At 34.8% G+C, this 144,179-nt stretch overlaps 7 protein-coding genes and 3 pseudogenes across 7 annotated transcripts in view; 6 read left to right on the top strand and 4 right to left on the bottom strand.

Annotated features, from left to right (window-relative positions):
• Nucleotides 1-1,725: 1,725 nt before the first annotated feature.
• Nucleotides 1,726-2,491, top strand: LOC112032527 (zinc finger protein 7). The gene has a single exon (XM_024065291.2). The coding sequence runs from the start codon at nucleotides 1,748-1,750 to the stop codon at nucleotides 2,273-2,275; it is 528 nt and encodes a 175-aa protein (XP_023921059.2). The 5' UTR covers nucleotides 1,726-1,747; the 3' UTR covers nucleotides 2,276-2,491.
• A 12,840-nt stretch (nucleotides 2,492-15,331) lies between these two features.
• Nucleotides 15,332-18,436, top strand: LOC112007203 (probable pectinesterase/pectinesterase inhibitor 60). The gene is made up of 2 exons (XM_024039511.2): nucleotides 15,332-16,355; nucleotides 17,572-18,436. Exons 1-2 carry the CDS (start codon nucleotides 15,473-15,475, stop codon nucleotides 18,264-18,266), a joined length of 1,578 nt encoding a protein of 525 aa, XP_023895279.1. The 5' UTR covers nucleotides 15,332-15,472; the 3' UTR covers nucleotides 18,267-18,436.
• Nucleotides 18,437-47,452: 29,016 nt separating this feature from the next.
• On the bottom strand, nucleotides 47,453-57,814 carry LOC112023366 (FACT complex subunit SSRP1). Its single transcript, XM_065773857.1, has 15 exons — nucleotides 57,658-57,814; nucleotides 56,262-56,447; nucleotides 55,930-56,035; nucleotides 54,827-54,963; nucleotides 54,463-54,546; nucleotides 54,284-54,378; nucleotides 54,100-54,208; nucleotides 53,820-53,906; nucleotides 53,653-53,745; nucleotides 53,304-53,501; nucleotides 53,060-53,205; nucleotides 52,797-52,977; nucleotides 49,007-49,093; nucleotides 48,066-48,144; nucleotides 47,453-47,767 (listed from the first exon to the last, which is right to left on the bottom strand). Exons 1-15 carry the CDS (start codon nucleotides 57,709-57,711, stop codon nucleotides 47,640-47,642), a joined length of 1,770 nt encoding a protein of 589 aa, XP_065629929.1. The 5' UTR covers nucleotides 57,712-57,814; the 3' UTR covers nucleotides 47,453-47,639.
• Nucleotides 57,815-66,407: 8,593 nt separating this feature from the next.
• On the top strand, nucleotides 66,408-67,935 carry LOC112023358 (AP2-like ethylene-responsive transcription factor At1g16060). The gene is made up of 5 exons (XM_065773856.1): nucleotides 66,408-66,489; nucleotides 66,588-66,676; nucleotides 66,778-66,851; nucleotides 66,947-66,997; nucleotides 67,084-67,935. The coding sequence occupies exons 1-5, from the start codon at nucleotides 66,408-66,410 to the stop codon at nucleotides 67,229-67,231; spliced, it is 444 nt and encodes a 147-aa protein (XP_065629928.1). The 3' UTR covers nucleotides 67,232-67,935.
• Nucleotides 67,936-82,814: 14,879 nt separating this feature from the next.
• On the top strand, nucleotides 82,815-86,002 carry LOC111983687 (probable leucine-rich repeat receptor-like protein kinase At1g35710; annotated as a pseudogene).
• A 19,499-nt stretch (nucleotides 86,003-105,501) lies between these two features.
• Nucleotides 105,502-110,432, top strand: LOC111983685 (probable leucine-rich repeat receptor-like protein kinase At1g35710; annotated as a pseudogene).
• A 12,205-nt stretch (nucleotides 110,433-122,637) lies between these two features.
• On the bottom strand, nucleotides 122,638-124,792 carry LOC111983686 (uncharacterized). The gene has a single exon (XM_024015344.2). The coding sequence runs from the start codon at nucleotides 124,681-124,683 to the stop codon at nucleotides 122,644-122,646; it is 2,040 nt and encodes a 679-aa protein (XP_023871112.2). The 5' UTR covers nucleotides 124,684-124,792; the 3' UTR covers nucleotides 122,638-122,643.
• A 1,773-nt stretch (nucleotides 124,793-126,565) lies between these two features.
• Nucleotides 126,566-129,205, bottom strand: LOC111983690 (G-type lectin S-receptor-like serine/threonine-protein kinase SD2-5; annotated as a pseudogene).
• A 1,682-nt stretch (nucleotides 129,206-130,887) lies between these two features.
• On the bottom strand, nucleotides 130,888-132,152 carry LOC111983692 (uncharacterized). The gene is made up of 2 exons (XM_065773844.1): nucleotides 131,865-132,152; nucleotides 130,888-131,623 (listed from the first exon to the last, which is right to left on the bottom strand). Exons 1-2 carry the CDS (start codon nucleotides 132,059-132,061, stop codon nucleotides 131,200-131,202), a joined length of 621 nt encoding a protein of 206 aa, XP_065629916.1. The 5' UTR covers nucleotides 132,062-132,152; the 3' UTR covers nucleotides 130,888-131,199.
• Nucleotides 132,153-136,121: 3,969 nt separating this feature from the next.
• Nucleotides 136,122-144,179, top strand: part of LOC112032397 (uncharacterized) — a 17,933-nt gene continuing 9,875 nt past the window's right edge. Inside the window, exons 1-4 of the mRNA XM_065773855.1 lie at nucleotides 136,122-137,550; nucleotides 138,149-138,700; nucleotides 142,053-142,354; nucleotides 143,554-143,673. Coding sequence (XP_065629927.1) covers nucleotides 136,122-137,550; nucleotides 138,149-138,700; nucleotides 142,053-142,354; nucleotides 143,554-143,673 — 2,403 coding nt within the window. The remainder of the gene's footprint in view (nucleotides 137,551-138,148; nucleotides 138,701-142,052; nucleotides 142,355-143,553; nucleotides 143,674-144,179) is intronic.

Genomic DNA, 144,179 nt, shown 5'->3' with positions numbered 1-144,179 from the left:
ATGATTGGTGTCACATAAACAATAAACATTGCAATAAGATTCATTTTATAATTTATTTATTTGTGTTTAAAATTTAAACACATTAGTTTATAAACTCTTATATATGTAATAAAATTTATTATTATTTTTCGTATCATTCAGCGAGTAATTAAAAATTTTATTTAGTGTATTTCTTATGTAACTCCAATCATTACACACATTGTCTTTGATAACAACATATGTTGTTTACGATTTCCCAAACATTAATTTTTCTTGATTTTTCATCCTTAAAGCTCTACTATCTAGGTGATAGACCGATAGTCATGATCAATTCATCATAGGTCTAGTTCCTTGTTTTCACTGTAGTAGTGCTATGCACGTCACTATGATTGTTGGAATGTTTAAGAGAAAGTATATCGGCAATATAAGAACCCTGCATGACTTGCTGAGTATGATAAATGAGGTATATAGTAAGGTGCACTACTTATCCAAAAAAATATAGTAAGGTGCACTGAGGTCCAGTGATACTATTATCTGACCTTCTTCCATGCCTTTTGTTTTGTGGCAATCATGTTTTTGAAGAAATGCTGCACATCTAGAACTAGTTCTAATTATTTTGATAATTTTGGTGAATGAAATAAAAGGGCCAAGTTCACAAGTATAGTTATTTCCCTTGTATTACTTAAACTCTCGCATTGCGTTATGGCATGAGATTACCTAAACATTAATGAACTTTATCATTACTTGAACCTACAATTCTCAAACTCATAATTGTGACAAGTTATAAGAGTTTCCTACCACTAACTTGTCTAATCCCAAGCGGTGGTTATAATTATGTATTTTGACTAGTATTTTAGACTTGTGTTTGTGCATACCTGAATGAACTTAAAATCAAGTAGGAGTGAAGTACAGGTACTCAAGCAACATATATGACTGTATACAGTTTACGAGATTGGATGTCTTTGGTCTGTCTGACTAATGTGCTGTTCGTAACTTGTTTAGAAGTCATATAGTTCTACCAATATAAACCATATCAATGTATGAATCTATCTTGAATATAAGAATAAGATAGGTGTGAGTTCATAAAAAAACAAAAGAATAAGATAGGTGTGGTTTAGTGTACCATAGTATGATTTGTGGCAAACATAATTGTTCTCTTATCTTATTGCAGGTTTTGTCTTGTCAAGATAGGGCTTATCTTGTTTCACATCTAATACTAATACTAGAAATTCGATAACATTACTGCACGATCTCTAACTCCTTGGTTAGAGGCAAAGTGAGATCAAAACAAAGTATGATCGGACGCATGATTAGATGCGTAAATCTACATCATTTGTCCACACAATAATGTAAATAAACAAGATAAAAAATAATATATAACATATAATAAACCGATATATATATATATATATTCTTTATATTTTCCTTGTGTAAGTAGGCAAATGAAATACCATGGAATTAATTCATGGTCCGACAAAGGATTCGAATGCTGCCATGAATGGCGCAGACAAACCCTTCGATTCCCCCACTGACTTTGCAGCTATCTGTCCCTCTCTCTCTCTCTTACATACACTCACTCAAAGGCCACCATCTTTCCACTCTTTATACCATTTGTAGTTGCAGGAACAGTGAATCTTACCTTTCAAAGGCCCATATAATGCAACACATGACAAACCCTCTCACCCTACTACTTAATATATACTACTCTCATCCCCACTTTCATTTCCCATATAGGCTGCTTTCATTAGCTAATAGAAACCTCTCTCTCATGGATTTCCAACCCAATACTTCTCTTCATCTCAGCCTTCAATCCGACAATCAGCCCAATCTAGATCTTGTCCTAGAGCCAACACCACCTTCTTTGTCCTCCTCCTCATCATCATCATCACATCTTAGCCATTCAGAGCCTCGAATATTCTCTTGCAACTATTGCCAAAGGAAATTCTATAGTTCACAAGCACTTGGGGGCCACCAAAATGCTCACAAGCTAGAAAGAACTTTGGCCAAAAAAAGTAGGGAGCTAAGTTCAACTATTCGACCTCATGGAGGACCAACCTGTCATAATCGGTCTGGACCCAATAATATTAGTGGTCCAGGTCAGTTTCATCACATTCAACCACCTATTGAACGTCATGGAAATGCTGCCAGGTTTGCTTCTGATCATACTTGTTATGGACTGAGAGAGATGGAGTATGGTTCAAGAGAAGGAGCTGGTTCTTCTTGGCATAAGGGATATAGGCCTGCAGAGAATGTTCAAGAAGAGTTCAACCAGCTTGATTTGTCTTTGAGGCTATGAATATTGTACTCATTCTCATTTTCATTATTATATATTTATATATGGTTCACTATGATGTATTGCAAATATTCACATAAAGAAGAGTGGCAGAACTAAAGGGGCACAGTAATTAAGAATGCTCTCGCGCAGAGAACTCTGTCACTGTAGGAGTTGCTGATTTTCTTCTGTCCCGGGGAGGTATCGGCTAAATTTACTGTATTGTCATCATTTGTGATCTATATGAGCCATCAAGTAATGAATGTTGGTAAGTTAATTTTTTTAGGTTTACTTATTTTACTACAAAAAATTTATCATCAATAACATGGTAATGAACGTAATTAGTGTTACGTACTCCGATATTTAATTGTGATACCTCCTTATATAATAATTTTAACATCCTTAATATCATTGTTGTTGGATAAGGTTTTAGTCTTGTCTAGTTCATGGGAACACTCAATGCAAGCTAATTAATTAGCCAACCCAGTAGGGTTTATACTTGTATTTTTCTCTACATCAAGTGCGCTTAAAAGAGGAATCTAAAAAGTAAAAAGTATCATATAATTTGTGAAGGAATATAAAATTTATGAATCTAATTAAAACAGTCCCCCTTTATCCTTAAAGCATTATTCTAACAATATTCCCCTTGATCCATGTCTAAAATGACCTTAAGTCCCGATGCTGTTTTACTTTTTTCAGTTTTGGAGTAGACATATCACACGTACTATAAATAATTGAGTATTAGCTAGGACTTCACCAACACAATTGTGGATAATAAATTAATAATGAACGATAATAATAGCTAGCAAAGCTGACAAACATTCAATGACAAATAGTAATTAGAATGATCGCTGTGTTGCTTGATTGTTACTTTTGTATTTTATCTTGCCAACAAATGCGGGACATATACGGACATTTTTGAGTTTAGAAAGCGAAGGAATTGCATCCTTGGATCGGTTGGATGACATAGTCTGACGTGTGCCAGTATTCCAAGACTTTTTTTTTTTTTTGGTTGTGTATTCGAAGACTTTAAATCCATACTTTTTGCTAAACACTTCAAATCCATGCTTCTTCTATTTTCTTTTCTTTAAAATTTCGAAAGTTGGGGCAGAGGGATTTAATGTTTTAAACCCTAAACGTTTTTTATAGAATTATTATGAAGTGTTAGTTGATTTATATATAAGAATCATGCATGTCAAGAGTCTTATATAAGACTCTTGACGTGCATGATTCTTTCATTTAATTAGTGAAACTAACAAATGTAAATGATAAGTACACAATAAATTTTACCATAAACTTCATAATTATTGAAGTGACAGATTGTAGTTAACGTGTAATGAAAATGATCTTAATAGTTATCTCTAGGGCTATCCATAGGTTTGTCCGGGTTGGGTTTGCGCCCAACCCGGACTTGACATGAATGCATCAGGTGGGAAAAATCTTAACCCGCAACCAACCCGAATGAAGTTTTGGATCGGCCAATTTGGGTCTTATCAATTTTGGGTGCATTGGTCAGTTTCGAGTTTGCTATTGTGGATCGAAATTTGGCCAATTTTTGGCCAAAATCTTTTAGGATCTCCTTTTTCCCGTCAAGATTTGGCCGAAATCTCCCTATATTGTCTAACTAAGAGTTTGGACTTATTGGTTTTTTGCTGAAACTTGTGATTTTTTATGGGGAAAGAACAACTCATTGGGCGGGTCGGGTTCGTTGATTTCTCAAACAGCCAACTTGTAACTTGAATTGACAATCTCGGGTCCAGGCGTTGATGACCCACGTCCGACCAAAACCGTGCTTTGATCCGGTGGTTTTCGAGTGGAGAGCTTCAGGTTCGTGCAATTCTTCGAGTCTGGGCGGGTGGTGGATAACAAGGTTTTGAACCTGGACCGAATTGTACGGTCCAACCAGAAAAACCTCGAACCTCTCAGTTTTGCAGTTTTTTTAGCTTCAAGAACTGCTTTATCAGAAAAAAAGCAAAGACCCTTGTGAAACGTGGTCGGACCGTATAGTTCTGAGAACTGTGACCGATTTTTGAGGTTTGGATGGTTTCTTTTTGTTTCAGCTTTTCTGGTGAATTTTGGCCAATACATCAGCATGAAGTTATGATCAGATCTAGAAGAAATGAAAAAAGAAATGAAAGAACACGAAGAAGAACAAAGATCGGAAGGAGATCTGATAATTTTTGGAGGTGCTTAAGCCAGTGGAGTTGATATCGTACTGTACTGGTAGTAAAAAGGAAAATCACATCACTGCTATTGTTGCTAATATTCCGATAATAAATTTCATTTCGCCGATGGCCCACCACCTCAGATCTCTTCCTTTTCTTCGTCGTCTTCTTCTTCTTCGCTTAAAGACTTCTCTTCGCTCAAAGACTTGGACCAGACGCTCTCTGGTACTCTCTAGTCTCACTCTTATTTTGCTTTTTCATTTTGTAGCCCAAAACCTCCTTTTTTTTTTTTTGGTGAAAAAGCTGATACATTAAAACTAAGAAATAGAGCCAAGCTCAGTACAGACCCTATTAAACCCCATTCCATAGAGGTCATCCTCAACAACATCAATTAAGTCCACAGGCGGACTATCAAAAGTAGAAAAATCGGTATCTAGACTATAGCTCATCCTAGCAAGACTATCCGCACACCTGTTCGCCTGACGGAAGCAATGCTTAATACAAAAATGCGGTATGCGAGAAATCAAGAGCTTGCAATCATCCACTAAAGGAGATATGATGTTATTAACATATGAGGGGTTTCCTAAGGCATCCACAATTGACTTGGCATCAAGCTCAACTTCAAGAGAAGTAATGTTGAGATTACTACATAGAAGCAGGCCCTCCCTTAGACCCCACAGCTCAGCGGTAAAGCTGTTTGTCATGCCAATACTTCTACTAAACCCAATAACCCACCTGCCTGCATCATCCCTGACCACCCCTCCACAACCTGCCAAACCGGTGTTGCTATAATAGGAGCCATCTGTGTTGAGTTTCCACCAGCCTTGTCTCGGCTTCTCCCATCTAATCCTCATCATGACATTACGGGCTAGCAACCTTGGAGAGGAAAGACAATGATAGAATTCTAAGGCTTGATTAACAATCACCAAAGCAAGCTTTGGGTTCCTGCTTTTGCCATTGAAAACCAAGTTGTTTCTACTCTTCCAAACATTCCACACAGCAAAGGGAAAAACAACTTTCCAAGGTGGGTGAGTAGCACCTAAGTTGTGCTTAAGTTTACTATTTAACATCAGCCAACCCTGTAGGTTGCTCCTCCAAAAGGCTTGATTTGTTGGTAAGACCCCCAGCTGGTTCCACAAGCCTCTTAACAAAGGGCAGTCCCTAAGTGCATGCAAAATGCTTTCAGCTCCAGCTTGGCATAAAGGGCATGTAGTATCCTGACTAATACCCCTCCTTTCAAGGCAAACCTTGACTCTAATGCTATTATGTACGCATTTCCATAGAAAAGTTTTAATCCTTGGGAGAGTATTCACTTTCCAAATCCAATGAGCTGAGAAAGTGTCTGTGCATTCAGCCCCCATGGCAATCCTATATGCACTTTTCAATTCAAAGATGCCTTTGGGAGACCCCGACCAAGCCAACTTATCAACACTTCTACTCAAAATCGACATTGGGGTAGCTTGAATCAACCTTTTAACATCAAGAGGTAGCTCAAAGGGAATCTTTCCCCAATCCCAACCCATTTCGGTCATAAAATCTTTTACTTCTAGATGACTAGCCTCCCTTGTGATAGGACCCTGAATCAACTCTCTAAGGGAACCTCTATTTGTCCACTTATTTTGCCACACATTCAGCCCACTGTTTCTGCCAACCAGCCACCTGCTACCCTTATTGAAAGTATCCATACCTTTTTTCACAGCAACCCATATATGGGAACAAGGAAGCCTATTAGCATTTGCAGCCACTCTTCTTCTCTGATTGCAATATTTCAGCTTCAGCACTTTAGCCCAAGGGGCCTCCTTTTCAGTATGGAGTCTCCAATTAAGCTTGGATAAAAGAGCTATATTCTTTCCCTTCGCTGATTGAAGCCCAAGCCCCCCTTCCTTCTTAGACTTTATCACCTTATCCCAACCAACCCAATGCATCTTCTTGGCTGCCTCCGTCGATCCCCAAAGGAAATTACGGTTAACTCTGTCTAAACCATCCAAAATTCTGCCAGGCAAATAGGTACACTGCATAACATACGCAGGTATAGCAGCCAAAGAAGCTTGAATGAGAACAGTCCGCGCCGCCAAGGAGAGCATGTTAGCCTTCCAACCTAAGAGTTTTTGTTTTACTCTATCAAGGATGAAATTATATTCCTGAGAAGAAGAGCCAGGATACTTTAGAGGAAAGCCAAGATATTTCCCCAAGAAAGGCGTGGATGCAAAACCAAGAATGTCACCTGAATCAACGCTTGAATTTCCGTTCTATTGGTCCAAGTGTATCGAGGCCCCAAAAAGCCGATATCTATCATATTGCATTTATCTAAACACTCCTTGAACAAAAGGGACCTGCTCACACTCACAGCTCTACCCCCAAATTTATCATCATTTAACAAAGTTCATTAAAGTCCCCTGCTATAACCCATGACATATTATGAAGTTCTGCTACTTTCATGAGATTATTCCACAGAATGTGCCTTTCAGCACTCCTAGGACTAGCGTACACAGCAGATAAAAGCCAAATTACATTAGAAGTTCGTACCTTAACCGTGCAGTGAATTTCTTGTTCAGTGCTAGCCAAATGGGCAACATCAACTCTATCTGAATTCCACAGCACCCAAACTCCACCAGCAAACCCAATTGCATCAGTGCGGATAGCTCCATCAAAAGGAAGACTTTCGGTAATTCCCCTTGCTCTGTTACCCCCAACTCGGGTCTCCATTACCACCAGAATAGCCGGATTATGATTATGAACCAGCTCCCTGACACGCTTCTGAAAGGAGGGCTTTGACGCACCTCTACAATTCCAAATGATACAATTCATGGGGAAAAAATGATTTGAGTTTGGACAAATATCAAAGGGAAGACCCAACATCTCTTTCCCCTTCAAAGTCCATTTGATCCGTACCACATGCTGCAAGACCCCCATTCCCATCACTTGAAGAATAGTGACCAGATTGAGTACCTGTATCAGCTTCCTGTATTCCTTCTCCGGTGCCGGAACCTCCGCCAGGAAACCCCACCAAATTTTCGCTATAATCCATACCGGTTCGGATAGAATCAGCCCCCCCTCTTTCACATTCTTCTTCCACGCCTTCCTGAGCTAGACTCAATATAGGCTTGCACGCCTCACGGCCAACTCGTTCCCCATAGATTCCACTGGTTTCCCCTTTTCGAGGCTGACCCATCCCTGACTCGGCAACGGCAGCAAATTTAAAGTCACCAGCACTGCTTGCTGGGTTGTGGACAGCTCGATCACTCATCAAGGTGTGCTCCCTTGTCTCCTCGCTTTGCACCACATTCAACGCCTTCGTTCCTCCTTTCCCAGCGGCGCTAATCTGATGGGTACGACTAGCTTTATCGCGTGCGAGCTCCTTCATTCCTTTTACTGAGTTCCTCTGAATGTGAGCTGCACCGTTCCGGGCTTTTCCCATTTTGTTTTCTTTTAATTTCAAACCTTGGCCGAAATAACTTGGGCTTGGTTCACACTTTCTTTCCCTATTCTATGTATCACCTCCTCCACTTGGGCTCTATCCAAGATCCTCAAGGGAGACAACTTTCTCTTAATCTCCCTATTCGACCCACTGGAACCAGCAGCCCTCTCCGTGCCAGCCCATATCCTTCTATTTGCATCCTGGTGACCGTTATTCCTCAGTTCGTAAGCCAGCCCTTGGTCAGGTAAGGACCCACCACTTCTCTGAGTTTTTGTTTCTTTCTTCCTGCGTGCCACGACCACCCATGGCCCATACGATCCTTCATGCACGTCCTTACGAACAGCATTGTACTCCTTGCCATGTGGTCCCACCTTTGCCTCAGAGTTGTCAACACCATGCACAACGTGTGAACTTCCTCCCCTAGCGCTTGCACCTCCCAACTCCGCTTCCTCACACGGCGGCATCGGCCTAAGAACAAAAGGACAGCTCTCTCTTTTATGGCCCATTCGCCCACACTCAAAACATAAATTATGAATACCCTCATAGGTAACGGATTGCTGAAACTTTCCTATCATCACCGTAGTGATAAGTGGCTTATTCACATCAACTTGGAGACACAACCTTGCAAACTTACCTCTAGTCTTAGCTGCAGTGAATGTATCAATCCTTAACACATTGCCAATAGCCTTTCCGATGTGTTGGAGTGCCTTGGCATTGTAATATTCAATAGGTAACCCACTGAGTCTTATCCAAACTGCAATGGAAGACACATTGGTTGATTCAGGCTTGAAATCCGGTTCCCATGGTCTGAGTGAGAGGAAATGGTCACCTATAAACCAAGGGCCTTTCTTCAAAACATTCTCAAAATCCTCTCTCAATGACAACCTAGTGAGGAAGAAGCCATGCTCTAGATCTACCACATCCAAACGCCCTGCTGGCTTCCACATGGACAGTAGTTTCGCTTGAAGGAAATTTAATCCAACAGCTCTACCGTACACTTTTACAATCAGAGCCCTCGCCCATGGTCGTCGAATCTCCTGCTTTAGTTCCTTCGAAAACTTCACAGCTACCATACCTTGCCTGAGCGCTTCCACTTCATCATCCGACTCGGCATCATCCTCCATGAAGTCCTCAAAACAAAAAGCCTGTGTGTATGCTCCTGGTATTTCACCCATAAGTTTGTCTTTAAAGGAAGCATTTTGGTCACCCGACCCCCTACCAAAGCTAGGAGATGAAGAGCCCGAGCTTTGGCCTTCACAGAATCCAGCATGATTGACATTTTTAACTTTCTTAGTGCTACGGGCAAGTTCNCATCCCTGACTCGGCAACGGCAGCAAATTTAAAGTCACCAGCACTGCTTGCTGGGTTGTGGACAGCTCGATCACTCATCAAGGTGTGCTCCCTTGTCTCCTCGCTTTGCACCACATTCAACGCCTTCGTTCCTCCTTTCCCAGCGGCGCTAATCTGATGGGTACGACTAGCTTTATCGCGTGCGAGCTCCTTCATTCCTTTTACTGAGTTCCTCTGAATGTGAGCTGCACCGTTCCGGGCTTTTCCCATTTTGTTTTCTTTTAATTTCAAACCTTGGGCCGAAATAACTTGGGCTTGGTTCACACTTTCTTTCCCTATTCTATGTATCACCTCCTCCACTTGGGCTCTATCCAAGATCCTCAAGGGAGACAACTTTCTCTTAATCTCCCTATTCGACCCACTGGAACCAGCAGCCCTCTCCGTGCCAGCCCATATCCTTCTATTTGCATCCTGGTGACCGTTATTCCTCAGTTCGTAAGCCAGCCCTTGGTCAGGTAAGGACCCACCACTTCTCTGAGTTTTTGTTTCTTTCTTCCTGCGTGCCACGACCACCCATGGCCCATACGATCCTTCATGCACGTCCTTACGAACAGCATTGTACTCCTTGCCATGTGGTCCCACCTTTGCCTCAGAGTTGTCAACACCATGCACAACGTGTGAACTTCCTCCCCTAGCGCTTGCACCTCCCAACTCCGCTTCCTCACACGGCGGCATCGGCCTAACAACAAAAGGACAGCTCTCTCTTTTATGGCCCATTCGCCCACACTCAAAACATAAATTATGAATACCCTCATAGGTAACGGATTGCTGAAACTTTCCTATCATCACCGTAGTGATAAGTGGCTTATTCACATCAACTTGGAGACACAACCTTGCAAACTTACCTCTAGTCTTAGCTGCAGTGAATGTATCAATCCTTAACACATTGCCAATAGCCTTTCCGATGTGTTGGAGTGCCTTGGCATTGTAATATTCAATAGGTAACCCACTGAGTCTTATCCAAACTGCAATGGAAGACACATTGGTTGATTCAGGCTTGAAATCCGGTTCCCATGGTCTGAGTGAGAGGAAATGGTCACCTATAAACCAAGGGCCTTTCTTCAAAACATTCTCAAAATCCTCTCTCAATGACAACCTAGTGAGGAAGAAGCCATGCTCTAGATCTACCACATCCAAACGCCCTGCTGGCTTCCACATGGACAGTAGTTTCGCTTGAAGGAAATTTAATCCAACAGCTCTACCGTACACTTTTACAATCAGAGCCCTCGCCCATGGTCGTCGAATCTCCTGCTTTAGTTCCTTCGAAAACTTCACAGCTACCATACCTTGCCTGAGCGCTTCCACTTCATCATCCGACTCGGCATCATCCTCCATGAAGTCCTCAAAACAAAAAGCCTGTGTGTATGCTCCTGGTATTTCACCCATAAGTTTGTCTTTAAAGGAAGCATTTTGGTCACCCGACCCCCTACCAAAGCTAGGAGATGAAGAGCCCGAGCTTTGGCCTTCACAGAATCCAGCATGATTGACATTTTTAACTTTCTTAGTGCTACGGGCAAGTTCCTCTTGCTCTTCAATGGAAAGAGAGTGTCCAGAGAGCATGTTTTGCATATACGATTTTTTTTTTTTTAGTGTGTGTGTGTGAGAGAGATAGCATTTTATTCAATAAGTGAATGAATGAGAATTCAAATCCACCAATGACGATTATTGTAATGTAGACTCAAATTTTGATGACTTTTGGTCAAAAGAATGATTAACATTATCAAAAGAATGCATTTTATTCATCCATGAATGAAAACTCAATTGCTTTTTTAGCTTATAAGTGAAAGAATGAGAATTCAAATTTAAATTTTCCATATAACGAAACTGAACGATATTATTGAGTTATAAAATTTCCGAAAATCTTGAATACTTGTTAAGAGAATGCATTTTATTCTCATATATTTGTTGGTTTGGTTAAGCCAATCACTTCCTCCTCACTAAACTTTTTTGTTTTTCTCTTTCCCTTAAAAAAGAAGGGGGGCTGGGGGGCGGGGTGGGAGAATATTGAGGCCTCTCCAGTCTCCAGACTCAAGTAATGGGTAAGAATTCTGTGCATAAGATAAAAAAATAAAAAAATAAATAAATAATAAATAATAAATAAATAAATAAAAACATCAAGGAAAGTTTTGGCCCAAACATTTTTCGTGGTGGGCTCACTTGACAACACCATTTGCCCATGTTTCTCCTCCAGTTTAATGTTGCAATGGGTGGTGAGCCCATAATTATAGAATGCGAGCTTGAGATGAATAACAACGTGTTCTAGGCCACAAAGGCACTAACCCAATGGGCCTATTAAGTTTAATTCACTTTTCTTGATCGAGAGAGAGACTCAAATTTTAGTTTAACCTTTAAATTCAGACAACCACATCACAAGCAAGCAAAGACCTGGAAATAAATGTGAAATCTCATAAATTGTGCTCCCTCCGACCCAATTTATTTATTCTATTTTAAAAATTAAACTCTTTAAGATAATATTATTTATTATCTTGTTTGTTGTATAAAAATGTATAAGTTTTTAGAACTAGTTTTATTAGTTTAAACTATAAAAATAAATGGTATTGACTTTTTAAATAAAGTAAATGATAAAATAGAAATTTTATTTATTAATTTTAAAAAGATGATTTCATTTTGGAATATTTCAAAATGAAATAGAGGACCAACAATTTGAGATAGAAAGAGTATATAATTCAACTATAGTAAAAAAAAAAAAAAAATGTGTTAGGAATTGCACAAAAATCTATGTATCTTGTGATGATTTATCTAAAATCACGTAGTAATGTTATCTGGGGCAGGAATGATTGAAGATAAAAAAATCAAACCCTGGTCGGATCTTGGCGCCAATTCCGTTAATGGTTAATTGCCTAATATGTATTTTACACAAGATTAGCATTTATTAGTGTCCAGGCTTCATAGAGAATAGTGTTTTGATACTCTCAAAAACTTCAGACACCTCACATGGAAAAATGAACCTCTATTCATTAAGGCTAAACTTAATTCATAGCCATCAGTTGCAAAAAATTCCTTTTGTCTAGGCTTGCTCTATAATCTATAGTGCTCAAGATCTTGTTTATTATGCTTGCTTTTGCTAGATTGGTTGACTTCGAAGTCATATTTCTTGAATATCAGGCAATGAGAGTATTCACTCACAAACTCAGGGAAGGAATTGTCATATTTCCTAATAGTTGGAATCCATATGTCGTAAGCCAGTGCATGTTTGGTTGGAGATCTCTAATATTATTGTTTAAAATTATATGAAAATTATGATTTAAAAAGTATTGTGAAAACACGTGTTTACAGTATCCATAAAGAAAAAAATGTGTTTAGTACCATGTTGTAGTGTGTGAAAAAAATATAGTCGCGTGTTTAGCATGTGTATGTTTTATTTTTAAAAAGCTGACAAGAAAGAAGGCCCCACTAGTGAGAGAGGGAAGTCAATTATGTGTTATCTAATCAAGTGGGCCTCATGATTTTCAAAATATTTACAAAAGTACCATTGATTAACGTTATTTGAAAATTGAAAATGGGTAAAATGAGTTTTCTAAATTCATTCTTTAAACACCCTAAAATGAGTAACGTAACTCAAACACTCCAATAAAAAACACTCATACCAAACGAGTTGCCAACTTTTCCCAATGGATTACATTTTCCTAACCATAGAGCCTAAAAGACAATCACTTAATGCATTTCTTAGGAGAACTTCCTACCCCATTGCATGTGAAATTATTCACAGAATCTAGTTATCTTCTCACTCAATAAAATGCAATCACTTGATTTAAATAATTGAATCGGATCTTGTTCGATCTATATAAATGAACCTCAAATTACTTTAGTGATGATTGATGGATTTTAATAAAATTATTATATTAATTCCAAGGAATTGATATAAACTAATTATTATAAATATTGCTATTTAATAAATATTTGTCAAATAATCCTCTATGGATTTGAAGATTTTACTATAATCAACTTTATTGTGATTTAGTGATATTATCCAATTCTCCCATGAAAGAAAATTTGAGTTTGAATTTCCACTTCCTTACTCGTAAGTAAGTAAAAGAAAAACTCCATTATGATCAATGAATGCATTAGATTTGGCCATACTGAAAAAGAATTTGTAAGAATGTAGGGGTTAAGTTAAGAGTTAGGCTCATTTCTCACCCTCGGCCCCAACTTTCCCAAATGAAAAAAGGTCTTTGTCAGAAAGGAAACATACCTTATCAATTATCATGCATTTTCAACCAACCAAATGAAGGAAACACAATTTTTCCCCCTCCTTCCGGTTCCTTTAATCTTTCCCAAACAATTCCTTTTCCTACCATGCATTTTCAACCAGAAACACAATTCTTCACTCCTTATATGGTCCCTTTCATTCCTTTCCGACAATTCATTTTCAACCAACCCAAACAAGAGAAAAACCATTCTTCTCTCCTTCCTTCCTTCACCTTTAATCCCTCCCATTTTCTTCCCAACACATGAAGTGTTTTTTGTTGCCCATTCATTAATTCAGTAATGCTGTAGTGTATTATTCACTCTTTTGATTATGTTACCCATTTATCAATCCCCGACACTTGTTGTTTATTTTATTAACATAAAAATAACTCACATAGATTAATGTTGATGTTATCCTAACAAGAAGTAATTAGGTTTTACGTATATAATGGTCATAGTAATAGTGAATGTATTAATCCTCCATCCAAATCAAGAAAATCGTGGACATTATTAGCAAACCTTGCTCTAGCATGGAAACTAGACAAAATAAGTATATAATAAATAAAAAGACCTCTATCATGTTGATGCTATATATGTAAAGTGGCCATCTTTACAATGATAACAATTTGGGTATTACTATAAGGGTTAATCCTTAGGTAAATCAACCTAGCTTATTGAACTAAGTTATACCCTTCACATGCAAACTTTTCTCTTAAGCTTTTGAAATCATTAAATATAAATGAACAAGTTGACAATGAAATAGAGTTCCAATTTTTTTTCATAAAGTTCACACATAACTATACATAATCTTTAAGTAAACATTAATTGGTTAATTAGTAGTGTTCATATTCTCTTTGAAGTTTAATAGTTGAACTTAATGACTAAAGACATTGTTGCTTACTCCACAAGCTAGAAAGAACGTGGATTTGCCCAAATTTAAGGTCAGTTTAGAGTCTTTAGACACCTAGTTTGAGTGACTTCAACATGCATGACTTCTTCCATTCAAAGAAACTGTTACTTCGAATATAATGGAAATACACTCAACAAAAATACATAAATATAGACTCACTTGTAATACCTTATATTTTTCACATATATCTAAAATAGATTCATATATTCAAGCTTACTCAAGCATTTGTTTAAAACAATAAGAACTTTTAAATTCTATTATCTTATATAATAGACTCTTTTTTTCCCATGTAATTTTCGTCTAGACTAAAATTTTGTTTTTTCTTTGTCATAAGGCCATAACCACCGACCTGTGGCTGTCAGTATATTGTAACATGTTAGCTGCTCAAAACACGGTGCATTAAACCATTGAATCATAAAAGCATAAAATATTGAGCAATGACATAAATACAATTTTCTTACTCAACATTCTAAGATAATATATAATAAGTTGTGTTTTGAATAACATCATTTTCACATGAATCTGTCATTAGAATCATTTTTATTATAAAAATATTCTAAAATTACTACAAATTTGAAATGTTTACTATACAAAAAAAACTTACAAATTAATATAGCAATAATATGATTAGTGCCATTTAAATAACTTAATGATGGTCAGTACATTTGGATTGATGAGGTCTACTCCCACTCCCTCCCACTCCATTCAAACTAGCTATAAATAATTATTTGAACATTTTTTTTAATGATCAGAGAAACATCAATTTGTAAAACTTATATAATAAAATTTGTAATATATTTAATATAGGTCTTTTATTTATTTATTTATTTATTTTTTTGGGTGCAATAGCTTGACATAATTAGTGTTACTCCACTATGATTGGTCCCTTTTCTCTTACTTCATCGATTGTCCCGATAGTGTGATCAACTATTCACGCAAAGAAGGTACATTATATTTGTACACACAATTAATTAAGTAAAGTCAAGATGCAATATCTTAATTTTGTCAACCTTGCACTTGTATTATATACTTGTCATTAATTCATCATCTTTCAAACAAGCCAACCTGTTTTAACTACCTGTATCTCCTACATATAGAAACTCCCACCACCGAGATATGATCCTTAAAAACCTCAATACCCAAATCATAGAAACAAAAAAGACACAATCATGGCCATGAACACCAAACTCTTATTCATAATATTCTTTCTCTTCTCTACAACCTTCTTCACAGCACTTTCTAACAATTCCTCCAATATAGACTGGTGGTGCAACAAAACCCCACACCCTGAACAATGCAAGTACTTCATGAACAACAGCCACCAAGATTTTGCACCAGAAAACCGATCTGATTTCAGAAAAATGTCGATCCAAGTGGCCTTGGATCGTGCCATGAGTGCACAAATACATGCCTTGCAATTTAGAGAAAAAATTGAGAACAATCGCCAAAAAGCAGCTTGGTCAGATTGTTTGAAACTTTATGAGTGCACTATTTTGCAATTAAACCGTACCCTTCAAGGTATAGGCACAAATCGTAGCTGTACAGATTTTGATGCACAAACTTGGCTAAGCACAGCCCTCACAAACCTAGATACGTGTCGACTAGGGTCTTTGGAGTTAAATGTTTCAGACTTTATCTCACCTATCATGTCCAACAACAATGTGTCTGAGCTCATTAGCAATAGTTTGGCCATTAATGGTGTTATTCTAGATGAAGAAAGTAATTATACACATGGGTTTCCAAGCTGGGTTACTAAGCATGAAAGGAAGCTGTTGCAAGCATCAACGTCTTCAATAAAGGCAAATCTTGTGGTGGCTAAAGATGGTTCCGGCAATTATAAGACGATTCAAGCAGCCATTAACGCAGCATCAAGGAGGAGAGGTACTGGGAGGTTTGTTATACATGTGAAGAGAGGGGTTTATTTCGAAAACATTGAGGTTGGCAACAATAACAACAATATTATGCTCATTGGTGATGGCATGAGGTTTACGATTATCACAAGCGGCCGGAGTGTTGGAGCAGGAGACACCACCTATAGTTCTGCCACTGCAGGTAAGCATTTTGATTTCTTTATCTCGCCAACTGAGAATTATTTATTTCTATTGAAATAGGGAATCATATTCTGTTCATTTTGTTATTGATTTAAAAAAAAAAAAAAAAAAAAGGATACCGATTTAAATTATAAAATAAATCCATTTAAAATGAAGTGAATCATTTTCTTTTAAATATATGTATAGTTATTGGTTGTTTTTCAACATGCATATGAGAATGTGTCATATTTCTAGAGAATATGTGTTTATTGAAGAAAATTGATTGAGAGAAATTAAGGATTTATTTTTCTTAATTTGTTGATGTTCACTGCTAAATTAATTTTGATTGCATATTTGTAAAGATTATTGTTCTCTCTCTTCTTGTCAGTTATGAGTACAGTTAAAGACTGTTGCGAAAATACATTCTTGTAGTGTCTTGAACAATACTTGAAGCTTTTCCATAAAAAAATAAAAAGAACATTGCTTGAAGCTTTATCAATTATTTTTAAACTAAGATACGACTACCATTAAAAATTTTAAATATGTACGATGCCTTTTATGTTACTTAAGTATAATTTCACGCATGTAAAGCTTTTGATTAAAATTGAAAACAATCAAGTTATGCCTTTTGTTGCACTCAAACTTAAGTGAGAGCTTCACAAATAATGATTAATTTATGCATATGCATGTGTGAGAAAATTGAGTTTCAAGTCTTGTACGGAATAGAACACTTTTTTTTGGGTGGGGCTAAAGAATAGGACTTGGACTTCACTTTTGCTTTGCAATTTACACAGCTAATAATATGAGGACAATTTAAATACCATCAGGAGTTCAGGATCAACATCAACTAATTGTAATTGGTCTTGATGGAGACTCTGCAAAGTGAAAAGTTCAAATCTGAATGTATCTTGTCCTGACTTATAAATTAAACTATAGCTTGCCTCCTCCAACTTTTTTTTATATGAAATATATAATTTCAATCAGTAAGTGTAAGACATTAAGCCTAAACTTTAAAGCAAAAGGTGAACCAAGAGTTTATATATATATATATATAAAGTTATTCTGGTCATCGATAAGAACCGTCTACTATGATAATACAACAATTTAAATATCTAGGTCTGTCATCATAAAAACAATGATGTATAAGTTATGACCATTCTTTTAGCTAATTATTCATTCAGTTAAAAAAAATTATGACAATTTCTCTATCTACTAAAATTATTTATTATTTTTTTAAGGCATTGATGGCCCTCACTTCATGGCCCGTGGCATTACATTCAGAAATACTGCTGGTCCCTTAAGGGGCCAAGCAGTGGCGCTCCGATCAGCTTCGGATCTCTCCGTCTTCTACCGGTGTGCCATCCAAGGTTACCAAGACACCCTCATGGTCCATTCCCAACGCCAATTCTATAGAGAATGCTACATCTATGGCACAATAGATTTCATATTTGGTAATGCTGCAGTTGTGTTCCAAAATTGCATGATATATGTAAGAAGGCCACTAAGGGGCCAAGTCAATGTGATCACGGCCCAAGGTAGAAATGACCCATATCAAAACACTGGGATTTCGATCCAAAACTCTCAAGTACGGGCTGCACCGGACCTCAAGCCCTACATTCGCTCGTTCAAGACGTACTTGGGCCGGCCCTGGATGCAATATTCCCGCACAGTATTTCTTCATACTTATATAGACAGCTTGGTGAGTCCAGTGGGATGGTTGGCATGGGATAGGTCCAGTTTTGCTCTAAGTACTTTGTACTATGGGGAATATAAGAATTTTGGGCCTCGTTCATCCACCAGATATAGAGTGAGATGGCCTGGATTTCATGTCATAACCAGCCCAAATGTGGCCTTGCGTTTCAGTGTTAAAGGTCTTCTTGCTGGGAGTTCTTGGCTACCAGCAACAGGTGTACCATTCACGCCTGGGCTGTGATCATGTTGCATAGTAATGTAATATAATACATTGAAGTAATTTATCATTCATTTATAATTTATTAGTTTGGAAGGAATAACATTATCGTTATTTGTTTAATGTTGGATTTTTCTACATTGTAATACCATTGAAAAAAATAATAATTGTAATTTCTATTAATTTTTATTAAATCTTGCAGGCATAATATACATAAGTGCCATGCATTAAAAACTTCAGATTTTAGAGCTAAAATTATAGGGGAAGCTTCACTAGTGTTTAGAAATTCATCAAACATCTTTTTGAAACGACTTTCTTTTATATGTTAATGCATTTAATAACTGGTATGAATACATATCACAATGCAAGACGATACCTGCATATATAAAAGCAAGTTATATATGGTTGAAAAATTTTCGTTATCTCATGCAAATCTTGTAGATTAAGAAGAGGTTATACATTTGATTATTATAAGTTGATAGCATTTCAACTACTGCTTATGGCATCCTTAAAATAAAAAATAAATAAATAAATAAATAAAAAAAACAAAGTTACTACTTAAGTTCATTTCATAAAAAATATTTGGTTTGATTGATAAGTTTTAGTAATTTTTATTGTAAGAAGCCTCTCAGGTCCACTTGTTAGTATCCAAACCAAAATCAACAAATTCTACTTTCATTAGTTAATACTAGTGTGTAGCCCCCATGGAATAAAATTAAAAATAATCACAATTATATCGTTTAAATTACAACTTTTTTTGAGAAGAGGTTCAAATTTTACATGATATTAGTTTACATTTTCTTTAAATCATGGTTTCTCATTATATATGTGTGTGTGTGTGTGTGTCTATATATATATATATATATATAACATTTAATTGAATTTAGACTCTTCAGTTTTTGCACATAATAATTCACTTGCAACAAAAATTAAAAAATTAGATGGTTTCATCGGGAAAATTAGACTTCAATTGAAATTCAATTTAGAATCTAATTAGATTTGGACTTTTCAATTTTTACACTCAATAATTCACTTGGCAAAAAATTAAAAATTAGATGAGACACATGGCGCAAAATTGAGAATCCAATTAAAATCTAATTTGATTTTCTCTGAGTTTTGGCTATTAATATATACTAGCATGTAACCCATGCAAACACATAGATGTATTTAAAATTAAACACAATCTTTATTATAAAAATATAAATAATTATTCAAATTTTTATATATAAAAATAGCATTTAACACATGCATTAATGCATACATATAGATATATTTAAAATTAAACATAATTTTTATCATAAAAATATAAATAATTAATCATTTTTTAAGTAAACATAATTAGTTACATATTAAAATTCTTACCTAAATTTAATACTACTTATGATTTTTTTTTCTTCTAATTTTTAATAAGATAAAATGTGTAGTGATTTTTATTGTGTGATGATTTGTATATTGAGTACATGTGATTAGTTTTTTTTTTTTTTTTTTTTTTTTTTAAATTTGATAGTTCATTAATATTAGATTCTTAGTATTTTGTACTCAGTAACTCACTTGGCACAAAGATTAAAAAACTTAAATAGATAATTATGGTGTGGCCCTACATAAATTTAGACACATGGCACAAAATTGGATTCTAATTGAACTTTCTCTGAGCTTTAACTATTAATATATACTATCATATAACTCTATGCAAACGCATGGATGCATTTAAAATTAAACAAAATTTTTATTATAAAAATATGAATAATTAGTCAAATTACTATTTTTTTAAAAAAAAAAAACATGTAACACATGCATTCATGCATACGTATAGATACATTTAAAATTAAACACAAATTTTATCATAAAATATAGATAATTAGTCAAATTATTTTTTAAAAGTAAATATAATTAGTCACATATTAAAATTCTTACCTAAATTTAATACTACTAATAATCATTTCTTTTCTAATTTTTAACAAGATAAACGTGTGGTGATTTTTATTTTATTTATTTTTTAAGAAACATGTGATGATTTTTATTGAGTATAAGTAATTCTTTTTTTTTTTTAATTTATAGTTCATTAATATTAGATTCTTAATGTTTTGCACTCATTAACTCACTTAACACAAAAATTAAAAAACTTAAGTAGACACATGACACATGCTTAAGTGGATAATTATAGTGTAGTCCTCACATAAATTTAAACAAATGCAAAATTGGATTATAATTTCAAATTCTAATTCAACTTTCTCTAAGTTTTACATATTATATATATATATATATATATATAGATGACTTATAAATTTGAATTTTTTTTAGTTATATGATTATGTTTTTATGGTTTATTATATTAGAGTCCTCATTTTCTACACTAAATTAACTAATTTGGCACAAAAATTTAAAATTTTAGATTTGATGAGACACATGACGCAAAATTAAACTTTAATTGAAATTCAATTTTTACACTAAATTAACTTACTTGGCACAAAATTGTCACATGTGATATTGGAGCTGCACTATGTGAGGATGAAATCGTCAAATGTGAGAAAAAATAAGGGAACCACCAAATGTGACAAAATAACTGATACATGTGATATTGGAATTGCACAATGTGAGGATGGAACTGTCAAATGTGAGAAAAAAAATAAAGGAACCACCAAATATGAGAAAAGAATTGTCACACGTGATGTTGGAACTGCACAATGTGAGAACGGAACCGCTAAATGTGAAAAAAAAAAGTAAGGGAACCACTAAATGTGAGAAAGAATTATCACATGTAATGTTAGAACTGCAAAATGTGAAGATGAAATTGTCAAGTGTGAGAAAACAATAAAGAAACCATCCAATGTGACAAAAGAATTGTCACATGTGATGTTGGAACTGCATAATATACCCTTAAATGTGAAAATAAATAAATAAAATAAAAAAAAAAAAAGGGAACAACCAAATGTGAGAAAAGAATTGTCACGTGTGATGTTGAAACTGCACAATGTAAGAATGACACCATCAAATGTGAGAAAAAAGTAAGGGAACCACCCAATGTAACAAAAGAACTCTCATATGTGATGTTGAAATCGCACAATGTAAGAATGGAACCGTTAAATGTGAGGAAAAAAAAATGAACCACCAAATGTGAGAAAAAACTGTTACATGTGATGTTAGAACTGCACAATGTGAGGATGGAACCGTTAAATGTAAGAAAAAGTAAGGGAACCACCAAATGTGACAAAAGAACTGTCACATGTGATATTAAAATTGCACAATGTGAAATGGAATCGTCAAGTGTAAGAAAAAAGTAAGGGAACCACCCAATGTGATCAAAGAACTGTCATATGTGATGTTGAAATTGCACAATGTGAGGATAGAATTGTCAAATGTGAAAAAAAAAAAATAAAGGGAACCACCAAATGTGAGAAAAGAATTATCACATGTGATGTTGAAACTGCACAATATGATAATAGAACCGTCAAGTGTGAGAAAAAAGTAAGGGAACCATCCAATGTGACAAAAGAACTGTCATATGTGATATTGGAACCGCACAATGTGAGAATGAAACTGTCAAATGTGAGGAAAAAAAAAGTTAGGGAACCACTAAATGTGAGAAAAAAAACTATCACATGTAATGTTGGAACTGCACAATGTGAGAATAGAACCGTCAAATGTGAGAAAAGAGTAAAGGAACCATCAAATGTGAGAAAAGAACTGTCGCATATGATATTGAAATTGCACAATGTGAGGATGGAACCATCAAATGTGAGAAAAAAGTAACCTGCTGTAGCAGGTTACCCTAGTGGGTACCGTACCCCCTTTCTTTGGGAGGTACCATAGAGTTACTCATCTACTAAATGCTATGTTATAGTTCATTTTAACAATACAATTATGGATCGTTCCTTGAGTCATTTCTTAATTTCTATAGATAATTGTGTTTGAAGAATATTATATTCCTAGATTTTACATCTTCAATCATTAATTTGTTTTGCCTCTTTAGATATAGTTTCATATGAAACGTTTCCTAAATCCCAAGACCCTGGCCTTGCCATCAGAGTATTTAGAAGGGTGGGGAAGAAGAAGAAACAACCTAAGAAAGGGAGGCAAAACGAGCAAAATAGTCGGATATGAGGAAACTCAATGTCTTCATCCAATCCCGTTGCTGAGGTAATAAGTCTACTTAATTAGGAGTCTTCTACTTAATTAAAGTTCCATTCATTTACAACGTAATGTAAAAGGAAGATTTACTTTCACAACAAAATATGTGTTCTCTTAAAATAAATATCATTTTGTGTTTGTTTCGTGTTTCATTAAATATTGTTTAATTACGAGGCAATCATATGAATTCTACAAGTTGTGATTGTGTCTAGTGGATGCCCTCTTATATTAATTTAATATTTTCTTTTGTTTTTGTTCCTCTTTAGGTCACGTGGACAATATAAAAAATAGACTAAATTATTAACCTATAGTTTATAATCTAATTAAACTCTATTGACGAACCGTCTCACATGTGCCTGTATGTTAGGAGCTTTACACGTTGCTGATGATGGCATGAGGAATTGGAGTGCTTGGACAACATCAGGCCAGGGGACAAGCCCAGTCTCCCTGCTGGATTCATAATGAAGAGCATGATGAGGGGCAGCATGTGGAGGCACTTTGCTCCATATGATGCCCCAAGGCCATGGTGGAGGAGGACCATGGTGGGCAGTGACGAATTTTGATGTTGGGCAGTAGCAGGTGGTGCTAACCCTACGTGATGATGCATGGCATTAGTGGCTTGGTTGATGGTTGCTTTGTGTGTGGGCTTGGTGGCTTAAATGCAAGGTAGTGTTGGGCTGCTGTGATTATGATATGCTGTGCAAGGCATTGGGCTGGTTGGTGCTGGTAGAATGCATGGACTTGAGTGAGTGGGCTGATGGCAGTAACTTGGTGTGCTACATATGGACATGTGATGTAGGCTGTGATGCTGATGAGAAGGGCTTGGGCAGGGGGCCAAGCCTTCTAAAGCATGATGGAACAATTGGTTTGGGTTGCTGAAGCATGGGCAGAGGTCCTATGATGATGTGCTGATACATGGGCTAGCATGTGCAGAGTGTGCAGCAGCAGTTATTGGCAATTATCAAGCAGTTCCTGGCTTTCTAGATGATCATACCTACTGTGTAGGGGCTGGAAACATGGAAAGCAAACCAAGACAGCATCAGGCAGAGGTGTCCTAAGTCAGACCACATGTGGCAGCAAGTCCTGGACAGGGGAAGTTACTTGGCAGTAACTGCTATGACAGTTTATTCTGTATATTTATCCTAGGCTATTAGGGCTATCAATAGCAGAGAGTGTATATTTTGCTTAGAGAATTTCATGTGTATTCTCTAGGCTCCCTTTGTACTTGATATTGAGTAATAAAGGTTGGGGTTGGTGCCCTGTAAATACTGTGTGTGATGTGTGTGCGAATTTCCTTAATAATTCTATTCTAAGTGATTGCTGCAGTGTGTGTGTGTGTGTGTGTGTGTGTGTGTGTGTTGGCTGAGACTAAGTCAAGGGCTTAGTGCCATCACAGGCAGAAAATTTAAAAGAAAAATTTGACCCTGTGACAATTGGTATCAGAGCCAGGTTACAATGTCTTCAGACACCAAGGCAAGGGTGACTGTCTTGGAGACCATAGTTGGAGTTCCTGCAGAGGAGGAACAACTTTCTGTGTGTGACAGACTTGATGCTGTCTCTGCAGAAACAACTGCAGTGCGGAATGATCTTGCAGAACAGAGGGAATTGGTGTTAAATCGTGTTGAAGAGTTGGCTGCTGTAATGGATGCCCAGAACCAGGCAGCAAGGGAAACCCAACGCCAACTTGAAATCGAAATTGCTCTGTTGAAGAGAGCAGTGAGTGACCTGCCTAGGGAAGGGGAAGTGGCCACCAAAGTAAAGGTGCCTGAACCAAAGCCCTTTAATGGTGCCAGGAATGCCAAGGATTTGGAGAATTTCTTGTGGAATATGGAGCAATATTTTAAGGCTGCTAGGATGCCTAGTCAAGAGATGGTAACGATTACTAGCATGTATCTTTCAGGGGATGCCAAGTTATGGTGGAGAACCCATGTGGAAGATGATGCAGATGCTGGTAGAAGGAAAATTGACTCGTGGGAAACCTTAAAGAAGGAATTGAAGGACCAGTTCTTGCCAACCAACACTGCTTGGGTTGCAAGAGACGCCTTGAAGAAGTTGAAACAGACTGGTACAGTGAAAGAATATGTCAAGACGTTTAGTTCTTTGATGCTGGATATAAAGAACATGTCAAAGGAGGACAAACTGTTCAACTTCATGTTTGGCTTGCAGCCTTGGGCACAGTTGGAATTAAAGAGGCAGGCAGTGCGTGATCTGCCCTCTGCTATGTCTGCTACAGATGCCTTAGTGGACTACAAGTTCAGTAAGCCCAGTAGGGAAGAGGAAAAATGTAAGTCCAAGGACAAAGGCAGAGACAAGCAGAAGAAAGATGGCAAGAAGAAAGATAAGCAGAAGAAAACGTGGAGTAACAAGAACAAGGGAGAGAGTTCTACCTCTCAACCAAGCAAAGAACAGCCCAAGCTTAATGCTGGCTGCTTCATTTAAATGGCCCTCATCGTGCAAGAGACTGTCTAAAGCGTGAGAAGCTTAATGCCATGGTTGCTGAAGATGGTAGTGGGCAGTCCGATAAAGAAGTTCCTAGCAGAGTGAACCTTTTACAATTGCTGAATGCACTACGTGCAGGAGGTACTTCTAGGGGTTTGTCTTATGTTCAAGTTGAGATGAACGAGAATGATGCTGAGGGTATGCTTGATTCTGGTGCTACCCACAATTTTGTTGCTGATCGGATGGTTCAAAGGCTTGGTCTGAAAATGAGTAAGTGTCCAAGTAAGATCAAGGCTGTAAACTCAGAAGCAAAACCTGTGTTGGGAATTACTTATGGAGTGAAGTTTAAGGTGGGCGAGTGGACAGGGAAGGTGAATTTCCTAGTTATGGAATTAGATGATTTTGATGTAATTCTGAGTGATGAGTTTCTAGTGGCTGCTAAGGCTGCATTGCTGCCATTCCTTGGAGTATTGTTAATACTTGATGAGAAGTAGCCATGCTATATTCCTGTGAGGCATGGGGCAGGAAATAGCAAGATAAGCAAGGGCAAAAAACCAATGGTTTCAGCCATACAAGTTGAGCATGGGCTGAAGAATGGTGAGACAACTTACTTGGCTACATTGATTGAAGTGAAGCAGGATAAGTATGTCGAAGTTCTAGATGTTGTGGCTGGACTTTTGGGGGAGTTTGCTGATGTGATGCCTTCAGAACTGCCCAAGACCCTTCCACCAAGGCGTGCTGTTGATCATAGGATTGAGTTGGTTCCAGGACCAAAGCCTTCTTCTAAGGCCCCATACAGAATGTCCCCAATGGAGTTGGCTGGAATGAGGAAGCAGTTGACAGAACTGCTAGATGCATGCTATATTCAGCCCTTCAAGGCCCCTTATGGTGCTCCTGTTCTCACTACAACAAAATGTAACTATAGTGACGAATTTTAGTGAGGAAAATTTTTTTGTCACAAAAAAGTATCATTTAGTGACGAAATTTAAATTTCGTCACTAAATGTAAAAAAATAGTAACATTTAGTGATGAAATTTAGATTTTGTCACTATAGGGTGTGATAAATTCAGGGCGCCAAACAAAAGTGGAGGCGGGAAACGAAATTGATCTACAGTGACGAATATTTTCGTCACTAAAAGTTTAACTTTTTTGTGACAAATAATTTCGTCACTGAATGTGACATTTAGTGACGAAAATAAATCGTCACTAAATGGAAAACGGTGGCCATTGGTTTTATTTTTTGCGATGAACCCGACTTCGTCGCTAAAGGCATAAAACAGTGACGAATCAAATCGTCACTAAAGGTGAGGTATATATATAACAACACTTACAGATATTTTTTTTTTTTATTCGCACAACACTTCATCGTTTTTGGCCGATATTGTCTCAAGCTCTCCTATCACACTCTCTCAAGCCAGCTGACATCGACCGAGCTCGACGGTGCCGACGTAGGCTTCCACCGGCGAAGCGAACCTCAAACGAAGAAATCGCGATGCTTTAGCTCCGATTTCTACGTTTGGCAACACTTCAGCTCTGATCTCCATTTCGTGACGCCTGAGCTCTGATCTACATTTCGCAACGCTTCAGCTCCAATCTCCATTTCGCAACGCTTCAGCTCCATCTGGCGACGCTTCAGCTCCATCCGGCAACGCTTCAACTCCGATTTCCCCGTTTCGCAACGATTCAGACGCCAATCGCGATGCTTCAACTCCATCTGGCGACGTTTCAGCTCCATCCAGCGACGCTTCAGCTCCATCCGGCGACGGTTCAATTCGCAACATTCAGCGACGCTTCAATTTGCGACATTCGACGATGCTTCAATTCGCGACGCTTCTGGCGACCTTTCACCTCCCACCCAACCGGCGACACCTCAGTTCGCTCCATCCAGCGACGTTTCAATTCGCTCCATCCGGTGACGCTTCATTTCGCAACGCCTCAGTACTGGGTATTTTTTTTCCCCTTTTAAGTTAATTTTTTTGTTTCCTTTTGAGTTAATTTTTTTGTTAATTTTTGTTTAATGATTCTAAATGCTTGATGTTAATTTTTTTGCCTTGTCTAGTTTTTTTTTTTTTTTTCTTATTTGGGATTTGTTCTCTGTTTGTCTAAGTTGTGAATCCCATATGGAAACCGTTCTCATTTTGTATAGATTGTTTTGGATGAGGGCTATGTTTTTCTTGTTTGTGAATTGGAATGGTGGTTGTGGTTGTGGCATTGTGATTTTTATAGCATTTTGTTGACTTTGATGGTACCCTTTTTGGGTTAGCTGAAATTGTTGTGAAATGTTTTTGGGTTAGCTGAAATTGCTTAACTCAACTGTGGGAAGATTTTTATTTGAGTTCATATGAGACATTTAATAAAGTAATACCCTTTATGTTGAAGCTAGTGTTAAGTTCCAGAGTAACCTTATTTTTTTGGGACCATGACCAAAAGACATGATGTTTTAGTCCGATAGATGGGGAAAATTGACGTTTTGCTTAAAGATATCTATTTGTAAGTATGGTGTTGGATGCAATTTGTCAAGGTAGTACTAGTAAGGTCTCTCATGGTGGTGATTTTACAGTGATTTCCATTTTAATTGTGAATATGGTTCAATCACCCAATATGTTTTCCATTTTTGCTATCAATTATGTCCATCAATTGAATTTGAAGCCATACAGATTTATGTGCAAAGCTTTGGCATTTTTGGTCAAATTGAAGAAAAGTCTTCAGGTTGTGGATTAAGATGGTATCAACTATTACATGGATGTTTATGAGTGGAAAAATTAATGGTGATCAAACTAATGGGAAAGGGGTGTGTACTTCATTCACATTTCATAGAGACACAAAATGGTGGGGTTCAAGTAAGGGGACTATTAATTCGACTCAATTGATGGATGGCCAAGCCACTTGTGTATTAGTCATTTCAGATAGTTTAATCTAATATTATGAACTCTAATTTCCTAACTTTATGGCTGACTTTGCTACATACTTTTGCTGTCACGTTCTTTTTTCTTTTTTTTTTGCAAGCTAAATACACATTGTTTTGATAAGCTAAACTTATAAATTTAAGTTTTCTTTTGCAGGCCAAATACACATTATTTGCAATAACTTTGAATTTTTTCTGAAAGTTGTAAACTTAGCTTGAGCAAAGTAAGTATATTCTAGTTAAAAACTTACTCTATATATACTTGTGATGTTGGAAATTTGTTTTGTAATGGGTTGTTGTGTTGGAGCAAGTGGGTGGCTTGCATGGTGTTATAAGGTGATTTAAATTCATATTAGGAGTGTTTTTAATTTCTTAATTTCTTGCAAATGTGAATGAAACTTGTTGATAGTAGCAATTGTGTTCCTTTAGTCAATTTCAATGCTTGTTTGATTAGTTGTAAGCATTATAGTTGTGATGTTGGAAATTTGCTTTGTGGTGGATTGTTGTGTTGGAGCAAGCGGGTGGCTTGCATGGTGTTATAAGGTGATTTAAATTCATATTGGGAGTGTTTTTAATTTCTTGCGAATGTGAATGAAACTTGTTGATTAGTAGCAATTGTGTTCTTTTATTCAATTTCAATGCTTGTTTGATTAGTTGTAAGCATTATAGTTGTGATGTTGGAAATTTGCTTTGTGGTAGGTTGTTGTGTTGGAGCAAGCGGGTGGCTTGCATAGTGTTATAAGGTGATTTAAATTCATATTGGGAGTGTTTTTAATGGTTTTGTGGTGGGTTATTGTGCATTCATGAATGATAGAACTTTATCTAAGTAGCTTATAGACTTAGATGTTAGAATACATTATGCATGAGTTGTCCTTATTTTAGTAAAATAGCATTCATCTTGTAATTGTAGTCAAACATGTTTGTAAAGCTATAACATATGTAGTATTAATGTTGTGATTGTTTCTTTCTCTCTTTCAAATGATAGGAAAATATTCTCAAAATGCAAGCAAATCATTGTGAAGATCCTAATGCAATTCCCTTTATACAAGAGGAGATCTCAAACTTAGTGTTTAAGAAGAAGTCCAGTATTGTAAAAGGACTTGGCATGAGACCTTCCTTTTCTCTAGTAACCACCGCCTCCTCTAATTCATCAGTGGAGTATATCTAATAGTTAGAAAATGAGATAATTGAGCTCAAAGAGGCAAGAGCTAGAGATCAAGAGGAGCAAGCTAAGGACCAAGATGCACGAACTAAGCAAGATGAGGTCCAAAAGAATATTCTAAACTTTTTGAGGAGCAAAGGTTATGATGATGCTCTTACTTATGGGGGTGGTTCAACTTCAAGTTAATGTTTTTACTTTACGATTTTAACGAAGTATTGTTTTTATATTTGTGCAGATTTCTTATTGGTGGCTTTTAGGGGATTTACTTTTGGCATTACTTGAAGACATATGATGACATCTTCCGTTAGTTCTAAAATAGGGTTTAGGTAGAGTTATTGTATGTATTGCAAACAATTATTGTATGGAAGGAGTTTGAATTGGATATTTGTTTTATTTTTTACTTGTGGAATGTATGGATCTTTTTTATAGATGTGTTATTCCAATGTGAAGTTTTAATAATGTAATGACAGGTTATAGGTTAATATCAAAACCATAAAAATAAATAAAAACAGAAAATAAGTTTTAGTGATGAAAATTTCATCACTAAATATAGCAAAATTTTGTAAGAAATGGTTTTAGTGACGAAAATTTTTGTCACTATATGCGCCTGGATTTTCTTAAAAATAGTTTTAGTGACGAATTTTTTCGTTACTATATGTACCCGAAAATAGTTTTAGTGACGAAATTATTCGTCACTAAATATGATTTAGTAAACTAAAGTATTTTCAGTGACGAAATATTTTCGTCACTGAATAGTATTTTTAGTGAGGAAAACATTTAGTGACGAAACGTTTTCGTCACTAAATTTATTTATTTATTTTTAAATCAAATCGGACTTTTAGTGACGAAATTTTTCGTCACCAAGACTTTTAGTGACGGGGCTACAGTGACGAAACTCATTTCATCACTAAAAGTCCAGTTTTTCGTCACTAAAGGTCCTTAGTGACGAAAAACTGGACTTTTAATGATGAATTTTTTCATCACTGAGAATACATTTTGTTGTAGTGTCTGTTCCAGGAGAAGCAAGATGGTTCATTACGGATGTGTGTTGATTATAAAGCCTTGAACAAAGTGACTGTAAAAAATAAATATCCAGTCCCTTTGATTCAAGACCTCTTTGACAGATTGAGCAAAGCTGTTTACTTCACAAAGCTGGACTTGAGATTAGGCTATTGGCAAGTGAGGATTGCTGAAGGGGATGAGCCTAAGACTACTTGTGTGACCCGGTATGGTTCTTATGAGTTTTTAGTTATGCCTTTTGGTTTAATGAATGTCCCTGCTACATTTTGTAATTTGATGAATGATGTCTTTTATGAGTATGTGGATTGCTTTGTTGTTGTGTATTTGGATGACATAGTGATATATAGTGAGTCCTTGGAGGATCACTTGGAACACCTTAGGAAGGTGCTGTCCAAATTGAGAGAATATCAATTGTTTGTTAAGAAAGAAAAGTGTGAGTTTGCCCAACAAGAGATTTTGTTTCTAGGGCATAAGGTTAGCAAAGGTGTGGTTATGATGGATGAGAGGAAGGTGCAGGCTATCCTTGATTGGCCTCCACCAAGTAAAGTTGCTGAATTGCGGTCTTTCCTTAGATTAGCTAACTATTATAGGAAGTTTATTCAAGGGTATTCAAAGAAGGTGACTCCTCTCACAGATTTGCTGAAAAAGGACAGAAAATGGGTGTGGACAGATGTATATGAAGAAGCTTTTGAGAAGCTGAAGGTCGCTATATCAAGTGAGCCTGTACTACATCTGCCAGATTTTGCATTGCCCTTTGAAGTCCATACAGATGCTTCGGACAAAGCAATTGGTGGTGTGCTGGTGCAAGAGAAACATCCTATTGCCTATGAGAGTAGGAAGTTGAATAAGGCAGAGCAAAAATGTTCAGCTCATGAGAAAGAGATGATTGCAGTGGTACATTGTTTGTTGGCATGGCGTGTGTATCTGCTTGGGCCAAAGTTCGTGGTGAGAACAGATAATGTGGCAAGCACTTTCTTTAGCACACAAAAGAAGCTATCACCCAAGCAAGCTAGGTGGCAGGAACTGCTGTAAGAGTATGATTTTGTGTGGGAGCACAAACCAGGCAAGCACAATGAAGTAGCTGATGCACTTAGCCACAAACATGTACAAGAATATGTGGCTGCCTTGACTAAAGTAGAGTCAGATTTTGTGGATCGGATCAAAGAGTGCGCTAAGCTTGATGCTACCTATCAAAAGCTGGTGCAGGATGTTAATGTAGGCTTTGTAAGGTGTTACTGGCTTGAGGGTGGGTTGCTTTATGCCAAGGGTGGCAAGCTGTTTGTACCAAGTGGGAAGATCCGAAGAGAGTTGCTAAAGGAAACTCATGATCCACAATGGGCAGGACATCCTAGTAAGGATAGAATGTATGCATTACTGTCCTGTTCTTATTATTGGCCTAAAATAGAGTTGGATATTGAGTTTTTTGTGAAGACTTGTCTAGTTTGCCAGCAAGACAAGGGATTAACTCAAAAGGAAACAGGTTTGCTGCAGCCTCTTCCTATACCAAAAGGTCCCTGGGTTTCAATTTCCATGGATTTCATTACTGGTTTGCCAAAAGTTAAAGGGATGGGTTCAGTATTTGTGGTGGTTGATCGATTCTTAAAGTATGTTGTTGTTTATGGCTGCACCAAGTACATGTACAGCAGAGGTGGCTGCTGATTTGTTCTATAAGAATGTGGTGAAATACTTTGGGTTACCTGAGGATATTATAAGAGATAGAGACTTAAGATTTACTGGTCAGCTTTGGACTGTTCTGTTTGGTTTGATGGGTTTAGAGTTGAAGTTTTCGACTGCTAATCACCCACAAATAGATGGACAAACAGAAAGAATTAGTGCTATGTTGGAAGATTATTTGAGGCATTATGTGACTGCCGGCCAGAAGAATTGGATTGACTTATTGGATTCTGCGCAGTTTTCCTACAATCTGCATAAGTCCTCTTCAACTGGAATGAGTCCGTTCGAGTTGGCCATGGGGCAGCAACCTCTCACACCTCATGAGATTGCTAAACAACGTTCAGGAGGCAGGTGTCCTGCAGCATACAGATTTGTTATCAACAAGCAAGAGTTGATGCAGGAGGCACAAGATAGCTTGTTGAAAGCACAGAGGAGAATGAAGAAGTATGCTGATAAAGGGAGGAGGCCTCTTGAGTTCCAAGTGGGGGACAAGGTGCTGTTGAAACTGACTCCACAAATTTGGAGAAAGTTCAGAAGTGAGGCAATTCACAGAGGTTTAATTCCTAAATATGATGGTCTATTCGAGATTGTAAAGAGAGTTGGTGCTGTAGCTTACAAATTGAAGCTGCCAGAAAGATTGCAGATTCACCCAATGATCCATGTAAGCTTCTTAAAGCCTTATCATGGAGATGCAGATGAGCCTACAAGGAATGAGGCAAGGCGTGCCCCGCCTACTGTCATGGTTTAGTTTGATAGAGAAGTTGACAAATTTCTTGACAAGAAGGTGATAGGTTATCGAAAGGGAGGAAATATGAGAACTTTCTACTTAGTAAAGTGGAAAGGGGCGGCTAAATCAGAAGCAAGTTGGGAGAAAGCATCTACGTTGTGACAGTTTGAGAAACAGGTAAAGGAATTTGAGGATACCCTACCAACGAGGACATCGGCTTCTTCTGGTAGGGGTGGTTTATTAGGAGCTATACACGTTGCTGATGATGGCATGAGGAATTAGAGTGCTTGGACAACATTAGGCCAGTCACATGGCTCAATGTTTTCTCAACACACCAATGGCTCCTCATGCCTATCTAGTAAAGCTCCTAAACTGCTCATTGAGGGGGACAAGCCCAGGCTCCCTGCTGGATTCATAATGAAGAGCATGATGAGGGGCAGCATATGGAGGCACTTTGCTCCATATAATGCCCCAAGGCCATGGTGGAGGAGGACCGTGGTGGGCAGTGACGGATTTTAATGTTGGGCAGCAGCAAGTAGTGTTAACCCTACGTGATGATGCATGGCATTAGTGGCTTGGTTGATGGTTGCTTTGTGTGTGGGCTTGGTGGCTTGAATGCAAGGCAGTGCTGGGCTGCTGTGATTATGATATGCTGTGCAAGGCATTGGGCTGGTTGGTGCTAGTAGAATGCATGGACTTGAGTGAGTGGGCTGATGGCAGTAACTTGGTGTGCTGTATATGGACATGTGATGTGGGTTGTGATGCTGATGAGAAGGGCTTGGGCGGGGGGTCAAGCCTTCTAAAGCATGATGCAACAATTGGTTTGGGTTGCTAAAGCATAGGCAGAGGCCCTATGATGATGTGCTGATACATGGGCTGGCATGTGCAGAGTGTGCAGCACCAGTTATTGGCAGTTATCAAGCAGTTCCTGGTTTTCTGGATGATCAGACCTACTGTGTAGGGGCTGGAAACGGGGAAAGCAAACCAAGACAGCATCAGGCAGAGGTGTCCTAAGTCAGACCAAATGTGGCTACAAGTCCTGGACAGAGGAAGTTACTTGGCCGTAACTGCTATGACAGTTTATTCTGTATATTTATCCTAGGCTTTTAGGGCTGTTAATAGCAGAGAGTGTATATTTTGCTTAGAGAATTTCGTGTGTATTCTCCAGGCTTCCTTTGTACTTGATATTGAGTAATAAAGGTTGGGGTTGGTGCCCTGTAAATACTGTGTGTGCTGTGTGTGCGAATTTCCTTAATAATTTTGTTCTAAGTGATTGCGGTTGGTGCCCTGTAAATACTGTGTGTGCTGTGTGTGCGAATTTCCTTAATAATTTTGTTCTAAGTGATTGCTGCACTGTGTGTGTGTGTGTGTGTGTGTGTGTGTGTGTGTGTGTGTGTGTGTGTGTGTTGGCTGAGACTAAGTCAGGGGCTTAGTGCCATCACAGGCAGAAAATTTAAAAGAAAAATTTGACCCTGTGACACACAACATACTCTCTTAAGCTGAGTAATATAAACAATTATGCGTTGATCACAAATTATAATTTGATTAGCCCAACTTAGTAACACCATGTGCATTGGAACATCCTAAGAAGACATGGTCCATTAATAAAGGAGATTAGGAATTTAAGTGGGATAAATTTAGAGTGGGTTTCACAACCATCTTGGTATTTGTAATTATGAATGAGAAATTCTACATCTTGTGTTTATTATTTCCCTTCTTTGAAAACTAAAATTGTTTGTGGAAGCAAAATGGCCTTTTCTTCTTCTGACCCCAAAATTTCAGAATTCTTTAGACAATTTTGAATAATAAAACATGTGAATATATACTGAGGAATATTTTAATATAAGAAAATCTATTGAAAAAACATATGCGATGTATTGTGTTTAAATGTTAGGGGTTTGTTTACATATGAATAAGCCTTTGTGATTTTTTTTTTTTTTTCCAATTAAAAATTTCAATTATGACTCACATGAAATAACTTTAGTAGTTAGACAAACTTTAAACAGAAGTCATGTGAATTATGGTATTTTAGTTAATAAAGACTCATTAAATGATCAAATCTTAGCATTTTTATAACTAAACTGTGAATATATATGTACTTGAAATTTTAGAGTTTAACTTGAAAACAATATTAATCTTGGGAGTTTATGCTATATAATTCTCCTTTATTTTAATACTTATGCACAAATTTTACTAAAGAAAAATAAATTATCACATTAAGAATTTAAGATTCTTTTTATCATTTTTATCACTTTAAAGGTAATAATAATATTCTTTTTTTTAATATCTTTCTATTAAAAATCTTGCTTCTTTATTTTTATTTTTATGTTACCTTTTTTTTTTCCTTTTATATATAGGTTTTATCCTTTAAAAATATGTATAAAATATGGAAGATTTTCCTTTTATTTTATAAATGAAGAAAGAAACAATAGCCCGTCATTGGTCATTATATAAATGGAAAAGAAAAAAAAAAAATATATATATATATATATAAAGCAATCCATTAAAAAAAAAAAACTAAATTTTTGAAATTTTAAGAGGGTTGGGGGGGGGGGGTGGAGGAGAGAGATAGATTAACATACAAATGGTTTAATAATTTTTTTGCAAGGTCAAGGACAATTGCCTCCACTTGACTCCACCCTCGATTCCACTTAGATTTTTTGTTAGATATGAAAGATAGAAAGTTAATAAAAGTAAAGGGAAGAATATAAAATGTAATATTTTCAATAGTTTAGAGATAAATAAAATAATCTAATGAAATTGAGCCTCATGTTTAAGGATAGAAATATATATATATATATATTTACCTTAGAGAAAAAGTACTTAGGATTAAATTATATACCAAATATGAATGTAACTACTTACATGCTTAGGGCAGCCCAAAGCCTAGAGCCCCTAATAAAGAAAGGCCCCAAAACAGGTGAATAATTTTTTTTTTTTTAAATGTGGGCTATAAAAAAAAAAAAAAAAAAATACCTCCACTTTTAAGAAGGCTCAAAAAATTAAGTGATGTTAAAAATATCACAAATTTTGTGGGGCCTATGTGTGCAGTAAAACTTGTAGAATCCTTAAGTCATATTATACCATGAGAATAATAAATTGTAAATAAAAATTTATATAGAACATTAACTAAATTGATGAAGATAAACTAAATATTATTTAGGGTAAATTACAAAATTAGTTCTTATCTTTTATGCCATATTTCAATTTAGTCCCTAATCTTTAACTTGTGTCAATTTGGTCCCTAACATTTTCAAGTTCATGTCAATTTAGTCTCTGTCATTATTATTCTGATGAAAAATGCTGATATGTCAAACGGAATAAAAAAAAAATCATGCGATATTAGTTACTAACTGTATTTCCACTTCAAAATAAAATAAAAAATATAGAAAATTAAAATGTTCACACGTGAAATAGTCTAGGAAAAATTCTAATTCATCCAAGATTTGTCCTATGCCATTAAATACATATATTCAACTGAAGTTCTCGCATACATACAAGTAACTCTCACTATTGAAAATTTTCATCACATGCTATGTGAAATCCACGAACAAGGCATAATTATAAAAGATATATAAAACTTATAAAGTAATTTATTTATTTATTTTATATAACAAAAACTTGGAAAGTAATTATTCCTGTGTCTACCTCAAGTATTACACGTTGGGTTTTCTTTATTTTCTTTGTTGGGTTTTGGATTTTGTGCATTTGGGTTGGGTGTAATGGGCAATTAAAATTTTCAGTCAACAACAAGCTCCAAGGTCGCCTCCTAGAGTTTACGATCGTGTACGGTTGTACCTCCTCTAGAATGGAAAGATGGCGTGTCTTTATGGGAAAAGAAATTCTGCAGTTTGGTTGGAACAATACATCCACTGTCATATGTTTTAGGACGTGATTAGATGCAGTTTATTTTACTAAAATTAAAAATTTATTGTTAAAATTATTATAAATAAAAATAAAAATTAGTTAAAATAATACAATATAATTTATAAATAATACCAAAAAAATACAGTAAGATATATAAATAATAACAAAAATAAACTAAATAATGAAATAATTTTAATTTTTAATGCTAACCCATACGCACACTTATCCATCTATACGAAGAATGATAAAGTATTTTAAAAGTAATTATCTTTGTTCCCATCTCTATCATCAACAAAGACCCATAGAAAACCAGTGATACAACTCTGAAAATACCCAGCCAAACACTACAAAAAAACACCCAGCAAAACCCACTGAAAATATCACTAAAAACAGCCCCTATGAACCCAGAAAAATTCAACAAAAACCTCATTGCAAACATAACACAGGACATGAAATTCTTAGCCAAACGCCACAGGAAATCAACTCAGAAAAATTCTCACAATACCTTTTGAAACAGAAAAACAACTCCAAAAACTAACCATAAGAACCCTCATGAAACACCCTGAAAATGTCCAAAAAAACCAACCGAATCCCTCTGTAAAATCCAACCAAACCCAAGAAATTTCACAACCAAAATCCACAATAAACTTCATAGAAAAACCTCCCACAAACCCAGAAACATTACTCCTCCAAATACCAAAAACAAAACAGAGAGAGATGGGAAACAGAGTAAAGCAATGACTATGAGAAGCATGGCAACAGAGGCAACATCAACATTTCAAAGAGAATGAAGATTCAGGAATAGACAAATATTCCTAGACAAGAGGGAGGAAGTTAGGGGTTTTAATTTGGTTTTTTTTCTTTTTTTTTTTAATACATAGATAATATTTTTTTATTATTCCGTTTAACACATCAGTTTTTTCATTCAAAGATAATGGCAAGAACTTAATTGACATTACATAAAAAAAGTTAAAGACCAAATTGATATAATTAAAAAATTAAAGACCAAATTAAAATATAGTGCAAATAATAGACACCAACTTTGTAATTTACCCTTTTATTTAAGTGAGATGAACATGTACAGACTTCAATACTCTTACCAGCAGTATCCTGCAAGATCCAGATCCATCAAAAAATAAAAAGGTTTAATTATGGTAAGATATTTCCGTTGACATAAGTTCTACTCAAGAAATCCATGCTTAATTTAGACACCACAAATTGAATATTTCTTAAAGAAAAATAGTGTAACTCTTACAGATCATGGCAATGCTTTATGCAGTTCAGTCGTCTTACTACTTTGTTACCCATGTGCCAAATGCCACGGTTTTTATAATGCCGAAAGCACTAAAAACAAAAAGGCTAGCTAATTTCCATGAGAAATTGAGAATTAATGATCTTGTCTTCGCCATTAATACTCAATTAACGCATACATGTACAGTCATACAAAACATCTTTTTCCATTCATTTATTTTATTGGTTGTGTGGACAATTGGACAAATGTGGTATTCGCTCAATCCACCCAAACCATTCCAATTGATCTGTTTCACACCGTCCCCACGTGGATATAAATTTATTTTCAAGTGGATTTTGTTTGGGTTCTAATATTAAAGTGGTGGGTTAAGTTTTTTTATACGGTAAGACCCGATAGAAAACATATTTTTCTATTCATTTATATGATTGGTTGTGTGGATTAGGTGGGATATCCACTCAATCGACCCAAACCATTCGACTTGATTTGTTCCACATCGCTCATGTGGAAATATAATTATTTCCAAGTAGATTGTGCAGGTTCAACTATTAAAATAATTGTTATGTTTTTTTTTAAACTGCCAAGACCCAATAAAAAATCTCTTTTTCCATTCATTTATTTGATTGGTTGGGTGGACTAGGTGGCATCCGCTCAATCCACCCAAACCATTCGACTTGATCCATTCCACACCGCCCACATGGATATAAACTTATTTCCAAGTGGGTTGTGTGGGTTCGGCTATTAAAGTAACGGGTTAAGTTTTTTTAGACCGCCAAGACCCAACCTGACTTAGCTATACATACATACATATATATATATATATTGTAAGTATATATCTCATATAAAAAAAAAAAATTAAATTAACTCCATTATTTACATATATTAATAAATTAATATAGAAAATGTGATATTTTTTCAACATATTCAAAAACATATATAGTGGGGCCAAAATGGGCAAATGCCCCTTTCACACAAAAAATCCAACAAAATGCCCTCTTTCTCAAACTAAAATGCCCCTGTTTTGAAATTCGATTTTCTAAAAATCAAGTTTCAATTTTAAACTCAATTTTTGGACAATCAAGTTATATCAAACTGAAAAATTTGTAATAAAAAAAAAAGAAAAAAAAGAAAAAAAGAACTCAAGTTCCATGAACTTGAGTACCATGTGAAGTACTCGAGCTCATGGAACTCGAGTTACTTGAAAAAATTCAAGTGGAACTTGAGTTCCATGAACTCGAGTACTTCACATGGTACTCGAGTTCGTGGAACTTGAGTTCCAAAAAAAAAAAAAAATTCCAAGTCCACATTCACTATAACTCGATCTTCCAAAAATCGAGTTTTACATTTGGAACTCGATTTTTAGAAAATTGAGTTTCAAAACAGGGACATTTCCCTAATTAGTTTCAAACATGCGGCATTTTGCTAGATTTTTTGTGTAAAAGGGGCATTTTCCCATTTTGGCCTACATAGTGGCATAAACATGTTTTCTTTTTTTTCTTTTTTTGAGAAAAAGTTAGAAATACTCACACCATAAGGCGTGTATACTTTTATCTATGAGAAACTGGACACTTCTTATGATATCCCTTCATAATTTTTATTTTTATTGCAAGTCCTTAAATGGTTTATAGGTTTTAGAGGAAATACTTTTAAATTTATTCTCAAAATGATAAAATAAAAATTTGAGGTTTAGTATACAATACATAACTAAAATTAACCTGCCCAATCCGCCAAGTTAAGACCACCCAAATTTTTAACCAACCCACCATTTTTGTAATTTGGTCGTGGTTTGAAATTTTTGTAACCCACCAATGGCATAATAGTTATAAATTTTTTTCCCTCAACTTGCCTAATCTGACCCCCACACACAACTATGGATTTTGGGGTTGTGATTTACTATATTCCTGCCCAAGGAGAAAACTATATTTAGGCTAATGACTATGGACTATGGACTACTCCACTCGGAAGTAGGAAAAACTACTGCTTTGTGTCTCGTATTTTTAGTCCTAATTAGAAAATCTAAATCTTCAAGGGCATATTATTTAATGTGATGTCTTTTAATTAAATGGTCCAGTTATCAAGTGCCTTTATGGCATTGTTAATGAACTATTTTAAGAATTTTTTAGTGCCACTTTAATGAGAAATATAAAAAAGTTGTTAAAAAAATCAATTGTTTTTTTTTTTTTTCTATAAAAATTTTCTAAAAATATTTTTCAAACCAATGCATTTAAGACATCCATTAACTTGCCCCTTAATAAAAAAAATTACATATATGAGATGTGATGTAACAAGATATACTCAACATAAACATATATATGGGTTGCAATTTACATACTCAAATATCATAATCAGAATAATCTCTCCAAATTTCTTAGCGTAGCATGTGAATGCATGATGTTCACATGTAACAACTTTCAATTATAATTGAGGACTCCAAATAAGTAAGTGTGTACATGCAGAAATTTGAACTTCACCAACCAAAAATTTAATGAAAAGTATAAGACAGCTATAGCATACAATAGAAGAGTAAAATAATGAGAAGCTGACATTAATCGATCGTTCTTCTATTGATCTCCCATTCAATTACAAACATTTTTCCTAATAAATAACAATATAAACAAAATGCATCATTCTTTTTTATGATTTGTTCTAAATAATTTTTGTATTCTTTAAACCAATAATCATTGAATCAATGCAATACTTCACAAATTTCCTTTAAGGGAAATCATAGCTAAGAGATTAACAGGAATTTCCTTGTAAATATGATTTTCTTATTTCATCAATGATCATTAGGATAAAAATATGAGATATTTCCTCATATCCTAGGATCTGAAAGAAGATTGTTCAAGTCAATACAAATTCACTTAGAAGATGAATTTTGCAATACAATTGATTTCCTTATAAGAAGTTCATTCGTAATGCTAGCAAAAAAATAAAGGATAAACTATAAGGTCATTCAACTTAGGCATCCAACCATTATATTAATCATGTTCAATAAAGTATTTAAGTATTATCTTAGTAGACATGCATAAGTACAAAATGTATCAAATAAATCTAACAAACTCTAAAGACTAAAGCAAGTATTAACAAATTAAATATTTGAAAAAGTTTTTTTATTTTATTTTTAAAAATAGTGATTTTAAAATATGCCTTTTGAAAACATGATTTTAAAAAATCAAAGTCAAACATTTGATAAAATTGCAGTTTGACAATTGAGCTATTGATCTAAAATTGTTGTTTCAATGTAAATTACTAAAATTAATCTTCAAATGAACAAATTTTTGAAGAGGTCAAATTTTATTTTTAATGAACTCAAATTTTTATTTAGGATGGTTAAGTTTTTTTTCTAAGGTTGTCAATAACCTATATTAATTTGAAATTATATATCTTTTAAGGTATATAAATTTTTTTTTTCCCAAATGACCACCCTCACCAACACAGATGATCACCCTCACCAACTCATGGAGCCGCCCCCACTATATGATGATAGCTCATAATCATAAGACATGGCTTATCTTTTCTTCAATAACCTTAATGAAAAGTCAACAACATTTATTTCTAGCCGTTGTGATTGCTGTGGTGGCAATGACATATACGTCACTTAGGCTACGTAAGCACACATGCGCCACTTTTTGTTCTCTCTCTCAAAGACTAACGTAAGCGTGTTTAGGGCATCTTTAATAGTCTCTCTAAAACTATGTTTCGATTTTGGAGAGCAAATCTACAAAAATTAGCTCCAACAATTTCTTTAAATCGTAAAAAAATAGAATAGATAAGCTACAGTACACTTCACACATGAAAAGTTACTATTACTCTTCAAATGAATTTTTATGACTAAAATATTCAACATCTCTCTCTTTTTTGTGCACATTAAAAATAAAGAATAAATATAATATTAAAGAAATTAGAAAAATATAATATTTAAATGTAATAGAGAATGGTTAAAGAGTTTGTTAGAAAATATATTTGAAAAAATAGGTAGGTAAAGCTATTTGCTCTCCAAACAGTGTGAAAATTTGGCTAAGCTGCTGGAGATGTTCTTAGAGCATTCATATTTAGTGATTATCAAAAAAAGGGCATTCATATTTAGTGATTATCAAAAAAAGGGTGTTCATATTTAGTCTTGCAAAATATTTTTTTGTCTATTTTTAATATGAAAAACGTTAACGGATGTTTTAAAAGTATTTGTTAGTGAATAATTTTAGAAAAATTTTTATAAGAAAAAAATAATAATATTCGGCCAAAATGTATAACTCACTTTCTAAATTTTATTAATTTTCATTTCAATCATCTAAATTTACATTTTGTTATTTTAGTCCCTTAAGTTTCAAACCTCCTCAATAAAAAGTTAATTAAAAATTTAAAAAAAAAAAAAAAAAAAAAAAAGGGCCTTGGCCTACGTTTCTCGGGGAAGACAATAGGGGAGGAATGATGGCCCCCTGTGGCCATTTGGGAACACAAACCCAAGCAATGTTGGGGTGTGCTCAGTACTCACTAACAAAGATGAAGTCGTATTAATACTATTACTAGTATTAGTATTTTTGGGAAGGCTCCCACTATTCTGCATATCTATCTCTATATCTAGGAGTGGAGCCAGAAATTTTGGTTTAGGAGAGCCAAGTTGTGATGCAAATATGTTAGTTAAGACAAACCTTTACACACACACACACACATATAAATTAATTTACTAAGGGAATTTATCATCTTCTAAATTTTAATGAGTATATAAAAGTCATATATTTTTTCTATTAGACATGTACAAAAATTTATCATTTTCTACATAGCTTAATTTGTTAAACCTCTTAAATTATATAATTTTAGTATACTTTCTCTTTCTTTTAAGAGCACCATTGAAATGACTCAAAATTTTGGGGGGCTAACTTCAATTTTTATATGCTACATTTTTTAAAATGTAAATAATATACATGCTATAAATTAATTTTTTAAAATTTTGGGGGGGCCTTGGCCCCTCCACCCTTGTGTGTGGCTCCGCCATTGTCTATATCTATCTAATTCTCTCTTATGCTTGTAGCTTTTTATTTTTATTTTTTAATTTGTATCTGTTACAAACAAATAGAGAACATATAAAATAGTAGATAGATGGATAGATATGGAAGGGGAATGATATCTTTCTTACATAAGCTGGATTTAAGTAGACAATTATCCAAAAATAATGCTAGAGATACAAACTATTTTACAAACTGTTGATGCGGTGAGTAATTAGTGGTAAATGAAAAAGTGATATTAAATAATAGTGAGCCTAGATGAAAACTAATAAAAAGTTGGCTACATCAACATTTTGTAAAAATATTGTAAAATAGTTTGTATCTGTAACATTACTCATTATCTAATTCATAAACGAGACCCAGCAATGGCATGGAAAAAAGAAAAAGAAAAAGAGAGATATTAAATTATGTAATAAATAATAAAATTAAAATTAAAATTATTAATCAAGAAATAAATAATAATATTAAATTTAAAATATTAAATTGTGGCCAAAACCACCCCTTTTGGGGCAGGTTAGCGGCAAGTATGGGTGGTGAGATAACGGAGGACTGAATTGAAGAGGTTTGAAACTTAGAGTATTGAAATGACAAAATGCAAATTTAGAGGACTAAAATGAAAAGTTGTGGAACTTAGAAGATAAGTTTTGCATTTTGGCTTTAATGTTTTGTCATCTTTTTTTTATTTCCTAAAAAAATTGTGTTAAAATTTTTCTAAAATAATTTATTAATAATTGTCCTAATGGCAACCGTTAACAGGACCCTTTTAACATAAGAATTTTTTTTATTTGGGTAAATTACACTTTGCTCACCTGTAGTTTGTCCTAAAAATATTTTACCTACCTATGGTTAAAAAATTGGCATTTTACTCATCTGAGGTAAGCTCCGTTTGTCTCCTGTTATCCATTTTTGTTAAAAATTCGGAGTAAATTTGTATTTTTGCAACCTATTTATGTCTCTCTCCTCTTAAAACATAAAAATCTAAAAAATCAAGAGAAAAGAATATCTAAAACTAAGTTTTGTAAAATTTAAAACCTAACTTTTAATTTAGATTAGAAAAGATTTTCCATAATTACAATAATGTTGAAGCTATTGAAGATATCCTTCAAACAAATGAAGACCTTGTTGTGAGGAGCAACACTAAATTATTGCCTGGACGTCATGAATATTCAAGACTTATAGTCATAGATGCAAATGCAGAGGATCCTTCAAATGGTCCAATAAATTCAGTTCAGTTCCATCGAAATGCACAATTGCTACTAGCTGCAGGATTGGATCAAAAGCTTAGATTTTTTTTTTTTTTTTTTTTTTTTAGATTGATGGCAAACAGAATACCAAGATACAAAGTATCTTAATGATTGCCCCATTCAAAAGGCATCTTTCTTGCCCCATGGGTCTCAAGTTATTATAGCAGGAAGGAGAAAGTTCTTATATAGCTTTGATTTAGTGAAAGCAAAATTTGATAAAATTGGCCCCTTGATTGGCAGGGAGGAGAAAAGCTTGGAAGTTTTTGAGGTTTCCCCTGATTCAAGTACAATTGCCTTTGTGGGATATGAAGGTTATATCTTGCTAGTTTCTACCAAAACAAAGGCTAGGTTTTATTTTTTTTTTTTACAAAACTTAGATTTTGGATTTTCTTTTCTCTTGATTTTTTAGTTTTTTATGTTTTAAGAGGAAAGAGACATAAAAGGGTAGCAAAAATAAAAATTTACCCATGTTTTTAACAGAGGTAGGTAACATGAGACAAATGCAACTTACCTTAAATGGGTAAAGTGTCAATTTTTAAACCATAGGTAGGCAAAGTATTTTTCGAGCAAACCACAGGTAGGCAAAGTGTAATTTTCTATTTTTATTTTTATTTTTATTTTACATTCTTACTGTTTAAAACAACTCACATTAGATTATTTATTTTACACTATATTTCATTAAAATATCAATTATTCTTGATTTTTAAAATTTTTTATCTTTCTTTACACATAACAACCACCATCTATTCTCTTGCTTCATTCTTGAGATAAATAATAATAATAATAAAATTAAATTAAATTAAATTCAAAATGAATAATGCGTTTAAATTTACATGATTACTTAGCAATTAGTAACCATATATTTTTACACAACTTTACATGGGTTAATTAATGTGGGTTAATTTTAGGCTTAATTGATTAAAATATGGTGTTTTTTTATATTATATAAGCAATTATGTGAATGAACCCTCTTTTTTGTAAAATTTCACACTTAAAAATATAGTTTGTTCATAGTTTTCATACAGGCTACGTAATTTTGACAAATTGTCAAATCCTGACCTCGATAATTGTCGTTTGAGATATAGCTTTATAAATATGTGATAAAAAAAATAAAAAGTAAAAATTAACTTATTTTCAACCAAAAAAAAAAAAAGTTATAGATAATTTGCAAAAAATTGTTGTGTAAAAAAACACAAAGATTTATGCCTTTTGCTAAGCACACTCCAAGAATTCGGCATAAAAATACAGCACTTCTATGTACTCAAACCTCAACCAGAGTTTCTCAAAAAAAAAAAAAAACCTCAACTAGACATGAGACAATAAAAATTAATTAAAAAAATAAACAAAATAGGTTCTAGTTAACTCTACTACTAAAATCTCTAATAGTTAAATTTGAGGTTCAATCTCTGCCTACACTAAAAACCGATTAATGTCTTCGTCTGTTGATAAAAAACTACTATCAAGAGTGGATGTTATAGATTGAAACTCTCCAAAAAAAAAAAAAAAAACCTTGCCCATACCATCAAAATACAACCCTGCGTAATATAAAACCCTTTAGCCACTTTCTAAGGCCCTCAAACACTTCCAAACAGTTTTTAAAAAGTAATGTAATTTTTTTTCTCATATTATATAGTTTTATGTTAAGCTTTCTTATTTTACAAAATATACTTTGAATATTTTCTAACTTTATCAAAAATAATTATACCTTTTTATATTTCAAACATATAATAAAAAACAATAGATTTTTTTTTTTAAAGAAAAATATATATGTTGTTAATTGCTTATTTTCTTTATAAAAAAAAAAATCGGTGTCTAAAACACTCTGTATTTTTTTTTAATTTTCAATATATATATATATATATATAATAAAAAATAAACTAGTTGGATTAGGTCAAAACTAATCCGGAGTAGATCAAGTCTAACTTGTGTCCTACCTAGGCCCAAAATATTTTAAAACCCACCAATTTGGACCGCAAAAAACAACTTTGTCCCTAACTTTTATTCTCTCTCCTCTCTTCTCTCCTCTCTCCCAACCCAAATCATAAAATAAATAAAAAATAAAAACCCTTTCAAAAACCCATCTTCTTCGTCTTCTTCTTACTTGCCTTGAGATAATTTGCTGCGTCTTCGGGAGTCAGTGCCAATGCCAGAGTCTCGGCTTGAGCTTTAAGAAGCTCCTTTGGCAACAAAACCTTGTCGATCATGTAGATTGCGATCGATTGCTCGTCGATCAAAGCGTGGTGGTGTTGTTGAATCTCTCATTTCTCTTAACTGCCTCCCTTTCACCTTCTGACTTTCTCTTCTCTCTTCTTTCTCCCTCTCACGCCCTAACTCTTCAACTCTCTCTGTCTCGTGATTTTGGGTGAAGAAGGAGCAATATTTAAGCAGTAGATCGGTGGGTTGTGTTTTGGATGGAAGTGGATTATGATTTTGGGTAAGTGAGTTGCATTTTTTTTTTTTACTTGGTTTTGGTTTTTTGTTGGTTTTTGGGTGGCATCTTGCTAGTGGCAGTGGTTCAATTCTGATGGTTGTGGTTGTGGGACACATGGTTGTCAAAATCAGGATACTACGTAAGATCGTAGGAGGCAGGTGGGATCGTGGATCGTGGGATCGGATCGTGAATCATAAGATCCTACATTATTTGAGAAAAAACAAATTGGTATGTTAAATAATCACATAAATTATACATTTATAAAAAAATAAAAAATTTGCATCCATTTGATGTAATTACCATGCATTATTACATCCATTTGTAAGTATCATTTAAGATGTCAAAAATCTCAAATCGTAACACTCTATTGTGGAATGTTATTTTTTGTTTGTTTTCAACTAACACTTTATCTTGCTATGTTAGAATAGCAAAACTTGATATATTAGAATATTATTTTTCATTTAGGTCAAACTGAACCTTCTGTTAAGTTAAAGAAGATTACAAGAAACCAAAATTGTTTAGAATCGTCAGAATCATACGATCTTGAATGATCACTAAAATTCTTGAAAGATTTAGATCGTTTTGGGCAAATGAGATCGTAAAATCGTAGGATCCAGATCGAGATTTTGACAACCATCATGGGACATGTGGGTTATATGGCATTGTTGGGCAGTGGGTTTTCTAGGCGGCTATGAGTGTGGGTGATATGGTTTTATTGGGTAGTGGGTTTTCTAGGCAACAGTGAGTTGTGTGTGTGCGTGATATGGGTTAGCACACATAAATTAAAGAAAATACACTTGTTAATAATAAATTAGCTTGCACACATAAATTCATTGTAGTTATGTGTTCTTTTTTGGATATATGCCCACAATTTGAATTTTTTTTTTTTTAAATCCTGTTAACAAATTCCCTATGGACACATTCTAAAGATTAATAAATACTCAATTATAATACACATTTTTCGAAAATAAATATTAGTGTCCATATATGTATTAGAAGTCATTCCAAAACAATCTAGAGATTCCTCTTTTTAAGTAGCTGAATACAAAAAGAATTTATAATTTTGGGTGGGAGAAAAACCTAAAAGGATGATAACTAAATTGAAAACAATTGAATTATCAACCATGCTACTTTCGCACAAATGCCCCAAATGAAAATTAATGCGCAATTTTGTGTGAAAAACTGCCATCCTTAAGCACGTTTGGATTGAGGGGGAGGGAGGAGAAGTGAAAGTTAGGAGAGTAAAGTAGAATTGACGAAAAATAAGCTAATTTTGGATCAATTTTACTCTACTCTATTCTACTCTCTCTCCTTCACCCTCAAACCAAGCGGACCATTGAAGTACTTAGAAGTCATAACCAGGCACCAAACAGGATATGGAATTTTCATTACCAATTAGCCCATCAGTTAAGGAAAGGAGAAAATAGCTTCTAACTCATGAACATGCATAGATCCATTGTCAAATATCCCACAAATATCTAGTATTAATCCGAGCTGACCAATACAACACTTGCACAAAAACTGGAGGATAATATTATCTATGCTAATCTATGCGCTATCTGATTCATTTCCTGAATCTATATTCATTGGTTGTGGGTTCTTGTAGCCGCTGATTTCATCCTTGTAACGTTTTTTATCTTGCTGAGCCTTTGCTTCATATGGTTCTTTCTCCTCCACTGCACACACATTCAGCACAGATGGTCAAAAACTGGAGGATAATATTATCTATGCTAATCTATGCGCTATCTGATTCATTTCCTGAATCTATATTCATTGGGTGTGGATTCTTGTAGCCGCTGATTTCATCCTCGTAACGTTTTTTATCTTGCTGAGCCTTTGCTTCATATGGTTCTTTCTCCTCCACTGCACACACATTCAGCACACATGGGAAAGTATTAAGATGCTGAGAAGTAATACAAGCTATAATTGGCAAATCATACAGAGTTCCTGATGAGGTGCAATGATCAAGCTTACCTGTCATCTTTTTCCACTTATCTCCAAGAACTCTTCTCCCCTCTGTAAAGGCAATTCCAGGGTTGGTTTTCTTTACATTCTGTGGTCAACATGACTAAGGTTAGCAATATACTCATGACCAACACTCAACAATTACTAGTTGCATGTGTTGACCCAAAAAAGAAAAAAGAAAAAGACATTTGTACACCCCATATAAAAAGAATTACTCTGTTAGATTTCTCTATTTTCTCACATTGCAATCAAAGACATTTTCACTTGGCTCAAAATAGAACTGGCTGACTATGGCTAGGAACATTAGTCGGTTTGGTAATGGTTGAGTCGGTTCAAGCCAGGATGGTTATCCATATGTTATACACCTGTACATATGCACTCAACCTGAACCGAAACCATTACGAATAAATTTATCATAAAACATTAACAGAAGTCCTGCATATTAAAATCCATACTTTCAAATGTGCCACTTTAAACCCCCACACTTTCACTATTGTGCTAAACACTTGAAAATTTTGAAACACCTGAGACCATAGGTGGGGTTTTGTTTGGAACAATAATTAAATTATGGGGTTTAAAGTGATAAATCTAAAAGTATGAGGTTTCACTTGTCACAAGAGGGAGTGTTTGGTAGAAGAGTTCGAGTAATATTGTTTAGGTGTTTTTGATATACATGTGGATGAAAAAGTGCTTGAAAATGTGTGGAATGTTGTTTAAAATACTAAAAAGTGTGTTCAAACTAAGCTACCAAACACCCCCAAAACTCCAGGATTTATTTTTGGACTTTCCCTGAAAAAAAATATCAACAAAAATCTGCCCTGACCTAAAATATCCTCTCGAGGCCCTCATAACCAACCCATCCATGCCATCTAATTTCATTTTTCCCTTGAACTTGTACTATACCATCAAAAGACATAATCAGTGCCTTAAATGTAGAAGAGACAACTCGCCTCTCTTTCCATTTGTGAGAAGAACATGAAACCAGACATTGCCCTCTTGGGTGCATTTGGGTCCAATAACACATGATTTATTTTGTTCTTAGTTAGTAAAATAGTTTTTTTTTTTTTTAAAAAAAAAAAAAAAAAAAGACATTTGTACACCCCCATATAAAAAGAATTACTCTGTTCGATTTCTCTATTTTCTCACATTGCAATCAAAGACATTTTCACTTGGCTCAAAATAGAACTGGCTGACTATGGCTAGGAACATTAGTCGGCTTGGTAATGGTTGAGTCGGTTCAAGCCAGGATGGTTATCCATATGTTATACACCTGTACATATGCACTCAACCTGAACCGAAACCATTACGAATAAATTTATCATAAAACATTAACAGAAGTCCTACATATTAAAATCCATACTTTCAAATGTGCCACTTTAAACCCCCACACTTTCACTATTGTGCTAAACACTTGAAAATTTTGAAACACCTGTGACCATAGGTGGGGTTTTGTTTGGAACAATAATTAAAGTATGGGGTTTAAAGTGATACATCTAAAAGTATGAGGTTTCACTTGTCACAAGAGGGAGTGTTTGGTAGAAGAGTTCGAGTAATATTGTTTAGGTGTTTTTGATATACATGTGGATGAAAAAGTGTTTGAAAATGTGCGGAATGTTGTTTAAAATACTAAAAAGTGTGTTCAAACTAAGCTACCAAACACCCCCAAAACTCCAGGATTTATTTTTGGACTTTCCCTGAAAAAAATATCAACAAAAATCTGCCCTGACCTAAAATATCCTCTCCAGGCCCTCATAACCAACCCATCCATGCCATCTAATTTCATTTTTCCCTTGAACTTGTACTATACCATCAAAAGACATAATCAGTGCCTTAAATGTAGAAGAGACAACTCGCCTCTCTTTCCATTTGTGAGAAGAACATGAAACCAGACATTGCCCTCTTGGGTGCATTTGGGTCCAATAATACATGATTTATTTTGTTCTTTGGTAGTAAAATAGTTTTTTTTTTTGGCTAAAATACAATCACTATTGTGAATATTTTTATTGTTTTTGTTAAGTTTTTGAGTTAGATAGTTGCTATTTAGGTGAAACTTACTAAGCTTATTGAGCAGAAGAAGTGTCTAAAGTTTTAGAAAGAGATCCAACTACAAAAATAAGATATATAATAACTTCAAAAAAAAAAAAATGTGGACCTAGGGTGGGCCCGGGCCCCCAGCTGGGTCCATCCTTATACAACATTCATTATAATAATAACCAACATTTTTTTTTTTGAAAAACAGTAATTTAGAATTTAACAAAATTCAAACTAATATTGACAAAAAGGAAATTCCCTTTTTATCAATAGTGTTCAATGCTTTTTGGCAAAGGTTGCAAACTAGTTTTGTTTATTTATAAATACATTCATGCAGATGTATAGAATTACAAGCTAGTCTGTAATATGTAATAACATTTGTAGCATCGATCACTGACATATCACTCATGTATCACCAGTTTTTTTTTTTTTTTTTAAGATAAAAGATAGAAATTTTATTAGATGAAGTATGAGAAAAATGGTACATAAGAACCCTGAAAAAACAATATTGCAGGGGAAGCCGAAACCTATTCTGCAGAAGCAAACAACTACGCAGAAAACAGCGCAGCAGAAAAACAAAAGATATGCCAAAAATATAGAAACCATGGGTATACAATACCAAATAGCAACATAAATACACAACCAAATCACTGAGCAGCCACCAGCTTCTGATACTCCTACAGAAAACCAATTGTTCCATCAAGAATAACCTTTGGGTGGGTTTGGATATGCTCAAAATAAAATTTATTTCAAGCATTCCAAATTGCCCAAGCAGTCACGACCCATCTTCTGCTGTGGAAGTTTATCCAAAAGATATCGAAAGAACATGAAAATATCTTGAGCATTATTGGGACATTTCGGAGCTTCCCTCGGCAAAGGGCCCAAACATTTCTTGCAAGAGGACACTCCCAAAGTAGATGAGCAATAGATTCCAAGTTATATCACCAGTTTTGAAGGTTGAAATACTAGATTACGGTGTACCAAGTTTGTACAAAAGCGAGGATTAGTAGCATGGCAGTGGCTATTGTTGAAAGGATAGCCCATGGAGTGTTGAAATAATTGCGCACAAGCCCAGCACGCCATCGTGGCCACCTCTGATTGCAATAACTATTCAGGTCCCTGGAAAGGCTTTGGTAATAGTTTTCGTTGACGTTGTTATTGAGGTAAAGCTTGTTGAATAATTGGGCCGCATCGTCTGGACTCAACCAGTTTTCAACTATCTTATACTTGCCGAGTAATTCTGCGTCCTTGGCACTGTTAATTAGGCGGTCTATGAATATGGCATAGGAAGTGCTCCTAGCTGGACATTTTGGGTAGCATTGTTCAAAGCTGATGAGATTCCGAAAGGCGGCTTCCGTTGTATCGTTAATTAGTAATGGAGGGATTTCCAGGACCCCCTTATCAAATTTTATGTCCAAGATGCTTCGGGACTCGCGCATTATCAATTTCATTCCAGCCTCATCGAGACTTGTGGCAGAAGGAATGGTTTCCGATGAAAGTGGGCTTCCTTCAACTTCTTCATGAATTGATGAAATCATCCATTTTCTAAGCAGGTCGGGAATATGCTTGATGTCTTCGATACAAGTGGAATGTATATAAGGTGGTGAGAGTGAGAAAATGGAACTAAAATAATTTATGGCAAGTTCGGACAAGGGATGGCGGTGTTCAGGGCCCGTGGTCAAGTTGAACAAACGCGTAAGTACCATCCAAGGTACTTGGTTTTCTAGCAATATCAAGTCATGGAGTAGAAATTTTTTCATACAAAACTTGTTGAAAATTGGGTCATCTTCTTCTTTTAGGTTGGGATAAGTAAACTTGCGTAGCAACTCAATAATGAAGCACCCATCAATAACCAGAATTTTTACAAAATCATTTGGTTCGTAATCAATTGGCCAAGCATAACACTCACAAGCCTCTTTCTCCACTTCCATGACGTAATCAGTTGGCCAAGCATAACACTCACGAGCCTCTTTCTCCACTTCCATGACGGAATTGATTAAATTTCTCAAAATTTGTTCCGGAAAATGTGATCGAGAAATAAGGCCTTTAAAATACTTAATTTTAATACTTTGTGTGTCCCTCAACTTTCGATCGCCATGATGGAAAGGCCCGATAGAAAATGCATCCGGGACATAAGCTTGTTCATTTATCCTGCGAAGTATGATGGGGGTTTTGAAGATGCAACATTTGGACGACATGGGCGCATCTTTTATCGAAGATACTAATTTTTCAATATCGATCATTGCGTCCACAATTCACAGCCATGTCTTGGTTCTGTTTCCCCTTTCCTTTATGTCTCTTCGAAATTGCTGCTTATAGAATGAACCCCCAAAAACAAAAACAAAAAAACAAAAAACAAAAATGAAAGAAGGAAAGGAATAACAAGCAAAACAGATTGTATTTTGAGGCTCAATTCTCTTCAAACAGAAAAGGAGGGAAAAAAAAAAAGTTAAGATATATAAAAATATGAGTGTATTCATCCAACAAATAATTATGGCTTATGAGTAGAACACTTAGAACATTCAAATGGAACTCGCTACTTGGCTTTTTAAACCAAATTCTAGCTAGTTTCTCCTCAAAATATGCTCCATCCAACTAGCTTAGAGATCGCCAACATTTCAGATTGTTATACCAACAGATTCTGGCTATTATTGTTGCAATCTTTTTTTTTTTTTTTTTTTTTTAAAAAAAAAAAAAAAAAAAAGGAACAAGAAAGCCAAAAGTATTAGTAGAAGATTTTACCTCTTCATCACTCTCATCTCCACCAGCTAGATTCTTAATGCGCTCAAGATGTGGGTCAACAGCATCATCATCTTCATCCTGAAGAACACGTGCCACACCATCTGCAGTTTGGACATCTCCCAGGTTCATAATTTTCAATCCCTTCCCACTGCATGAATTGCCCAAAGTTGAGAACTTAAAGACAACTAGATGATTACTATCCATGAAATGAGATGAGAAAATTAAATTACCTGATGAAGTCAAAAAGATTATGGTATTCATTCCTCTGGATGTTCCGAAATAGATGTTCTTGCTCAGTTTTCAGTCTTATAAGAAGATCAAAGTAATGCATATTTGAGCCACCAGCAGCATGCCTCTCGAATTCCAAATACTCGATCTATAATCAGAAATAAAATAAAATGGGTCAATCTCAATGGGGTGTCCATCACACTATATCAGATTTATCATTTATCTGCAAAAGTTAAAACACTGTACCTCTTCATGAAGAATAAGCGTAGGAGGTTTTGGTAGAAAGAAGAAACTCTTTTCAAGTGGATAGAGGACCCCATCTTCAGCCTTCAATGATGACTTCACAGCATAACCATCTTGACAACTACGGAATTTTCCTGGTTTAGTAACTTTGGCACCAGACAAGCCACGCAATATTGTTGTAAAAACTTCATGAATGAGCCCCTGTTTGCTCAAAACAAGCCATCAAAGAACTCAAATGTGAATTTAGCAAGCTCAGGTCTCTAAAACTTATATGCAACTCTAAAGTCTAACAATTAAGAGCTAATAAAAAGAAAAAGAAAACAGAAACAAACAAACAAATGAAATATATTACCTTATATGAAGGTTCTAGCTTTTCCTTGTATTTGGTGTTCAAAAGATCTTCGCTCATTGTCAGGTCGCTATGAACTACAAAGTCAGTTTCAAACTGTGCAAGAATGAAGATATGAGAACATTGCAATAATAGGATCCTATAGTGATACACTGAAACCAACAAAATACCTGCAAAACGATATGTGGGTACAAAGTTTGCCCTTTACGGATTGGTGGATCAAGAGTAACAACAACGAATGTATGTGGCTGATTTGACTGCATAAATGTACAGAACAAGGCCATATAAATTTTGATCAGTATTACAGAAACCAGAACTGATCAATTGAGCAAAGGCAATCATAAATTGCATGATACGAATACACATATAACAATCTACACACATGATATGAATATACATAAATTGAACATTTTAATCAGAACCCTTATATATCAGCCCCAAGAAGAAAACCTTAGGAAGTAAAAACAGCCGAACAACACTGCTGTACTGAATTTTGAAATCATTAGCTTGTCCTTGGAGCCGTAAGAATGAGAGATGAAGTTCAACATTGTATCGCCCCCTGAAAAAAGTAAAAATTTATGTTAGCCATACATGAAGGGAACATATAAAGTTCTCAGCATCCCACAAAACCTACCTTGGCGTGAGGATAGCAATACCCTCAAAGGTAACCACAGCTTCTTCACCTCCAGCACCAACATCTGCCATTGACATAATTTTGTCACGGAAAACCTAACACAGTTGATGGAAAAGACATCAGTGACAATCACAATAAGTAAATCACACAATTTTACCACATAGCAAGAAGAAACCAACCTGAGCAGGAGGACGATTCTCATCACCAACAAATTGGGTGTTAGAATTAGGTATATGAAAACTTATCTCCATCAATGAATCTTTCTGTGATAATAACATAAAAACAATCAGAAAGCAATAACATTAATCTCAAACAAGCAATCTAAAATTAAAATATTTGTTGCCACCTAGGATAATCTTATACTAAGTACCTTCTCAAAAATAAAGAAGTCATATACCAAGTAAAGCATTTTTTTAGGGGCCACAACTAAAGCCTAAATTTAAATATAGCAGTTCTGAAAGTAACTATGTGTTCATAAACATCCAATTAGGGAGTACTTTGCAGTCATTCAATAAACAGAAGCTTAAATACACCCCCACAGACCTCATTAGCTCCAGTTGTATCATCCACATGGAACTCTAAGATTACATCATTTTTCCCTTGAAGCTGAGTTTGTGAGACATCTGCTAGAGATACCTCAAAGGCTTGCTTTGAACCAACCAAAAAAGTCAGCATATTCCCTGCAAAAAGCAATAGAGAAGGGACAAATTGAAATTATACAATGAGGGCAGCCTACTAGTACTAACCTAGTAGCAGCAAAAATCATATATGAAAGATAATCAACATACTTGTAACAATTTTTTTTTTTTTTTTAAACTCTACTTTCTTATGAAAGATAATCAACATACTTGTAACAATTTTTTTTTTTTTTTTTAAAAAAAAAAAAACTCTACTTTCTATATCACTGGTAAGTTCCAAATAGAGAAAAAAAAAAGGGTAAAATATTATTTTGGTCCCTAAACTTTAACAAAAGTTTGTCTTTCGTTCTAAAACTTAAAAAAATTCTATTTTCATCCCTAAACCTTGTAAATAGTTTTTTCAATGGTTTACAAAAATAGGGATGAAAAAAGAACTTTTTTCAATAGTTTAGGGATGAAAAACAAACTTTTAGTAATGTTTAGGGACCAAAATAGTATTTTAACCAAAAAAAGAATAACTCTCATGATATTGCAGTGAGGATAATAAGAAATAACAATTAAAGCTGAAGAGACCACAAGATTGCATGTATGAGAAGGTTTCTGAAATACTTTAGCATAAGTTGGAGACATCACAAAATTCTAATTTGACAAGCAAGAAACTCCAAATTATTTTTTGATAAATAAATTAATTTAAGAGTGGGGAAAAGCCAAAAAAAAAAAAAAGGAATGGGAAGTTTACAAAGGAAAAACACCAAATAATGGTCACTTCATGGATGGCTCACAAGATTGCATGTAAATAACATTGTAAAAACAATAGAATTCCCAAAAAAAAGAATTTCTATAAGCTAGGGTAGTGCCATCTGAATTGATCACTTACCCAAAATAAACAGAGAGAGAGAATTTACACCAACCGAAGAACATTCCCACAAGCCAAATAAGGGTAGCATAACACAAGATGATTTAATATATAACATTCAGGAAAAAAGTGAATGGAAAAGAGTAACTGACCATTTAAATCAACTTCTCCCCAATTCCGTCCACTGACAGAAAGTTGTTTCTCCTCCGGTGTTATGCCACAAGCGTTTTGGAAGAAATTGGTCAAATTTGTGACATCCTACAGCACAAACATAAAAGAGCAATATAAGGATAAGCTTGTTTTGGGCATTTATGCATGATTAGAGATATTTCCATATTATTATCATTCAAAAAAGACATTGACACACAACAGATGCATGGAACAAGAAACCAACAGCTCAGCTTGTTAACACAAGCTAAAGTGCATTTCTTTTATAGCATTCACTAAAATAGTTAAGAGAGAGAGAGAGAGAGAGAATAATAACCTGGTCTCGAAACCCAGTAAACTTATAGTATAACCCGTCTTTGATCCGAACACCAAGTTGATTTGACCTTGGGACCTTCATCCATGTCACCCCCATGATGTCAGCTTTATCCACCTCAACTGCCTTACCACCTCCTTGTTTCTTCCATAAAATCCCTCCTGAAAATACCTTCAGCTGCCCTGGATTCTGCATTCAACATATGACAACACGAAATCATTATGAATACGTCAAGATTTGATTTCAGTAAAGCATAACCTTGTTTGGGCTAGAGTAATTAAGTCTAAAAAATGCAATAAAATAAAGTTTTAATAGCATTATCAAGAGGGCACACACAGAAGCTTTCCAAGCCTTTATATTTTCTTTTTTCCTTCTGGGAAGCATTCTGAAAATTTCCTAACTTTACTTAATAATCAAATTTACCAATCTCAAAAACCTTTGGCAATTACTAAAAAGTTTACATGATGCGAATCATGTGAAAAAGATTTTGAGAGTCATTTATACCCCCAAAAGTATTTAGCAATTAAACAGCTCAAAACAATATATACGTAAAATTGGGGGAAAAGATATAAAATGAATGAGGGTTCCTAATTGGAGACACAAACAAGTTCCAATGACAGCATTACAAAGTTCACTTTTTCTCCTGTAATTTCTCACTAACCAAACAGCTTATCTAGAACTTCCAGCTATGCAATTCAAAAACATTATCAAAAGCAGTGAAATTAGGGTCCCACAGTCAGAAAACTAGGGTTTGCAAAATGCATCATTTTCCTCACAAGTCACCAAGCAAACTTAACAAACCAAAGCCCAATTTTTTCAAACGAAAAAGAGAAAAAAAAACATTACTAAAAACACAATCAATTAGGGTTTCAAGAAGACCATTTTTAGCACCCAGAGTCACCAAATCCCTATTCAATAATCACAACTCCTCCCACTATCACTGCAACCAAACAAACCAAATTTGAAAAATTTTAGAAAATGCAGCGAAATTAGGGTTCTAAAGTCACAAATTAGGGCTTATAAAACGCACCATTTTCCTCACGAAGTCACCCAACTAACATAACAGACCAAACTCCAATGCCAAAATTTTTCAGAACCAAACTAAGAAATAAAATATAGTAGAACAAAGAAAAAAAACAAAATCAATTAGGGTTTCGCGATTAGCAGCCAAACAGTCACAAAATGTCAAAATCCCTAATCTTCTACACTCCAACTAACGGCGCAACCAAACGCACCCAACCACAGAGAGTTACGTTATACATGGAAATTACTTTAGGGTTACGAAATAGCATTGAGAAAGAAAAAGTAAATCGAAGAACAAAAACTCATAGCTAAGAAATCGAAATCGCAGAGCAAAACGAAACGCACTAGAAGAGAGAGAGAGAGAGAGAGAGCTTACAGTGCCTCCACGGCCGCCGAGAGAGATATTGTTGAAGAGGTGACCGTCGGTCATGGCTCAGAAATCGAAATCAAAATCGAAATCGCAGAGCAAAATGGGATTTTTAGAGAGAGAGAGAGAGAGAGAGAGAAATGGATTTGGAAAATGAGTGGGAGAGTGGCTTTCTGAACATATATATATAGGTAGAGAAGACGTGCGCATTGCGCACACTACCTTGTGGCGCGAATTTGGATATCATTAGCTGTGACCTCTTGTGTGTGTGATGAATTGATGATAAGCCTAAACGACGTGTCGTTTCTTTGTTTTTAATTTTTTAATTTTAATAATCACTTGCAAAATTGTTTCTACTTTTTTAATAAAGAAGTGCTGTGTTTATAAGATTTTCATAACACTTTTATAACAAATCATAGGCAGTATGTTATTATTAGATTTAATTTGAATCCACAATTGGCGTCTTTGACTCAACAAATACCTCTACCAACATCAGTCATCGAGATGGAAGCCCTAGCGGCTAGAAGAGCTTTAGAATTTGCTTTGGAACTTGGCTTTGACGATATAGTTCTTGAAGGTGACTCTGAGCTCCTTATAAAGAACCTAATGAATGGAGGTAGCAAGCTCACTCGCTACGGAAACATTATAACCGATATTCTTTTTTTGTTGTCTCACTTCTCAAAAGCAAATATATCTTTTGTCAGAAGACATTGTAACCAGTTAGCACATTCATTAGCAAGGAGAGCAATTATACCTCCTAGTATGTCCGTTTAGATGGAAGAAGTACCACTAGACCTTGAATCTATATTTTTGGTTGATCTTGAGAGCCTACCTTAATGAAGTTTCATAGTTTTGATTCTCAAAAAAAAAAAAAAAAACTTTTTTTCTCACTCATAAGTCATGATAACAAGCAATAACAATCTGTTACCTAAAAATTTGTTGTGAAGTGTTGTGAAAATGTTGTGAACATAACATTTCTTTTTTTAATAAGGGTAATCATTCATTTTAGAAAATTTTATATGGAAAATTGAAAAAACTGTAAAAAAAAAGTTACACTTTTTCACTTTTTTATAAAAATTTTCTTAAAATAGTTTACTAACATATGTTCTAAAGCCCTAAGGGCATAAGTTAGTATAACCTTTTTAATAATGTGATTTTTCCCTAACTTATGCCTTGCAAGTTATAAGTTTTTGTTGATATTTTATGTGATCAAAGTACAAGAGTTTGCATGTTTGGCATCTCGTTTTGAAATTGTGCTTTTTCAAAGTACAACTTAATAAACGGCTTTTTAAAACAATTCATTTTCAAAAAGCAGAAAAATTATGTTATATTGGGACAAATGACACATTAATAAAGATGCTTGCTCAAACCAAAGCCTAGGACCAAAGCTTAAAGATTAAAAGGAAAATATTTACAGCAAACTATCTGTAAGATAGCTTGTGCAGCTGTGATAGGTCTATCACTACCTGTGGATTGATTGCAATGTTAGGATCCATAATGGCACGGTTAGATTAGATCAAATTCTAAAATTGAGTATGCAGTTATATATGTAGGATGTTAGATATTGATTGTTTCTTTAGTCAAAATGTTCCAAATTCTGTTTCAAATTGGGCCCACTGTAACCTTTGGCATCTCACAGTTACTATTTTTTATTGGTGCTAGCATTTGTTGTTGAACAAGATTTTCTCTATTTCACTAGAAATTGAGAGAGTCAATTTCACAGTTAAAACTTTCATTTTCATTTTCTATGAACCGGAGAGGATCATTTTCCTTTTATTGTAGGTTCTAGTGTAAGCTGATTGTTATGTTTCTTTGTTGTTGGTTATAATCTTGGTGTAGTTCGCAGCTTAATGCTTGTGTATCTGGTTTTTGTTTTTTGAAACAAAATAGCTCATTCAGTAAAATAAATTAAAAAAAATAAATAAAAGAAAAGAAAAAAAGCTAGTACATCTCATGCATTATTAGTTGCCATAATCTCTTCTATAATCCTGATTCTTCACAATAAGCCTTGAGCTGCACCAATAGGCTGATCATCTAACCAAGAAGCACCCCTTTTTTTCAGTCACTAATCCAACTGATCTTATACGGTTTTTATGTAATTAGAGGTTGGATTTTTTTTTTTTTTTTTTTGGACTCAGCAGATTCCTATTTATAGAGTAGAGATAGTACAGGCACCAAGAAATTTGTGGCTCAATAGTATTGCCCAATACTCCCCACATAAAGAACTCAGGTTTAAAAAATTAAATCACCTTTTTCCCCTTGTTATAAGAAGGACAAAAATGAGTAGAGGCAAAAGCATTTTATTGGGTATGTATGTGAGCTAAAGGAATATATGGGGGAATAAAGGCAAAAGCAATTTATTGGGTCTTGATGAGGCCTTTAATAATGATTTTTGCAAGCCAAGTTAGGAGTTAATTAGGACTAGTATTTCACGCGCACTAAGCGCGTGTTGTAAGAAAGTATAAAATTTAGAAGTTATAACCAGACTTGTATAAAAAAAAACCTGTCTTAATTTTATGGAATTTGATAATTAAAACAAGGGAGGAAAGATTTGAACTTTAAATATCCTGAAAAAGAAAATTAAAATGTGCTAATTAGTTGAGTTATAAGGCTCTTGCCTTATTAAATTACTTTCAATTAAAGAATATGATTATTTTTAGAAGTATAGAATAGCGAATAATAAAGAATTCTATTACAATCATATATATAGTTTATAAATAGTACGAAATAGTTGCAAAAAAGAGTTTGAGTCATGCATGTTCAGTGTTTAAATATCATAACACGTATTTTCACAACACTTTTTAACCCATACATATTTTCACAACACTTAAACAACGTTATTAGAAATCTCTTACTAAACGGTCCAATTTTTTATGGTCGTATTCTTGTTACATCCTTCCTTGCTAAAGTGTTATTAGCTATAAGTTAAGAACAACTTATTTTGCTTTTGCTAAAAATATGCTAAAATATATTTATATTTTGAAAAAAAGTGAGAAAAAAATTGAGATTTTAAAAAACGGTACATAAAAGCTAAAAAAAAGGAAAAAAAGAAAAGAAAAAAAGAGAGGCTTAAAATCTATTCCCAAACACACACTAGTTGTGTTAATAGCAATGCAAAAGTTTACTTATGCTTTTTTCTCAAAAATAAAAAGTGGGTTCTATAGCTCAGCTAAATTTTTTTTTTTTTTTTTTTAAATAAAATCCATAAAAAAAAATAATAAAAAAAACCTGAGTTTGAATCCTACCCACCTGCCTACACCAACAATAAACCATCTAAAAAACAAAGCAAATCAAAACAAAAGAAAAAACCAAGTGACATGAATCAAAATGGTGCTTATCACCTATGACTTATCTGCATCAAGAAGAAAAACTCAATGGACAAGGTTGGGCTTAAAATCTCTTAGATGCCAAAAGAAGCCCGCTGTTTTTCTATCAATTAAAGGACAAAGCCCACTTTAAATCATAACACACATATTCAAGCCCATGTAATCCATATATTAGCAACTAGTTTTATATGGATACATAGTTTATTGTTTTTTGTCGGCTTGTATATGCTCTCTTCTTTCTTATATAAATTGTCTTTGTTATATATCTAATATATATCTGTCTTTCGTACTTATTAGCCTACGATTGAACCAGTCTTTGTGTCTACCCACAGGAATTCCCATCCATTCTGGGCCGGCCACAACTAGACAATGATTTTTCACATGCAATAAATTAATGGTTGTCATAAGTTAATAGGGTGATTTGAGCTAATCACAATTTCAATCCTTAGTATTGCCTAAAGTTCAATAACTAGAATCTGAAACAACTTTGTTGTTTAGTATGCATACGAAAATTTAACATAATATAATTTTTTTTTCTCATATTTAATTGTTTTGTCTAAATAAGAGATTAGATAATTATGTAGTTTTTAATAAGAATTTATATTATGATTCTGTTGACAAACTTTGTATATTACAATTTAAAGAAATAATGACTGTTAACATTCTAATTGAATGTTTATATATATATATATATATATAATAGAATTTAAATTCAACTAAAAATATATATAATAATAAAATGATAACATATAAATTGTGAAACTTCAAAGTTTATATGACTTTTTTTTTAGATAATATCAACCTATGACGTCCACTCCTAATGATAGCTTTTTATCATTAGACTAAGACACCAATCAGTTTTTGGTGTAGGCAAGGATTGAACCTCAAATCTCTTATTCAACCATTAAAGACTTTACCAGTTGAGCTAACTGGAACCCACAAAAGTTTATATGACTTAATATCATGAACTCAACCAAAAGTTAAAATATTTTTAGTTCATGTGACATAATATCATGAGCTCAACCAACCAAAAGTTAAAATACTTTTATTTTATATGTTTTATTGATTATTGATTTTGAATACTAACATAGTAACATATCATGCACGCACAAACACATAGTTGTACACAAGCACAACCACTCAGGTTCTACTTCTAGCCCTCTGAAATTAATACGTACGTACTACACAATTTAAGATGCAGTAAAATACTCGAACTATAGACATGCAATATCAGCACCTCTAGATATTTCACATTTACTGAGAAGATTAATTCAGAACAAATGGGCAATTGAAAGAAGAATTGTGAATGACATAATAAAACTTAAGAAACAAATTGAAATCTTTCTAAATTGGTAATGGTATATATGGCACCTTTCATATACGGACTTAAGAGTATAAATACAAATTCTCTGTCCCACTTTTTTTTTTTTAAATAAAAGAAAAGACACACAAGAAAAACAAATAATTGGTTGAAGGGTTTCTTTAAAAGGTGTTTTTGGGTGTTTAGCTAGGACCACAGAGTGTTATAATTAGAATGAAGATATTGGTTAATTTCACCAGGTTTGATTTTCTCAAAATTAGATATTAGACAGTAAATTTGAGGGGATTGAAAGATTACAGCTTGCTATAAATTTACACTTTTTGTAAGTTACAACATTTGGTTGTACTCTCCTTAGTGATCCTTAAGTTATAATTTCCAGAATAATAATCCAAATGCATTATATGTGCCAACCCATTATTCTTCACAATATGTGTTCTGTAACAGTTTATAGAGGTTGCAAGAGTATTATACCTACTGATTCCAACTGATTCCATGGAATTCAACGTCAATATTATGAGCTCAGTGGAAGGAGCAGACTCATATTCCTGTGACAAGTACCCTCCAAACACGGTCAGAACTGAGAAGAATCTAATTAAGCCATCCAAATTTGAAAGACCAAAACAAAATTATTCTATCTAGCTAGGCGAAGAACCCTAGAAATTGATATAATGAAGATGCATTTACCAAGTTGTCGTGTAACAATTTGTTGAAAAATAGTCCCATATTTTGTCCTTCTCGTCCCTAAATAACAAAAGATCAAAGACATTCTTTAAGTGTTCTTATTTGCCTCATATGCCAAGCATGGATGATTTTACCTGAAACTTCCGGAAAGAATGTGGGCCCAAAACATGGACCTGATTGGAAGTGGGGTCCAAAATTTGCAATGGATTTTACCACCTGTTGTAACAACATTATAATAGATTTCCTTTTGCTTTACTTAAAAAATAATAATTATAATTGTTAGATATAATGGCTCATATTCTAAATGAGAAATTAACAGTTTTTAATTTAGAGATCTAGTGGACAAAGTGTAATGAAGTGAAGCAAAATGGAACAATGCATTCCGATGATAAGAATATATTAGGAAATTCAATATAACGGGTTGCGATTTTTCTCACAGTATAATATGTTGTAGACCCTTTGTTTTTTATATCATGCGGATATATATACATTGCTAAACCACATAAATCTGTGTCAATGTTTTTTTTTTTTTTTTCCTTTTTTTCTTCCTTTTTTTCTTATTTCACTAACATTGCTTAGATAAAAAGATCTTCAAGACATGTTATTTAAGGAGATATAAAAAGTATGATATTGGATAGAATAAAATTATAAAAGAAAAGGAAATTACAACTTACTCACATGTGGTTTAGCCGAAATTTAAGTTGCATACCTGTGATTTGAAATTTGGCACTTTATCCACCTAAAATTAGCTTAATTAGAGTTCTGTGACCCATTTCTGCTAAAAACTAGGTTAAATATGTAATTTTGCTATGCTTTTATGTCTCTCTCCTCCAAAAACTTAAAAAACATAAAAATATAAGATCAAATAAGATAAAAAATAAAAATAAAAAATCCAGCGAAATACTTGCAATATGAGATTTCAAACTACATGTAAGCAACTATGAGTTCCAGTTAGCTCAACTGATAAAGTCTCTGATAGTTGAATAAGAGATCTGGGGTTTAATCCCCGCTTACACCAAAAACTGATTGGTGTCTTGGTCTGATAATAAAGAGCTATCATCAGGAGCAGGCGCCATAGGTTTAAATTTCAAATTTCAAATCACATATAAACAACTTAAATTTCGGAATTTCGGCTAAATCACAGGTGGGTAAATTATAATTTGTCCTAATATATGTAGCCAATCATGATTAGTCTATTGACATCGATAGTTGATCCCATTTTTGAGATTAAGATTTTAGAAAAAACCTTAACTGAAAAGAAAGGATGAACTTAATTATTTGAGTACTATTAAACTGAGGTTGAGAACTTGAATAAGAGTAAGAATGGGCTCGATGTGTACCATTTTCTAAATATTATATCTATACATGTCCTGCTGCTAGTTTTGACAAATGAAGTTCTTTAATCATTTGAAATGGCATAGCCTTGCTTTAACCTTGTACCTATGTTGTTATGTGCAGCCAGCCGGCTATGTGTAGCAAAGCCAAAAGCACTGGAAACAGTGGATTGACATTCCAAATTTGTCTCTTAACTACCTAGTGATCGTCGTCTCCTTTGTTTAGACTTTTATTAAATCACAGGTGCAACAACAAAAAAAACAAAAACATAATAAGCCAAATGAAGCAAACAAGTGATGTGTGTATATATATACATAAACTCTTAACTTATTAGCTCAAGCAACCACACAAAGAAGGAAAGGAAGAGAGAAACCATCAAAGGAAGGATACAAGAGATGGAAACAATGGTGTTGAAGAATGAGGAGAATGTAGGAAGGCAGCGCATGTGTGTGGCAAATGGTGAGGCTGAGGGAACACGGTCTGTGAAGAGACACGGCGAAGAGATACAACTGTAGCTGCACTTAGTAATAGTGATGATAATAATCAAAGTGATCAGAACCAGCAGCAATTGCCACAGCAACAAGTTGACCAAACTTCTAGTAATGCCACCACAGTGAAAAGAAGTTCAAGATTTCGTGGAGTCAGCAGGTCTAAATTAAGGAAGTAAGTGGTTTATGATTCTATAACATACATGACTATTTATGTCTCTTTTCCCTTATTGATGATGAACTTGAATAGATGAAATATAAAAAAAAAAAAAAAAAATCCAGCGAAATACTTGCAATATGAGATTTCAAACTACATGTAAGCAACTATGAGTTCCAGTTAGCTCAACTGGTAAAGTCTCTGATAGTTGAATAAGAAATCTGGGGTTTAATCCCCGCTTACACCAAAAACTGATTGGTGTCTTGGTCTGATAATAAAGAGTTATCATCAGGAGCAGACGCCATAGGTTTAAATTTCAAATTTCAAATCACATATAAACAACTTAAATTTCGGAATTTCAGCTAAATCACAGGTGGGTAAATTATAATTTGTCCTAATATATGTAGCCAATCATGATTAGTCTATTGACATCGATGGTTGATCCCATTTTTGAGATTAAGATTTTAGAAAAAACCTTAACTGAAAAGAAAGGATGAACTTAATTATTTGAGTACTATTAAACTGAGGTTGAGAACTTGAATAAGAGTAAGAATGGGCTCGATGTGTACCATTTTCTAAATATTATATCTATACATGTCCTGCTGCTAGTTTTGACAAATGAAGTTCTTTAATCATTTGAAATGGCATAGCCTTGCTTTAACCTTGTACCTATGTTGTTATGTGCAGCCAGCCGGCTATGTGTAGCAAAGCCAAAAGCACTGGAAACAGTGGATTGACATTCCAAATTTGTCTCTTAACTACCTAGTGATCGTCGTCTCCTTTGTTTAGACTTTTATTAAATCACAGGTGCAACAACAACAAAAAACAAAAACATAATAAGCCAAATGAAGCAAACAAGTGATGTGTGTATATATATACATAAACTCTTAACTTATTAGCTCAAGCAACCACACAAAGAAGGAAAGGAAGAGAGAAACCATCAAAGGAAGGATACAAGAGATGGAAACAATGGTGTTGAAGAATGAGGAGAATGTAGGAAGGCAGCGCATGTGTGTGGCAAATGGTGAGGCTGAGGGAACACGGTCTGTGAAGAGACGGCGAAGAGATACAACTGTAGCTGCACTTAGTAATGGTGATGATAATAATCAAAGTGATCAGAACCAGCAGCAATTGCCACAGCAACAAGTTGACCAAACTTCTAGTAATGCCACCACAGTGAAAAGAAGTTCAAGATTTCGTGGAGTCAGCAGGTCTAAATTAAGGAAGTAAGTGGTTTATGATTCTATAACATACATGACTATTTATGTCTCTTTTCCCTTATTGATGATGAACTTGAATAGATGAAATAAACAGACATAGATGGACAGGGCGGTTTGAAGCTCACTTGTGGGATAAGCTATCTTGAAATAGAACACAGAAGAAGAAAGGGAAACAAGGTAGAAAACTTTTCCCTCATGCCTCTGCTTCATTTACTTCTTTAAAGGATACTGATGAACTTGTTTAACATTTTTGCTCCTCTATTCTGTTTTGCTCGGAAATTGATTGCTGGCACTGAACAGTATACCTTGGTGAGTACTATTTTAGTAATTTTCTTCCTATCAAGTTGAGGTTTCCCAAGTTCTGTTTAAGTGAATTGTAGAGAGTGATTTTTTTTTGGGGGGACTTTTCAGGAGCTTATGATGAAGAAGAATCTGCAGCAAGTGCATATGATTTAGCTGCAATTAAGTATTGGGGGACAACAACTTTCACCAATTTCCCAGTAAGAATGAAATTTTATGGATTACAATTGATTTCTTGCGAACCTTTAGAAAGTCATATAACATAAGGAAATTAATGTGATATCATGGATACTTCTTACAGGTATCTGATTATGAGGCTGAGATTGAAATAATGCAATCCGTGACAAAAGAGGAGTATTTGGCCACTTTAAGAAGGTATGATCCCTCATACATATTGTTAAAAATAGACTATAATCCACAACCATGGACACTTCCTCTAAATAACATGATTTGGGTTTTGTTTCTTTCAGAAAAAGCAGTGGCTTCTCAAGAGGTGTATCCAAGTATAGGGGAGTTGCAAGGTGAGTCTCTTGATATTTGATAAAACCAACCACTTGAGAATATAAATAATGGAAATAGAATCATATTGTGTGTGAATATTATGCAGGCACCATAATAATGGCAGATGGGAAGCAAGAATAGGGAGAGTTTTTGGAAACAAATACCTCAACCTTGGTACTTACAGTAAGTTACATATTACATATCCATATTTCTCTCTCATTTCTAAGACCAGCTACTTTATGATAAACTACTAATTGTCCCAAAAACTTAAGCTGTTAGAAAAGTGATAATTAAATCATTTAACCATTATTCTAACAAGTACCCAAGAGGAAGCTACTTGTGCTTATGACATTGCAGCAATTGAGTACAGAGGGATCAATGCTGTGACCAACTTTGACCTTTTTTTTTTTTCTTTTTTTTTTTTTTTGAGAATCAAACTTTTGCTTTTTATTCAGCTGGCTGGTAAATCATCTAGTAACAAATGTAAAATGTCTGGAGGAACTTTGACTTGAGTACATATAGGATGGTTAAAACCAGGACCAAATGCCTCATTAGCCACTCATGAACTACAAGCCATCCCAGAGCCTCATACAGCATCACCAAGTAACTACAATCCAAAAGAGGAATCCAAATCCTTGTTCTTACTCACTAATCCTTTGGTCACAAGCTACTTGAAGTCCCCTGAAAAGCAAGATATATTTGAAAGCAAAATTCCTATTAGCTCAATCAGTAAGTCTTCCTCTCCCACTACACTGGGCCTCCTTCGATCTTCAGTATTCAAAGAATTAGTTGAGAAGAATTCAAAAATTTATGAAGATGACACTAATGGGGAAGAGCCAAACAACCAAGCACAGATGGGTAGTGATGATGATTTCTGCTAGATATCTTTATAAAAAAAATATTATATTTATTTTAATACTCATTTATGTGTATCATTTATCCCTTAATGTCAGATACGTTGATTGCTAAATTTTTAAATTCAAATATAATTCACAATTTGAATAGCTTTTGTCAATGGTTTTAATCAAGAAATTTATGAACATTAACGTGATATTAATGCCATAATTACCAGCATATTTGGTTTTATTACAAATATATACTTTTCATTCTAAACATTTTGTATTCAAATATTCTTATTTGAATATAACATAATAACATCATATATAGAAGATATTTCAGCACTTAAATGTACAACTATTGCTAAATTATTTTATGTTATAATAAGTTACCAAATGGGACATTTAATGTCATAACATCATGATCCTTTCTTTTCTTGTTCTCAACGTACAAAAGTCCTCTTAGTCTTGATATCCGGTCTATATTATATTATATTATATTATATATATATATATATATTAATTTCAATAATTTTATGACCATTTATGGCTTGGCTGGTAAATCATCTAGTAACAAATGTAAAATGTCTGGAGGAACTTTGACTTGAGTACATATAGGATGGTTAAAACCAGGACCAAATGCCTCATTAGCCACTCATGAACTACAAGCCATCCCAGAGCCTCATACAGCATCACCAAGTAACTACAATCCAAAAGAGGAATCCAAATCCTTGTTCTTACTCACTAATCCTTTGGTCACAAGCTACTTGAAGTCCCCTGAAAAGCAAGATATATTTGAAAGCAAAATTCCTATTAGCTCAATCAGTAAGTCTTCCTCTCCCACTACACTGGGCCTCCTTCGATCTTCAGTATTCAAAGAATTAGTTGAGAAGAATTCAAAAATTTATGAAGATGACACTAATGGGGAAGAGCCAAACAACCAAGCACAGATGGGTAGTGATGATGATTTCTGCTAGATATCTTTATAAAAAAAATATTATATTTATTTTAATACTCATTTATGTGTATCATTTATCCCTTAATGTCAGATACGTTGATTGCTAAATTTTTAAATTCAAATATAATTCACAATTTGAATAGCTTTTGTCAATGGTTTTAATCAAGAAATTTATGAACATTAACGTGATATTAATGCCATAATTACCAGCATATTTGGTTTTATTACAAATATATACTTTTCATTCTAAACATTTTGTATTCAAATATTCTTATTTGAATATAACATAATAACATCATATATAGAAGATATTTCAGCACTTAAATGTACAACTATTGCTAAATTATTTTATGTTATAATAAGTTACCAAATGGGACATTTAATGTCATAACATCATGATCCTTTCTTTTCTTGTTCTCAACGTACAAAAGTCCTCTTAGTCTTGATATCCGGTCTATATTATATTATATTATATTATATATATATATATATATTAATTTCAATAATTTTATGACCATTTATGGCTTGTTTGGAAGTTTAGAGAGGGAGGAGAGTAGAGGGGAGTAGAGAGAAGGGGAGTAGTGGGGAGGAGAGTAGAGGAGAATGATTTACCTCCACCTTATTTGGATGTTTTTAAAATTAGTAAGGGGGAAGGGATTAATTAGCCCTTCCCCTTGTGTAATTTTGTTAATATAATAAGGGTAAATTAGGTAATTTAATTGGTAAATAGTTTATGTACTCTACTCCCCTTCCAAATCTCTCCAATTTGGGGGAATTAAAATTGGGGGACTAGAGGGAGTCCAAACCCCTCCAAACTCCTCCAAACTCCTCCCCCTCATTCTTTAAAAAACTTCCAAACAAGGTAATTGCATTACTCTCCCTCCCTCTACTCTACTCCCCCTCCTTTTTTAAACATCCAAACATACCATTAATTGATATCAAACCCTTTTAATTCTTTGGCTAAGGACAAGTTATAGGTCCGGCTATATGTATATATGGAAAGAAATAAAAATGGATAGACACACATCATTTTTGAATTACAAAGCTGAAAACTTTTCAAAAACAATTTTTTATTGTCCTAAACACTTACCATCTATTGCTTTAGAAATTGTTTGTTTTCAAAAACATGGGCCTATGGCTCAAGCCAAGCATGTCATTGAAGAGCCTCTTGTGGCTATGGTTACCAAGATTAATATTCTCGAAGGCTTAGGAGGGTTGGATTGATTCTAGGGCAACCAGACATGTTTGTTATGATAAAAATGGTTCAAGACCTACACATCTTGGATGAGAAAAAGAAAATTATGCTTGGTGATTCTCATACCATTGAAGTTGTGGGTATTGATGATGTGCTTCTCAAATTTACTTCTGGGAGGGAAGTCACTCTCAAAGATGTCTTTGAGGCTGATCAATATGTACTCTCTAAAAGGGCATGTTTGTTGGCAAAGGCTATGCTTATGATAACATGTTTAAACTTAATGTTGAGATGAATGAAAATTCAAGTTTTGCTTATATTGTTTTTTGTGTAAATGTTTGGCATGGTAGATTATGTCATATTAATAATAAATATATGAAAAATATGAGTGGTTTAGGTTTAATTCCTAAACTTGAAAAATGTGAAATTTGTAGCATGACTAAAATTACTCAAAAGCCTCATAAATCAATTGAAAGAAATACTAAATTACTAGAGCTTATCCATAGTGATATTTGTGAATTTGAAGGACATTTGACACGTGAAGGTAATCGGTATTTTATAACCTTTATAGATGATTTTTCAAAATATTCATATGTCTATCTTATGAAAAGTAAAAGTGATGCTTTTGAAAAATTATCAATTTTCTTAAAAGAAGTTGAGAATACTTTTGATAAAAGGTCAAAAGGTTTAGAACTGATAGAGGAAAAGAATATGATACTCTTGGTCTTAATAATTATATACAATCTCTTGGTGTTGTTCATGAGACTACTGTCCCTTATTCTCCATCTTCAAATGGAATAGCTAAACGTAAAAATAGGACTCTTATAAATTTAACTAATGCTATGCTTATTAGTTTTGAGGCTCCTAAATATTTTTGGGTGAAGCTATTTTAACTGCAAATTTTGTTTTGAATAGAGTACCTTATAAAAAGACTTTTTTAACTCCTTTTGAATTATGGAAAAAATATAAACCAAATCTGAATTTTTTCAAAGTTTGGGGTTGCTTAGCATATGTGAGGCCACCTGATCCCAAAAGACCTAAACTTGGGTAAAGGCTTCTACATGTGTATTTTTGGGTTATTCTTTATATAGCACAACTTATAGATTTTATGATATTGATAATAATACAATAATTGAATCTAGAGATGCAATTTTTCATGAAAATAAATTTCCATTTAAATATAAAAATAGTGGGGGTTTTGAACAACAAGAGAAATTTGAATGTTCAACATCTAAGTCAAAAGATGTTAATGAATATGAGATTGAACCTAGGAGGAGTAAAAGACCCAAAATTAAAAAGGTTTTTGGTCTTGAATATTATGTATATAATTTACAAGGTGACCCAACTTCTTTAGAAGAAGCTTTATCTTCTCCTAATTCAGGTTTTTGAAAGAAGCCATCAATGATGAGATGGATTCTATTATATCTAATAATACTTGGAAACTTGTCGATTTACCTCCAGGTTGTAAAACAATTGGATGTAAATAAGTACTTAGAAGAAAATTAAAACCTGATGGATCTATTGAAAAATTCAAAGATTTTTTCGATACTTTCTCTCCTGTTACTAAAGTTACGTCTATTAGATTATTAATTGCTATAGCAACTATTCATAATTTGATGATACATCAAATGGATATAAAGACAACATTTTTAAATGGTGATTTAGAAGAAGAAATCTACATGGACCAACCAGAAGGTTTTACAATGCCAGGTAATGAATGTAAATTATTAAAATCTTTATATGGTTTAAAACAAGCACCTATACAGTGGCATGAGAAATTTGATCAATATTTGCTTTCTAATGGTTTTAAAACAAATGAAAGTGACAAATGTATATATTATAAAACTTTTGATGATGCTCATGTTATAATTTGTTTATATGTTGATGATATTCTAATTTTGGTCCTAATATGGATATTATAAATGCTGACAAAATGCTTCTTAAAAATAACTTTGATATGAAAGATTTAGGAGAAACTAATGTAATTCTTGGCATGAAAATTTCTAGAACTTCAAATGGCATATTTGTAGATCAATCTCATTATATAGAAAAAATTTTGAAAAAATATAATTACTTTGATTGTAAACCTGCAAGTATTCCTTTTGACTCTAGTGTGCATCTTTTTCCTACTAAAGATGAAAATGATATTTACAATCAAAAGGAATACACTAGTATTATTGGTAGTCTTAGATATGTTGCTAATTGGACTAGACCTGATATTGCTTATGTCATAGGAGTTTAGCAAAATTTACTACCAAACCTAATTTTGAGCATTGGAATGCCATGACTCAATTAATGAGATATTTAAAAAGAACTGCGCACTATGGTTTGCTATATCAAAGATATCCTGCTGTTCTTGAAGGATATAGTGATGCTAGATGGAACACCTTATCAGTGATTCTTTGTCTACCACTGGCTATGTATTTACAATAGGTGGTGGAGCAATAAGTTGGAAATCTAAAAAACAACAGATTATTGCTAAATCCACCATGGAGGCAGAATTAATTGCCTTATCTTTAGCTAGTGAAGAAGCGGGTTGGTTACGAGATTTATTATATGAAATTCCCATGTGGGAGAAACCTATTTCACCCATCTTAATTCATGTGATAGTACTGCCACTATTGGTAGAATGCGTAATAAATACTATAATGGTAAATCCAGATCTATTAGAAGAAAACACACAGTACTGTGAGATCATACATAAACAATGGTACCATAAATGTTGATTATATTAGTACAAATGATAATATTGCAGATCCATTAACTAAAGCTCTAGTTAGAGAAAAGATCTGGATAGCATCGAGGGGGATAAGACTTAAGCCCAAAGAAGAATAAACTACCTATGAGGATACCCTTCCTAGGGACTGGAGATCCCAAGAACTAGGTTCAAAGGAAAAACTAATCATAGAGTAGTTTGATTAACATGCACTAAACATATGTATGAGTAATAATACTCATGTCCCTCCCTATGGTGTGCGTGTATGTATCTTGTAACATTATATAGGATGAGTTTTTATTTATTATAAAAAACTCTTAATGTGGACTATAACTCTTATGAGTGGGATGTTAGAGTTACAAGAACATCCTTGATAGCCACACCTAAGTGAGCATGGAAGTGAGGCCGCTTCCTTTGAGAATGGGGCTAGTTCTCTAAATAGCTCATGGATGCTAGGATAAAGCACAAGCGCTGTAATGTGCTGGCTTAGAAGCTCGTAGTAGAGTACTAGAATATTTTGTGTGTGATGTAATGTTTTGTATCCATAAAAAAGTTATAGTTCAAGACTTAGATCACTATTAACTTTGGAACAATGTTGCTGAAACACTAAACGAGGGTTCAAGCCATTGGCACTCTCATTATGCATAATGTTCTACTTAACCCAGAAAATTTTCTTATATATATATATATATATTTACTTATTTATTTTTTATAAAAATAAGTGGGGATTGTTGGATATCTTTATAAAAAAAAATATTATATTTATTTTAATACTCATTTATGTGTATCAATTATCCCTTAATGTTAGATACGTTGATTGCTAAATTTTGAAATTCAAATATAATTCAAAATTTGAATAGCTTTTGTCATGGTTTTAATTNGAATAGCTTTTGTCAATGGTTTTAATCAGGAAATTTATGAACATTAATGTGATATTAATGCCATAATTACCAGCATATTTGGTTTTGTTACAATTATATACTTTCCATTCTAAACGTTTTGTATTCAAATATTCTTATTTGAATATGACATAATAACGTCATATATGGAAAATATTTCAGCACTTAAATGTACAACTATTGCTAAATTATTTTATGTTATAATAAGGTACCAAATGGGACATTTAATGTCATAGAATCATGATCCTTTCTTTTCTTGTTCTCAACGTACAAAAGTTTGGCAAAGACAACCTCTTAGTCTTGATATCCAGTCTATATTATATTATATATATAAAGAAAGCCATTGATTATATATATATATATATATATTAATTTCAATAACTTTATGACCATTTAATTGATATCAAACCCTTTTGATTCTTTGGCTAAGGACAAGTTATAGGTCCGGCTATATGTATATATGGAAAGAAATAAAAATGGATAGACACACATTATTTTTGAATTACAAAGCTGAAAACTTTTCAAAAACAATTTTTTATTGTCCTAAACACTTATCATCTATTGCTTTTAACTACTCACAAAAATATTCTATCTTTTACAAAATTTTTTGGTAAAAGAAAGTACTATAGAGAGCTTATATTCTTCGAGCAGTGCAGGCTTGCAAGGATAATCAGCAAAGGTGGATGGGCTGTTGTATCCTGGAGGCAACGTGCAGAAACTATTTGTCTAACTACATTAGATATATCGCGGACGGTACGATTTGTCTCAAGACATTGACTTGGTTCACGCCTCATCTTTGCCACCTCTTTTTTGGTAAAATCAAATTGTATAATTTCCAAGGACAATTCAGGTATTATCTCTCCTTTATTTCCAACAATTTCTGTGGGATCTTTTATGATGGAATTGGTGACATCCCATTTGTCTGCAATTCCAATGAAGACAGCATAGAGTTGCAAGAAAGAGGACTTGATTTCATATTCTAATGGCCTTATATGAAACAGCATGATATGCTTTTCATTTATTTACTAGTGGGTGTAAATTCTTTAGAAAATGCATGTATGGTGTTTTGCATTGAGAATATCAAGAGCTTAGAGCTTGTTTTGGTCTGTGTGTGTATATATATATATATATATTTGTAATTATTATTGACAAAAATTGCTTACATGTAAATTTCACTAGCAATTGAATACTAATAGTCATAAAGTTGATGGTACACCAATGTACATTTCATCACTTTTGACGTCAAAGTAGTCATCGCTGGCTTGCAAATTAAACTTAAATCTGTTAATCTAGTTTGGCAATGTTATCTAACTCAAAGGCAATCATCATATACCATCATAAATTAACGCCCAAAGCCAGTAATGTGTAACAAGTGATGCCTCATATAGTGTCTTTCTATTTAGGTGTAGGTAGTCCACATCTTCAGGTATACATAAATCACTAAGCCCCTCTTCGAGATAATGTCTAGGTTTTTACAACTTCCCATGTGGATTGAAACTTACCCAACAAGAAATTTCACACTTAACAGCACTCCTATCATTAGGCCATCAACTTTCTTAATAATCTATGCATGTTCGGATCAGCTTGCTTTCGTTTGCTTATTATTTATATACATCTTTTTATAGTTTCACTTCTTTTCAAGTATAATTGTACTTTTGTCGACTTTTAGCAAATACGCTTATGAAAAAAAAAAAAATCCAAATGCACATATTCTCTTACAGAGTTTTCCAAGTTCACAAAGATGTTTTTAGTAAACGTTTTCCTACGCCTGATCACGACGATCCCCTTGTAATAAGAAGGCACCCTTCTCTTAAAGTATTAGCATTTTGACCAAGAAACCAGATTCTAAAGTAGCCTAAAAAGGAAGTTGTTGATCCTTTGCTCTCAATGAGGAAAGAGATTGTAGAGCAAATATGAATGTAATTCAACCACTTCAAAACCCATCGACCTCTCCACATTGGGCCATAGAAAACATCACTGTTAGGACTAAAATGGTTCCCAGGAGTTATTTGACTAACATAACATGTATATCAAAGTAGGAAAATTTATTGTATTTTATAGAGCAACTAACATACATAAATAGTGTTAGATATGTTTTATCAACTGGACAAGAATTACTCAATCTTAGCATCTATTGCAAGTTTCTTACACAACATTAGCAATAAACCACTATCTTATTCACACATTAATAAATAAATGACTTTTCAAAATGAGAGAGAGAAATGTTTACTGACATTTTTTACGCTTGCTCTGCTTTCAACCTCTTTCGATTGTAACATTTGGAGAGGAGAAAGGAAAGGGTCCACCATTACCACTCAACTTATTATGAAACAATCACAACTTGACACGTTAGTTTTGTGTGAAATTGAGTACGTGCCTAGACATACTGTCCAGTGAAGGATTTGAAAAAGAAACATTCTCTAAAGAAATTTCATCATCTATAAATTGTCATAATTACATTTGACCAATATGACATGTACATATAACTATCAAAGTAAAAAATGATTGTGTTTTATGGGGCAATTAAGCAATGGCATGTTTGGTGGACAAAATTGCCCTTGGCCCTTTTCGGGCAAATTAAATAGTCTTATGCCCCTCTTTCCAAACTAATTAGAAAAATGCCTTTTTTTTTTTTTTTTTAAATTCAATTTACTACAAATCGAGTTAAACCCTATAGTGGCGTTTTTAAGGAGCCTATAGTGACATTTTAAGGACCTATAGCCTTATGCCCCCTTACCTATAACTCGATTTCATAGAGGTCGAGTTAAAAAAGGCCACTATAAGTCCTTAAAACATCACTATAGGCTTCTTAAAACGCTACTATAGGACTCTAGAAATTTTTTTTTTTTAACTTAATTTGTAGTAAATCGAGTTTTAAAAGAGGAGCATTTCCCTAATTAGTTTGGGAAGGGAGGCATAAGGCTATATAATTTGCGCGAAAAGGGTAAAGGGCAATTTTGTCCCATGTTTGGTAAATTGTAATAGGCATTGTAATATTATAGTTATTCTTATGATTTAGCTATTTAATAGTTTAGTTATATTTTTATTACAGGAAATAATTATTCCTTATTCCTTATGAATACTTTTTTAACTGAATATGCACTTTTGTTTTAAATACACAATGACAAATGATAGTGAGTTTTAAACTTTTAATCTCCACTTTTTATTTAGTTAGTGAATGATATGGCAATTTTTCATTAAAATAAAAGAAAATTCCAGTTTAAAAAGTACGGGAAGACTACCGCACACCCTTGGTGCGATGGTCACTCCATAAGTATAAGTACTTGTGAGGTGTGGGGGGGCAAGGGCCCGGGTTCAAGTCTCCAAAGAGAGTTTCACACACATATACATTTAGATTAGACTAGAGTAAAATTTCTATCTTGTATAAAAAAAATAAATAAATAAATAAAAAATTTTAAAGTACTCTTTTTTTTTTTTTTTTTAAATTCAATTTACTACAAATCGAGTTAAACCCTATAGTGGCGTTTTTAAGGAGCCTATAGTGACATTTTAAGGACCTATAGCCTTATGCCCCCTTACCTATAACTCGATTTCATAGAGGTCGAGTTAAAAAAGGCCACTATAGGTCCTTAAAACATCACTATAGGCTTCTTAAAACGCTACTATAGGACTCTAGAAATTTTTTTTTAACTTAATTTGTAGTAAATCGAGTTTTAAAAGAGGAGCATTTCCCTAATTAGTTTGGGAAGGGAGGCATAAGGCTATATAATTTGCGCGAAAAGGGTAAAGGGCAATTTTGTCCCATGTTTGGTAAATTGTAATAGGCATTGTAATATTATAGTTATTCTTATGATTTAGCTATTTAATAGTTTAGTTATATTTTTATTACAGGAAATAATTATTCCTTATTCCTTATGAATACTTTTTTAACTGAATATGCACTTTTGTTTTAAATACACAATGACAAATGATAGTGAGTTTTAAACTTTTAATCTCCACTTTTTATTTAGTTAGTGAATGATATGGCAGTTTTTCATTAAAATAAAAGGAAATTCCAGTTTAAAAAGTACGGGAGGACTACCGCACACCCTTGGTGCGATGGTCACTCCATAAGTATAAGTACTTGTGAGGTGTGGGGGGGCAAGGGCCAGCGTTCAAGTCTCCAAAGAGAGTTTCACACACATATACATTTAGATTAGACTAGAGTAAAATTTCTATCTTGTATAAAAAATAAATAAATAAATAAAAAATTTTAAAGTACTGGAGGTAAGCCAAACCCTTCTTTAAAATGAGGAATAAATATTATTCTCTATAAGGGTTGTAATAACTATTACTTAGTAGGTATAATAATTTCTAACATTAATATATTTCCAAATAAACAAACTTTCCATATTCATGTATCAATTATTATGGAAATAAAAAATTATCAAAATATAATATTTTCTAAGAAATATATATTTGTATGAGTGAGATATTTCTTAAAATAGATTTTAAGTTTTATTCTATTACAACATATTTTATTCTTGGTAATAAAGATTACCATTCATGTTGTAATCAACATTCAATTTACCAAATGTGCCCCCAAGCATTTCTATTTCTTCTAAGTCCAAGACCAATAATCATATAGTGAATGAATCCCCAACCTTAAAATATGAGCCTTGCCTCATTTATCGCTTGGGTAAATTTTGAAATTCAAGACCTGCCCCATTTCATGCTGCAAAGCTCTAGGGTCAAGTCTTTCCGCTTTCCTTTGTTGTGTAGAGTGAACCTCTTAAACCAAGGTTCTACTTCTAGCCCCACAACAAATATTTTTTAATAATCATTTTTTAAACTATCAGAATTTCTCTCTCATAATTGACATTATAGAACCATTTAATTCATAACCCATTATAGTTTCCTCATAGATCTGCTAGAAACTCCCTCTAAGAGCTAAAACCTAGTAGAACCATTTTTTTTTATAGCCTTCGTTTCCTAACAATGGGAGCAATTTTAATTTCATGTGGGTCAATCGCTGACACTTAACATATTATGTAACAATCACAATTTAATACATTATTTGGGTGTGAACCAAGACTTATTGTTCAAAAAATCCATTTTATTTGAGCTAGAGTGGAACGGCGAATGTACACACTATAGCAAGCTTAGGTGATGGGTCGTAAATGAGTTAAGATATATATTTTTTTTTTTAACAAAATGCTCTTTGTTTAAGCGTCCAACTTACTTGAGCATGGACATTAATTACTTTAGATTTTGGTTGAATGCTCTAACATGATATTTTGTTATGCTCAAAGCCTCAAACATGATTCTTAACGAACTTGATATTTAGGGAACAAAAGTTTGTTTATGATTAATTTGGGATATCAGTTTGAAGGTACAAAGGACGAAGGACTACGCATCGATTCTTTTATGGCCACAATTTTTGTCGCACCTTGCAAGAATCATGATAGGCTTAAAGTATGTAACATTTCATGAAGAGGAGTGCAAAGCTTCAGATCATTTTGCATGAGACGGATGATAACAAATCCATTTTCTTTTTCTAAAACAAGAACAAAAAGTTTCCCGTGTAGTTTGGACAAAATTGGCCTATGCCCTTTTCGCCCAAATTATGTAGCCTTCTGCCTCTCTTCCCAAACTAATTAGGAAAATGTCCATTTTTTGTAACTCGATTTACTCAAAATCGAGTTTAAAAAAAAAAAAAAAATTCCTGGAGTCCTATAGTGGCATTTTAAGAAGCTTATAGTAACGTTTTAAGGACCTATAGTGACGTTTTGTAACTCGACCTTTGTGAACTCGAGTTATAGGTAATTTTTTTTACTTTTTTTTACCTATAACTCAAGTTCATGGAGATCGAGTTACAAAACGCCACTATAGGTCCTCAAAACGTCACTATAGGCTCTTTAAAAACGCCACTATATGACATAATTCAATTTTGAGCAAATCATATTTTAAAAGGGGGACATTTCCCTAATTAGTTTAGGAAGAGGGGCAGAAGGTTATATAATTTGGGCGAAAAAGGCATTGGCCAATTTTGTCCCGTGTAGTTTGTAGTTGTCCTAGAAAAAAACTCTTATCAAAGAGGAAAAAGAGGAAGGTTCAATCCAGAAGAATGAGCACTTTTGGATGTCTTTGCTTTCCATTTCTTAAGCCTTACATTTCAAAGATGATCATCCAAAAAAATGCCAAAAATATATTTCATATCCTGCTCTTTGGTACTATTTTCAAAATATTACAATGTTTAACAAATTTGGAGAGAACTATAGAGCTTGTAAGAAGTTATCATTTCCTTTGTTTTTTTTATTCAAACTCTATCTCATTCTAAAAAAAATTAAATTAAAAAAATAATTTTGGATGAATAATTTAATTGGATGTATAATAAATTGAAGAAGAGGTGTAAGATGTATTCGAAAAGTGAGTAATTAAAATATTTTTTTAAAAAAAGTTATTTTTATTTTTTGTACTTTAAAATTTACAAAATCGGATGTAAATACTCTCAAATATCAATATGTACATAGTAGGCCATTGGTGCCTTTGGAATTAAGTATATAAATTCCTAAATCCTAATTCAGCAAACCTCCGTAAGTATCTGAGCATATGGTCTACGAAATTGCACTTTCCTATTAAGATTTTTTATTTCATTATATTCTTCTAAAGCGTCCTTTTCTTGAAGTCATGAGTTCCAAATCGTGACTAATACAGTTGTACATATTATGTGTACACTTTGTTTTTTTGATAGAGAAGATTTTACCATATGCACTAGTCATTTCTTTCTTTATAAACAAACGCTAAGAATATTAGCTAGAATTATAACAGTCAACCAACGACGTCGACAGTCAACTAGTCAGATTCTTGGCAACGAGTTCTGAACCAAATTGCAAGCTACGCAGCAAGTCCGCTGGATACGTAGTGGTACAGCCAGAAATTTTTCGCGGGGAGGTGGGGGTGTGGTGGAGTCTTCTAGACTAACAGACAACCAACGACACAGCAGAATGTGGAAATGTTGGCTTTGAATTATTGCATTACGAGGAAGAGAATATTCGAAGTGAAATTTCCACGATGATTTTTAGAAACCTTGCGGCTAGGATTCAATAGCTTACTTCGTGAGATTACTTTGGTAAAAAATTCAAAGTCAAGCAGAAAGAAAAAGTAGCTCACTCATTCAAGTGACGTTCAGTCAACAATATAGTATAAGCATAAATACACTTTTGGTCCGTACATTTTGGAGAAATTATAAGATCCACATAGTGGACAAATGATGTAGTCTACCATTCCACTAAAAAACTGCCACTTGTTTTAAATTGTTAGTTAGAAAAAATTTTTAAACAGAAATTAATTACTGATTCAGCAATTTTAAATAAGTGGAAGTTTTTTAATAGAATGGTAGATAAATGACGTGGTCCACCAGATGACTCTATAATTTCTCCTACATTTTGAGCCATTTCTCGTTTTGGTCCATAAACTAATTTTGCTCCTATGTCAGTCCCTAATTTTCAAAATCATTTTTAAAATAATCCTTACCGTCAACCAGGTCACAGAATAAGCTGAGGTGGCAAACGGAAGTGCCAGGTGGCATGTTAGATCTGATGTGGCTACCACGTCAACATCCATGTCAGCATTTTAATGACAAGTCAGCATTTTAATTAATAAAAAAATAAAAATAATTTTAAAAATATTAAACTGAAAAAATTCAAAATCAAAAACAAAAAAAGAAAAAACTTTTCTTCCCCAGGACATGAACTTCATGCTTCATGTTCTTCCCCAAATCAAACCCAATAAATCAAAGAAATCAAACCCATAAACATCCAATAAATCAAACCCATGGCTTATAATTTCTCTTCTCCACACATAACCTCTCTTCTTTTTGACCCTCACTCTCTCTCTCTAGCTCTCATGCACTTCGACTCTTCTTTCTCTCTCTACCCTTCTATTTCCCTTCTCTCACTCCCGTGACTTGCGATTGTCCTTGGTGGTTTCGTGGTTGTGCTCCGGCGATTCATGGGTCTGATTTTGTGGTTGTGCTCTGGCAGGTCGTGGGTCTGATTTCGTGGGTTTTTGTTGGCTATGATATGGGTTTGAACTTTGTGGTGGTCAGATTCGTGGGTGAGGACATGCTCGATGGTGTCGCTGTCGGTTTGGCCATGGGTTGTGGGTGACTGTGCTTCGATGGCTCTGATCGGTTTATGGGTCTAACTAGTTCGTGGTTCGTGGGTTTTTTTTTCTTTTCTTTTCTTTTTGCCATGGATCGTGGCTGATTTGGTTGATTTGGTTCATGGGTTTTTTTTGGTTGTGGGTTGTTGTTCGTGGGTTTTTTTTTGTTTGGCTATGGTTGGTGGTTGCAGATTGAGAAGTGGTGGAAGAGGAAGGTTGTTGGGTTGTGGATGCTGTGGTTTGTGGTTGTGGCTGGTGGGGCAACGGTGGAGGTGATTCCGTTGAAGCAAGATGACCCAAACAAAACGCCAACACCGATGGAGCTTCGGTTAATCATGGATCCAAACAAAACCAAGATTTAAACTAAAAAAGCTATGGAGATTCGGGCATGGGTCTTTGTTGAATTTTTTGGGTTTTTTTTTTTTTTTTTTTTTTTTCAAAAAAAAACAATTAAAAGCAATTAAAAAATACAAATTTAATTATTTAATTTAATGAGATTTAAGGTTTTGTTATTTTAATTTATTTTATTTTTAAATTTTTTGACATGTATTTTTTATTATTAAAATGCTGATGTGTTATTTTTTAAAAACCAAATAATTTTTTTTATTATTATTTTATTAGCCACATTAGAACTAACATGCCACCTGGCACTTCCGTTTGCCACCTCAGCTTATTTCGTGATCCGGTTGACGGTAGGGACTATTTTAAAAACAATTTTGAAAAATCAAGGACTGACATAGGAGCAAAATTAGTTTATGGACCAAAACGAGAAATGGCCCAAAATTTAGGGACCAAAAGTGTATTTATGCCTATAGTATATATTAATCAACCATTTGTTCTTGCATCATTGCACTCTATCAATCAAAAATACACTCTTAACAAACATGGCTCCCTCTGTTCCCATTTCCATTCTGGTAGTAGCATAAGTTCTTTGTATCTTCATGCATGCCACAACTATGGTTATTGCAGCTGGCTCCATGGCAGCTTCGAAATCATTAGCAGCGGATCTAGAAGCGAAGGCTCTGATGGAGACTAGGTGGTGGAGTGGCACTTCCAACAGTACCTCCTTAAGTCATTGCAAGTGGCGTGGTATTACATGCAGTGAAGGCTGAAGCGTCACAGAGATTAACATGGTTGGGGCCTATCTACATGATGAGATAAGAAAATTGAACTTCTCTTCCTTCCAGAATTTGGTCCATCTCAATCTTTCTGACATGGGGTTTTTGGGGAGCATCCCATATGAGATAGGTACACTCTCGAAGCTCACCTACCTTGATTTATCCCAAAATGCTTTGGAAAGTGAGATGCCTATTTCACTTGCAAACCTCACCCAATTAGTAATATTTAATATATCTTATAATTCAATCAATGGTTCTATCCCTTCTTCTTTGGGTAATTTAACCAATTTGGTCACTTTCTCTCTTGATTCGAACCAAATCAGTGGTTTCATCCCTTCTTCTTTGGGTAATTTAATCAATCTGGTCACTTTGTCTCTTCATTTGAACCAAATTAGTGGTTCCATCCCTTCTTCTTTGGTTAATTTAATAAATTTGGTCACTTTCTCTCTTGATTCGAACCAAATCAGTGATTCCATCCCTTCTTTTTTGGATAATTTAACCAATCTAGTCACTTTATCTCTTGATTCGAACAAAATCAATGGTTCCATCTCTTCTTCTTGGGTAATTTAACCAATCTGGTCACTTTGTCTCTTGATTCAAACCAAATCAGTGGTTTCATCCCTTCTTCTTTGGGTAATTTAATCAATCTGGTCACTTTATCTCTTTATTCGAACCAAATCAGTGATTCCATCCCTTCTTCTTTGGGTAATTTAACCTATTTGGTCACTTTGTCTCTTGGTTCGAACCAAATCAGTGGTTTCATTCCCCAAGAAATAGGCAACATGAATAATTTGAGTGAGTTGCACCTCAATAAGAATGAGCACATCCGTTTGATCCCTTCATCTCTGGGTCATTTAACCAATTTGTACTCTTTGTCTCTTGATTCGAACAAAATCAATGGTTCTATTCCCCTAGAAATAGGTACCATGAAGAATTTGGGTGAATTGTACCTCAACAATAATGACATTTTTGGTCCAATCCCTTCAACTATTGGTAATTTAACTAACTTGGAAACCTTGTCCCTTGGTTGAAACAAAATTAGTGGTTCCATCCCCGTGGAAATAGCTAATTGTTCTTCATTGTACAACTTAACATTGAGCCATAACTACATAACTGGAAGCATTACCTTTGGGAATGGTAACTTTATAAATTATTTGGATCTAAGCCACAATTACCTCAATGGTTTCATTCCTCAAACTATCAGTATTTGGAACTTTTTTTTTTTTTTTGAATACTCTCTCTCTATAAAATTCAAAAAAATAAAAATAAAAAAAAAGTTTTAAAAAATTCAGGAAAAATGAAGGCATTACCCTTTTTTAATACTTTTTATTGTTTTTTTTTTCTTATGTGCGAACTAGCATATACTATGGTAGCGACTGAAAAATGTGATGTATATAGCTTTGGTGCGCTAGTACTAGAAATATTAATGNACTCTCTCTCTCTCTCAGTTGGAATCAAATTAGTGGCTCCATCCTTGAAATTGGTTACCTTAATCTCTTTCAAAATATCGACCTAAGTCATAACAATATCACTGGTGAGATTCCATTTAAACTTGGGGATTCACAGCATTTAGTGGTTTTGGATCTCAGCTACAATAATCTTATCGGAAACATTCCTGATTTTTCAATTTCCATGAAAGAAATAAACTTTTCATACAATTCTTTACAAGGTCAGATCCCAAATTGCTACCTAAATTTTTCACTTTACACATTTATAGGTAACAACGATTTATGTGGTGACTTCAAAGATTTCCCTCCTTGCCATCCATCGTCCCCACACAATAATAGATCAATTGTTTTAGTTCTTGCCTTTTTGCCTGTACTTGTAATTCTTGGGTGTGTTTTCCTCTTTCAAAGCGGGGTCAAGAAAACTAAATCTAATCCAAGGGAAACAAGAATGGGGACTTGTTCTCGGTATGGAATTATGATGGAAAAATTGCATATGAAGACATCATTGAAGCAACAGAGGACTTCGACATTAGGTATTGTATTGGAACAGGTGGTTATGGTAGTGTTTAAAAGCACAGTTGCCCAATGGTAAAATAGTTGCCTTAAAGAAACTTCATCTTTTAGAAGCGAGGACCTTACTTTTGACAAGAGTTTCAAAAATGAGATCAAAATGTTAACAGAAATCCGACATAAAAATATTGTTAAACTTTATGGTTACTGTTTGCATAAAAGATGCATGTTTTTGGTCTATGAGTACATGGAAATGGGAAGTTTGTTTTCTGTCCTAAGCAATGATGTTGAAGTTGTGGAATTGGATTGGATGAAAAGGATGATTGTCATCAAAAGTATAGCACACGCCTTATCTTATATGCATCATGAATGTGTCCAAGTTATTGTTCATCGAGATATAAGCAGTAACAATATTCTATTGAACTCTAAGTTGGAGCTTTTGTCTCTATTTGGCATGGCAAGAATTCTTGATCCGAATTCCTCCAATCAAACTTTACTTGTTGGGACTTATGGTTATATTGCTCCAGGTAAATTTTTCTTCTCAAGCTATACCTTATTTCCCATGTAGGGGTTTCTTGATAATCATGCTACTTAGCTTACTTTATTGTTTGTTATATGAACCAAACCACATATGCATGGTAGCAAATAATCACTTTCACAGTCAAATTTTATATAAAAATCAACCTCTTCTTAAAAATTAAAAAAAAAAAAAAAATATCAAAGCTAGTACTAGAAATATTAATGGGAACACATCCAGGTAAACTATTGACTTCATTATCATCAAAAACACCCCAAAATATGATGTTAAATGAAATTTTAGACCAACGTCTTCCACCTCCAAACCATCTAGTTGCCCAAGATGTTTTAAAATGTGATGTATATAGCTTTGGTGTGCTAGTACTAGAAATATTAATGGGAACACATCCAGGTGAACTATTGACTTCATTATCATCAAAAACACCCCAAAATATGATGTTAAATGAAATTTTAGACCAACGTCTTCCACCTCCAAACCGTCTAGTTGCCCAAGATGTTTTCTTCGTCGCTACAATTGCATTTGCATGCTTACGTGCTAAACCAAAGTTTCGACCAACAATGAAGTGGGTGTCTCAAGAATTTCTTTCTCATAAGAAACCAAAAATGAACCCCTTAAATGCTGTTTCCCTGTGGCAATTGAGGAACCAAGAAATTTATGCGGTTGGAGAGAGTGCATGTTGTTCAATTGAGAACCATATTGTTTGAACTTCTAGGGAAAAAAAATGTTGTGTATTACAATAACAATACCTTAAAAAATTTCGAAGCATTGTATCGTTTTTTTTTTCTTTATGTTTTGTAATCTTTATTTTGCAACATGAAATTTAATTCTTTATCAATCTGAATTTTGCAAATTGAAATATAATATTAGTCTTTAACACTTTTATGAAGACACGCTTCTAGAATCCTCATAAGCAATCGTGGAGGTCTCAAAGGATCCTCCATATGCTCCATGCTTGACTTAAAGAAAAACTTGTAAGTTGTAACTGTGTTATTTCTTGTGTTTTTCAACGGGCAAAAGCATGCTTAAAAAGAGAAAATAGACTAAAATATACAACCAAAGAAGATAAATACTCACCATTTAAACTGATAAAGAAGATGACCTATGGCGACCAAACATCCAGACCTGCTGGATCATCCCCATTATCTACTCACTATAGTGATCTAAAAATCTCAAGACCTCATTCAAAAATAAAAGTTGGACAAGCGGTTATACAGTTTGGTGGATTGTTTAACCACGCTGCAACATACTTATCATAATTTGATTTTAAGTTGGCAGCATCTTTTTTTACCCCTTAATTTCTCTCTTCTTTGGATTTTAAAAAGTAGGCAAAAGTGTACTTTGAGTCAATTTTCATTTTGGTTCCTATTCTTTTTGGGCACCTATTTTAGTCCCAAAATATAAAAAATCATAATCATTTTAGTCTCTATCGTTATCTCACTAACAAAAATTACTTGTCTCAGACAGAGTGTACCATTGTCACTTTAGATGTAGATGTGACCAATAAAATAATAATAAACATTTTTATTAGGTATTTTAAAATGCCATCTCAATGGTTTAATTAAAAAAATAAAAACAAATTTTTTTTAAAATTTTAAATTTATTTTAATTGAAAAAAATATATAAAATGAAAATATAAAATTAATTTTCAGTTTTAAAGATTGAGAAAAACATTTATAGCAACTTTCTCAACTTTTCTTGAACTTTCTTGTTCAAACAAACACATCACAAAAATTAAATATATCAATTTTTAGAACCATGGCAAAGGGCATCTGTTGATTTCAAGTGTTTGATAATGAATAGAATAGGAAAAAAAATTAATAGTTCAATTGTTGTCCATAAACAATGACATTGGGGTCATTTTATTCAAATACTTGGGACAAATTAGACAATGGAAAAATAATAGGCAAAAACACTATTTTGGTCTCTATATTTACCTAATTGTCAATTTAGTCTCTGTTATTTTTAATTTAGAGTTAATTTGATCATTACCGTTAACTCATTAATAGAAAATTCTTACATGGCACAGGATGTGCATAGTTGGCACACTCCAAGTATACGCAGCCTCTAAATTTTTTTTTTAAATATATATATATATATATATTTAACCATTAAAAAATGCCAAGTCAGTATGTAAATTATAAATAAATAAATAAAACAAAAAAATGATTCAAATCCTGTGATTTTCTCGAACAGAGAGTGGGTATTTTCAAGATCTAGCAATTTCAAGGCTTCTCGCTTATGTTCTTTGCTTCGGAAAAAAACCAAGTTTTTCTTGCACGACATCAATCGAAACGTACACAATTCAATTCAAAAAGCAAGCAAAGAGAAGAACCTGAAGATTGCTTGTGCGGTACCAATCGAATATTTTTCTGAAGAAGTCATGGAGTTGGCCGAATGAGAAGAGCAAGCCGTAGTTGAAGTAGGTCGTCAACTTGGTCAAATACGGAAATGTTATCATTTTCACGCAAAGCTCTGTGACAATGGTTTTGAATCTGAGAAAAGAAAAATATGAGAGAATGAGAAAGAAAGAGGGATTCATAGATTGAAGAAATGATTGGATTTTTGACCAATCCTCTTTTTGGAATATGTTTTTTTTTTTTTTTTAAATTCCTTTTTTTGCTAGGTGAATTTTTTATTTTTTGACCTTTGCTTGTGCTTCCCTGGTTTTAGGTTCAATTTTCTTGGAATGGTCAGGGAAGGTGGAAGGGGATTTGGAATATTTAGGCAACTTAGGCCGCTTTGAATTTCTTTTCAAAGTCTTGAATTCAAGTTTCACAAACACAATCAAATTCATCACCGATCTCCACAGGATCTTTTACAAACTGGCCTCAGTTCTACATATACACCCAGATAAAACCAAATTCTTGATGCAGAACTAATACAATTCCATAAGATTCCTCACAATTTACATACAAGTACAATATCTAAACGATTTTTCCAAAGATTATGAATTTTGAAACGCAAGTGTACATGTCCACAATAAAAGAAAGAGCAAGACATAAGCAAGAAGCAACACAGGCACATATCTAGTATTATCTTCATACACAGATGATCTACACAATTACATATCCAGGTATTTACGTGTTTATCATCATCAGTTCATCACCATGATCACACAGAGGATCTATAAAAGTAAATATCCATGTGTGACAGCGAGAGCAAAACAGTTTCACATCAAAATTAAAACCAAATGTATCAGCATGTGATGAGAAATATCTATTACTAACCCATCTGTGTGCGCGTGAGAGAGAGAGAGTGGAAAAAGTTAGAAATGTAATGATGCATTTTACTAGGTCTAGAGCGGAAGGGTGCACGTACATAATATAGTCAAGAGGTACGAGTGAAGAATTAAAAAAAGATCATGCTCTTTGTTTTAGAGTCCAAATTACTTGAGCATGGACATTAATTACTTAATATTTTGATTGAATGCTCTAACGTAATATTTTGGCCTGCTCAATCATGATTCTTAACAAATTCAATAAACAGGGAACCAGAAGTTGTGTTTGATTTGGAACATCAGTTCGAAGGTACGAGGGACCATGTATGTATATAATTGGGACACCAATTCTTTTACGGTCACAACCTTTGCCACACCTTACAAGAATTAATCATGATTTGCTTAAAGTTTGTCACATGGCATGGAAATGGGAGTAAAGTTTCAGCTCATTTTGCATGAGACGGACTTTATAAAACAAAAATTGCAAGAGACGGAAGATATCAAACCCATTTTCCTTTTCTAAAACAACAAGAAAAAGTTTCCCCATGTAGATGTCGTGGGAAAAAAAAAACTTATCAAAGAGGAAGATGAGGAAGGTTCAATCCAGAAAAATGAACACTTTTGGATGTCTTTTCTTTCCATTTCTTAAGCCTTTACATTTCAAAAATGAACGCTGATGTTAGAACATTATCATCCAAAAATATATTTCATATCCCGCTCTTTCGTACTATTCAATTTTTTTTTGCAAAATATTACAATGTTTAACAAATTTGGAGAGAACTATAGAATTCGTAATAAGTTATCTTTCTCTCTGTCTTTTTTTATTTTTATTTTTAATTCAAACACTCTCACTTCAAAAAAAAAAAAATTTGGATGAATATTTTAATTGGATGCATAAACAATTGAAGAAGATGTTTAAGGTGTATTTGAAAAGTGAGTAGTTAAAATATAAAAAAGTTATTTTTCTTTTGCACTTTAAAATTTACAAAATTGGATGTAAATACTCTCAAATATATATATATATATATATATGGCCATTGGTGCCTTCGGAATAAAGTATATAAACTCCTGAATCCTAATACAGCAAAACTCCCCAAGTTATTAAGTATATGGTCTATGAAATTGCATTTTTTTTAATGGGGAAATTGCATTTTTCTTTTAAGCTTTTTATTTTATAATATTCTTCTGAAGTTTCCCTTTCTTAAAGTCATGAGTTTCTTTATTATCAAACAGTACTAAGAATAGTTTTTGATAAACCAGTACTAAGAATAGTTACAACAGTCAACCAACGATGTCGACAGTCAACTCGTCGGATTCTTGGCAACGAGTCCTGAACCAAATTGCAAGCTACGCAGCAAGTCCGCTAGATAACAGACAACCAACAACAACGAAATGTGGAAATGTTGGCTTCAATTACTGCATTACGTGGAAGATAAGATTCGAAGTGAAATTTCCACGATTATTTGTAGAAATCATTCAAAGTCATTAGTCAAGAAGAAAGAAAAAGTAGTTGCACTCATTTAAGTGACGTTTTCAGTCATCAATATATATAGTATATAACAATCAACCATTTGTTCTTGCATTATTGCACTCTATCAATCAATCATACACTCTAAAAAACATGGCTCCCTCTGTCCCCATTTCCATTCTGATAGTAGCATTGGTTCTTTGTATCTTCATGCATGCCCGCTGGCGGCTTTACATGTTACTCAGGGTGGTTACATGACCTGATTTTTTTTTATTTTATAATACTTTAAAATTTTTGAATTTTAAATTAATATGAATTGTTGACCGTCCTAGAAAAAAAAACTTGACCACTGTAAATAAAAATTTGAGTCCATTAAAAATAAAATTTGATCTCTCCAAAATTTTGGTCCGTTGGAGGTTGAACCAAAGAATTTCAAAAAATGCAATTTTTACAACATTTTCAAAATAGTTTCACAAATAAATTTTAAGTAGTAAGTTGCTACTGACTATTATTAGTAGACAAAAAAGTGATTTTTGTAGTATGTTCAAATTAAAACTAGTAAAAACTGCTCATTTAGGACCTATTATAAAAGTGTTGTGAAAATGTTGCGAATGTAACACTTCTCAAAAAGTGTTTTTTTTTTTTTTTTTTTGTACTTAAAAATTTACAAAACCAGATGTAAATACCCTTAAATATTAATGTGTATGGTAGGCCATTGGCGCCTTTGGAATAAACGATGTAAACTCCCAAGAGCATTTGCATCAATGCTTGCATAATAGAAAAAGTACTACATTTTAGCCAATTAATCCCAAAATTCACCCACATTAGGTCATGCAAAGTTGTGTAAAATACATGGTTGCTACAATAATCGTATAAATTTACATTAGCACTGTTCATTTGGCATTTAGTATTTTATTCTTTTTTTTTTTATGTATCTTGAGTATAAAGAAAAAGAGTAAACGGTAGTTATTGTGTAAAGAAAGAAAAACAATTAAAAAAATCAAAAAATTTTGATATTTTAATGAAATGTAACTTAAATTTGATAATATGATGTGTGGTGTTTTGAAAAATAAGTGTAAAATAGGAAAATTTGGTTCTAATGCTAAAATAGTTAATAATTTTTGCACCAGCTCAGCTCCCTGAGTAACTGAGTATATGGTCTATGAAATTGCATTTTCCATTTAAGCTTTTTTTTTATTTTTTATAATTCTGAGCCTTTAATTTCTTATCGTTTTATAATTTTTATTACCAAACACTAAGAATACTGATTGAACTACTAAGGTTCGTCGCAACTGCGTCTGCGTCCTAGTTAAGTCCTAACTCAAATTGCAAGCTACGCTGCAAGTCCTCTAGATAGAATCTTGACTAAAAAATCAAACTAACGACAGTGGAATGTGGAAATGTTGGCTTCAATTGCATTACGAGGAAGATTCGAAGATCAATTGATTTCCACGATGATATAATTATATCGAGGAAATTACAGGAAGGTTCCAAAATGACAATAGTANTTTCGGCAACAGTAAAACCTTGAATTTCGGCAACACTGTTTGCCAAAATTCATCTTGCATTTACTTTCCTATGCCTGCCCGGATGTGTGAGTGTGAGAAGTGCATAATGAGTGAGTGCCAAAAAAAAAAAAGTAATTGTGGCAATGGTATTGCCAAAAATGGTAGGGAAAAAAAAAGTGAATGCCAAAATCTGGGGAAGAATTAAAGAAAAATATAATGTGCTACGTACACATATTTTTACAATATTCATAATAAATCACAGGTAACTAGTTATTATTAGTTCAAATTTAAATTTAACATTGAGATTACTATTTTAATCTAATAATAACAATAAGTAACAACCTGATACTTATAATTTGTTGTAAAAATGTTGTAAAAATTATGTGCACTTATCATTTCTTAAAAAAAAAAAAAAAGTGTAATGGATTTGCCGAAAATGGAAAAAAATAAATAAAAACTTTTTTTCCCAATTGTGGCAATGGTATTGCCGAAATTGTGGGGAAAAAAAAAATTCCCCACAATTTTGGCAATACCATTACCACAATTGAAAAAAAAAAGAAAAAAAAAAAAACTTTTTTCCCAATTGTGGCAATGGCATTGCCAAAATTGTGGGGAAATTTTCCCCACAATTTCGGCAATGTTGCCACAATTGGGAAAAAAGTTTTTTTTTTTTTATTTTCAATTAAGTGCACACAATTTTTACAACATTTTTACAACAAATTCTAAGTATCAGGTTGTTACTTATTGTTATTGTTAGATTAAAATAATAATCTCAATGTTAAATTTAAATTTGAACTAATAATAAATAATTACCTGTGATTTATTGTGAAAATATGGTAAAATATTGTGTACGTAGCACATTATATTTTCTTTAATTCTTCCCAGATTTTGGCATTCACTTTTTTTTTTTTGCCCTACCATTTTCGCAATACCATTGCCACATTACCTTTTTTTGTTTTGGGCACTCACTCATTATTGCACTTCTCATACTCACACATCCAAGCAGGCATAGGAAATTGGGCAGATGAATTTCAACAACAGTGTGCCGAAATTCAAGGTTTACTGTTGCCGAAATTTAGATTTTCTCTTTCCTCCTTTTCCTCATTCTCTCTCCTACTTTTTGTTGAATTTCGGCAACAATGTTCCCGAAATTCAATCTCTCTCCTCATTCCCCTAAATAACTTGGAACAATACCTATAACTCAAATATGTTTTAAATTTAGCAATATTTAGCCAAAAGACTCAAATAAAGTATGTAAACTTCTGAATCCTGAGTCTTTTGGCTAAATATTGCTAATTCTGAAACATATTTGCATTATAGGTACTATTACAAGTTATTTGAGGATTTGACGAGAGAGACTGGTAGGAGAGAGAATGAGGGAAAAGGTGGAGAGAGAAAAATGGTGAATTACGGCAACACTGTTGCCGTAATTCGCTACCCAAATATCTCCCCGGGCACTGTGAGACGAAGTGCTCTGAGTGGTGCCCCAAACAAACTAAAAAAAAATTGTCCCTATTGTGGCAATACCATTGCCGAAAATGGGAGTGGAAAAAAAGAAAGTGAATACCGAAATCTGGGAGGAATTTAAAAAAAATATATAATATGCTACGTACACAATATTTTTACAATATTTTCACAACAAATCACAGGTAACTGGTTATTATTAATTCAAATTTAAATTTAACATTGAGATTACTATTTTAATCTAACAATAACAATAAGTAACAACCTAATACTTAGAATTTGTTGTAAAAATTGTGTGCACTTCATTTCTAAAAAAACAAAAAAAAAACAAAAAAAAAAATCTCAATTGTGGCAATGCTATTGCCAAAATACCATTGCCACAATTGAAAAAAAAAAATTCCCAATTGTGGCAATGGTATTGCTGAAATTGTGGGAAAAAAAATTTCCCCACAATTTCGGCAATGCCATTGCCACAATTGGGAAAAAAAAAAGTTTTTATTTTATTTTTTCCCAATTATGTCAATGGCATTGCCAAAAGTGTGGGGAAATTTTTTTTTTTCCCACAATTTCGGCAATACCATTGCCACAATTGGAAAAAAAAGTTTTTATATTTTTTCCCAATTGTGGCAATGGCATTGCCAAAATTGTGGGGAATTTATTTTCCCCACAATTTCGGCAATACCATTGCCACAATTGAGAATTTTTTTTTTTGTTTTTTTTGAAATGAAGTGCACACAATTTTTACAATATTTTTACAATAAATTCTAAATGTCAGGTTGTTACTTATTGTTATTGTTGGATTAAAATAGTAATCTTAATATTAAATTTAAATTTGAATTAATAATAATCAGTTACCTATGATTTGTTGTGAAAATATTGTAAAAATATTGTTTACGTAGCACATTATAATTTTTTTTAAATTCCTCCCAGATTTCGGTATTCACTTTTTTTTTTCCACTCCCATTTTCGGCAATGGTATTGCCACAATATAGACAAATTTTTTTTTAGTTTGTTTGGGGCACCACTCAGAGCACTTCGTCTCACAGTGCCCGGGCAAATATTTGGGTAGCGAATTACAGCAACAGTGTTGCCGTAATTCACCATTTTTCTCTTTCCACCTTTTCCCTCATTCTCTCTCCTACTTTTCTTGGAATTTCGGCAAGACTGTTGCCGAAATTCAATCTCTCTCCTCAAATCCCCAAATAACTTGTAACAGTACCTATAACGCAAATATGTTTCAGAATTAGCAATATTTAGCCAAAAGACTCTCTGAATCCTAATACAGCAAAAGCACTCCCCAAGTTATTAAGTATATGGTCTATGAAATTGCATTTTTTTTAATGGGGAAATTGCATTTTTCGTTTAAGCTTTTTATTTTATAATATTCTGCTAAAGTTCCCTTTCTTAAATTCATGAGTTTCTTATAAAAATACAGTTGTGTATATTATGTGTACATTTTTTTTTTTTTATAGATAAGAATTTACTATGTGCATTAGTCATTTCTTTCTTTATTATCAAACAGTACTAAGAATAGTTACAACATTCAACCAACGCTGTCGACAGTCAACTCGTCAGATTCTTGGCAACGAGTCCTGAACCAAATTGCAAGCTACGCAGCAAGTCCGCTAGATACATCTAGTCTTCTAAACTAATGGCATGTTTGGATGTTTAAAAAAGGAGGGAGAGTAGAGTAGAGGGAGGGAGAGTAATGCAATTACCTTGTTTGGAATTTTTTTAAAGAATGAGGGGGAGGGGTTTGGAGGAGTTTGGAGGGGTTTGGATTCCCTCTAACCCCCCAATTTTAATTCTCCCAAATTGGAGAGATTTGGAGGGGGAGTAAAGTACATAAACTATTGACTAAGTAAATTACCTAATTTATCCTTATTATATTAACAAAATTACATAAGGGGAAGGGCTAATTACTCCCTTCCCCCTTACTAATTTTAAAAACATCCAAATAAGGTGGAGGTGAATCATTCTCCTCTACTCTCCTCCCCACTACTCCCCTTCCCTCTACTCCCCTCTACTCTCCCCCCTCTCTAAACTTCCAAACAAGCCATAACAGACAACCAACGACAGCGGAATGTGGAAATGTTGGCTTCAATTACTGCATTATGTGGAAGATAAGATTCGAAGTGAAATTTCCACGATATTTCCCCACAATTTCGGCAATGCCATTGCCACAATTGGGAAAAAAAAAAGTTTTTATTTTATTTTTTCCCAATTATGTCAATGGCATTGCCAAAAGTGTGGGGAAATTTTTTTTTTTCCCACAATTTCGGCAATACCATTGCCACAATTGGAAAAAAAAGTTTTTATATTTTTTCCCAATTGTGGCAATGGCATTGCCAAAATTGTGGGGAATTTATTTTCCCCACAATTTCGGCAATACCATTGCCACAATTGAGAATTTTTTTTTTTGTTTTTTTTGAAATGAAGTGCACACAATTTTTACAATATTTTTACAATAAATTCTAAATGTCAGGTTGTTACTTATTGTTATTGTTGGATTAAAATAGTAATCTTAATATTAAATTTAAATTTGAATTAATAATAATCAGTTACCTATGATTTGTTGTGAAAATATTGTAAAAATATTGTTTACGTAGCACATTATAATTTTTTTTAAATTCCTCCCAGATTTCGGTATTCACTTTTTTTTTTCCACTCCCATTTTCGGCAATGGTATTGCCACAATATAGACAAATTTTTTTTTAGTTTGTTTGGGGCACCACTCAGAGCACTTCGTCTCACAGTGCCCGGGCAAATATTTGGGTAGCGAATTACAGCAACAGTGTTGCCGTAATTCACCATTTTTCTCTTTCCACCTTTTCCCTCATTCTCTCTCCTACTTTTCTTGGAATTTCGGCAAGACTGTTGCCGAAATTCAATCTCTCTCCTCAAATCCCCAAATAACTTGTAACAGTACCTATAACGCAAATATGTTTCAGAATTAGCAATATTTAGCCAAAAGACTCTCTGAATCCTAATACAGCAAAAGCACTCCCCAAGTTATTAAGTATATGGTCTATGAAATTGCATTTTTTTTAATGGGGAAATTGCATTTTTCGTTTAAGCTTTTTATTTTATAATATTCTGCTAAAGTTCCCTTTCTTAAATTCATGAGTTTCTTATAAAAATACAGTTGTGTATATTATGTGTACATTTTTTTTTTTTTATAGATAAGAATTTACTATGTGCATTAGTCATTTCTTTCTTTATTATCAAACAGTACTAAGAATAGTTACAACATTCAACCAACGCTGTCGACAGTCAACTCGTCAGATTCTTGGCAACGAGTCCTGAACCAAATTGCAAGCTACGCAGCAAGTCCGCTAGATACATCTAGTCTTCTAAACTAATGGCATGTTTGGATGTTTAAAAAAGGAGGGAGAGTAGAGTAGAGGGAGGGAGAGTAATGCAATTACCTTGTTTGGAATTTTTTTAAAGAATGAGGGGGAGGGGTTTGGAGGAGTTTGGAGGGGTTTGGATTCCCTCTAACCCCCCAATTTTAATTCTCCCAAATTGGAGAGATTTGGAGGGGGAGTAAAGTACATAAACTATTGACTAAGTAAATTACCTAATTTATCCTTATTATATTAACAAAATTACATAAGGGGAAGGGCTAATTACTCCCTTCCCCCTTACTAATTTTAAAAACATCCAAATAAGGTGGAGGTGAATCATTCTCCTCTACTCTCCTCCCCACTACTCCCCTTCCCTCTACTCCCCTCTACTCTCCCCCCTCTCTAAACTTCCAAACAAGCCATAACAGACAACCAACGACAGCGGAATGTGGAAATGTTGGCTTCAATTACTGCATTATGTGGAAGATAAGATTCGAAGTGAAATTTCCACGATGATTTGTAGAAATCATTCAAAGTCATTAGTCAAGAAGAAAGAAAAAGTAGTTGCACTCATTTAAGTGACGTTTTCAGTCATCAATATATAGAGTATATAACAATCAACCATTTGTTCTTGCATTATTGCACTCTATCAATCAATCATACACTCTAAAAAACAAGGCTCCCTCTGTCCCCATTTCCATTCTGGTAATAGCATTGGTTCTGTGTATCTTCATGCCTGCCCACTGGCGGCTCTACATGTTACTCAGCGGAATTGATTTTTTTTTTTTTTTTTTAATAATACTTTAAAATTTTTGAATTTTAAATTAATATGGGTTGTTGACCACCCTAAATAAAAATTTGAGTCCATTAAAAATAAAATTTGATCTCTTCAAAATTTTGGTCCATTGGAGGTTGAACCAAAGAATTTCAAAAAATGTAATTTTTACAATATTTTCACAACAGTTTCACAAATAAATTTTAGGCAAAAATGCAAAACTAACCCTCTAACTTTTACCTTTTGTCATTTCAGTCCTCTAACTTTCAGTTTTGTCATTTCAGTCCTCTAAGTTTCAATTTTTGTCAATATAGTCTTCCGTTAAAACTCAGTTATCTTTTTCTGTTAAGTGATCAAAACTACACTGTTTTGACATTTTTTTTATAATAATTTTCATAGTTGAAAGAAAACTAAAAAAAAAAAAAGCTGTGAAAAAAAGAAAAAAGAATGTCGGAAAACAAAGTCGGAAATGGCGAACACAAATCCAGAGGGAATCGACGGAGTTGGATGAGTTTTAACCACTTCCAGTTCCTGTCTTCTGGGTTTGTTTGTTTGGCTTCTTTATTCTCGTACTAGGAACTACTGACTCTCAAGACTCTTGGCCTCATCACCTTTAATTTTCTTTCTACTTTGAATCTCTCTCTCTCAAACCCTTAAACCCAACGCACTCTCCCACAAAAATTACTCACAAAGATACCAACTTCTTCGCTTACAAAGCCCAATACCACCCTCAATTCTGGTCTTACCTGTAACACGTAACGCAAGGTGAGTTTTTTTTTTTATTATTATTATTATTTTTTAATGTGATCCCATTTTCTGTCTTTGAATTTCTGGAACTGGGTTTCATTTTTTTTTTATAATGATTTGTTTAACATTAAAAAAAAAAAAAAGAGTATTGAAAATTTTCATTTCGTTTAGGATTTTGGTGGGCAATTTTCCTCTTGCGACTGTTAGTGTTGACTGTTGAAACTAACAATGTCTATTATGTGCCAGCATTTGGTTGTGTTTTCAATTCTTTCTAAAAGAGACTGGTTGCTTGAAGCAAAATTTGCCTTAGCTTTTGTTTTTGTGTGGTGTGGCCACGAACGAAGGTTGAAGCGAGCAAGTGCGTAATCCCACTCCGCTTCGCCGCAAAACCTGTGCCTCTGTTCTCAACCCTTGCGACCTTACGCTTGCATCGTCTTCGCCGCCAAGATCTAGATTTCTGGATTCGACATGTTCAAGGTTTTGATTTCTCAGGTAAGGGGAACAACGTCGTTCCCCTTACTTTTTTTTTTTTTTAACAGCTTTTTTTAATTTTCTTTTAATTATGAAAATTATTATTAAAAAAAGAGTTGAAAGTTAGAGGGTCATTTAACGGAAAAAGATAACTGAGTTCTAACGGAAGACTGCATTGACAAAAATTGAAACTTAAAGGACTGAAATGACAAAGCTTAAAGTTAGAGGACTGAAATGACAAAAGCTGAAAGTTAAAGGGTCAGTTTTGCATTTTTGCCTAAATTTTAAGTAATAAGTTGTTACTTGCTATTATTGGCAGATAAAAAAGTGATATCTATGGTAGGTTCAAATTAGAACTAGTAAAAACTGCTCATTTAGGATTTATTGTAAAAGTATTATAAAAATGTTGCAATCATAACACTTCTCAAAAAGTGATTTTTTTTTTTTTTGGGTACTTTAAAACTTATAAAACCAAATGTAAATACTCTTAAATATTAATGTGTATGGTAGGCCATTGGCGCCTTTGGGATAAACGATATAAACTCCCAAGAGCATTTGCATCGATACTTGTATAATAGAAAAAGTACTACATTTTAGCCAATTAATCCCAACATTCACCCACATCAGGTCATGCAAAGTTGTGTAAAATACATGGTTATTACAATAATCGTATAAATTACATTAGCACTGTTCATTTGGCATTTAGTATTTTTTTTTTTTTTTAATGTATCTTGAGGATAAAGAAAAAAAGTAAATGGTAGTTATTGTGTTCACCCACATCAGGTCATGCAAAGTTGTGTAAAATACATGGTTACTACAATAATTGTATAAATTTAAATTAGCACTGTTCATTTGGCATTTAGTATTTTTTTTTTTTTAATGTATCTTGAGGATAAAGAAAAAGAGTAAATGGTAGTTATTGTGTGAAGAAAGAGAAACAATTAAAAAAATCAAGAAAATTTGATATTTTAATGAAATGTAACTTAAATTTGATAATATGATGTGTGGTGTTTTGAAAAATAAGTGTAAAATAGGAAAATTTGGTTCTAATGCTAAAATAGTTAATAATTTTTGCACCGGCTCACCACCCTGAGTAACTGAGTATATGGTCTATGAAATTGCATTTTCCTTTTAAGTTTTTCATTTTATTTTTTATAACTCTGAGCCTTTACTTTCTTATCGTTTTATAATTTTTATTACCAAACACTAAGAATACTGATTGAACTACTAAGGTTCTTCGCAACTGCGTCTGCGTCCTAGTTAAGTCCTAACTCAAATTGCAAGCTACGCTGCAAGTCCCCTAGATAGAATCTTGACTAAACAATCAAACTAACAACAGTGGAATGTGGAAATTAATGTTGGCTTCAATTGCATTACGAGGAAGATTTGAAGATAAATTAATTTCCACGATGATATAATTATATGGAGGAAATCTTGCGGGAAGGTTCCAAAAAGACAATAGTACTTGGTGAGAATCACATTGGTATTGATTCAAAGTTAAAAAGAAAAAGAAAGAGAAAAAGTAAAAGTAGCGCACTCATTTAAAGTGACGTTCAGTCATCAATGTATATGGCAATTGAAGAGGAAAAATTATACACGACATGTTGTTGGATTAGATGATGGATCTACTAAACGGACCTTCTTTTATATAGGACGGATCCCAAATGGACGGACTCTACACTAACGGGTCAAACACTCATACAATATCCGAATCGATTATCTTCAAGAAACCCTAGTTAAAAATTCTTATGGCCCACACTTGGGCACCTCAAAATCCTAGTATAAATGGAATTCTAACACAAAGAGAATTCTGGAAAATACGTGCATTAATGGAGATCTTCTCCATAAGGAAATGTCTTGTCCATCACGTTTGGGATTGTTCAAGGAGATTCCTATAAGGAAAAGACTTCTGCTCCAAGGAGAAGATGTCAATCTTCAACCACTATAAAAGCCCCAATACCCTCACACATCAAGGTACGCATAATAAGCCCTCTCTAGCACTCTAAAGTTGTAAGAGTTTCTAACTTGACCTTCAGAGTGTATTTGGTCAACACCACACCAGTGCTCTCTGTGAAGGTTTTCTCTTTTTGCTGTGCAGGTGCTGTTCCGAGTGTGCAAAGTACCACGTGGCTCACTAGTGATTTTTTCGGCATCATCAGTTGACGTCGTCTGTGGGAAACAAGAGTCTTTACGATCATAAGCCGTATTATCGCTTCGTGGACAAAGAGTTGCATGGTGCTCACTCGCTCAATGGCAACCACCAACGACATCCAAAGAGAGAAACTACCCACAACTGCCCTCAAGAAACAGGTCCAAACTCTCGCCACAGCTGTGGAGTGTCTCACCAAACAAAACCGCGACCTAGAAGAACAGCTGCACCAGAACCGAACAATCAGAAGGAGGACCAAGAAGGTACTAGTGCCGTGCACAGAGATCGAGAGGGGCCTGAAGGTAGCAACGCCCCAAGCAGGCCAGAACGGCAAAATATGAGCCTCCCATCCCTCATGGATACAGCTCCACCTCCTATTGTCGCGGAGATACAAGCAATGAAGGAACAGATGGAGGTCATGATGAACGCCTTCAAGGGGCGAGTGTCCAGCGATCTTGACGACTTGGTCAACCAAACCGACTCCCTATTTACTGCCCCCGTCAATTCCTTTCCCATGCCACATAAGTTCCGCATGCCATAGATAGAGAGTTACGATGGAGTTAAGGACCCTCTAGATCACCTAGAGACCTTCAAAACCTTGATGCACCTTCAAGGGGTAGCCAATGAAATCATGTGTAGGGCTTTCTCTACAACGCTGAAGGGCGCTGCAAGGATATGGTTCAGTCGACTGACACCGAACTCCATCAACACTTTCAAGGAACTAAACACTCAGTTTACTTCACACTTTATCGGAGGACACAGCTACAAGAAGTCTACGGCATGCTTGATGAGTATCAAGCAACGAGAGAACGAGACGCTAAGATCTTACATAACCCGTTTCAATAAGGAAACACTTTCGATCAATAAAGCTGACGACAAGATATTGGTAGCAGCCTTCACGAATGGGTTGTGAAAGGGTAAATTTTTGTTATCTCTATACAAAAATGACCCAAAGACTATGTCTAAAGTACTCTACAGGGCCACCAAATACATGAACACGAAGGACACACTGATGGCTTGGGAAGAAAAACCCAGGAAGAGAAAGCGACAAGAAGATACACCGCAAGACCGAGGACCGAAAAAACCAAGAACAGGAGACAAAAGGGACGAAAGGCACCCCAAACCTCCGAGAGGAAGGTTTACAAGCTTCACTCCATTGAACGCCCCGTTAGACCAAGTTTTGATGCAGATTAAGGACGAGGGGGCCCTAACCTTTCCCGGTAAGCTAAAGGGAGATCCCAACAAGCAACCCAAAGACAAATATTACCGTTTCCACCTTGACCACGGTCACGACACAGCCAATTGCTATGACTTGAAGCAACAGATCGAGGCCCTTATCAGACAAGGGAAATTACAGAAGTTCATTGGCAAGGAGAGAACGGATCCAAATCCCCAAGAGCAGGCCCCCCCACGGGATCACGAGCATCCAAGACCTCCCATTGGAGACATTAGGATGATTGTTAGGGGAACCACGACTGCAAAAAGGCCCAAAAGACTTACCTTAGGATGGTCCAGAACGTATAGCTAACTGGTTCCGTCACAAAGATAGCACGGAGAGAATGCCCCATCATCGGGTTCTCGGAGGAATATGCATGACGTCTTCACCACCCGCACGACGATGCACTTGTTGTTAGCATACGAGTGGGAGAGTACAATGTACATCGGGTATTAATCGACAACGGTAGCTCAGCGGACATCCTTTACTACCCAGCGTTCTAGCAAATGGGGATAGACAGAACACGGTTGATGCCAACTAATGCTCCGCTTGTCGGTTTTGGAGGAACAAGGGTATTCCCATTAGGGACGGTCACACTCTCAGTAACGGTGGGCAATTACCCTCAATATGTCACAAAGGACGTAACATTCCTGGTGATCGACTGCTCTTTTGCTTACAATGCTATCATCGGACGACCCACACTTAACTCATGGAAAGCCACAACATCGACATACCACCTAATGATCAAATTTCCTACAGAATATGGGATCGATGAGTTGCGAGGAAACCAAGTGGCTGCACGTGAATGCTACATTGCCATGTTAGAGATGGAATATCACCAATAGACCATGTGTATAGAAGAGCAACGGACCATAGCGGAGTCGGTGGAAGAATTGGAAGAAGTAACCCTTGACGAATCAAGGCCCGAACGAACAACTAGGATGGGGACATTGGCCAGCGAGCCGATACGTCAAGCCCTCATAGCCTTCCTTAGGATGAATCAAGATATGTTCGCATGGAGCCACAAAGACATGCTGGGAATCGATCCCTCAGTCCTAGTTCACAAGTTGAATGTGAATCCTGCATCCACACCCATCCGTAAAAAAAAGCGGTATTCACTTAGGAGCGAGATAAGGTGATCGCAGAAGAGGTCAAGAAGCTACTAGAAGCAGGTTTCATTCGAGAAGTATATTACCCTGACTGGTTGGCAAATGTAGTCATGGTCAAGAAGACTAATGGAAAGTGACGAATGTATGTCGACTTCACGGACCTCAACAAGGCATGCCCGAAGGACAGCTATCCACTCCCTCGGATAGATACTTCGGTACACTGCAACATAATTATCATAATTTGATTTTCAGTTGGCAGTATCTTCTTTTCTTTTTCTTTTTCTTTTCCTTTCTCTCCCCTTTGGATTAAAAAAAAATACGAGCTCAATGAATAAAAAATCCAGAGTTTAATAACCATGGAAGGCATCCTTTGAATTTCAAGTGTTGAGTAATAAATAGAATAGAAAATATATATATATATATATATTTAATAGTTCAATTTCTGACCATGATATTAGGTCATATATTCTATGAATGTTTCACATATATAATCGCATGGTACAACTTAGACACTGTAAACATAATATATGCACGGGTAACTGGTCTCAGTTCTACATATACACCCAGATACAATTCCATAAGATTCCTCACAATTTAATACAAGTACAATATCTAAATGATTTTTCCAAAAATTATGAATCTTAAAACGCAGGTGTCTACAATAAAAGAAAGAGTAAGACATAAGAAACAGAGGCACCTATCTAGTATTATCTTCATACACAGACGATCTACACAATTACATATCCAGGTATTTACGTGTTTATCATCATCAGTTCATCACCATGATCTCAAAGAGAGTCTATAAAAGTAAATATCCATGTGTGGCCACAAGAGCAAAACAGTTTCGCATTAAAATTAAAACTAAATGTATCAGCAGGTGAGATAATATGTCTATTCCTGACCCAGCTGTGTGTGCGTGCGCGTGAAAGAGAGCGCAAAAAGTTTTCATTATAAAAATTAAAACCAAATGTAACAGCAGGTGAGCTAAGATGTCTGTAACTGAGCCACCTCTTGGCCCTCTTCCAAACGTCGTAAAAGCAGGAGCTTTGTACACTAATTACGACACTTTTTCAAAAGAAAAATATATGAACATGAGTCAAAGAATGTACTAGATGAATCATATATATCGATGCTCCCAGGACCCAACCATTATATGGCAGAGGATGATGGAAGCATTCCTACAAGTTCATTCTCTCACTATTAATTAAACTTGCTGACTTTTGCCTTCAAAAGAATCAAAACTCAAACACCAGTGGACATTTGTCAATCTCAACAATGAAAGAATTGGTAAGACTACAATTGCAAATTAACCCTTCAATTTTATATCAAATCAACAACAATGAAAGAAACAAGGAAATTTTAATAAATAAAAAAGCATGTATGATAAAGTCACTATCTTCAAGGAATATTTGCCCTCGCACAAAATTGTCAAGAGGTTATAAAAAAGCATATGATAGAATAGAATGATTTCCCGCTCTTACTGTCCGTGGCTCGTATTTGGTTTTAGATAACAAAGGCCATTCATTATGTGAAATGTAAAATTACTTTTTAAGCTTTGATTCCTATCACGCTGTACAAAATTTAAATTACATTGAATAAGTACAAATCTACTTTTGATAATTGCTCTTTATTTTTTGACTAAGATACCGATTGATTTTTTGAGTAAAAAGGAATCGATCCCTAAATCTATTTATCATTGATAGATGAAGTTTAAAGATTGATCTTCCAACAAAGAAATTTGGACCTTAGATTATTGCTATAAAAAATAATCTTATTTTAAGCTGGTGGGATTAGAAATTTCTCCCCCTTAACCCGTAGCATCGTCCATCGTCTGTTGTCTATTTCTATTAATTTTATAGAATCGCCCCTTGTCATATTAGAAAGAAAAATTAAATAAACACTCATTCAAGTATTAATGTCTTTTTTTTTTCTTTTAATATTTAATTTTTTCTCATATATATAATTTATTAATTTAATATTTCCTTTGCCTAATTGAATTTAGAACATCTAATGACCACTTTAAATATTATAAAATATATTGTGAAAATACTGTTTTTATAATATTTTTGTCTTAAAAATATTAGCATTACTTTAAAAAAGAAAAAGAAAAAACGGAACCTTTATTTTTTTGAGCAACAGAAAAACGGAACCTAGCATCACTGAAAGGAAGGAAAAGGTATTAAAAGCAAAAAACTATAAGTCAGGAGACTCCTCTCAAGACTCAAGATAAAAAGGCATTTTGGTCTGATTGCAAAATGACTTGACTTTTCCCATCTAAACTAACACACACCTAATATATATTTAGCATTTTGCAATTCTCCCAAAAAAAAAAGAAAAAAGCGTATAAAAAATAAAATAAAATAAAAACACAAATGGTTTTTTTTTTTTTTTTGAGAAACAAATACACATAAGGGGGAACGAAAGTGATTCTAACACAAAAGCACGTCACAACTCTTCTCAAAAACCATAGTAAAAAACATGAATGGTTTATTTTATTTTTTATCACATTAACGGGTGTCAACCAACGACGTCGACAGTGAACTAGTCAGATTCTTGGGAACGAGTCATAAACCAAATTGCAAGCTACGCAACAAGTCCGCTAGATAGATCTAGATTGACAGACAACCAACGACAGAGAAATGTGGAAATGTTGGTTTCAATATTTATTGCGCTACGAGGAAGACAAAGTTCGAAGTGAAATTTCCACGATGATTTGTAGAAATCTTGCGGCTAGGATTCAAAAGCTTACTTCGTGAGAATTACGTTGGTAAAACATTCAAAATCGAGAAGAAAGAAAATGTAGCTCACTCATTTAAGTGACGTTTTCAGTCATCAATATAGTATATAGCAATCAACCATTTGTTCTTGCATTATTGCACTCTACCAATCAATCATACACTAAAAAACATGGCTCCCTCTGTCCCCATATCCATTCAGGTTGTAGCATTGGTTCTTTGTATCTTCATGCGTGCCACAACTATGGTTATTGCAGCTGGCTCTGTGGCAGCTTCGAAATCACCAGCGCTAGAGCTAGAAGCGAAGGCTCTGATGGAGACTAGGTGGTGGAATGGCACTTCCAACGGTACCTCCTTAAGTCATTGCAAGTGGTATGATATTACATGCAGTGATGGCGGAAGCGTCACAGAGATTGACAAGGCTGGGGCCCATTTCGATTTGGGATATTATTATAGAAGTAAATTGAACTTCTCTTCCTTCCCGAATTTGGTCCGTCTCCATCTTTCCAACATGACGCTTTGGGGGAGCATCCCACATGAGATAGGTACACTTTCGAAGCTCACCTACCTTGATCTGTCCAATAATTATCTGAAAGGTGAGTTACCTATTTCACTTGCAAACCTCACTCAATTAGTGACATTTAATATATCTTATAATTCAATTAGTGGTTTTATCCCCAAAGAAGTTGGAAATTTAAAGAGCCTTCTTAAATTAGATCTAGGTTCAAATTATTTCATTGGACCAATCCCTTCTTCTTTAGGTGATTTAGCTAATTTGGTTATTTTGTCTCTTGATTCGAACTATATCAATGGTTCCATCCCTTCTTCTTTGGCTAATTTAGCCAATTTGGTCACTTTGTCTCTTGATTCGAACCAAATCAGTGGTTCCATCCCTTCTTCGTTGGGTAATTTAACCAATCTAGTTACTTTGTCTCTTGATTCGAACCAAATCAGTGGTTCCATCCCTTCTTCGTTGGGTAATTTAACCAATCTAGTTACTTTGTCTCTTGTTTCGAACCAAATCGATGGTTCCATCCCTTCTTCTTTGGGTAATTTAACCAATCTGGTCACTTTGTCTCTTGCTTCGAACCAAATTAGTTGTTTCATCCCTTCTTCTTTGGGTACTTTAACCAATCTAGTCACTTTGTCTCTTGCTTCGAACCAAATCGGTGGTTCCATCCCTTTTTCTTTAGGTAATTTAACCAATTTGGTCACTTTGTCTCTTAATTCGAACCAAATCATTGGTTCCATCCCTTCTTCTTTGGGTAATTTAACCAATCTGGTCAATTTGTCTCTTGTTTCAAACCAAATCAATGGTTTCATCCCTTCTTCTTTGGGTAAATTAACCAATCTAGTCACTTTGTCTCCTGATTGGAACCAATTCAATAGTTCCATCCCTTCTTCTTTGGGTAATTTAACTAATTTGGTCACTTTGTCTCTTGCTTCAAGCCAAATCAATGGTTCCATCCCTTCTTCTTTGGGTAAATTAACCAATCTAGTCACTTTGTCTCTTGATTGAAACCAAATCAGTGATTTCATCCCTTCTTCTTTGGGTAATTTAACCAATCTTGTCACTTTGTCTCTTGATCGGAACCAAATCAGTGATTTCATCCCTTCTTGTTTGGGTAAATTAACCAATTTGGTCACTTTGTCTCTTGATTGGAACCAATTAAGTGGTTTCATCCCTTCTTCTTTGGGTAATTTAACCAATATAGTCACTTTGTCTCTTGCTTCGAACCAAATCAATGGTTCCATCCCTTCTTCTTTGGGTAATTTAACTAATTTGGTCACTTTGTCTCTTGCTTCAAACCAAATCAATGGTTCCATCCCTTCTTGGAATAGTGGCCTTTTAAAATATTTGGATCTTAGCCACAATAGCCTCAATGGTTTCATTCCTCAAACCATCGGTCATTTACATTCTTTGGAAACTCTTTCTCTCAGTTGGAATCAAATTAGTGGATCCATCCTTGAAGAAGTAACTGGTTGCAAGAGCTTGAATCTTTTGACACTGATGATGCCGAAAAAATCACCAGTGAGCCACACGATTCTCGCACACTCGAAACGGCACCTGCACAACACAAAAGCTGAAGACCTTAAGAGGAGTACCGGTATGGTACCGGCCAAATACCCTCCGAAAGTCAAGTTAGAACTTCTCACAACTCTAAAGTGCTAGAGCGGGGTCAATTATGCGTACCTCAGTTTGTGAGGGTATTGGGGTTTTTATAGTAGTAGAGGGTTGACCTCTCTTCCTTGGGCTAGAAGTCTTTTCCTTATAGGAATCCTCATGAGCGCATATTACGGAATCCTTTCCTTGTAGGAGACTAACACTAAGCGTGGGATACAAGACATTTCCTTATATACTCATGCGTGGTGATCAAGTCAAGAATACATTAGAGCCGTCAGCTTTAGAGTCGTCAGCTTTGCCTACTCCCTCGTTAGGGTCGTCAGCTTCGCCTACTGCCTTGTCAGGGTCGTCAGCTTTAGGGTCGTCAGCTTTGCCTACTCCATCGTCAGGGTCGTCAGCTTTGCCTACGACCTCGTTAGGGTCGTCAGCTTTGCCTACTCCATCGTCAGGGTCGTCAGCTTTGCCTACAACCTCGTTAGGGTCGTCAGCTTTATTAACGTCGGCTACCCATCTTCATTGCCTAAGGTCAATTCGTCGGCTATGTGGTGAGCTTTGTGGACTCCCTAACATTGTCACTTACTAATGGGTCCCGACGGAGGTCAGCTTACTATCTTCAGCTTACTGCCTTCAGCTTACTGTCTTCAGCTTACTGCCTTCAGCTTACTCCCTTCAGCTTACTGTCTTCAGCTTACTGCCTTCAGCTTACTGCCTTCAGCTTACTCCCTTCAGCTTACTGTCTTCAGCTTACTCCCTTCAGCTTACTGTCTTCAGCTTACTGCCTTCAGCTTACCCTTCAGCTTATTGCCTTCAGCTTGCATAATAGAGTTGACGGATCTTTGGAGATCAACTTATTTTTCCAATTAAAAATTCCACTTATCAGACATTAAGCCACAATTATTTCAATGGAAGCATTCCCTCTGAGATAGGTAACCTTTTTCTCTTAAATACTATTGACCTAAGTCATAACAATATCACTGGAGAGATTCCAATTGAAATTGGGTCTTCACATCGTTTAGAGCTCTTGGATCTTAGCTACAATAATTTTATCGGAAACATTCCCAATTTTTCAATTTCCATAATAGAAATAAACTTTTCCTACAATTCTTTGCACGGTATGATCCCAACTGGCTATTTAAAATTTTCACCTTACACATTCATTGGCAACAAAGATTTATGTGGTTATATGGAAGGTTTCCCTCCTTGCCCTCCATTGTCCCCACAAGGCCCCCACAATAATAGATCAATTGTCCACCAAATAAAATTTTTAGTTCTCGGCATTTTGCCTGTGCTTGTAATTCTTGGGTTTGTTTTCCTTTTTCGAAGCAAGGTCAAGAAAACTAAATCTGATCCAATGGAAACAAAGAATGGGGACTTGTTCTCAATATGGAATTATGATGGAAAATTTGCATATGAAGACATCATTAAAGCAACAGAGGACTTTGACATTAGATATTGTATTGGAACAGGCGGCTATGGTAGTGTTTACAAAGCACCATTGCCCAATGGTAAAGTGGTTGCCTTAAAGAAACTTCATCGCTTAGAAGCCGAGGACCCTACTTTTGACAAGAGTTTCAAAAACGAGATCAAAATGTTAACAAAAATTCGGCATAGAAATATTGTTAAACTCCATGGCTATTGTTTGCATAATAGATGCATGTTTTTGATCTATGAGTACATGGAAATGGGAAGCTTGTTTTTTGTCCTAAGCAATGATGCTGAGGCTATGGAATTGGATTGGATGAAAAGGATGACTATCATCAAAAGTATAGCACATGCCTTATCTTATTTGCATCATGAATGTGTCCAAGTTATTGTTCATCGAGATATAAGCAGCAACAATATACTATTGAACTCTAAGTTGGAGGCTTTTGTCTCTGATTTTGGCACGGCTAGACTTCTTGATCCGAATTCCTCCAATCAAACTTTACTTGTTGGGACTTATGGTTATATTGCTCCAGGTGAATTTTTCTTTTCCAACTACCCCTTATTTCCCATGTAGGGTTTTCTTGATAATCATGCTACTTAGCTTACTTTATTGTTTGTTATAAGAAACCAAACCACACATGCATGGCAGCAAATAATCACTTTCACAATGAAATTTTATATAAAAACCAACATTTTCATAAAAATTTTATAAAAAAAGTTAAAATTCAAAATAAAATCAAGGAAAAACAAAGTTATAACTTTTTTTTTAATACATTTTATTGTTTCTTTCGTTCTTTGCAGAACTGGCATATACTATGGAAGTGACAGAAAAATGTGATGTTTATAGCTTTGGTGTGCTGGCACTAGAAATATTAATGGGAACACATCCAGGTGAACTCTTGACGTCACTATCATCACCATCACACCAAAATATGATGCTTTTTGAAATATTAGACCAACGTCTTCCACCTCCAAACCGTCCAGTTGCCCAGGATGTTTTCTTCATTGCTACAATTGCATTTGCATGCTTACATGCTAAACCAAAGTTTCGACCAACAATGAAATGGGTGTCTCAAGAATTTCTTTCCCAAAAGAAACCAAAAATGAAACCCTTACATGCTGTTTCCCTATGGCAATTGAGGAACCAAGAAACTTATGCGGTTGGAGAGAGTGCTTATTGTTCGATTGAGAACCTTATTGCTTGAGCTTCTATGGAAGGAATAAAAAAATGTTGTGTATTACAATAACAATATCTTTAAAAAAATTTCAATGCATTGTATCCCTTTTTTCTTAATGTTTTGTAAACTTTATTTTGCAACATGAAATTTAATTCGTTATCAATCTGAATCTTGCAAATTGAAATATAATACTAATCTTTAACACTTTTCTAATGACGCGCGCATCTAGAATCCTCATAAGAAATCGTGGATGTCGCAAAGGATCCTCCATGTGCTTCATGCTTGACTTGTAGAGATACTTGTAACTGTGCCAGTTATTTCTTGTGTTTTTCAAGAGGCAAAGGCATGCTTAAAAATAGAAAATAGACTAAAATATATACCCAATGACTAGGGACTCTGATGGTTCTGTGCTAAATACTCACCATTCAAACTGAGAAAGAAAATGACCTCTAGCGACAAAACATCCAGGCCTGCTGGATCATCCCCATAATCTACTCACTATAGTGTTCTAAAAATCTCGATACTTCATTCAAAAATAAAGTTGATAAGTGGTCATACAATTTGGCAGATTGTTTAACCACACTGCAACATAATTATCATAATTTGATTTTCAGTTGGCAGCATCTTTTTTTAACCACACAGAAATTGTTCTCACCTTAGAGAGTTGTGAGTGAACAACCATTAAGACTTTGCGCCTTGTAAAAAGAAGTTTTTTCAACCTCGAAGTGTTAGTTAGCAAGTCCAACTAACTCTTGGCATCCCTGAACAAGTTTCTTGGCTCTTCAAGATTCCTATCATCAGTGGGCTCGTTCAAATTGGTTTTAGTGAGTGTACATAATCGGAGGTTACGGTGTTTGTTATGGTTAAGCGAGGCCGTGGTCAAGGTGGAGGTGGAGGTCGTTCAAAACTCAAAAGCCTCTCATGCCTTGGTGGAGAACTGTGGAAACTTAGTAGGATCCTCATCTTCTATACTTGGTGAGGAAGATGATTGTGTTGCTAAAAATCATCAAGAGGAAGATGGAGTTGTTGCCATGATTTAAGGCTAAAGCGTCACCGGTTATTTCAGGAATTATGGCATCTCCACCAGCTATTGTTTTGGGCCAAGATCAGATTGATGGGTCTCCCCCACAAATTAGGCCTGTGCTTACTAGTGGGCCTCATTCTGCTCTTAACTTTTAGTCCAGCCCTAAGGCCAATAAAGACTGGAGGTCTCTATTTCAGAATGAATCTAATAGCTCTTCACAATTGCAAGTTTTTGAGCCGAAAAGAATTGATGGGAAAGTTGTTGTTCAACCACCTAGGGAGGCTGTGGATGAGGGTATTGCTAAGTAGGAATCAAGCTTAATTGGGCAATTTCTTGACAAGACTCCTTCATTCCTGTTGGTGAAACGTTTTGTGGAGGTTCTATGGGGTCAATATGGCCTTGTGGAGGTTTTTGCCCTGGATAATAGCATGTGCTTATTCCGTTTCCAAGATACTCGAAGTAGAAACTCTGTTCTTGAAGCTCGACTTTGGCATATTGCAAACAAACCCATCTTCTTGCATAAGTGGCAGCCAAGAATGCAATTTCTTGATCTTTCTTTAAGGAAAATTCCTATTTGGATAAAAATTCTCCCTTCTTGTGGAGTACTGGAATCACGTTTGTTTAGGGCATGTGGCCAGTGGAGTTGGAAGGCCTTTGTACGTGGATACTGTAACTGAAGCGAATCAAAGGCTTGGTTTTTATCGGTTTTTGTGGAGGTTGATCTGGAGGCTGAGTTTCCTAGGGAGATTGAAGTTGATATGGGAGATGGTAGTTCTTTTCTTGTTGGGATTGAGTACCCTTGGATCCCTATGAAGTGCCCAAAATGCAATTTTTTTGGATACTCTGCTGCCAATTGTGGTAATACTGAAATGGTTGATCCAAAAATGATAACTAAGAGACGCTGGGTTCCTAAGGCTAAGGAGGTTGTAGATAAAGTGAAGGCTGATAATAAAAGAGGAAAGCAAGCTCAAGAGAAAGTTCCCAGTCCTAAGGTAACTCCAAAGCCTATCCTCTCAAATATAGGTATGCTGTTCTTAATTCTATTGAGGCAAAGGAGTGTAAGTTTAGCGGTTTGAGGAATCATAATTCTCCTAAAAAGAATTTTTCAACTCTTACTATTCAATAAGTGATTGAAAAGGCATTGAAATGTAGTACAAAAATGGTTGTTAAAGCCAAACCAAACCATGTTAGTTGTACTGTTGGAGAGTCATCAGTTAGGAGGGCTTTATCTCCCTCTTTTAATACCAGTGGGTCATGAATTGGTTAATATGGAATATCAGGGGTGAAGCAGAAGGAGATTAAGGTAAAGGTGAAGAAGTTGAATGTCAATTTAGTGTGCTTGGTTGAAACGAGAGTGAGGGAGGAGAAAACTGGAGAGATTATGAATTCTTTTTTACCTGGATGGAAATTTTGTTTTACTGTCTCTCAGCATGGTTTGGGAAGAATTTGGGTTATGTGGAGAGAGGACATGTTTTCTATACAAATTTGCCGAATTATTCCTCAAGCCATACACTATAAGATTCTCTTCGGGGATAAAATGTGCTACTCTTCTTTATATATGGGGCTAATAAGGGTGTTGAGAGGAATGTTTTGTGGGACAATTTAGTTCAGTTTTGTAGGCAAATGAGGGGATTTCCTTGGATCTTGGCTGGAGATTTTAATGTGATTGGAAATGCAAATGAAAAGCTTGGTGTTATGAAAATGAGTTTAATTCATGTTTAGATAAGCTTGAGGTGTGGGACCATGCTGCTGTGGGGTGTTTCTATACATAGAGTAACAGACAATCAGAGGAAGAATTTGTCGCTAAGAAACTTGATCGAGTTTTAATTAACCAAGAATGGGGTTCCTGCTTTGGTCATAGTGCAGTTGAGTTCCTTCCTCCAGGCATTTCAGATCATTCAGCTATTTTGGTTTCCATGGGTGGTAGTAAAAACTATGGGCCCAAACCTTTAAAAATTTTCAACTATTGGTGTGACCATAAAGATTTTCTTAGGTGGGTTGAGGAAGCTTGGGATATTGAGGTAAGTGGTACTCCTATGTTGAAACTGTACCAGAAGTTAGAGGCAACTAAGGTAAAGCTAAAAATAATAAATAAAGATCTTTTTGGGGGGATCACTCAAAGAGTTGAGATGGCAAGAGGAAAGCTTAAGAATTTCCAAAGGAAAATGTTGAATTCTGGTAGTTGCTTGCGATCCAAAAGGGTAGAGGATGAATTACTCCATGAGTACATTTCAATTAGTAGTGCAGAAGAGGCTTTTTTCAAGCAAAAATCTAGGAATAAATGGCTTAACTTGGGGGATAATAATTCTTCCTATTTTCACTGCCTTATTAAGACTAGGCAAGAAAGAAATGCCATTAAATGCTTGCTAGATGGTGATGGGAATCGAGTAGAAGTTGACCAGATCAAGGATCTTGTGGTTGATTTTTATCAGAAGCTGTTGGGATCCTCAAATGATGTGGAGGAAGTTGCCATGATTCAAACCGTCTCTTCTTTATTCCAAGATCAGATTCTTGAGGATACGAAGTCATTCATGCAAAGACAGGTCACAAAGACAGAGATAAAAAAAGTTTTATTCTCCATGGGAAGTGAGAGAGCACCTGGACCAGATGGCTTTACTGTGGAATTTTTTAAGCATGCATGGCACATTGTAAAATCAGATTTTGTTGTAGCCACTGCAGCTTTCTTCAGATCAGGGAAGCTTCTTGCTAAGGTAAATTCTACACTAATTACTCTAGTACCGAAGATCCCAAGGAAAGCTTATGACTCTGTAAATTGGAATTTTATTATTATGTGCTTGATAGCTGCTGGTTGTCCAATGAAGTTTGTAATGTGGATAAAGGAGTGCATCACCAATCCAAGGTTTTCTATATCTTTAAATTGAAGCATGGTTAGCTACTTCAAAGGAAGTAAAGGACTTAGGCAAGGTGATCCTATTTCTCCCTATCTCTTTGTTATTGCCATGGAAGCTTTCACAAGGATCATGCAAAGGAAGATTCAAGAACCTACTCAGTTTAAGTTCCATCCTTATTGCAAAGCCTTGAAGATTACCCACTTGAGATTTACTGATGACCTCCTCATATTTGCTGCTGCTAATCTTCCCACAATAAATCTAGTAAAAAAGGGCCTTGAAGAATTTAAAGTAGCCTCTGGTTTGGATATAAATCCAAGTAAGAGTGAAGTTTTCTTCTCAATTGTGCCTCAAGATGTAAAATGGAAAATTCTGGATGTGTTGCAATTTAAGGAGGGTACTCTTCTAGTTAGATACTTGGGATTACCTCTTATCTCTGGTAGATTAAGGTTGAAGGACTGTCAGCCACTTATTGATAAAATTCAAGGCAGAATCAAATCATGGTCATCAAGGAAACTATCTTTTGCTGGCAGGTTACAACTTCTTCAATCTGTTCTATATAGTATTCAACAATTTTGGTCAAGTAACTTTATCCTCCCTAAGAAGGTCATCAAGACTCTAGAGCATAATTTTAATCATTTCTTGTGGCAAAGGTAGGGTACTAGCAAAGGGAAAACTAAAGTAGCATGGGAAAAAGTTTGTTTACCCAAAAGAGAGGGAGGGCTGGGATTGCATAGAGTCGCTAGTTGGAATAGAGCTGCTATAATGAAACACATTTGGAGCTTGTTTACTAAGGCTGGATCTCTTTGGGTGGCTTGGATTCATGCAAATCTTCTCAAAGGTAAATGTTTTTAGACTCTAAAAATTCCTCAAGAATGTACCTAGAGTTGGAGAGCAATTCTTAAATTGAGGGATGATGTAAGGAAGTTTATCAAGTTTGAGGTAGGGAATGGGAAAACTATATTTCTTTGGCATGACCTTTGGCATCTTGCTGGGGTATTGATTCAAAGATTTGGTTCTCATGTCATTTATGATGCTGCAAGTAATCCTGAAGCTAAAGTGGATTTTGTGCTAAAAGATAAAACATGGATTTGGAGGCCTGCTAAATCTGATGCCCTTGTAACTATTCAGTGTCAACTATTCCTTGTTGAGCTTAAAGATGAGGATAAAGCCCTTTGGCAAGCTACTAAATTAGGGAAGTTTTCTTGTGCTGCAACATATACTAAAAATAGAGATAAATCTAGTGAAGTTGAGTGGTGGAAGTTGCTTTGGTTCCATTTAACTATCCTAAAGCATTCGTCTTTTGGTTGGTTAGCTATAATCAACAAGCTGTCCACGCAAGATAGAATGGCTAAATGGGGAGACTTGGGTGATAGCTTATTCGTTTTTTGTAGAAATTGCCTTGAAAGTAGAGATTATATCTTCTTTGAATGTTCTTTCACTAGAAGAATTTGGGATGACATGATGAAGTTGTGTCTAGTTTCAAATGCTCAGTTTGTGTGGGCGGACTTGATTGCTTGGGGGGTTATAGAGTTAAAAGGGAAGGGGCTGAGAGTAATAGCTTGCAAACTTGCTTGGTGGGCAACGGCCTACCATATTTGGCTGCAAAAAATTGCTATAGTTCATGAAGAAAGAATTTGGACGGAAGAACAGCTAAAAAGAAGCATCATTAAAGATGTCAAAGCTAGGTTAGGGGTTAAAACGAAGTTCAAGAAGTCATTTTGTACACTACCATCTGTTGTAATTGGGGGATTGATCTAAGTAGTATTTTAATTTGATCCTTGAAATCTTATGTTCCTGTGTTTTGCCAAAGTGCTAGTCTATGTGCTACTGTGCTAAAGGTACTAGTTGTGATGCCTTGTAGATGTTTTGTTTAGATTGTTAGGATAGTAGGTTTTGCTTTGCCATTTGTTTTGGCTTGCTTTAGTTTTATGGTTAGTTTGTTTTGGTGCTGTAGTAGGGAGGTTTCCCTTTGCTAGTTTATTTTGGGTCTTTCTTTGTAATTTGTGTTTTGTTTCTATAAATAAAAACTGAATTACCCCCCCCCCCAAAAAAAAAAGCATCTCTTTTTTTCTTTTTTTGTTGCTTCCTTCTCCCATTTGGATTTTAAAAAAATAATAATAATAAAAGTACACCCACGCACAAACACATCCACACAAACAAATCAACACACAAACACACCCACACATAAACAAACCCACACAGACAAACCATCAAAGAGATAGATCAATGCTCGGAGATCGGTGCTCGGAGATCGTGCTTGCTTAGAGATCGATGCTTGCTAGAGATCGATGCTTGTAGTATAGGTCTTGCTGGAGATCGGTGTGTGGTGACTGTTGAGATCGGGGTGCGTCAACATTTGGGTTTCAGTGTTCCAGATCGGTGGCTCTTGAGATTGGTGTTTGGGTTTCAACGTTTGGCATTTGGTGGGTTTCAGCTATTGAGATCGAAGATTTTTGGTGGGTTTTGGGGATGTGGGTTACTGGATTTCAGGGGTCCTTTGGTGGTGGTGGTGGTGGTGGTGGGTTGTTTTGCTGGTGGTGGGTTGTGGGAGCGGGTGATAGTTGCTGTGGGTAGTGGCTGTGTGGCTGAGATTTGGTGGTGGATTGGATTTGGTGGGTCAGGGTGAGTGTGTGGATGAGATTTGGTGGTGGCTGAGATTTTGTGATGGTGGTGGAAGAGGAAGGTGGATGGGTTTTGTGATTTAGAAGAGGAAGGCCAGAGGTGATGGCTGGTGGAGCGGTGGCTAGAGAGATGGGTGTAGAGAGAGAGCAACAAATCAGAAAGATGGGGAGAGAGAGAGAGAGAGAGAGAGAGAGAGAGAGAGAGAGTATGTAAAGAGAGGTAGTTAGAGAGAAATAATAAAAATAGAGTAGGATGAATATTTTATTGAAATGTCTTGTAAAATAGATAAACTGATGTGGGTGTTTTGTAAAAATGGATGTGTAAAATAAAAAAAAGTAGGTTTTTAATGTAAAAATGAGTGTATATAATGCATGAACTGATGTGGATGCTCTTAGGGAATAAAAAATCCAAAGGAATTTAATCAATCAATGGAGAAGGGCATCTGTTGAATTTCAAGTGTTTAGTTCAATCTCTGTCCATAAACAATGACATTGGGGTCATTCTATGAATTTTTCACATACTTGGTACAAGTTAGACACAGGAATCATAATATATGCACGGGTAACTGGCCTCAGTTCTACATATACACCCAGATAAAACCAAATTCTTGATGCTAACTAATACAATTCCATAAGATTCTTCACAATTTACATACAAGTACAATATCTAAGTGACTTTTCCAAAAATTATGAATTTTAAAAAGCACGTGTCTACAATCAAAGAAAGAGAACGACATAAGAAACACAGGCACCTATCTAGTATTATCTTCATACACAGATCATCTACACAATTAATATCCAGATATTTACGTGTTTATCATCATCAGTTCATCACTATGATCACACAGAGGATCTATAAAAGTAAATATCCATGTGTGTGAGAGAGAGCAAAACAGTTTCACAAAAATAAAAATTAAATGTATCAATAGGTGAGATAATGTCTATGCCTGACCCAGCTCAGCGTGTGTGTGTGTGTGTGTGTGTGTGTGAGAGAGAGAGAGAGAGAGATGCAAGAAAGTCCTTAAGACGTAATAGAACGGTTTCCCTTTTTCTCTTAAAAATAAATCAATAAATAAATAAAAAGTCCTATGGACACTTGGGCACCCAATTTCACATCTTGCTGAGTTGACAATGGGATGAGCAACATTATTTTCAAATGGCACCACTATTGGCACTCAACTTAACATGCACCAATCAGAAGTTGACACATTAATTGGGTAAAATTAGGTGCGTCCAAGACTTTGTTTTAAAAACCCATTGTATGTGAACTAGAGTGGAAGGGTGCACGCACACAACATAGTCAAGCGTAGGTGGTGGTTCCTCAAACCAATGAAGGGTTTGAAAAAGAAAGAAACGTGCTCTTTTTTTAAGGGTCCAAATAACTTAAGTATGAAGAATAACTGCTTAAGATTTTGGTTGAATGCTCTAACACGATGCTTTGGTATGCTCAAACGTGCTTCATAATGAAATTCAATTGAAGTACAAATATGACCCTAGAGTAATTGAGAGAAGTTACAAGGGAAGACGCATATATATAATTGGGACACTGGTTTTTCTGCGATCACAACTTTTACTACAATTTTCTTAAGTAATCGGCTATGAGTGGTGGAAAATCACTTTCTTATGAACCTACCATTTTTTTAGTAAGCAATAGAATGGAATAGAGAGAGCCAAAATAAATATATAAATCTGTCCATACTTGGTACCAATAGACACTGGAATCATAATATATGCACAACTTCCTGGCCTCAATTCTACATATGAACCCAGATAAAACCAAATTCTTGATGCAGAACTAATATAATCCCATAAGATTCTCCACAATCTACATACAATATCTGAATGGTATTTCCAAAAAATTCTGGATTTTAAAATGTAGTTACCTACAATGCAAAGAAAGAGCAAGACAAAAAGGACCACAAGCACCTATCTAGTATAATCTTTCTCTATAGCGTCTACACAAGTACACATCCAGGTATTTACATTTTTATCATCATCAGTTCATCACCATCATCACACAGGATCTACAGAAGTAAATTGAAGCATCAGCTGGCTTCTACATTAACAATCTAAATTCAATCAATTGGTATAAGCACACAGCAGCAAGATGGAAACTAATGTTGCAATTACATGATTGTATCATGAACACATTAATAGTAGATGTGAGACATATTTAGTATTATGTAAGAACACAATAATTGGTTTCTTTGGGGCACAAACTTATCAAAATAATCATTATAATTATTGGTTTCTCTTCACAATTATGCCAGCTGCAAGTAAAAGTAAACAAGGCCTAAAATGCTGAATTACATAACTGGTCTTAGAGGAATGAATATATTGGTATAGCCAAGAAAAAAGGGGTTGCAAGATCCATTCAATTTTCACCAAACTTCTATGACTGCTAAGGTTCCAAGGGAAAGTCATGANTCTCACATTTTCATTTATTGCAGGTCTTAGAGCATCCACATCTGATCATCTAAAATCTTCTAAATAGATCTACAGTGCAAATTTTACATATTTTGAGCAAAAAAACACTCACATAAGTGGGTGTAAAAATGTGTAAAACCATGTATATATTTCCATGAGCTACAGTGCCCGTGTATATTTACACGAGTACTGTAGCTCGTGTATATATTACTTTACTAATTTCCGTTCGCACCAATTTTTCTCTCTTCTCCGTGCACAACGACCTCAACTCCTCATCTTCTCTTCCTCAAATGCACACAAACACACCCACGCACAAACACATCCACACAAACAAATCAACACACAACACACCCACACATAAACAAACCCACACAGACAAACCATCAAAGAGATAGATCAATGCTCGGAGATCGGTGCTCGGAGATCGTGCTTGCTTAGAGATCGATGCTTGCTAGAGATCGATGCTTGTAGTATAGGTCTTGCTGGAGATCGGTGTGTGGTGACTGTTGAGATCGGGGTGCGTCAACATTTGGGTTTCAGTGTTCCAGATCGGTGGCTCTTGAGATTGGTGTTTGGGTTTCAACGTTTGGCATTTGGTGGGTTTCAGCTATTGAGATCGAAGATTTTTGGTGGGTTTTGGGGATGTGGGTTACTGGATTTCAGGGGTCCTTTGGTGGTGGTGGTGGTGGTGGTGGGTTGTTTTGCTGGTGGTGGGTTGTGGGAGCGGGTGATAGTTGCTGTGGGTAGTGGCTGTGTGGCTGAGATTTGGTGGTGGATTGGATTTGGGGTCAGGGTGAGTGTGTGGATGAGATTTGGTGGTGGCTGAGATTTTGTGATGGTGGTGGAAGAGGAAGGTGGATGGGTTTTGTGATTTAGAAGAGGAAGGCCAGAGGTGATGGCTGGTGGAGCGGTGGCTAGAGAGATGGGTGTAGAGAGAGAGCAACAAATCAGAAAGATGGGGAGAGAGAGAGAGAGAGAGAGAGAGAGAGAGAGAGAGAGAGTATGTAAAGAGAGGTAGTTAGAGAGAAATAATAAAAATAGAGTAGGATGAATATTTTATTGAAATGTCTTGTAAAATAGATAAACTGATGTGGGTGTTTTGTAAAAATGGATGTGTAAAATAAAAAAAAGTAGGTTTTTAATGTAAAAATGAGTGTATATAATGCATGAACTGATGTGGATGCTCTTAGGGAATAAAAAATCCAAAGGAATTTAATCAATCAATGGAGAAGGGCATCTGTTGAATTTCAAGTGTTTAGTTCAATCTCTGTCCATAAACAATGACATTGGGGTCATTCTATGAATTTTTCACATACTTGGTACAAGTTAGACACAGGAATCATAATATATGCACGGGTAACTGGCCTCAGTTCTACATATACACCCAGATAAAACCAAATTCTTGATGCTAACTAATACAATTCCATAAGATTCTTCACAATTTACATACAAGTACAATATCTAAGTGACTTTTCCAAAAATTATGAATTTTAAAAAGCACGTGTCTACAATCAAAGAAAGAGAACGACATAAGAAACACAGGCACCTATCTAGTATTATCTTCATACACAGATCATCTACACAATTAATATCCAGATATTTACGTGTTTATCATCATCAGTTCATCACTATGATCACACAGAGGATCTATAAAAGTAAATATCCATGTGTGTGAGAGAGAGCAAAACAGTTTCACAAAAATAAAAATTAAATGTATCAATAGGTGAGATAATGTCTATGCCTGACCCAGCTCAGCGTGTGTGTGTGTGTGTGTGTGTGTGTGAGAGAGAGAGAGAGAGAGATGCAAGAAAGTCCTTAAGACGTAATAGAACGGTTTCCCTTTTTCTCTTAAAAATAAATCAATAAATAAATAAAAAGTCCTATGGACACTTGGGCACCCAATTTCACATCTTGCTGAGTTGACAATGGGATGAGCAACATTATTTTCAAATGGCACCACTATTGGCACTCAACTTAACATGCACCAATCAGAAGTTGACACATTAATTGGGTAAAATTAGGTGCGTCCAAGACTTTGTTTTAAAAACCCATTGTATGTGAACTAGAGTGGAAGGGTGCACGCACACAACATAGTCAAGCGTAGGTGGTGGTTCCTCAAACCAATGAAGGGTTTGAAAAAGAAAGAAACGTGCTCTTTTTTTAAGGGTGAAAATAGAGCATAAAACCCATAAAACAAGCAATCTACAACAAATATATATATATATATATATATATATAAGCAACAGGCCAAAATAACTTCTTGAACAGCAGCAAATGTTTGGAGCAAACTGAGATACTATGTTCTGAAACTCCAATTTATCTCGCTTATAAGATAAATCTGTGTTGTGCTTCAAATACTAAAAATTTTGGTACCAATTGATCCAAAATAGAATGTTTAGCATACGAATAAGCTGTATCCCAACGAAACAAGGATAGCAGATTATTGAAAACGATTTCATTACTGTTTTTAATAAGTTCATAGATTTTTCTTTTTTGTTATTGTTATTTTTTTAAGTAATGAACTATAGCTCCAACCATATTATGATTCTACATAACAGTAGAATCATCAATGACTCTAAACGGGAGGTCCAAAAGTGCAGATGCATTGACCTTCAAAACTGATCAGACATTTAATCTTCATCCTAAGCTGAAAATTTAATTCAATTATTTGAACAGGGAGGGCCCAAAATCTATGTGACAAAGTGACCTAGACATCTTATTTATTTCCTATGTTAGACATCCAGATTCAATTATCTGATATTTATAGATTGAAGCCAGGTGGGAATAACATTGATGATATTGATAACAAAAGATGGTGTCATGTATCAACAGTAGTAGTTGTGTGATTCATCATGTGCAATTGGTTACACAAACAATAGAATTACTAGTTAGAGTGAAGTTAGCTACAAGGCAAAATTTTCCATTGCAAAAGAGAAAAAATGTAACCATTCATCAAGAGCATGTGTATGTTAATGATTCTAGTGGCAGTCAGTAAAAAAGGTTTAGGAATAAAAGACAATAACAGCAAAAATGTATAACAATCACCACAGAAGCTCCATCAAAGTGCAAATTGCTAACATTCATCTGACAAGTCATGAAATTAAAGCATGTAACAGAAAAGTATTAAGAACTAAGAGAACAGTTTAAGAACATGGCAAAGTGCAAGCTCGAACTGCAGGAAAAAATGTTTTCTGTGAACTGAATACTAGTTTCTGACCTCTTTTTGATAAGTTACTAGTTTCTGACCTCTGACTAACCTCTCTTTCAACATACATGTGTAGTATTGCATTCAAATGATACAAACTTGAGGTTCCTCTAAAGAGCATCAAAATTGCTTTCTTTTACTTCTGAACAGTTTGTCTCTTTTTGAATAAACATAAAAGAGAGCTAGCAAACCTCCTGCAGAGAAAGAAACCAAAGTCCATGGGAATGGTGGGTCCTTAAAGCATACCAGTGATGCCTCCAGTTCATCGGAAGCATAAGAGCATCAAAATTGCTTTCTTTTACTTCTGAACAGTTTGTCTCTTTTTGAATAAACATAAAAGAGAGCTAGCAAACCTCCTGCAGAGAAAGAAACCAAAGTCCATGGGAATGGTGGGTCCTTAAAGCATACCAGTGATGCCTCCAGTTCATCGGAAGCAGTATAGACAAGAGAGTGGATGGCATACAGATCATGATCAGAAGACTTCAAATAGTACAAAGCCATCTCAAAATCCAAATGTGACAAAGCAGAAACTGCTTTGTCAAGCTTGTACTTGAACAAAGTCCACCTTTGTTCGAACACAAGATGTTGATTCTGTTTAAGTAGCTTCCTATCACCCCCATGTTCAGCAATGGATTCAAGAAAATCAATGGCACTCGTTATACTGTAATTCATCATCGTCAAAAGAACACTCCTCTTAGCTGCATCCTTCTGCACGAAAGACAATGACAAACTCTCCGAAAATGGACCAAACGGGGTCTGCCCTACGCTCCACGTATAATCCACCAAAGTACTATTATGTCTAGGGCTCCACAACAAATGGGTAGGCGAAACCCCCCACATGCTCTGCAGAATCGAACCAACAAGCGGCCTCTCAAGACTCCTCGTCTGAGTAAACATGTGATGACCATTACAAGTATAATCACTCACAGTCTGCGTGTTCCTAGTCCTCACCGCGATAACCATGTCTTTAAAAGCAACAGACTGGTGATACCGATCGAGCAACAGATGATTATTGTAATCCAGATCAAACACATAAACCGGAAGAACCCTACCGAAATCGTTATCCACTGGCATTTCAGCCTCACTCCTAAACACCTGACCCGACTCCGACAATATCTGATGCAAACGCTTTGAGTCCAAATACTCGTTCACAATCAAAGTATAATTATCGAAAAGAAACCTCGAGGTGTATGAATTAATCGACCTAGAAACTGCGAACGAGCAAATCGGACACTTATCGAAACTCACCTCATAATTCTTAAACCTCAGGGTTTGATCACGTAACAACAATCCACCATCCTCACTCAAAGTCCTCTCAATCTTCTTCCAATCCAAACCATCCGAACTCAAATCTCTAGCGCTACCACTACGAACATGTATGAACTGAACCAGCAAGGAATTCTCAAAAGGAACAGGAATTCTCAAAGAAGGAACGAGGAGTACCTGATAAGCACTCCAAATCAGCGAAGATACGTCAGCGAGGAGCGATTTCTCGGACTTCCGGCGGCTGTGGAAGGCGGCGAGGGGGTGGAATTCGCCGCGCGGGAGCACGCCGTCGCCGGACAAAGCCAGGCCGTAATCGACAGGTCCGGCGGCCAAATCGATCCATAAGTACCGATTTTTGGATGCGTGGATCGTTCCGAGGCAATCGGTGAAGCCGGCGGAGGAATGGGAGTCGGAGTAGGTGTAAGCGTAAGGTTTTGATTGAGGGCTGAGGTTTAGGAGGTAGATGAAGATTCCGTCGCGGTTTTCGTGTTCGTTTTCGCTGCGGAAATCGGAAGAGACGATGGTATCGATCGATGAGAAGGGAATGGAGAGGAGGGGAGAGCGGGGGGAGGAAGTGGATTTGGAGATTTGGGAGGAAAGAGATTCGGAGAGGGTGGAAGTGAGGGAAGGAGCGGAGAAGGCAATATCGAAGTGGGGAGTGTGTTGGATGGAGAGGGAATGGAAAGGGGGGTTGAAGGGGGAGATGACGTGGAAGTGGTGGAGGGGTTGGGAGGCGGTGGAGAGGAAGGAGGAGAGGAGGGAATGGGAGTTAGAGGGAAAAGTGCCGACGAGGCGGATGTGGAGGGAGAGAGGGACGGAGAAGGAGAGGAGGGAGGAGGTGAGGGAAGGGATAGAGGGGAGAGGGAATGGGGAGGAGAGGGATTTTTTTAGGGAGGTTGGGAGGGTGAGGAAGGTGTCGTTTGTGGCTTGTGGGTCTTGGCGGGATTGTTGGGCTAGATAGGAGTCTAGGCCTAGGATTGGGGAGGATGAGGTGGTGGTGGTTGTGGTGGTGGTGAAGAGGAGGAGGAGGAGGAAGAGGCTGGTGGTGGTGGGCATTTTTGGGTTTGGGAGAGTGAGGTGAGAATTTGAGAAGTTGGGGGGTTATATGGAGCTTGGTTTAGATCATTTTGAGAGTGTTTCTTCTTGGGAGTTAAAAAAGGGTAATGAGCTGGTTTTTATGTTGATGAGTGACTAGACAAACTATAGTGTATAGTCCAGTAGCAGTGTTGTCCCAAGGAGGTGATTTGAAGTCAACAGCAATTTCTTTCCACTACAATGAGTCCACAGACCTTGTTGAGAATTCAAGCCCACTAAGATTGGATCAGTGTGAGCTATAGTACTTGGTTTTGGATCAAATGGGACTCATTTCATTGCATGGGTTTCCAACAGCAATCAATGAAATTAGCAACACCGCTGACTTGTTGGGCTTCTTTAACCATTAGATATGTCTATAAATAATTGGACAAAATTTGGCAATAAAGTTTCTAAATAAATTTAGTTATAGCATAAGGTTACTTCTTTTTTTAATATCTTTTTATTATATGTAGATTTTGACAAATTTACCATTTAATTAAATTTTATTCTTATATCTTTCATACTTATAAAAATTCTAAGAGATTAAAAATCAATAACTATATCATCAATTAAATGTTTAAATTTTCATTTTTTTTTATAAAAATTATGTATAAAAAATAAGTTTATTAATCAAATAATAAATAACATCCGATTACCATAAAATTTGACATGGCTGCTTAGAACTGCAATTCAATACTTAGATTTTCAAAGTATGTAGTCATGTTAATTTTTTTAGTTAATTTGTAACCTTAGGTTACAACCAAATTTGTAGCGAAATTTTGTCCTAAATAATATATAATAACGACAAAGTTTGCCTTTTGTAAGCAATAGTTATAAACTCCCCTTATATCTTTTGATTATATGTAAATTTTAACAAATTCACCATTAGCCCAATTAGTTATATACTTCGTTTTTGCAAAATTTTAAGAAAACTAAATACCAATAACTATGTCATTAATCAAATGTTTAAATTTCAAATTTTTATAATTTTAAATTATACATAAAAGTCAAAAGGCTTGTAACTCAATTGGTTAACACATCTTGGTTTGTTCATGACATCCACTGTTCAAATCTCACCTTCGGTTGTAACTATCAAATTATCATAATAATAATAATGCATAAAAAATAAGTTTATGGATCAAATAATTAATAACATTCGATTTAAACGTAATTTGATATATATATTAAAAACATAAACAATGATTAGATTTTCAAAATATACAACCATGTTAATTTTTTTAGTGGTTCATTGCTTACAAAGATCCACCAACCAATCAATTATGTCTATCACCAAAACAAAACTATGTCAGCGTCTAAGTATTCATTAGAAGAAACATCAATGATGGTACGTGGAGAATGACATTATAAAGAACTGGTGAGAGGTTCTGTTTTACTCTATTCATTAAGAAGCAAACAAAGGATATTGCAATTTTTTTTTTATGCAAGACAGAAATTCTACTCTAATATAATCTAAGTGTATATGTGTGTGAAACTCGCTCTTGAAAACTTAAACCCTGACCCTTGCCCTCCACACCCCACAAGGACTTATACTTATAGAGTGACCATCGCACCAAGAATATTGCAAATTTAGAATAAAGAGAGAGAGAGAGAGAAGCTCTAACATAAATATGTAATTGTATACACATACATAATTATAATTATAATTATGCAGCAACTTTTGTACGAACTTAGGAAAACAATACTATATATTATGCACAAGTCCTTAGGAGGAACACAACAATACAATAAGTTTATTCATTAAATAGTAAATAACATCCGATTGCTATAAAATTGGAAGACATAATTTATTACAGGTAGGGAAATTACCTCATTGGTCAAGCAATGAAGATGGTACAGTAAAAAGTCACTGCAGTCCTGATAAAACTGAATGCGATAATGGAATAACAACAACAAGATACTCTTCCTGGTTATTAACTCCAGTTCTCATGCTTCGTAAAGTTGGATTAAAAAAAAAATAATCTAGGTCAGATTCAACATTCACATCACCCTACAAGACTTTAACTACTGTGGACATGGAAGGTCTCTTTGTGAAATCATGATGCAAACATCATGCTGCAACCCTCATCATATTCACAACTTCAACTCCATGTAATTGCATATCTTCATTGTACGTATCAATCAGATCCAACAATTGGTCCTCCACAATCTTTTTCATGAAAAGATGAAGTAGATGCATTGCTTCCTCTGGCTGAGAGCGATCAAAATTTCTCCTTCCACACAACATCTCCAAGAGCACAATTCCAAAGCTATACACATCTACTTTTTCTGTAATATTGAACTTAACTATTCTGGAGCCATATAGCCTAGAGTCCCTCTCATGATTGTCACAACTTGGCCCTAATCATGGTCAAATAGTTTAGACAATCCAAAATCAGAGATTTTTGCATTGAAATTTTCATCTAAGAGGATGTTATGGGGTTTTATATCCAAGTGAACTATCTTTTGTCTACAATTTTCATGTAAATAAGTTAGTCCCCTTGCTATGTCAAGGATGATCTTCTTTCTATGTAGCCAATCAAGCAACATATCAAGATTTTTATGAAATACCCATTTATCTAAAGATCCATTGGACATGTACTCATAAACAAGAAGCCTATGATATTTTTCAGCACAAAATCCAATTAGTCTCACTAAGTTAAAATGATGAATGTTGCCAATTGTCTCAACTTCAGCCAAAAACGATTTCTTGATGTGACTAAAACCATCAAGACGCTTCACTGCAACTGTTGTGCCGTCAAATAGAGTCCCTTCAAAAACTGTGCCAAATCCTCCATGACCAAGCTCCTTACTGAATTTTTTTGTTATTGCTTGCAAATCATCATAAGAATACCTCGTGGGCATTCCTAGTACAAGATCTAAAGAATACTCTACTTCATCGGCATTTTCCTTTTTCCAAAATAGAAAAACAAGGATTCCAATGAAAAGAAGCAAAGCAAAGAAAGATGCAAGAGTGGATCCCAATATTATTTGAAGCTGTGTTTTTTGCTATTGAGGAACATTATTCTGCACCTTGATGTACACTTTAATTGCTTGTTTGGATGGAGGGGAGTAAAGTAGAGTTGGCTAAAAATAACCTAATTTTGTACCAAATCTACTTTACTCTACTCTACTCCCCTTCTCTCCCCCTCAATTCAAATAGACCAAAGTAAGTTTCTTCTTCTTTTTCAACATATGACTGCAGTGAAAAATTTTGGGATTGTAAATAGCAATTCCCAACAAGGGAGATCGAATAATAAATAGCAGCTTTGCAAGAACAATTTTTTAAGCATGCCTGTTTACAACTCTCTAGATTTATATCTCGGTGGTCTCGATTTATATCTTGAAAGTATGACTGTTTTCTAAAGGGAAAGAATGTGACGTTCTGGAGCTCTAAAAGAATGTGATATTTGGAAGCTTCACAAGACAATTGAGTAACCAGAGACCATCCGAGGTCGGGCCGCCTTTCTTGGATTTGCTGAAAATAGTTTGTCCCGTTTCGAGGTCCAGGACAACTACACTGGTCGTTTGTAGTACAAATAGAATAATTGCCACAAACCGTAGGGTGACCACAGAAACCAATATCACTTGTTAAAATATCATCCACTTCCTTCCAGAAAATATCATACACTCTCAAGTGGTCCGTCAAGCCCAAGTCTCATATAGCAAGTTTGGTATTGACTTGAACTAATAATTATTTGGGAAAATGAACGGTTTCCTTTGATGAAATCAAAGGATACAGTTTGAAATTGAGCATAACTAATTTTATCAGAATTACTAAATGTATAAGAATAATAGGGTTGAGGAGGATAAAAATTGAAATAAGCAAACAACCCATAAGTTGTGAGAGAGAGCGAAAACAATCCTCCTTCACTAGTAAGTTGCTGTCCTAGCACCAAATTTTGCCCAACAACAAGCGTGTCAGTTGGATGATCAAAAGATTGCCAACTTGTTGCATTGTTTTCACTTTTCATGCAAGAGCTGCAGGTTGCACTTGTCGGTTAAGTTTAGACCAGCCACAAATTTGTCGCTGCTGATGTTTGTCGACCCGCTATAGTTCCATCAACGTTTTGTAACACCAAATCTCTATCTGAGGTGAGATGCAAAGTCGCATTGTAGCTAACTGGATTCTTTGGGTTAGCAGACCATAAAACATGTGGAGTATGATCACTTAGAATGGTGTTTGCGGATAAATAATAAAGACTGAAAATGGCAAAGTGTGTACACTGTTATTGCATGTTCGATTACAGAAGAAGCCACAAGCACAGGCAAATACCTGGTCCTGGTATATATTGGAGGGTTGACTGGAAAGTATGATTCTCACAAATGATCCATCTTCAAATTTCACAGAATTGGGAGCAGAAGGACTGTTGGTCCATGAAGTAGAAGAGTTTGCAATTAGATAACTGCAAGGCTGGGCTGTGACCAATAAGATGGGAAAAGGTGTTTGAAAAAGAGCAAGGTAAAGAAGAAAACCACAGCAAGCCCAGCTGCTGCTTATACCCATTGATTGTCTGTAACACACAAACACAATGTTGTTTGAAGAAAGGCCGAGAGGACAACCAAAGGGGGATGAAATTAATGACAAGCTTAACTCAATGTTAATGATATATAAATTATAAACCTCTGGTCGACCAGAATAATTTATGTAATTTCAGCGACCCCTCCCTCTTGACTGGTTCACCTACAAAAGCAACTTTCTGTCCACAAGCAGCAGGACCTCATTTGGAGGTTCTTCTCTCCCTCTTTCACATGGATATGGAAAATTACCTAATAAAATAAAAAATGAAAAATTATTTGTCCACAATATTTTTACAAAATTTTCACAACAAATATTAAATGGCAAGTTATTCTTGGTTGGAAAAAATATAATTTCAGAAGGTTCTGAGAAGAAGCTTAAAGATAAAGATGACAGAAGTAGTGTTAAGAAGTCGAAGAAGCTGAAAAATAAATAAAAGAAGAGAAAGGAAAGAAAGCCAAACTGCAGAGTACAGAAGAGAAAGCTAAAGAATAGCAAGGCAGAAGCTACAGTCGTTTAGCACAAGTGACTGAAAAACTACATGTCGTGTAACACTGATTGTACAGTTAGTCTAACAGATAGTTTAGTTTGTTGTTTACTGCTGGTAATCACAGCTATTAGTCCATGTGTCAGTTTCTTATTGGTAGATTAGTAACTAGCTTAGAGTTGGTCCCAGTTCTGGGGACATTTGTAATGTACTATTGTAATTAAGATCAATGAATGAATTCATTCTCACTCAAGATTCATAGCAAAACCAAAAGGACTACCAAAGGATTTTATAATTCCTAAAACAAATAAAAATCAAAGCATTCTATTGCTCAGCACCGAGCTACTTGCAAATTGCAATCTCATACCTCAATGGTATTTTCAATTTCACCGTAAAAGCACACCTCAGAAGGGTATAAATGTGTATTGGATATCTCTAAGTACCAACAGTCGGTAACCGATCATTTCTTTTTCTTTTCTTTTCTTTTTCTTTTTTCTGAAAATATTAAATAAATAGTTCATAATTGGTAAAATCACCAATTTTCCATTGATTGAACATAAGCAGAATAGATGTAACCAGATTAATTAGCTGACTAAAAATTGTTCAGCACCAGCTTGCAATCTAAATTATCTAATACCTCAAGGATATTTTAAAAGTTCAGAACAAAGCACGTCTAACGTTAAACCTTTTTGTTAGATAGTTCTATCTCCAATTTATAATGCATTGAGCCAATATTTCAGGCTATAGTTAATGGAAAATATAATATAATGTCTGGGTTTCTATTTTTTGAGGAAAATTACTAAACTGATAAAGTTGCCTAAGATTTTTTATCATCATCACCCTTGGGAAAATGATCATTTCCATTTGAAATGAAATCATTTCATTGTTTAGATTAAATATTATAAATCTAAAGATACACAGACTATCTATTTTTAAAAAAATTTATACAAGGTAGCATTATCTATATTGTTAGATTCAGAAAATAAGATCTTTAACTGTGAAATTAATTGATTTAGCACCCAAGAAAAAACTGTGGAATTGATTGGAAATGAAAGGACTCCTGTCCGCTAGTTGATTTGACTTGAAGTTCTTGCCACGCTTCCCCTACATAATTTCCAGATTTGCTTGCAGATAAATCACGCTTAGCAAAGAAATCAAACTACATTTGCATTATTCTCAAAACTTAAAAAAGTGATTGTCTACCATTATTTTATATTATTGAGGCTACAACCAAATTTGTAGCCAAACTCTGTCAGTCTTACAAATTAGCATTTGTCTATTTTCAGCATTTTGAAAACCTTGCAAATGCATTAAACAAGACATCTATATATATTTTTCTTTTCATTTGTACACCTTTCAAAACAAAGGAAAACAATTACACTGGTCTGATCAATCTTCTATACCAAAAAACAACCCTCACCATCAAACAACGGCAAGTACTAATTAGTATTTAAAACAACCACAAGACTACAAATTATCCTGTAGTAAGGACTAGTTATGCAAGATACAAATTATCCTGTTCAGGATCTGAGCCATCAGTATCACTATAAGATTGTGGATCCCAAAACTTTGAAGCATGCTCATCTTCACATTTGACAACAGGACAAGTAGCATTGTTGAAGTCCCTAAAGCGGAGACGGCTAAGTCCCTCGCCACAACTACCAGTAACAATACGACATCCATTTACAGCCAGGGCAGTACAACCAGAGCTTGGCTCCTCATCAGAAGAGCAACTTAACGAATTTATTTGTGCACCAGTGTCAGTCTCCCAAACATTAATGAAAAAATCCTCGGGGCCTCCCGTAACTATTTTGTATGGATCCATGTGCACAAATGCCACTGAGCCTGTATGTCCATCCAACTCAGCTATAGGTCCGGGATTCGTCTCCTGGTTTCTTCTAATATCCCAAAGCAGTGCTCTGCAGCATTTTACGTATATATTTGTCAAGCGTTGTTAAAATACACAATTTAGCATAAATAGTAACTCAAAATAATCCAGGGATCAAAAAGAGGAAGAAAAACTATAAAATAATAATAATAATAATAAAATCCAAAGAGAATACTGTCCCAGCGTTTCCTTAGACAGTCCACTTGTACAACTGAGTGAGTTGCGGATTGCTAAAAAATCAATTCAAGCTATGAATTCTAGTTTCATCTTACCTTCCACTAACACCAGTACAGATTAAGGATTTTGAAGGCAACATCTCAAACGAGTGCAACTTTGGCTGATAATTTGCAGCAGTAAGAACTTTTCGCATTGTCCGTAAATCGATTGCAATGACAGAGGAACCAGTAGCCACATAGAGCACAGATTCATGGCACTTCATATTTACTGGTGAGCCAGGAAGAGATGCCATGCCCACACAGCATGATGAACGAACAGAAGATAATGCAGTTGTATCCCAAACCCTCACCTATCAAACTCCACTATTGTTAGATGAAAAACCAATCTCAAAATTTCACACAAGTGTCAAAAAAAAAAAAAAAAAAAAAAAAAAGACAATCCAATTAAAAAAATGAGATGAAGTTCATTGGTCCTCTGTAGCTTGAACAATTGTTTGCTAAGTTTTTTAGTTACTCGTTTCCAAAAGGAAATCAAAGCTTAATTAACTTCTATACCAAGTTACTTGTGGCTGCATTTATAATTATATCCTAGGCACTGATCAACCATCTACTCAAGTATAAAATGGATTCATACAAATCAGGACTGAGAAAACTACATGTGCTATTTTTTTGACAGTAATAGTAATTAGGCCCGGAATTATGATCACTTGTCCATAAAATCCTATATTATGCTTTAAAGCATGGAACATTCTGCATGAATAATAAATGTCAATAAGCCCTAACTCAAATGGCATCTCCTTCTTCTATAAAAACATGGTGGAGGGTGAGGTTGTGAATTTGAGACCATTTGGTGCATGCATAATTTACCAATAAATAAAATGTGCAGGAGTATAAATAGTGACTGGCATATAAGCTTTTGAGGTATCACAATTTTACACGTCATTATTTTTGTAAGGACCAGAGAAACTAGTGGCCCATGCCCACTTAGAATAGTGGCTAGATCAGTTCAACCGTGGCCCGAAACAATGAATTTGTAAGAAAGGGAAACAAGCAACAAGAGGGAGGCTCTGCCCGAGGATGAAAGAAGGAAGAAAAAGAATATGTAATTAGATGGATGAGCTAATTTCTCAATACAAGTTGGCCCAAGGAGGCCACAATTATACAAGAAATGTTACTGTTCACTCTCTTCTCTCAATGTTTTTCTTGTTTTTTTTTCCTATATCTTGATACTTGTGTCTGGATCCTTTTCTCTGTAAACCCTCTTTTTCTTATATACTCCTCCCTCCCTCACATCTCAACCTTCCATCTTTACCTAACAAATCTCCCCTCATGACACTTGTCTCTTTTTACATCTGAAGAAGGTGGTAGAAGGAGTCTGCTTAGCTATAACTTACATTGTTCAGGTCACTTCCTCATCAATACAGCTGATAAAGCTGTTGCCCACCATTTAATGTGTAGGCAACAAGTTACTCAAAATTGGAAACTTCCCCTATGATCACTGATTCTCTTTCTTCAGATCCTTCTTCCCACTTGGAGCGCCTCAAAGTCCTTTGACTCACCCCTTCCTCTCCTCGGGCAACCTTCCTCCTCGGGCCCGGGGCATCCCCACACCAATACTGCAACTCTTCAACTTCATCATCGGTCCTCGAGCACCCACAATTTTAATATGTATATTTAATTGAATTTAAATTCTATCCTATATTTAAACTTTTCATTCAAATATTGACATATCATTTTTTCTTTAAATGTTAGAATATATAGTTTCATATACAAACACAATCATAATAAATATGTAATGCTAAAATATATGGTTCCATATTTAAACAAAATAATATTAAATACCTTTTAATAATTCTCATAATTATCGAATTACATATTTAAACAAAATAATAACAAATACCTATTAATAATTATCATAATTATCAAATTAAATTANAGCCGAGTAAGATATTCTAAGGAAGTTTCTCGCTGGATCTTAGGCATATTTTAGATAAATTTGATAGAGAAAAGTCTAAAAGAATGTTGTTTTATTAAAATTTGCACTAGTCTTCAAACTCTCTTTGAATAATTCGGATTCATCCAATGCTAATGGTCTTAGAATTTGATCTATTCCTTTGCATCGCAAAAATAATAATATTAATACTAAGAGCTGGCCCCTCCAAATGAAACTGACTGGCCCTCATGAGTCATTTTTTCATTCAAATTTGTTTAACAATTTTGACCTTTTGTTAGTCTTTCTCCATCTCTCCTCCCCCAACACATCATCACACAACCCAACTTTTATAAGTTTCTATTGGGCTGTAGCTTCCTATATCTAGAAGCTTCACCTTTTCAATTTGCATTTTCCAATTTTCTTCTTTGCAGCCACCTACCTTATCTAGAAGCTTCACCTTATCACTCAGTGTCAGTGAAAGTTATCATAGTCTCACACTAACTCTCTTTAATCTCTCTATTCCATTTCTTCTTCTCCTTTTTCATTTCTATTTTTCCTCAATTTCTATTCATTTCTATCTAACTTGAATATCTATTGATTTATTTTATGGTTGATGATTTCTTTTTCTTCCTTTTATATATTAATCCAATTGATAGTCTATATTCATTATTTGTATCTAGGGTTTCATACTAATTAACGTACTCAAACAACTGTTTTAGGTAAGATTTGGTATGACAAACACATCTAGTGCTAGATTAGATGCATAAATCTTCAGTCCAATCTATGGTACCACTAATCTTATTTGAAAAATCTCATAAACATCCCAAAACTAACAAATTTGTCTTTGTGCTTGACATTTGGGGAAGCAAACGTTGAAATTGATGTTTAAAAATTCATTAGTGCAGTAATGAATGGGTCACACACACACACACACACACACACATATATATTGTGAATCAATATTATTTATTGGCGGTAATTGTATTTATTTAGCTTTAGTTCCTTGCACTAGAAATATGTGAACCATACTGATATCCCACCCCAGTGTCCTCTTTCTTTCAATGGTACATAACACTTTTTTCTTTCTCTTTTCACCCCCCCTGGTTGATGCTGCTGAAAAGGATAGTCATCTGTTGCCCTCTGGCTTTAAGTGAAAAAATATTAGGATATACAAAGTCAAATTAATACCATTTTATTAATATTTAAATATATAAAATATCTCCTTTTTCTTTTTGGTGAATAAAAAAAAATCTCAATGTAGACAAATTAATATATAAAAATATCTCAATATTGTCAAATTAATACCATTTTATTAATATTTAAATATATAAAAATACCTCAATCTAGTATCAGACAGCCACTTAATAGTTATCCTTCAGTTAGATAATGTAGTTCCAGACAGCGACTGGACTATTGGAAAATGAAAAGAGTGAAGAGATTAGAAATGGAAGGATTAGAAAGTGGAATTCCTACTACTCTGTCGTGTGTACTGGACAGAGACATGTCGGCTAGGGTAATGGATTCCATATCAATGGTCAAAAAAGAAAAAGGAAGATTAGTCCAAATTGGGAAGGATCTACGGAGCTTCTTTTTTGTGTTGAGTTCTTGACAATGTCTACAGTGTTCAAGCTTATAATGGTGATGGTTTGGAGGATGACTGTTAGATATATTATATTACAAGTGGCCCAAATTAATTGTTGGCCTATTTACTTGCATGTAGAATAAGCAATTTAACTTTATATATTGAGTTCATTGTGACAATTCTTCTTTTATCTCATACACACACACAAAAAGTTCATTATAACAAAATTGCTTAATAAACAGATGTAGCCGTTATGAGCTTTCACACTATAGGCTATTAGGCTAAACCATGATAGCCTTTGTGTGCTTGTGGATTCTGTGTCTTTAATGCTTTCGTGTGCCATTCAATTATCACATACAAGCACACAACAACTTGAACATCAGTGTCACTCTCCAGGAGAAGGCGAAGCTGCAACGGAATTTCGTAGGGATTAAAAAGAAGAGGCTAGAAAGTTTCCTGTGGATTCTTTCTGCCTCGCATGAAGACTTCTGTTCATTTTCGTTGCATATAAGATTTGGAATTACTGTACTAATCGAAGACTTTTGAGCACACTTATCCCAACCAAATACCAACTGCAGCCAAGATTGGTCTAAAAGCTCCTGTTGTAGCTGGGGATTGAAAGCAAGTCTTAGTCAAATGAGACGATTGGAATTCATCCATAATTTGAGTCAAATGAGACGATTGGAATTCATCCATAATTTGATTTCATAGTTGTTAATTAGTTATGTCTATCTTATGATAGAGATATTACAAAGTATGACAACTTTAAGGAGTTTCTGAATCTTGCAATCTCTTTAAAGCATCCTTCTTTCTATCAAACTGGAACATTGCTCCTTCCATGGAATCAAACGTTAGAAATCCTCCACCTTTGAGTTCCTCAATGGAATCAAAAATGACCAATTCCACCAAATCTGAGCCAAGTAGCCCAATTAGAAAAGACAAATTTCGACAATTTACACGCTCTATATCTTCATTCTTACCATCAAAAAAGTCTCGTTCTGGCAGTTCAGCATCTAATAAGAAAACGCTTTCACTATTCTCAACTTCCATATCATCAATCTTCCCACCAAACAAGTCTCCGACTAGTGGTTCGTCAGCTACTAAGACGCGGCGATTCTCTCTTTCCATATGGTCAATCTTCCGACCATCTAAGTCTGAATATGGGAGTTCAAAATCTAATGAAACACTTTCTCAAGTCTCTTATTCCATACAATCAATTTTCCCACCAAACAAGTCTGAAACAAACAGTTCATTCAGCGCTCATAAAAATTCTTATTCTCGTTCAATACAATCTTATTTCCCTGCATATAAATCGAGTTCTGAAATAAGTTCTACCAAGTCAAAGTCTCTCACAAGTAAGGAATCCTCTTTTTCATACGAAGTCTCACCCGCTATTGCCACCAACACAAGACCTCCAACGCCACCGCTTCCACCACTTTCTAAAGACTCATATTCCATTTTTTCAATCTTCCCACCAGAAAGGTCGGTAGCAAATTCTCTAGACACTGATGGAGCAAATTCTTATTCACAATCTCATTTCCATATATACAAATCAAATTCCCAAACAAGGACAGGGACGTCATACTCTCAGGCAAGTGAGGAGTCTTCTTTTTCATACGAAATCCCACCCATCACCACAATTACTGCTGCTGCCACCATCAACATATCACCTCCAAGGCCACCAGTTACACCACTAGCACCTCTTCCTCCTCCTTCTCCCCTTCTACAATTCTCTTATTCTAATTCAATAAAATCTTCTGTCCGTGTAAATATATCGAATTCTCAGACAAGTGAAGAGTCTTTCTCATGTGACCTCACAGCTGCTACCACCTCCGAGACAAGTGATGAGTCTTTCTCATATGATTCAACAGCTACTACCTCCACCACTGGCACAGCATCTTCAATGTCACCACCAAAATTATTTTATTCCCCGCTGTCAATTTTCTCACCAAACTTGTCGGTAGCAAATAGTTTGCATACCATTCATGGGAATTTCCCTTCAAATGTATTGAATCCTCATATAAGGTCCCGGAAGTCAAACATTTGGAGAAGCAACAAAGACTCTTCTTTTTCATTTGAATACTCAGCCTCCACACTACCGCCACCACCAATGGATTGGTATATTTCGGTCCCATGGCCTGAGAGTTGTGCTTCTGCTTCAACCCATGATCAGTCTTCAACCAAGAGAAATAAAACAAGGAAAACAGAATTTATCCGTATGCCTACTTTGGTCCAAAAAGCGCTAGATTCTACTCCTAAGTCAATGCGTGAGTCTTCTTCAGCACAATCACCTCAATTTAATTCTTAATTTCTACTAAAGTAATGCCACACAATATTTTTCACATTTATTGAGTTAATACATTATTGATTCTTACAATAAGAAGCATAACTACTTCAAAATTCTCAACATGTTCTTGTTCGGTACGTGTGTTTGTGCTACACATAGCGTGAAAACTTCTACATGTGTGTTTTCATTATGTTGAGAGAATATAAATTTTTTTTATTAAACAATTCCTTTAATTTCACATATATTTTTAAAGATTTTGATCATTGTAATTTATTATGAAAACTTATATATAAAAATGAAATATTCCTATAAATAAATAAAATTATAGGATAGAAGTGTCGAGTCCTATTCTTGATCTTGTTTCATGGTGTTCGTGCTTTCATACTTCTTACATAGCCTACCGTCGATGTTATTTTATTATTTATCGTTATTATGGTAGTTGTGAAATATGTTGAAAGTAGGAACGCTAGACTTATTGATTTACAATTAATTGAAAGTTGAAACTAGAGATTAGTTAATTTTCCAACTCCATCAATTGAACGTCAACCTAAGATGATTATTTTCTGTTCAACCTGTAGATGACAATAATTTTCAACCTGGAGAAAGCTCAGATCTCACAACGCACCCCAACATGGCCCTCATGCAATCCCAGTCGTCAATGGAGCTCTTGAACCAGGAAACCATGCAACACCACCTCCAAACCCTAATCGAGGGGGCTCACGAGAATTGGACCTATGCCATCTTATGGGAGCCATTGTACGACTACTCTGGCTCATTGATTTTGGGTTGGAGCAATGGATACTACAGGGGAAACAACAACTCCAATGGCAAAGCCAAAACGACAACAGTAGTGGTGGAACAAGAGCTCCGGAAGAAGGCACTTGGCAAGCTTTATTCTGTGATCTGTGGCGGGTCTGACATGTCCAATGGCGACGAGGAGATTGTTTTAGAAGATGATGTCCCTAACATCGAGTGGTTCTTCAATTCGTCAATGTTTTATTCCTCCATCGTCAGAGGAGGTGACCTCCCAAGCCATGCCTTCTTCAATTCAAGCCCCATTAAAAAAAAAAAAAAAAAAAAAAAAAAAACAATGCAAAACGTGGATGCCACTTTCAACTTAAACCAAACAGGTACTATATGAAGTTTAAAAATTAACGTGAAAATGAATGTAATTAATAGACTTCAACCTCATAAATGAATATGTGAATTGTTTTTTTGTGATAAGCAACACAAGTTTGTAAACCCAATGTAGTCAAACTTGTAGCTGATTATCTTAAATCCTTAAATTTAGCAAATTAGTCTGGTTGTTTTCCTTTTAGAAGAAGCACTTCTTGTTGCTTTTGGTTAGGAAATTTCTCATGATCAAATACATTTAAACAATAGCCACCCTTAATCTTAGTATCCACTGCCCACCGCAAGAAGATGCTAAAGTGAGAAAATACAACAAACTTCCCTCTCATTTAGCGGATCTTATGGTGATCCCAAAATATCTATAAAATAGAGGGGGAGCTGGAAACAAAAACCTATAGACCCGAAGTGGTTTAGCTAAATAGATACAGAAAAATACTTTAAAATCGGGAATCACCCTTAACCCAAAACCAAGTTCCAGCAAAAAAATACTTTTACAATAGGGTATCACCCTTAACCCAGAACCTAGTTCCAAGCAATCCCATCAGTTATTGAGTGTATAAAACAGAGATTACCCTTTCTTCTTCATTACACCAACCATTATAATCCCCCATTGAGATATTAACATCGTGATTCGCTTTAATTTTGTGAGATTGCAGTAGTGTTTCTTCTCTTTTGTAGGGTTGTGTCAAGAAGTGCGAAGACGCAACGCCAGCCTTCACCAACTGTGCATATGATAGTGACGTATTTGATACGTACACAATTTTTGGGATGGAGAAAAGGAAGATTTAGAAAAAAAAATAGAATTTTAGTTACTTCTAAAGAACCACTTGGTTCGTACAGAATACGAACCAAAAATTAAAAAAGGGACAAGTTTGGATTTTACTAAGAAAATCCTAATCTCTAAGTACCATGTGTTTGTTGAAGGTATATGTTGTTCTTAATTTTACTGAGGCAAAGGAGTGTAAGTTTAGCAGTTTGAGGAATCATAATTCTCCTAAAAAGAATTTTTCAACTCTTGCGGTTCAAGAAGTAATTGAGGAGGCATTGAAATGTAATACAAAAAATGGTTGTTAAAGCGAAACCAAAGGATGTTAGTTGTATTGTTGGAGAGTCATCAGTTAGGAGAACTTTATCTCCCTTATTTTAATGGACAGAGCTATATATGGACTAGGGGGGCAATAGTGTGCCAATTTTTTTTTTTTTATTTTAAATATTAGTATATTAATAGGTACTAATTTTAGTAATTTTGTTCAATAAAACTATACTATGCCCCTCTTAACAATGTCATCAATTCTTTTAAGAGTAATGTTATAACTACAAACTTTATTACAACACTTTTAAAAACTATTGAGGTAAAAAATTCTTATTGGTTCGCATACTTACATCACTTTTTAGTTACCAGTAACCACTCACCCTATTAGCAATTTGTAAAAAATTTGTAATTTTAGCATTTTCAACCTTTTAAAGGCCATAAAAAATTAATAGATTAAATCTAAAACAAAATATACAAGTCTAAAAAAATTAGCCCAACAAAAAAATTACCAATAATAAAGCTAAAAAAATTAAACCCAATCAACCTATTTTACCCAAAACAAATTGCTTGGCCCTTTAAAAATTTTTAAACAAAAATCCTTAGTGGTAAAGCAATAGAATCAAAGGCCGGAGTCACCGTACATAGCGAGCAGTAGAGCTGCCCCCCCTAACTCCAAGTCTTGGCTCTATCCCTGCTCCTTTCATACTAGTGGGTCATGAATTGGTTATATAATATGGAATATCAGGGGGTTCAGTTGCCCCCTGAAGTAGAAGGAGGTTAAGGAAAAGGTGAAGAAGCTAAATGTCAATTTAGTATGCTTGGTTGAATCAAGAGTAAGGGAGGAGAAAATTGGAGAGATTATGAACTCTTTTTTACCCAGATGGAATTTTTTTTTATTTTATTTTTTATTTTTTATTTTTTATTTTTTATTGTCTCTCAATATGGTTTAGGAAGAATTTGGGTTATTTGGAGTGAGGACATGTTTTCTGTACAAATTTGCCAAAAAATTCCTCAAGCCACACACTAAAATTTTTTTTAGGGATACTCTTCCTTTATATATGGACTAATGAGGATGTTGAGAGGAAAGTTTTGTGGACAATATATTTCAATTTTGCAGGCAAGTGAGGGGTTTTCCTTGGATTTTGGCTGGATATTTTAATGTGATTAGAAGTGCAAATGAAGAGTTTGGTGATTTGACTATTGGTTGTTATGAAAATGAGTTTAATTCATGTTTGGATAAGTTGGATGTGTGGGATCATGCTATTTTGAGGTGTTTCTATTTATGGAGTAACAGACAATCAGAGGAAGAATTTGTTGCTAAGAAACTTGATAGAGCTTTGATTAACAAAGAATGGGGTTCTTGCTTTGGACATAGTGTAGCTAAGTTTCTTACTCCAGGCATTTCAGATCATTCAACTATTTTGGTTTCCATGGGTGGTAGTAAATACTATGGTCTTGATGTAGGAAAAAATCTACAATTTAATTTTTGTAATTATTTAATTTTGGTATTTTTATATAGAAAACATTATTTTAGGTTTAGTTGATTTATTTCCTTGTTTTTAGGTGTTTTTAATGCTTTTTAGGTCAAATTTGGTTCCTATAATGGTTAGGTATTAATTAGGACTTATATTAGAATATATTTTCTTGTCTGTCAAGTTTTATGGAGCTCTTAAATAGTCCTCCCAATCTGTAAATGATTTCAGTATTATTGATATTAATAAAAATTCAAACTTTTGTCTATTGTTTCTCTAGTGGATTTCGGAACCCTTTCTCCTTGTGGATTCAAGGACCCCTTGTGGATTCGATGTTATTTTCAAAAGGAAATGTGTTTTGTTTCTTGTTTTCTAAAAGTAGATGTGTTTTGCTTCTTAATGCTTTGGCATCCGTCATCAGTTGATATTAGAGCCTTGACTTATCTTGGTCTGGAGGCTAACGATGGCATCGTTGGAGTATGGAAACAATAGGGATAACTGCCGAGAGACATAACTCATAGGCAACCTATTGGTAAGCAAATTTTATATAGGCCTTATAAGAGAATTGCAAATTTTAATGGTTATTTTTATAAAGAAGATTTTTCTTGATTGGTTACTTAATCTAGAGGATTTATTTGATTTTAGAATATTTATTATGAGAGAAAAGTTGGACTTGCTTTGTATAAACTTAGTGAATATGCCTTACATTGGTAGGAACGAGTACAATCTAATAGCCTTACATTGCTATCAAATATATATATATATTTTTTTATTGTGATGAAATTTTGTCATATACAAAACAAGATTATTATTGGCCAAAACTTTCATACTTGAATTTTTTTAAAGAGCCATATATTCCACCATTAAAGGATGAATTGTATGTTGAAGAAAATATTGTTCTTGAAGATTATGTAGAAGTCAAAGAACAAAATATAGAGATTTTTGAGGAAATTAATGAAGGCCTTGTTAGGGAAGATCTTAAAATCAAGATTATTGTGGAAGAGAATAATGAAGATCCTATTACAGAGAAAGATCTTGAAGTCAAGATAGTAGAGATCATTGAGGAAGAAATTGAAAGGGAAAGTTTCAAGGATCTCAATGAAATCAAATCATATGATTGTCAATCTCAAGATCCTTTTATTTTGGTGGTAAGCGATACACCGAAGTTTATTTATTTTATTGGGGTTGATAGATTTGATTCTATTGTTAGTTCTTATTTGGTAAATCTCTACAATTACATGAAGACCAAGAAAAAGAAATTCAAGTTGATTTGTTTATTCCATTAATAAGTTGCAAGTATGAAAAGAAGATTAAGGGGCTCAAGCATTCAAAGTATTTGTTTATTTTGAGCGAAAAATTTCAGATTTCAAAGATGAACTTGAGGCCGAGTTTGTTTCAAGTTGATGGGTCTGATGTAGGACAAAATCTACAATTTAATTTCTGTAATTATTTAATTTTGGTATTTTTATGTAAAAAAACGTTATTTTAGGCTTAATTGATTTATTTCCTTGTTTATAGATGCTTTTAATGCTTTTAGGTCAAATTTGGTTTCTATAATGGTTAGGTATTAATTAGAACTTATTTTAGAATATATTTTCTTGTTTGTCAAGTTTTATAGAGCCTTGAAATAGGTTTCCAAGTCTATAAACGTTTGTTTAGTATTATTGATATTAATAAAAATTTAGATTTTTGTCTATTGTTTTTTTGGTGGATTCCAGAACCCTTTCTCCTTGTAGATTCAAGGAACCCTCATGGATTCGAGGTTATTTTCAGATGGAAATGTGTTTTGTTTTTTGTTTTATAAAAATAGACGTATTTTACTTTTTGATACTTCTACATCTCGCATTAGGTCCCAAACCTTTTAATTTTTTTTAACTATTGGTGTGACCATAAAGATTTTATCAGTTGGGTTGAGAAAGCTTGGGATATTGAAGTAAGTGGTACTCCTATGTTCAAACTATACCAAAAGTTAAAGGCAACTAAGGTAAAGCTTAAAACAGTAAATAAAGATTCATTTGGGGGCAACACTCAAAGGGTTAAGATGGCAAGAGGAAAGCTTGAGAACTTTCAAAGGAAAATGTAGCAATCTAGCAGTTGCTTGTGATTTAAAATGGTAGAGGATGAATTACTCTATGAGTACATTTCAATCAGTAGTGCAGAGGAGGCTTTTTTCAAGCAAAAATTTAGGACTAAATAGCTTAACTTGGGGGATAATAATTCTTCCTATTTTCACTACCTTTTTAAACTAGGCAAGAAAGAAATGCCATTAAATGCTTGCTCGATGATGCTGGAAGTCTAGTAGAAAGAAGTTGACCAGATTAAGAATCTTGTGATTGATTTTTATCAGAAGCTATTGGGATCCTCAAATGATGTGGATGAAGCTGCCATGATTCAAACATTCTCTTCTTTATTCCAAGATCAGATTCCTGAGGATATGAAGTCATTCATGCAGAGAGTGGTCACAGAGGTTGAGATAAAACAAGTTTTATTCTCCGTGGGAAGAGAGAGAGCAACTAGACCAGTGGCTTCATTATGGAATTTTTTAAGCATGCATGGCACATTATAAATTAAATTTTGTTGTAGCCATTGCATCTTTCTTCAGATCAAGGAAGCTTCTTACTAAGGTAAATTATACACTTATAACTCTAGCACCAAAGATCTCAAATCCATCAATAGTAGATGATTTCAGACCTATTGCTTGCAGCAATGTGGTGTACAAATGCATCACCAAAGTCCTTGCCAACAGGCTTCAAGCTTGCTTAAATTTTTTGTAAACTCTAATCAGACAGCTTTCACTAAAGGTAGAAATATCTTTAAAAATGTACTTCTTGCCCATGAATTAGTTAAAGGCTATCACAAAAGTTCTATTCTAGGTACATGTGCTATTAAAGAAGACCTAAGGAAAGCTTATAACTCTATAAATTGGAATTTTATTATTATGTGCTTCATAATTACTGGTTGTCCAGTGAAGTT

Source organism: Quercus suber, unplaced genomic scaffold, assembly GCF_002906115.3.
Source record: "Quercus suber isolate HL8 unplaced genomic scaffold, Cork oak 2.0 scaffold_81, whole genome shotgun sequence".
Lineage (NCBI taxonomy): Eukaryota > Viridiplantae > Streptophyta > Magnoliopsida > Fagales > Fagaceae > Quercus > Quercus suber.
Note: the sequence above shows the minus strand (reverse complement) of the source record. Positions and strands in the feature narration are given on the sequence as shown.

Excerpts from the sequence above, each read along its gene's own strand:
- LOC111983686 (XM_024015344.2), bottom strand. The coding sequence starts at position 124,683 with ATGCCCACCACCACCAGCCTCTTCCTCCTCCTCCTCCTCTTCACCACC.
- LOC112032527 (XM_024065291.2), top strand. The coding sequence starts at position 1,748 with ATGGATTTCCAACCCAATACTTCTCTTCATCTCAGCCTTCAATCCGAC.
- LOC112023366 (XM_065773857.1), bottom strand. The coding sequence starts at position 57,711 with ATGACCGACGGTCACCTCTTCAACAATATCTCTCTCGGCGGCCGTGGA. Across the intron at positions 53,907-54,099 it reads GGCTGTTTTTACTTCCTAAG|TCAAATCAGCCACATACATT; the intron begins GTTTTCTTCTTG and ends ACATTTATGCAG. Across the intron at positions 53,206-53,303 it reads CGCTTATTCTTCATGAAGAG|ATCGAGTATTTGGAATTCGA; the intron begins GTACAGTGTTTT and ends TTCTGATTATAG.
- LOC111983692 (XM_065773844.1), bottom strand. The coding sequence starts at position 132,061 with ATGGCATCTCTTCCTGGCTCACCAGTAAATATGAAGTGCCATGAATCT. Across the intron at positions 131,624-131,864 it reads TGTACTGGTGTTAGTGGAAG|AGCACTGCTTTGGGATATTA; the intron begins GTAAGATGAAAC and ends AAAATGCTGCAG.
- LOC112023358 (XM_065773856.1), top strand. The coding sequence starts at position 66,408 with ATGAACTTGTTTAACATTTTTGCTCCTCTATTCTGTTTTGCTCGGAAA. Across the intron at positions 66,490-66,587 it reads TGAACAGTATACCTTGGTGA|GAGCTTATGATGAAGAAGAA; the intron begins GTACTATTTTAG and ends GGGACTTTTCAG. Across the intron at positions 66,998-67,083 it reads AAGTATAGGGGAGTTGCAAG|GCACCATAATAATGGCAGAT; the intron begins GTGAGTCTCTTG and ends AATATTATGCAG.
- LOC112007203 (XM_024039511.2), top strand. The coding sequence starts at position 15,473 with ATGGCCATGAACACCAAACTCTTATTCATAATATTCTTTCTCTTCTCT. Across the intron at positions 16,356-17,571 it reads CTATAGTTCTGCCACTGCAG|GCATTGATGGCCCTCACTTC; the intron begins GTAAGCATTTTG and ends TATTTTTTTAAG.